The sequence below is a fragment of the Polypterus senegalus genome, chromosome 7, assembly GCF_016835505.1.
Source record: "Polypterus senegalus isolate Bchr_013 chromosome 7, ASM1683550v1, whole genome shotgun sequence".
NCBI classification, from domain to species: Eukaryota; Metazoa; Chordata; class Cladistia; order Polypteriformes; family Polypteridae; genus Polypterus; species Polypterus senegalus.
The window spans coordinates 155,251,564-155,373,459 of NC_053160.1; the positions used below are offsets into that span (position 1 = coordinate 155,251,564).

The following is a 121,896-nucleotide window of genomic DNA, read 5'->3' on the forward strand; positions in this document are numbered from 1 at the left end:
AGGCCATAACAAAACCATCAAAGCTAGCGATCATTAAATGTCAAGCTCACACAGGAAAACAGGATCCTGTCAGCAAAGGAAACAAATTAGCTGATCATTTTGCTAAACGGGCTGCGTATAATAACACACCAATCTCTTTATTCCAACAGAGAAATGACCAGGACACTGATAATCAAATTATTTCTTTACAGAGTGCAGCCACGGACACAGAGAAGAGAAAATGGTCCAAAGAAGGGTCCCTCTCTGATGGAGTCTGGACCCATAAGCAAACTAACAAACCTTTCCTCCCAAAGCTTCTTTCCCAGGTATGGAAAAAATCGCCCATGGCTTAGACCATGCTGGAAAAGACGCCATGGTTCAAGATGCTGAAAATCATTGGGAAGCTGTAGGTTTCTCTACATATGCAGAGCAGTTCTGCAGGTGCTGTGCATTATGTCAAAAGTTTAATGTAGGAAAGGGCACCCAGGTAAGTCCCGCCGTTACACCTAACCCAATGGGTCCATTCAACACCTTCAAATGGACTTCATTGAATTAACACCATCAAAGGGGTACCGATACTGTTTAGTAATTGTTGATGTGTTCTCCGATGGGTGGAAGCTTTCCCTTCCAAACATGCAGATGCCAAACCTGTGGCAAAAGCTTTGATAAAGGAAATCATTCCAAGATGGGGCATACCGCAGAAATTACAAACTGATAATGGCACACATTTGAACCACCTGGCTCCAGATAAATGTGCATCATTATTGCAAATACCACCCCCAGAGTGGAGGTATTGTGGAACGATGCAATGGTACCTTGCAATCTAAATTGGCTAAAATCTGTGAGCAAACAAATTTAACTTGGCCTGATGCTCTGCCTCTGGCCTTGATGGGATTAAGGGGAAGAACACATCGGCAGTTAGGGCTGTCGCCATTCGAAATTCTGACCGGACGGCCCATGCCAGTCGGCATGGTCATAGGTAATGTTACACTGCATACTGTGGACAATGATCTTCTTTCCAGTCTTACAGGTCTCCGAGCTTCTCTGAAGGAAGTCCACGAGCAGGTGAATCAGGCCTGGAGAACTAGTCCTCCATCAAAGAACTCCCCGATTCCATTAGGAACCTGGATTCTGGCTAGAGATACTCGAAGGAAACATTGGCATCACCCTCGTGGAGAGGACCGTTCCAAGTTCTGCTGCGACACCACACGCTGTTAAAGTTGAGGGACTGCCTGCTTGGATTCACATCTCACATTGCAAAAGATGGCACCCTTGATTGTGGTCCTACTATGTCTTTCCATCCCCTTGTCGACTGCTCTGGTCACCTTGACTTTTCCTTTCGGAATCACCACATCAGTTCAGGTGGATTTCTGTTCTATTATTGACTGTGGGACTGATCGACAAATCCAGTGGAACTGGTCTGACAAATATGTGTGTGTAACTGTTACAAACTCTGGATTCGGAAGTAACTGTGACATGTGGGACTGGGTTTTGGCTAATACTGGAACTGATGACTGGGGTTTATCAACCCTATAAGGCCCAGAAGTATGGTCTGAAATATCGCTTTTCTATTATAAAAGGACATGCCCCTCATGAATGTGCCGAATACCATTGTAACACTTTGATCATTACTCTGAAGAACCCTTCTTTACATGATTCAGGAACCTATATTTTAGGGGCATGTGTATCTGGAATAGATCCTCTAGGGAGATTTCAAATTAAGGTTGAGAACCCTGTTACTAACACCTCCCATTTCCCCACACACACACCCTCTCTCCTACCCCTGGTCCAAACCGCCCCTGTCAAGGTCATGAATATTTCCACCTCTTCTTCCACTTTTCGATTGAAATTGGGTATGGGGATCAGAACCGTTGGCTGCAATGGGTATTATATTCGCTAGACAAGTGAATCAATCTGATTGCTATGCATGTGCTATAGCTAGGCCACATTTGGCCACTGTCCCTTTTCCTCTTTCTAACATATCTGATCCTACTGGCCTTCCTTGCCTACTTGCCCTTTTTATCTCTTCCTCTATTCCAATCGACTCTAATTACATTACACTTTCCCTTCTTTTTCCCCCTACTCTTCCCATGACTCCCCCGATATTCCAGCCTGATGAAGGTATTTATACCTGTTTTTTAGAAACCTCACTTCCTCTCGTGGCACAAATGTTGGTAATATCCCATCCTCTTTTGTTTCCAAACTTTTCCGATTAATTCTTCCTCTTTAGCTTCCAAATTATCAATTTTTCTGATTACTCAGAATACTGATATTTGGTGGATGTGCCATAGGTCTAAATTGCTTGACATCCTTCCACCTGACTGGACTGGCACTTCTGCTTTAATACAATTTGTTATGCCTTTCCGACTTTTCCCTTTAACTGCCTTCCATGTGTCGACCATGTTTGGCCGACATCGTCAACCCCATTCTGTGGACCCTTCCCAGTTTTCCCTACATGGCCCTGGGGTGTATTTTGATTCCATTCGAGTCCCTCGTGGAGTCCCTGATAAGTTCAAGGCAAGGGACCAAGTTGCTGCCGAATTTGAGTCTATTTTTCCTCAGGTTACTATAAACAAAAATGTAGATTGGATTAATTACTCTATTACAATCAACAAAGATTCTTAAATTTTACTAAGAAGCTGTTGAAGGTATCCATGAGCAACTTGATAAAATATCCCTCATGACCTGGCAAAATCGATTGGCTTTATATGCTGAGAAAGGAGGCGTTTGTGCTATGTTTGGTGATGCATGCTGTACCTATATCCCTAATAATACAGCTCCTGATGGATCAATCACCCGTGCTTTAGCTGATTTGACATGAACTAGCTACTAATTCTGGCATTTCTAATCCTTGGGACAAATGGTTTATGTCCACTTTTGGGTCCTGGGGCCAATGGCTTAAATCAGTTTTCATCTCTCTTACGGTTGCTTTAATTGTTCTCCTGCTTGTAGCTTGCTGTATTGTTCCTTTGATAAGATACATTGTATCCAAGTATTTTACTGCCTCTATGGCAAAGGCTTACTTTTTATACAAATAAAAAATGCTTCAGATCAGCACAGCCACCCCACACTCCTCCGCCCACTCCACTCCATCCCCCTCTCCTACCCTTTCCTACTCAACTCTCCCTGATCAAATATTTTTGTTTGCTAAAAAAGGGGGGAATGTGGAAGATGAATGTTCTCTTCGTTCCCTTGTACTAATTCATGTCTGAGAAGTAAGCTTTACGAAACCAAGTAACAGCATGCTTTGTTTTAGCAAACAGAAAAATGTTTGTGCAAAGGACTCAAGGTCTGAGCATTCCACACATGAGTCTGCCTTATCACGTTTTCCCTTAGCTTACATCTGAACGCCATAACAAAAGGAGCCAAGAAATCAAGTTTTACAAGGGACATTAAAGAGGCTCAAGGTTTGTGTATAATAAATGTGTTGACTGTTGCATTTTATAATGATATTAAATCACGCATTCTAGGGGTATAAAACTGGACCCCACCCAACAGACGGGGTTCAGAAGAGCCCTGACGCTGTCATGTATATTTGATTGTCTGCTTTTCTGAAACTCTTCTCACCGTGACTCTGAAAAATAAAGCTGCTTTATAACCGCACCTGCTGTCGGGTCAGAGTTTTCGTCCACATACATTATTATGACTTGACTTGTAACTTTATCCAAATAACTTACAACATCTAAGACCCACATTTATTTTGTTTTTCCTATTTAGGAACAGGCAGGTGAAGTGTGTTAAGTCACACAGTATCTGTAGTGGGATTTGAACCCACGGCCCCAAACCCCCCAGGATGGTGACTGGTAGAGGTTGCTTAACATACTAGAATTCCACTACCAAATCTTTTGTCGTTTGATTTTGATTTGCAGGTAGTTCTCTCTGCAATACAAGACAAAGTCCTCCACCATGCTGCCTCCTGTACTCTGCCTTGTCTTCATTATCAATACAACCTGTGATGAAGGTGTTGTCTAAAAACGTCTTTAGCTGGCCAGAAATGGTGTTATATTCCAAGTTCATCATGCAGAGGGTACACAGGAAGGGTGACAAGACAGTCCCTTGAGATGCCAAATATTATCCAGCATCTAAGATAAACAGAGCAGCCGATTGATCGGTAGCCCATGATCCAGGATACTATGTAGATATTATAGCCCCTTAGCTTGTTCCCCAGTCTGTGAGGCAGGGTAAAAGAAGATGATCTTGACTGTGGTGCCGGCTTTGTCTATGTGGGAGTAGGCTCTATGGAAGACATAAATCAGATCAGCCTCCACACTTGCATGAGTCTGGATCAAGACGGTCTGCAACCAGGCAGGGGGCTGAGTTGTTTCAGGACCAGCTTCTCAAACTCTTCATTATTAATGAATTGTGAACAACTGCTTTAACGTCCTTGGGGGTGCAGGAGTTCCCCTTCTTTGGCACTCGGACCCCCAAGATGTTTTCCACAGCAGGCGAACCTTCTGCAGACTGAGAAAAAGTTAGAAAAGTACTGAAAACCACACACGTCTTTTCAGCTCTTTAGCTTTTTATGCCATATATGCTTCAATTTCCTAGAGATATCCCCCTAGGGGTTTTGAGGAGCAGCGATTGTCAAAAATTAATACAGTGCGTGTAATTTGGAATGTAAGAAAACTACTTGTCTTTTGAATTAACACGAGTAGATGCTGGTGACAATAAGGATGAGACGATTTGCAAGGACACAACTACAGAACATTCAGTCCCACCAGGAGAATACATATTCAGTTGATCTTGTGGAGGCTCTAGGTAGGAGTGAAGTAACCTGTCTGGTGGGCATCGGAGGTGCTGATTCTCGTGTTTTCACAGAATCTTACTCGATTTGTCTGCTAACTTCTCAGTTGTCACCGGGAGCGTCTTAATAATTTCATAAACACTTACCCACTTCAACAAATAATTTTAATAAATGGCCTTTTTCATAGTATTTTTTGCATATTAAGAAGCAGTTAAAACTGTTGCATGACGGATAGGAACAAATGTGTCGTAGCGGCTGGGGCACAGGGGACGCTTTCTGTGTAACACTTCAGCTGCCACTGCCAGGCATGTTTTGTCGATGTAGCAGACGCTTTAGACAGGGAGCGAGAGAGAACGCTGTTCAGGTCTAGTAGGTGGTCAGACGTGTTCTCGATCAGCCACTGGTGCCACTGTACTTTTTGGAGGAGACTAATTATCGTCTCTTTTATTGTGAATGAGACATGACTGCGGGGAGAAAGAAAGGGAGCGCCTTGTTCGCAGGCTATAGGGGTCTGGGACTCTACTCGAACCATCTCCCCCACGTGCTTCGCTATCATAAGAGGCACCAAGAATTCTACTTGGTCACCGTGGTGGGCAAATGTTTCCACACTTACAATGTGAGTAGCCCCGTGACGAGCGTTTCAGATCTGTTCCTGTAGTGACGGAAAAGTTGAGAAGAAATAGGCGCTACGTCGATTTGTATTGCATTAAGTGTGATCAGTTTTATGTTCTGGTTAGCTCATACTCTTTCATAAGATTACGTGCGCCTTCAGTATTGGATCCCATACTGGCATCTTTAGCCGATATGCAGACACCCAACTTGGTACACAGGCTCGGAAGGCATATATGCACACTCACTGGCACACACCGGTCGCACATCATCGGTGTCGGCCATCGTCATTGATCACTTCCAAATCTTGTAAACCAGTCTGCGAAGGCAACATGTACCATTTCTATGAAGATGTACCAGCCGTGAATTAACTCGAAGTCTTAACACTCACTAATGTGCATCTTCAGTTTTTCTTACTCATTTATTAATCAGTCTTATAACACTTTGTCTGCTTCTTAAAACATTAGTCTTAAGTATTTACAGTACTGTTAAAATAATATCATCCATACACATATTTTAAATGCAATAATTGTTAGACCTTGACACACACATTGTCAAGTCACTTAAAGTCCAGTGTACTTGGACCTCATATATATATATATATATATATATATATATATATATATATGACCCTGTGTTCGGATTCAGCAGGTTTGAAAATGGATGGATATATATCTCCATCCATACACTGAAAACTAAAATCTGTTACTGTTTAAAAATATAAACATCTAGGTAAATGGTGTTCTCTTGGGTCTTCCTGTCATATATTTACCAAGCTTCTGTTCACAGTCCTCTGCAGAGGACTTTTCGCAATAATTCTAGTTTTAAGCAAAAGTTACATGGTCTTGGATTTGTACAGCTGGGCAGCTAGTTAGTTCAGTTTCTTGATTGTTCAGGCTTACCTCTTGCAAAAAATACATGGCAGGCCTTTCCTTGCCAAAATTTTGCATTTAATATTTTAAAATTTTTGAATGTGTAAAAGTGTACGTTTATAAACAGTTATGTGAATACTTCTATTTTTAAATATTAAAAAAGTATTGGCATTAGCTGCCCCATGTAATGATGTACCAACATATAATAAACAAGAATAGTTGCACCAGTTATTTGAAATATTAAAATGTGTACTTCAGTGTGAATGTGTAAAGTCTAAATATTCTCAATTGTAACAGAAATGTTTAATTTTACACTCTCTGATTGAGGTCCATGGGGGGTAGATCCCTAGTTAAGGATCACAAATAACATCATATTCATAATCACTGACCGTGAAACAGCCACAAACAATATAACACAGGCTTTTGTTTAAAATCTGACATTTTTGACCTTCAGTGAATGGGCCTGAGAGGGCTAGATACATTGGCAAAGAATCAATTAGCAGTACTACCATATTTGAGATTGGCAACCTCAAAATAGCATACAACAATGTTCCACATGCCTATTATTACTCCTCATTTTTTTGAAGTTTTGTGAAGGAGTAACTTTGACTTTTCATATTCCATTATGGGGTGAACCCTGGTGGTTGGTTGATATGGCATGAAACTTCAGGTGCTTCTGATCATTTTACAGATACCTGTTGGTTTAATGTCTGTTTCTTTTCAAAGATTTCTGTCTGTGCATATGATGTCACAGGTGACACTTTTCCATTATCATTTTGTAAGGGTGTCTAGGTAAGCCCCCTTCATGTTACAGCTGCATACATATTTAACTTCATGTCCTCATTCTTATTCTGTCGCTGACCTTTTTGTCAATTTAAGCTGTATTTCCCAATATTTGTCTTTTCACTAATAGTTTGCAGTTTTAAAGTGGAAATATATGCAAGTGTTTTTGAATATTAACCAATTAAAATGTCACAGTGGAGAGAGAGATATTCTCTGTTTATTACAATAGCCATATGGGGTTTAAGAAAAAAAAGACAGCAGTAGTTTAAACTCTTATGGTTTTAGTTTTGACTTCACAGAATGTTCCACACTACTGTAATGAGTTTTCAAAATAGTTTACACTGTGTTCCTCTGTATTATACTTAACTGAAAGCTAACTACCATATTTACAGGCTTTTTTCCCCCCCCCAACAGGTAAAGAAGTTAGGAATCGTTGCAGTCAGTAAGTATCACTCTTTTTAAAATCTTTATTTTAATTGTTTAGTTTTTTTTTGAGAGCAAGATGCTAGAGGACTGAACTGCGGGATAGTTAGAATATATAGAATGGAGACAATGCATAGTATAGGTAATGTTGAATGTTATAGGAGCATCAGCATAATTGGAGCATTAGCTCACCACTTGCTACTAGAATAGCATTCTTACAATGTATCTTGTTCACGAGTGAGGGAAGAATGGAGCGAGAGGTTGACAGACAGATCGGTGCAGCATCCACAGTAATCTGGGCTCAGCAATGGTCCGTTGTGGTGAAGAGAGCTGAGCCAAAAGGCAAGGGTGTCAATTTACCAGTCGACCTATGTTCCTGCCCTCACCTATGGCCACGAGCTTTGGGTAGTGACAAAAGAGCAAGATCATGGATACAAGCAACTGAAATGAGCTTTCTCCGCAGGGTGGCTGAAATTTCAATTAGAGATACAGTGCATCCGAAAAGTATTCACAGTGCATCACGTTTTCCACATTTGTTTATGTTACAGCCTTATTCCAAAATGGATTAAATTCATTTTTTTCCTCAGAATTCTACACAAAACACCCCATAATGACAAAGTGAAAAAAGTTTACTTGAGTTTTTGCAAGTTTATTAAAAATAAAAAAACTGAGAAATCACATGCATATAAGTATTCACAGCCTTTGCCATGAAGCTCAAAATTGAGGTCAGGTGCATCCGGTTTCCCCTGATCATCCTTGAGATGTTCCTGCAGCTTAATTGGAGTCCACCTGTGGTAAATTCAGTTGACTGGACATGATTTGGAAAGGCACACACCTGTCTATATAAGGTCCCACAGTTGACAGTTCATGTCAGAGTACAAACCAAGCATGAAGTCAAAGGAATTGTCTGTAGACCTCCGAGACAGGATTTTCTTGAGGCACAAATCTGGGGAAGGTTACAGAAAAATTTCTGCTGCTTTGAAGGTCCCAATGAGCACAGTGGCCTCCATCATCCGTAAGTGGAAGAAGTTTGAAACCACCAGGACTCTTCCTAGAGCTGGCTGGCCATCTAAACTGAGCGATCGGGGGAGAAGGGCCTTAGTCAGGGAGGTGACCAAGAACCCGTCATGTCAGAGCTCCAGAGGTCCTCGGTGGAGAGAGGAGAACCTTCCAGAAGGACAACCATCTCTGCAGCAATCCACCAATCAGTCATGTATGATAGAGTGACCAGACGGAAGCCACTCCTTAGTAAAAGGCACATGGCAGCCCACCTGGAGTTTGCCAAAAGGCACCTGAAGGACTCTCAGACCATGAGAAACAAAATTCTCAGGTCTGATGAGACAAAGATTGAACTCTTTGGTGTGAATGCCAGGCGTCACATTTGGAGGAAACCAGGCACCGCTCATCACCAGGCCAATACCAATCCATACAGTGAAGAATGGTGGTGGCAGCATCATGCTATGGGGATGTTTTTCAGTGGCAGGAACTGAGAGACTAGTCAGGATAAAGGGAAAAATGACTGCAGCAATGTACAGAGACATCCTGGATGAAAACCTGCTCCAGAGTGCTCTTGACCTCAGACTGGGGCGATGATTCATCTTTCAGCAGGACAACGACCCTAAGTACACATCCAAGATATCAAAGGAGTGGCTTCAGGAAAACTATGTGAATGTCCTTGAGTGGCCCAGCCAGAGCCCAGACTTGAATCCAATTGAACATCTCTGGAGAGATCTTAAAATGATTGTGCACCGACGCTTCCCATCCAACCTGATGGAGCTTTAGAGGTGCTGCAAAGAGGAATGGCCGAACCTGACCAAGGATAGGTGTGCCAAGCTTGTGGCATCATATTCAAAAAGATTTGAGGCTGTAATTGCTGCCAAAGGTGCATCGACAAAAGTATTGAGCAAAGGCTGTGAATACTTTTTTTTTTTTTTTCCCAGTTTGTTAAAATTAGTTTTCCTCTGCAATTTAGTTTTACTTACCTTGGTTATATATTCCTCTAACTGAACAATTCATTTAAAACTACTTCAAATATTCATATTCTCATTAGGCTAGTAAGTAAAAAAAAAAAAAAAGAAGCATTGTACCCATGTTTTTTTGTTGTGCTCTTTAAATCTTCCCCATAATTTATTTGTATATAGACTTTTATGCAGTTTGATGTGGAGTTGATTGAATCTATAAAGTCTTTACCCATTTGCTGTAGTACAGGACATCTTTGCAAAAAGCATTCATCATGCCCTTATCATTTTTTCAGCTGCAAGAAGTTATGTTTTTCCCAAATAGCATTGCAATTAGAAGCAAAGCAAGGGCTGGAAGTTGATTCTCATTACACATTTGCTGTGCTTTGTTTACTTTCAACATACATGGTAATTATGTTCTTGAACATATATTGTACAAGTATTGATTTTTGTGCATGTCAGGAAAACAGTATTCCTATAAAGTGCTTTAATGGGGAAGCCTGTTGATACCAGCAGTTGTGGAGTGCTGATCAGAGGAACGGAGTGAAAAAAGAGAGCGCTGGTGTTTCAGTGGTAATATTTACCTTGTAGGGTAAACTTCACTAAATTAAGTACCATTTTTATGGACTGCTTTTCTTTTATTAAGATAAAATTGAAATGAATTTTTTTTTTATATTTGAAAAGGTTTTTAGTTCTAGCACGTATATTGTTGTATTAAGGAAACTACAGTAATTGTCTTGCACAAAACACAGAAAAAATTAATTTTGTAACAACGTGCTGCTCTTCGGGGTGTGCGATATTGGTAAAAAATTATACCTCAGTATTTTTTGGGACTTTGATAATTCGATGATATTTTGCATCCTTTAAACTGTGTTTGTAAAAGTGTTATTGATCTAACTTGGCCTTGTTAAAAGGATATTAATTTTAGATTGCTAATAAAATCAATGGAAACAACATTTAAGGAAAACAGGTCTTATTTACTTACTTAAAACAAGTTAAATAACACAAAAAGATTAAAATCACCAGTCAAAGTATTACTGAGATTAAACAATGCAAGTATGAGTAAACCATTTCAAAGTGGCTATCCGGATTTACACAAAAATTGCACCAAGACCAACAAAACCATTATAATTAGAGCATTTTAAACAGACACCCTTAATTTAAACAAGACATGAATCCAAAGGAAATAAAATAGTAATCATCATTGAACTACAGGGCACGAACATTACAGTCTGGATAAACATAAGATGCTTTGCTGTAAGGTGAATTCTGCAGCATACAAGTAAGAACAAAAATCTAGCAAACTTTACTATAGTGTAAAATCCAAAGTTCTTTCAAATACTGCACAGGGAGAAAAAAAAAGATAGTATTTGTAAACAAGTTCTGTCATATATTGCACAAAGATACAAAAAACCTCTAAACCTGTAGCATTTTTAAACAAATTACTAACTTCAAGTTCTGTCCAATATTGCACGAAGATATCAGAAAAAATTAAACAATTGTAAAATTTTACTGAGGAAACTTCAAGTTGTTTGACAGTAACACCAGTCTGTCCACAGCATCTGGCTTCAGATCAGCACAGCTACATGTTAATAATATTTCCTCTAGTGCTGAAAGCCCTCTCAGAAGGCCTGCTTGAGGCAGGGATGCGAAGGTACTTTTTCAAGTTTCCCCAATTTGAAGAAACGTACTTCTTGTGTTTTCCACCAATCAAGTGGATTTATATCTCTGTACAAGTCAGTTATAATTGAGTAGCTCTTGATTTCTTTTTTTTTATTGGCAGTGTGCAGAGATTTGACTTCTCTGAATTCCAGTGTTTGTTTGAAATAGCTGCTTACATTTTTTCCTCCTACCCTCCCTCCCTCGTGTCATCACCTGCTCCAACATCTGCAGCCATAGGATGAGCTGAAGCAGTTGAGGGGCCTGGGATAGGGCTATTTTCCTCTCTTGTCACAGTCATGAGTTCTGTCGTAGCTGATGATGTGATGATTTTGATCCTGTCATGGAGGATGGCCTGGTGTCAAGAAGGGCAGCAAAGAAGCCACTTCTCTCCAAGAGAAACATCAGGGACAGACTTATATTCTGCAAAAGGTACAGGGATTGGACTGCTGAGGACTGCTAGGGTAAAGTGATTTTTCTCTGATGAATTCCCTTTCCGATTGTTTGAAGCATCTGGAAAAAGGTTGTCCGGAGAAGAAAAGGTGAGCGTTACCATCAGTCCTATATCATGCCAACAGTAAAGCATCCTGAGACGACTCATGTGTGGGGTTGCTTCACAAGAACACAACCATGAATAAAGAATGGTACCAAAACATCCACTGAGAGCAACTTCTCCCAACCCTCCAAGAACAGTTTGTTGACGAACAGTGCCTTTTCCAGCATGATGGTGCACCGTGCTATAAGGCAAAGTGATAACTAAGTGTTTTGGGGAACAAAACATGGCCAGGAATCTCCCCAGACCTTATTTCCACCGAGAACTTGTGGTCAATCCTCTAGAGGTAGGAGAAAAACCCACACATTCTGACAAACTCCAAGCTTTGATTATGCAAGAATGGGCTGCCATCAGTCAGGATTTGGCCCAGAAGTTGATTGACAGCATGCCAGGACAAATTGCAGAGGTCTTGAAAAAGAAGGGCCAACACTGCAAATATTGACTGTTTGCACAAACTTAATGTAATTGTCAATAAAAGCATTTTAAACTTACAAAATGCTTGTAATACCATAGAAACATATGACAGAAAGATCTTAAAACACTGAAGCAGCAAACTTTGTGAAAACTTGTGTCATTCTCAAAACATTTGGCCACGACTGTAATTGATAACATAATATTTTCAAATTCATTTAATCCAATTCAGAATCTTGTTAGAATTTAGTAGTCACTAGACATGCATTATAATATGCTACTCCTTTTAGGCCAGGGGTAGTGGAACCTTAAAAGCTTAGAATTGGACCTTAGTAAAGATGTGCTCTCTGTAGTAACACAGACATTTTCAGGAAAGACACATTTCCCATTTCCTTTTGCATGCACACATCTGAATATTTAAATGTGGGTTCTATTTTTTCCCAACATTTTCAGCATATCTGTAAAACAGTTTTGATGAAATCCATAAAAGAAGGTGAATTTCATCCACTGTCCTTGATCAACTGGCATATTGCCAACATTTAACATAGTCTGACATTGTTTATTGCTTGAGAATTAATGCTTATTTTCATGAACCATTACCCATGCCCAGACTAATTTTGTTCTGTACTATGCATCAATAACTGAGAAAAGAATGTGTGAATTTAGAATTCTCATGGCTACACAAATGAATTGTGACATATGAGTTACATATAAGTAGACTATTAACATGCCCTTTCCACAATAAAATCTTTCTTAAACTTGCGTATACAAGTAAAGCATGTTAAACATCCTCAAATATGCCCAGAAGCTTAATTAGGAAGTAGCATGCTGTTCTTCTCCATCCATTTTTTTGTTACTGACAGATCTTTGTTCTTTTAGTGGGTAATATACACTTTGATTTGGTATATTGGATCCTCCTGTATGGATTTGGAGAAAACTGTTTTACCAGCGGTAAAAATTTATCAAAAATTGAAAACCTGTTTCAACAAAAAACACAAAATGTGCTTGTGAAAAGTAACACAGAAGGTGATTTTGTGTCAGTTTAATAATGATTTAAAGGGTAATGTCTTTAGACTTGGATATAAACTGTGTCCAGTAAGTGAGCCTATCACTTTAGGAGAATTTCACAGAGTGCTGTGTGGTTCACCTGATTGGTGAGTCAATAAAAACAGAAAGGGAGGGCTGGAAATCCTGTTGCTTCAAGAGAGGCGAACACCTTTGCAATTAAAGCTATTCAAATAGGAGAGTGTGTAGGTGTTGATAACATTAATCTGTAACACATTTGTTATTTGCTAATAATGCTAAAAGTCTGAAAAGTATATTCAAATACAATACATTGATATATAAACATGTATGTGTGTGTATATATGTGTGTATGTATACACTGTGTGTATATATATATATATATATATATATATAGTATGTACTGTGTGTGTGTGTATATATATATATATATATATATATATATATATATATATATATACACACTAGCAAAATACCCACGCATCGCAGTGGAGAAGTAGTGTGTCAAAGAAGTTATGAAAAAGAAAAGATTTTAAAAATAACATAACATGATTGTCAAAGTAATTGTTTTGTGTATTTGGCGGCAGTGTCACAAAGTTGTTTTCGTCTAGCTGCATCATAAAATGTACCACGACGTCTGACACGCCTCCTTTTTACTGTTTTCTCACAGCTTGGATTGCTGCTGTCATAATGGGTTTGAGTCTACATATATATATATATATATATATATATATATATATATATATACATATATATATATATATATATATATATATATATATATATATATATATATATATATATATATATATATATATATATATATATATATATATATATATATATATATATATATATATATATATATATATATATATATATATATATATATATATATATATATATATACATATATATATATATATATATATATATATATATATATATATATATATATATATATATATATATATATATATATATATATCATATCTATATACATATATGACAATATATATACATATATATACATATATATATATATATATATATATATATATATACATATATATATATATATATATATATATATATATATATATATATACACATATATATATATATATATACACATATATATATATATATACACACATATATATACATATATATATATATATATATATATATATATATATACACACATATATATATATATACACATATCTATATACATCATATATATACACACACATACATACATACACACACACACAAATTTCTGCCTCTGGTAATGTGCCTTACCGGCATTACCAGCAATTAAAGAAAATTAGTTTTGTGTCCTCTGCAGTGTTAAGAGAGAAAGGCTTTGGTTTGGGATAAAAGCAAAAAAGGTGTAAAGAAAGGAAAGTTGCCTTTTTCTTTTCTATAGTATAGAGAGATGTGTTCGCTGACGATATGAGCGCCTTTGGGGGACAGTCGCGGTGGGTCTTGTGTAGACTGGTGAGACGTCCCTGCTATTAATCGGCTGTGATAGCACTGTCAGTCCTCCACTCCTGTGCGTGTCTTCATAATACGAGCTGACGACCTCATAATCGTATACGTGCAAAAGAAAGTGAGAAGCGCCTTAATATTAGTTTGCCGCAGTGTAGAAAAGGGGTCCCGTGTTTGCACTTGTCTGGACTATAGCTCAGGGGGAGGATGAAAAAAGTTAAAAGTGCTCACTTTGACATAAGGCAGAAGCGCAGTCAGCGTCTCAAAGGCCAGCACAGCTATGTGCTCACGCCGGGTGCTCGACTTTTGCTGGGCAGGAGACCCACGATATCAAAAGTCTCCGTGCTCTTTGGAGGTCATTCATATACATATACATATACATATACATATCTATCTCTCTCAAAATACCCGCGCGTGTTAAAGAAGTAATGAAAAAGAAAAGGAAACATTTTAATAATAAGGTAACATGATTGACATTGTCATGAGTGTTGCTGTCATATATATGCCTGCCTGAATAAGTCACCCTCGCTCCGCTCTTACTTTTTTACCGTTCATTTAATCATGGCTACTGGCGGAAAAATTATAAAATGGAGGGTGGATTACACTGAGTATGGCTTTACCAAAACAATTATTGATGGTGAATCGATTATTCATAAAGCTTGAATTGGTGATCTGTTTTTCTGTGTTAACCTCATATTTTTTCATACTTCTCAAACCAAGGGGGTGCGAGGGTAAAATGAATCGGGAACTGCTGATCAATGTAATCGGTGTACCAGATAATCATGCATTGACAAAAGTTCCCCTTTGCTTCCCCTTTCCCCTTTGCTTGTAATGCAAAGTGTGATTAAATGCATTATTTTAAGCGCTGCTATGGAGCACATGCATCGAAGCTTCTCAGCTGTGCTTGTGCTAAGAAAAGGAAACATTTTAAAAATAACGTAACATGATTGTCAATGTAACCTTTTGTAGGGTCTGTCCCTGAGACTTATCAATTGTCATTGCGAAGCAGAGCCTTACTGGAAATTGGAGGCATTTGAATTGAAATGGGAGATCAGACGGTGTAACGGGGATGCGAGGAATACAAACTCTCTCCCCTGAGCAACCGCCAGTAAAAATAGTTGCCTCAATTTGGTTCTTTTGCAGACACATGACCTTTGATGATTGTCAATGTAACCTTTTGTAAGTAGTGCCTGGAGGATTCAGTGTGGAGAAACTGTAGAGACAGCGTATGTATTAACTTGTGGATTTTTCTGTGAGTATTTGGTGGCAGTGTGACGAAGTTGCTTCGGAAGACGGTGTTAGCCGCAGAGCCCAGCTCAGAGCGAAATGAGGTGAATGGGAGGGGAGATGATGACGTCACTCCTCCACCTGCCTTAACTGTCAATCCCCCCACAAACACAGTCTCTCGGAATTTGCATAAGCACAGCCTTTGACCAGCAATTTGAACTTAGTTAGAAAGTGATCAAAACTGTCGTTTATACCCTGCGTCTTCTCATTAAACTTGTATCCCGCATTAGCCGTGGGCATGACAAGAAAACATGCATTATACAATTGAGAAGGCAGCGAAACAATAAGAAGCGAGCGAGTGACACATACTGTACAAGCATATTCATGCCTGCAGCTACTTCGGAAACAAAGCACAGTGCAAACCTAAAGTTTAAATTAAGTTCATAGACAGGCTGCCGCTGGCGTTTGTCATGCCACGACTAGCACGATATTCGCGGGATACAAGTTTAATGAGAGGATGCAGGGTATAAACGAGAGTTTAGATCACTTTCTAACTAAGTTAAAATTGCTGGTGAAGGACTGTACTTATGCAAATTTCGAGAGACTGTGTTTGTGGGGGGATTGACAGTTAAGGCGGGGGGGAAGTTACGTCAGTATCTCCCCTCTCATTCACTTCATTTCGCTCTGAGCTGAGCTCCGCAGCTAACGTGGTCTTGCGGAAGCAACTTTGTGACGCTGCCACCAAATACTCACAGAAAAATCCATAAGTAAATACATACGCTGACTCTAGGGCTTCTCCACACTCTGAATTCTCCAGGCAATACTGAGCATAATCTAATTTTGAGGGTTGGGACACCAGTAATATTACTGAAAACCTTACAGCCACTGAGACTGTAACGGCACGAGACTTCAGTTCATGTGTCTGCAAAAGAACCTAATTGAGGCAACTATTTTTACTGGCGGTTGCTCAGGCGAGAGAGTTTGTATTCCTCGCATCCCCGTTACACCCTCTGATCTCCCATTTCAATTCAAATGCCTCCAATTTCCAGTAAGGCTCTGCTTCGCGATGATAATTGATAAGTCTCAGGGACAGACCCTACAAAAGGTTACATTGACAATCATGTTACGTTATTTTTAAAATGTTTCCTTTTCTTAGCATAACCACAGCTGAGAAGCTTCGATGAATGTGCTCCATAACGCGTTAAAAAAATAACGCATTTAATCACGCTTTGCATTCCAAGCAAAGGGGAACTTTTGTCAATGCATGATTTCCTGGTACATCAATTACATTGATGCACACATCAGAGCTACAAAAAGGGAAGAGTCTGAAGAAAGCGCGTTGCTAGGACTGATCGGAGGCAAATTTCATTTCGAATGACTACCCGACGGAAGCCTTGATAAAAATGTGGTTTTGTGCAAACTGTGGAAAAAGGAGTTTGCATACCACCAACGCACGTCAACCTTACGGTACCATCTAAATGAAAAACATGTTACAGCGAGCACAGAAACTATATATGATGTTAGCACTACCATTACGAGTTCGAGTACCAACAAAAGGTGTCGGTAGCTCAAACCTGATTAAATGACTGGCTTCAGGACCAAAATTGGTAAGTGAACATCGGTCAAACTTACAGATTCTCTTGCAAAATGGATTGCTTTGGACTGTAGACCATTAACAGTGGTGGAAGATAGGGGGTTGGAAAATGTGCTACAGTTGGCGTCAGGTTATCCAACTTTCCAACTGCCGTGCCGAAAGACTATTTCAAGTAAAATTCAAAAGCTTTATGACACTGAAAAGCAAGTAAATTTAGACGCATTACAGAAAGCAGACTTTGTGGCTCTTACTGGGGCTCATTGGACTTCCGTGACCGTTAGTAATTTTAATTACATCTAATTACAGAATGTTCAATGATCACACTGTTTTAGCCTAATGTACTAAATAATTTTGGCTATGGTTACTTGGAGTTTAAAGGTGAAGCTGGTCAAATTACCTTTTATGTTTCTGCCTTATTTTTCTAAGAAGAAAAACTGCACTTTATGCTGAAAATTTTGTTATTATTATTTAAAGACAATGCCATTCTGAACATGTACTTAAAGTACTTAGAATACCACTTTATTTTTAAGTCTGCCCAATTTTAGCCAGGGATGATATTTTTGTTTCTGTTTTGAACTGAAATGCAGTGCATTTTTTTTTTCAGAAATTAAAAGACCTTGACTTTACAATATTCATGTCCATGTCTATTATTTGATTCTGTCGCCCACTAAAACCCTTTTAAATTAAAAAAAAACATTTGCACTTTTGGACAAATTTTCTTGTGTGATTACATGCGATTAATCAAGATTAATTAATTACATATGTATATGTATATATGTGAATGTATATGTATATATGTATATTTACAGTATATATCTATGTATATGTGTATATATGTGTGTGTATATATATATATATATATATATATATAATATGCCAGCAACACTCACCACAATAACAAAACAATTACATTGTCAATCATGTTACGTTATTATTAAAATGTTTCCTTTTCTTTTTCATTACTTCTTTAGCATGCTACTTCTCTGCTGCGAAGCGCGGGTATTTTGCTAGTGTGTGTATATATATATATATATATATATATATCTATATATATATATATATATCTATATCCAGATGTATCATCATATGGATTTTCGGGTATATATATACTGTATATATCTCATTATATGGATTTTGCTTCATTCCAACTGAGGCATTCATCAAATTAGGAGGGAGATAAACACAAGGCACTCAGAAAACACATGTTAAATATGCTGAAAGTGTAATGAGTTATTTCATTTAAAGTCTCTTCTACAGGAAATTTTATTTCTCTTTCATCAGAGTGTGTACATATTTGTGGGGAAGTTTAGAAATTCAGAGCATCCTGTTTTGCAGTGTTTGCAAATGTCTTGTTTTATATCAAGCTCTTTCTTCTCTGTGAAAACCAAAACTAACTCAAATTCTTCATGGAGCTTGAGCAGAGTATTTGGTATTGGAATTTCTGCAACTGTGCTAACATTATTAGTGTATTGTCCATAGGAATTTAAAGCTGTGAATTTTGCAAATAATGTGAACATTATACTGCTAATATATTGTGACAAGTACAGTACTATACTGTATCCCCGTCAATATTTAATAAAATGATAATTAAAACCTAACATCCATACAGGATCTCAAAATGTGAAGGGGGTGGGCATTAATATGATGGTTAAAATAAAAATCTTTGTTTGTAAGAATTGTTTTCTTTCCTGTCTATAATTAATACATTGCATCAGAAGTTAACAAAAAAGATTTCTTCCAGCAACCATGTAATGGTTCAGAAAATGGGTCAATTAAACTTTTTTTTTTGTTTTTAATTTTTATTTATTAATTTTATTACAATCAATACATAGCAATCAAGTTTTACAAAAAAGAATTATGCTAAGAACAGATCGATCCCCACCCTTGAGAGAGAGAGCAAGCCAAACGGTGTAAAATTTAAGGCTTGTAAAAATACCTAAATCAACAAATTCTCTGTGCTTTATAAACTTATTTCAAAATATTACTGATTAGATCCTGCCATGTTTTGAAAAAAGTCTGTACAGATCCTCTAACTGAGTATTTGATTTTTTCCAATTTTAAATAATATAACACATCAGTTTCCCACTGACTTAAAAGAGGAGAGTTTGGGTTCTTCCAGTTTATCAGAATAAGTCTGCGTGCCAACAGTGTAGTGAATGCAATCACAATTTGTTTGTCTTTCTCCACTTTAAGACCCTCTGGAAGAACCCCAAACACAGCTGTTAATGGGTTAGGAGGGATTGTGAGTCCAAGGCTGTCTGAGAGGTAATTAAAAATTTTTGTCCAGAATAATGTTAATTTGGTGCAGGCCCAGAACATGTGACCTAGTGAGGCTGGGGCTTGGTTGCAACGTTCGCAGGTTGGATCATGCCCTGGAAACATTTTGGAGAGTTTTAGTCAAGACAGATGTGCTCGATATATAATTTTGAGTTGTATAATTGTATGCTTTGCATATGGAGCTTGAGTGAATTCTCTGCATTGCTACTTTCCACTCCTTTTCTGATATATTAATTGAGAGGTCATTTTCCCAGTGTCCTCTTGGATCTTTGAAAGGAAGGGATTGTAAAAGGATTTTATATATTGTAGAGATGGAGTCCAACTCCTTGAAATTGAGCAATATTTTTCCAGCGTGGATGAGGGTGCAAGATGAGGAAAATCTGGAAGGTTCTGTTTAACAAAGTTCCTGATTTGAAGATAGTGAAAGAAATTTGTAGCTGGAATGTTAAATTTGGAATGTAATTGTTCATAGGATGCAAAGACGTTGTCTATATAAAGATCTCTAAGCAAGTTAATTCCAAATTTTTCCAGATATTAAAAACTGCATATGTTTGTGAGGTTGAAAGAGGTGGTTCTTTTGCAGGGTGCCACAGAAAGAAGCTTCTCCGTCTTAAAATGCTTTCTACATTGGTTCCAGATTCTAAGTGAGTGGAGCACAATTGGGTTATTAGTGTATTGCCGATAACGTGTGTTTATTGGAGCACAGAGCAAGGAATACAAAGAAGTACTGCAGGATTTTACTTCTATTGCGGTCCATGCCTGTGTATGTTCTTCTATTTGTGTCCAGGTTCTTATCGACTGTATATTTGCGCCCAGTAATAAAACTGGAAGTTAGGTAGAGCCATGCCGCCTTCTGCCTTTTGTCTTTGTAGGGTCGCTCTTTTGATGCGTGGATGTTTAGAATTCCAAATAAATGAGGTTATTGTTGAATCTAATTGCTTAAAGAACGATTTATTAATGTATATTGGTATGTTTTGAAATAAAAAGGAGCTTAGGAAGAATATTCATCTTAACAGTGTTAATTCTTCCAGCTAGTGTGAGATGAAGGGTTGACCATCTATGCAAGTCTTGTTTAATTTTTTCCATGCAGACGATTTAAATTTTGTTGATAAAGAGCTTTATGTTTACTTGTGATGTTTACCCCGAGGTATTTAAACTGTTCTGCAATGATAAAAGGAAGGGTGTCTAATCTAATATTATATGCTTGAGAATTCACGGAAAGAGTACACTTTTATTCAGATTAATTCTGAGACCAGAGAGCTTTTGAAATTCTGTGAGTGCTGCTAAGACTGCAGGCACAGAATTTTCTGGGTCCGATATATACAGTACCATGTCATCTGCATATAATGAGATTTTCTGTTCCAGTCCTTCTCTGCTAATCCCCTTTATCTGATCAGTATTTCGACAATGTATTGCCAGTGGTTCAATGGCAATTGCAAACAGCAGTGGTGACAAAGGGCATCCTTGTCTTGTGCCACGCTCTAGTTTAAAGTAGTCTGAGCAAATGTTATTGATGCAAACTGAAGCTTCTGGGTTAGTATACAGTAATTTAATCCATGCACAAATGTTGGGCCAAACCCAAACTTCTCCAAAATAGTAAAAGGTATTTCCATTCAATCATGTCGAATGCTTTTTCTGCATCCAATGATAATAATATTTCTGGGGTGTTTGATTTAGTTGGTGAGTATATTACATTAAACAGGCGTCGAAGATTTGAAGATAAGTGTCGGCCCCTAATAAATCCAGTTTGGTCTTGTGATATTACTGAGGGGAGCACTTTCTCCATCCTTCTAGCTATGATTTTAGAGAGTATTTTAACGTCGTTATTCAGAAGTGAAATTGGTCTGTATGATGCACATTGTAATAAGTCCTTATTTTGTTTTGGAAAGACAGTGATTAGTGCTTGGCAAAGGTTTGTGGAAGAGATTGGTTATCTCTGGCTTCTGTAAATGTTGCTAATAGGAGGGAGCTAGCTGAGCGGAGAATTTCTTGTAAAACTCTGCAGGGTAGCCGTCAGGGCCTGCTGCTTTTCCACCTTGGAGTGACTTTATAGCATCCAGTAATTCTGATAATGACAGAGGTTTATCGAGTTCCTCCACACTAAAGCGCCAATTTGTGGTATCTGTAATTTATCCAGAAATGCATTAGATTGTATATTGTCTTCTTTAAACTCAGTAGTATATAGGGATTTATAGTAGTCTCTAAAAGTGTACATTATATTTTTGTGTTCGATGATTTTATCTCCGTTCGTGTTAGTAATTACCGAGATTGCGTTGCAAATCTTGCTTGTGAATTTGTTGCGCTAAAAGCTTATTAGCTTCTCTCCATGTTCATAATAATGATGTCTGGATTTGTAAATTAGTTGTTCAGTTTCTTTAGTTGTCAAGAGGTTTAATTCTGAATGTAGAGCCTGCCTCCTCTTATGTAGAGTCTCGCTTGGTAGTCTGGCATGTTCTTCATCTATTTTAGTAATTTCGCTTTTATCTCTGCTACTTTCTTCGCTCGGATTTATTTCTGTGGGAAAGATATGAGATAATCTGTCCTCTTAAGAAGGCCTTAAGAGTTTCCCAGAGTATTCCTGCAGAGATCTCAGGGGATGTATTTGTCTCTAGAAAGAATTCAATTTGTTTGGATATAAATTCAGTACAATTCTCGTCAGCTAATAGAAGCGGATTGAGGCACCATCTGCGGGGTGAGTGTATGGGGCTTAGTGATTTCAGCTCCAAGATCATCGGAGCATGGTCTGAAATAACAATAGCATCGTATTTACAAGATTTAATCTTAGGCAAGAAGTTATTATCTATAAAGAAGTAATCAATCCTTGAGTAGCAATGATGTACTGGTGAGTAGAAAGAATATGTTCTTGAATTTGGGTTTAAAAACCTCCAGGGATCTGATAAGTTGTGATCAGTTATAAACTTTGTAATTATCTTTGCGGTGTTAGTTGCCGTTCCCCCTGTGGAACTTTAAACATTGAAAAAATGTATGTATGCTAAATTAGCTTTATTTGTTTTTTTAACTTTTCTACTCCACTCAGTGTATCATTTTACAGCACTCTTCATGTTCACTCCTTCACAAATATGAAATAACAGCTGACTTCTTTTTTTATAAGGGCTTTAGTAACCTGAATGATTCTTTTTTGTTGTAATATTCTGCTACCAGTTATGGCGCACTGCACCATAACGTGCAGTGAATACACTTGACTTGAGCATTCCTAGTCTTCATACTCTTTCTCTGTACGTTTAGCTTTCGTTGGCTCAGAGGTTGATGCGCTTGCTGCTTCCTGAGCAACTCTTCTTTTCTCCACCCTAGCGGTGTGCTTCTTCTCTTCTTTCGTCGGCATCTTTTCGCTTTATAACTGATTAAGTCAGTTAACAACTGATTAAGTTGTTTTGCAATTACTTAGTATGTTTTGTTTTTTTTTATTTTATTGTAATCATTCGATATAAATAGATCAGTTTTTACAAAAAATAGGATTGAAAACAAATCAACCCCCACCCCTGAGGAAGACAGCATGGCCAATGGAGTAAAACTTAAAGCTAGTAAAAATAAATAAATTGATGAGTTTAATAGGCGGATAAAGATGAATGGAGAAGAAAAATAAATGGGAAGAGAATCTGATTCCTCAGTGTTTTAAAAGCTTAAAATAAAAAGCTTAATAAAAAGAGAAGCTTTGTAAGGATACCGTATTTACTCGTGTACCACGCGCCCTCATGTAAGACGCGCACCCTAATTTTTACAAAGAAAATTGCGAAAATCGTTTTTCCCTGTGTACAATGCGCATTGTGATTGTATAGGAAGCGTTTAGAGAGAGAGAGAGAGCACAAGTGTGCGAGAAAGAGAGCTCAAGTGTGCAAGCAAGCGAGAGCTCGAGTGCGCGAGCGAGAGAGAGAGAGAGCTCGAGTGCGCGAGCGAGAGCGAGAGAGAGAGCTCGAGTGCGCGAGCGAGCGAGAGAGAGAGCTCGAGCGCGAAGCGAGAGAGAGCTCGAGCGCGAGCGAGAGCGAGAGAGAGAGCTCGAGTGCGCGAGAGAGAGCACGAGCAAGCAAGAGAGCGAGAGAGAGAGCGCGAGTGCACGAGCAAGCGAGAGAGAGAGCGAGCAAGCACAAGCAGAAGAAGTAAACATTTTATTACCTCGTGTATGACACACACCTGATTTTCTAATGCTAATTTTCGGGAAAAATGTGCGTGTGGTACACGTGTAAATACGGTATTTATCTTAACAACGTTAATTCTTCCAGCTAGAGTGAGATGAAGGGTTGACCATCTATGCAAGTCTTGCTTAATTTTTTCCATACAGATGGCAAAATTTTGTTGATAAAGAGCTTTATGTTTACTTGTGATATTTACTCCTAGGTATTTAAACTTTAATTTTTCACTTAAGCTGGCACATAAGTCTTCAATCTGCCTCAAGAATGATTTAAGATATGAAGAGGTAGGTGAAGTAACGGTGAAGGTGGTAGGGAATGAGAATGGAGGCTGTACACATGCACCGCACGGCCGCCTGCTGGCTGCTGCCGAGAGTTGATTCTACAATAAAATAAAATAAAATAAAAATAGAAAGAGGAATAACCTTGGAGGTCAGTCATCACTCCGAAAGTGGATAGTAGACGTCACGTAGTACATGTGTACGAAATTTCAGGTCAGTAGTTCAGGTTTGCGAGCTACTGGTGATTTAAAATCCTGTACAGACAAATGGGCGGCCACGGTAGCGTATTATATAAGAAGATTGTTTCTAACAAAGTTTTTCAGTGAGGTAACTTAAAAGATCTTGACAATGTTCGTAAAACCGTATGTTAATAATGTTAATAATAACAATGTTAATATAGGTCATTAGGGAAAAATGAATGGATAGGTTGTTAACACTTTATGTATGCTGTCTAAGTGAAATGATTTTAACAACTCTTATCTTTCAGGCAATGCACTTCCAGAAGATATCACTTGTCTTGCTGCTGACAGAATGTTGGTGTTTACTGCTCATGGCAATACTGTGAATGCATTTGCTAGAAATAAAGAGGTATCAAGATACATTTTTTCATTTAAAGTATAGACTGTTGGGGACAGAAAAAGTGATCCATGCAGCGGTTTCAGTAATGATGTAAATATTGTAGATTATGTCAATTCTTTTATTCATACTTTAATATGTCTCAAAGTGTATACTTTTTATAGATTTACACACAGCGATGCTACTTTAACTTTTGCTACTCTTTGAGATGGAACTTGACCCTTAGTTTTTTTTTTTGCAGAAAAAAACATTTTTCCTTACAAGTGTTGTCGAAGCTTGATTTTTTTTTTTGTCTTGTGGAAAAACTGCTGCCTAACTTCAAGATCTTCTTGGGAGAACCCCTCACATTATGAAGGCAGATTGAAATTCAGAGTGTAGTCAGCAGAAATGATATTGGTCTTGCCTTAGCATATTTGGAGAAACAATGACATTACCAGAGGAACTATAAATTAGTGGTCATATCAATATTTAAAGGAAAGTTTGGGTGTCATCCTTGACAGCACTCTGTCTTTTAATTCACACATCAATAATGTCACTCGGTCTGCTTATTTCCAGTTGCGTAACATCAATCGTCTCTGTTCCTTTCTTACTCCACAGGCCACTGCCATTCTTGTTCACAGCCTTGTTACTTCTCGGCTTGATTATTGTAATTCACTTCTTTTTGGTCTTTCTCAAAAATCAATTCATAAGCTTCAACGTGTTCAGAACTCTGCTGCCCGTGATATCACCAGGACCCTTCTATTCACCACATCACCCCTGTTCTCCAGCAGCTCCATTGGCTTCCGGTCAAATATCGCATTAATTTTAAAATACTTCTGTATACATTTAAGGCTATTCATCATCTCTCTCCTCCATATCTCTCTGATTTGGTACAGATCATCATCCCATCTCGGTGTCTCAGATCCTCTTCTTCTCTTTCTCTCTCTGTCCCTGTCCCCCGTCTTGCCACTATGGGGAGCAGGGCTTTCAGTTGCTCTGCTCCTCGACTTTGGAATTCCCTACCTCCTGAAATAAGAAACATCACCTCTTTCTCTCTTTTTAAGTCTAGACTAAAAACTCACCTATTCAAAATAGCTTATCCCACATAACTTTCTTCATTTTCCTATCTTGGAACTGTTTTTATTTTTATGTTTTATGATCTTGTAAATTATTGCTCTTTTGCCTGCTTTTTATTTTCTTACGTTTATTATTATTTTTACTGTGTACAGTGTCCTTGAGCGTTCTGAAAGGCACTTTCAAATAAAATGTATTATTATTATTGTTATTATTATTATTACATTTCCTTTTCGATTTAAAGAGAACTATTATTTTTAAGCTTACTACTTGGTGTTATTTTTAATCTTTAAATTACTGTATACTACATGTGGCATTTTCAGACCTGGACCTATTTTCAATATTTTGTGCTGTTGTACCCGAATCACCATCATTCACCTTTTATCTTTGTTTTCTTCTCCATTAATATTTAATGCATTAAGAATTGTATTTAAAAATATACAATCATGTGTGTTTATATTATTTTCTCTGTACATATTGCTGTGTAATTTAGTCATATCTACTATTGACTGACAATAAGTGAATACTTTTATTGTGTGAGAAATATATTACCTGTAATACAGTTAAAAATGAGTATAAATCTGAATTTTCTTTTTCGCCGTCAGATTGTTCACACCTACCTGGGCCACAAAGCAGACGTTCATCTTTTACAGCCATTTGGAGACCATTTGATTTCTGTTGATAGTGATAATGTTCTTATTGTCTGGGATACTCAATCAGAAGGTAAATTTAATACTTAATTACTGGTTTCAGAATCAAGTAATTGAAATAGATTCCATGACCAGTTTATTCAGTTGTCTAATCTGAAATGCTTCACTGCTGTGTTTTGGTTATTGTGCCTTTAGTCTCACAGAAATTCTGCATTGAGCCTATCTTATCTACATGCTACAATTTTTCTTTAACAGAAGGATACCATTCATTCAGTAGTAATAGGTGGACATTGGAAAGTTTCAGTTGTCATTGATATTTTTGTGTACTTTTGCATGTATGAAAACACTATAAACTATGTTTAAATTATGAAAGCAAAAGCTTTAGATCCTACCAGGGACCAATTACTTATTTATTCTGAAATGCGGAACACCACTTGAAAAAATTCTAGGACAAAGGGAAAAGAAGGCAGCTGTCCTACTTATTTTATTGAGTGATTTTTAATCCAGTCATGAAGAAGGTAGGCGTGAATATATCCCTGTCAACTGCTTGAATTCTTGGCAAAGGTAATTGTCTGCTATACATTACAAATGCTGTTTAGATTTATTTACAGTATGTTTTGATGGTATTTGTTTAAATGAGTCTTTCATTTAAACTTTAGACCAAATTGCAAGTACCAAGTTTGTTTTATGTTTTTTTTTTTAAATTCAAAGTATTAACAAGTTGAAGTAACTGTCTCAGGATAACGCCATGATTTATAGCCACTGTAGTCAGAAAATGAGAAAAAGAGGTTAATTTCTTATTCTTATATTGAGGGGAAAAAACATAGTAAGAGAGCTTTTCAGAGTTTTAGCATGTATGTTTTGTATTTTTGTTTCATATACTGTATTTACATATTTTTATGTTTTTGATAGGTATGTGCATCATTTTCCACTGAATATTTAACAGCCGACAAAAACTTGAATTTGCTTAAATCAGTACTAAGATATTTGTGTTATGGTGCCTTTGGTGATCAATGTTGGACAACAGCAAACAATATTAAAATGTCCATGAAAAAAAATCTTGCTTTACTTGCATTGTTTAAACCACATGTCAGGTCATCCTGTGTTATGCTTCCAACTTCTCAAACCACATGTATTTTTACTAAAATATTTTTGAATCAGTCGCTTCTTTAAAAAGCTCTTATGGACTTAAATGGAGTACATACAGACACAAATGAGCATTAGAGTTCAGAGTCTTGGAAAGTGTATTATTCCTGCACAGCCAGAATGCATGTTTGGCCATGCCTCCAGGGCATAGTACTCACATACTTTTTGCAGGTAGACCTCAGCCATACCCAGGTCAGATCATCCCTGTGTAGTTTGTGTGTTCTCCCTGTGTCTGCACGGGTTTCTTCTAATTTTCAAAAGACATGCGGGTTAGGTGGATTGGTGATACTAAATTGGCCCTAGTGTGTGTGTTTGCTCTGTTAAGAACTGGTGCCCTGTCCAGAGTTTGTTCCTGCTTTGCACCCTATGCTAGTTGAGATACGTTGCAGTGCCCCCAAAACCCTGTTCAGGACTAAGCAGTAAGTTGAGATTTGTTTTAGCAGTACCGGACTCTTCTGTATAGAAGAGAGTGAGAGGCGATTGGAATATTAGTGTTTACATTAAAGCAAGTGGAATAATAAACTGAGAAAAAGGAATTGGAGGAGTCATCTTGTGCAGTTAGACAAATGGCAACAGATCTTTTTTAATTAGTCCTTTAAATTAAACCAGACAATTTGAGTTTGGACAGTGAGCTTGCTTTAAGTGCAGCAGCTTACATTTTTAATTGGAAAACAAAAGATAAAGATGAATTTGAAATTGCTTCTTAATAAACAGTAGGCTTGTTAGTATAACAGCAAAATCTGTCTTTTAGATAGTTACTAGCAAAATACCCGCGCTTCAGCGGAGAAGTAGTGTGTTAAAGAAGCAATGAAAAAGAAAAGGAAACATTTTGAAAATAACGTAACATGATTGTCAATGTAATTGTTTTGTCACTGTTGTGAGTGATGAGTGTTGTTGTCATATATATATATATATATATATATATATTTACACACACACACATAAACATATATATATATACATATCTATACATATACACATATATACATACATATATATCTACATATATACACATACATATACACACACACATAAATCCATACACACATACATACATACACACAAATACATATATATATGCATACATACACACACACATATATAAACATATATATACATATACATACATATCTACATATATACACACACAGCTATTTCAGATCAGTGCAATACGCTGTTTGTTAAAACGGATGACCCCGCGCTTACGTGCAAGTCTGCGTGGATATTATGAACTATCGTATTTGTTCAAGTTCTATTTAAATTTTAAATAGAAGGAATTTTATTTAGTCGACAGAAATATCTTTGGTAGGAATGGTAAAAACAGACAGGAATATTATTCGTGAATAAATCAACTCAAACCTTAAACAACTTATAATATTTTGCTCTCCATAAAAATATATCCTGTCTAAATTATACAAGTTAGAAATAAAGTAAACGTTAAAAGAACAAACATTCAAATTTCTTTACTCTTATGTAATTTTATATAAAAAATAAACTTAGATTTTAAATATCCCAAAAGATTTTGCTCTCCATAAAAATATATCCTGTCAAAATTATACAAATTCAAATATGAACATGGTGCATAACAAAACCTGGAAATATAAATAAAATGTGTTCCTTTCAGCAATAACAAATCAAATCATTCAGTTGTCTTTGCTCTTATGTCATTTTAGAGCTGGACGCCTGGCATCTTTTTTTGGCCACAGGTTCGTTTCTGTTTGGTGTGAGGTTCTGTGTTGTGAAGATTCTCAGGATGGACTGCAGGTGCTCATCAGTGAGGCTTAACTCCTGTGTGCTGTTTTGTTAGTCTTTATCACTGAGAAGAGCTTCTCACACAGATATGTGCTACCAAACATGCACAAGGTTCGAGCCGCATGTAGACGGACTTTTTTTCTTCAAAGTCACCAAAGCGCCCGTAAACTCAGTGCGCAGTGCGCCAGTTTATCAGCAAAGTGCGATTTGGGAACACCGTAGTGACGCACTTGGTTTAACATTACTTGGCAACAGGAAAGTGGGGCAAGGTGCACTTGGTGCATTTGTGTCTCCATAAAAGCAGCTTCACTTGAAATCACTTTGTGATTGTGCACGGGTTAAAACGCCTGCTGAAGTGTCAGATTCTTATTTAATTATGCTGCTTTCTGTATCTTCTGCATTGCATTCAGGTTACCCTGATGTTTTATCTCATAGTGCCGCCTTAGATTAAATTCTGTAATTACAGCCACATTAGCTCCACAAATGAGACACACGGGTTCAGTAAACATCTACTCAGCCTCCCATCGGTTTTTAAAGGCTCTATTTTCAGAATCAACTTTTCTCTTCAGCATCGTGTGAGCTAGCTTCGCAATAACTTGTTCGGCAAGGCGGTTGAAGCGCTGCATTATGGGATCTGTAGTTTATTGTGTTACCAGCGCTTCATATACCCGGCTTTAATAACAATAATACAGTATATAAAATGATCTCAAGGGTCGGATATAATTACACGCCGGGCGGATGTGGCCCATGCCCTTGAGTTTGACACATATGGACTAAATAGAACTTGAAAAGATATATTTTTCAAATGTGATCGCGCAATTCAAATAGAGTTGACGCGCACTACAGCCTGCATCCTCCCCTCGCTGTTACTTTTTTACCCGCTCATCTAATGAATACACTGAGTATGGCTTTACCAAAACAATCATTGATGGTGAATAAAGTATCCATTATTCGAGTATGTAGATCGTATATATATATATACATACATACATATATATATATATATACATATCTATACTAATAAAAGGCAAAGCCCTCACTCACTCACTCACTCACTCACTCACTGACTCATCACTAATTCTCCAACTTCCCGTGTGGGTGGAAGGCTGAAATTTGGCAGGTTCATTCCTTACAGCTTCCTTACAAAAGTTGGGCAGGTTTTATATCGAAATTCTACGCGTAATGGTCATAACTGGAAGCAGTTTTTCCATTTACTGTAATGGAGATGAGCTTCAACGCCCGTGGCGGAGTTTCGTGTGACATCATCACGCCTCTCACGTAATCACGCAGTACATAGAAAACCAGGAAGACCTCAAAAAGCGCCAAGAAAACATGCATTATATAATTGAGAAGGCAGTGAAACAATAAGAAGCGAGCGAGTGACATATACAACCATATTCATGAGTTCTGCTACTTCGGAAACAAAGCACGATGTAAACCTACACTTTAAATTAAGTTCATAGACAGGCTGCGCTGGCGCTTGTAATTTAGTGCCTGCCCATATAAGGCCGTCCGTCAGCGGCAATCCAATAGCAAACTGCCACGGGTAAATATTCACGGGTGAAGGACTGTGCTTATGGAGAGGAAGATGAGATGGTCAGGGTGGTGTTTGACACAAACTCAGCTGAAACTGCGAGAGAAAGGTTTAAGTGCCAGGACTAAGGTAACATTAAATACAGCCTTGGACATAGCACGAGATGGCACCAGCACAGCTGGGAACCTTCGATGCATGTACACCGAGTGGCTCACGTGAACTGACGCAGTGCACAGATAAAAGGCAACAGTTCCAAAGAGCGCTGAACAAAAACCGAATTACACAATTGAAAAGGCAGCAAAAAATATGAAGCGTCTCATACATACAAGCATATTCATAAATCCAACTACTGCGGAAACAAAGCACACGTTGGAAAAAGTCAATGTCCGCTAAAGGAAGACAGTGTAAAAAAAAACCGTGCATGCAGTGTGTCAGGTCTCAGATAAAGAAGAAGACGAGCTGTTTATTGATGCAGTAAGAAACGAATCGATGAATGAAACCTGTCATCTTTACAACGATTGACAAACACGGAATGTAACTTGAACACAACACATCCTACAAATATGAACCTGATTGAAAGAAATAATGATAATCAAATCCTTGATGACAGCAACACTCAGTAACACTCACAAAACAAATACTGTATATTGACAGTCATGTTACGTTATTTTTAAAATGTTCCCTTTTCTTTTTCTAGCTTTTTTAACACACTACTTCTCCGCTGCGATACGCTGGTATATATATATGTATATATATATAACCCGATCTACATACTCTAATAATGGATACTTTATTCGCCATCAGTGATTGTTTTGGTAAAGCCATACTCAGTGTATTCATTAGATGAACGGTAAAAAAGTAAGGGCAAGGGGAGGATGACTTATTGAGGCATGCAGGCTGTAGTGCGCGTCAACTCTATCTGAATTGCGCGATCACATTTGAAAAAAATATCTTTTCAAGTTCTATTTAGTCCATATGTATCAAACTCAAGGGCGCGGGCCACATCCGCCCGGGTGTAATTATATCCGCCCGCGAGATCATTTTATATACTGTATTATTGTTATTAAAGCCCGGTATATGAAGCCCTGGTAACACAATAAACTACAGATCCCATAATGCAGCGCTTCAGCTGCCTTGCCGAACAGTTACCGCGTTTATCAAGTCTACCTTAAGATGCTGCAAGTTATTGCGAAGCTAGCTCACACGATGCTGAAGAGAAAAGTTGATTCTGAAAATAGAGCCTTTAAAAACCGATGGGAGGCTGAGTATATGTTTACTGAACCCGTGTGTCTCATTTGTGGAGCTAATGTGGCTGTAATTACAGTAACCTGAAAGACCTGAATGCAATGCAGAAGATACAGAAAGCAGAAGAATTAAATAAGAATCTGACACTTCAGCGGACGTTTTTACCCGTGCACAATCACAAAGTGATTTCAATTGAGGCTGCTTTTATGGGAGACACAACCACTTGCCCCACTTTCCCTGTTACCAAGTAATGTTAAACCAAGTCGTCACTACGGTGTTCCCAAATATGCACTTTGCTGATAAACTGAGCGCACTGAGTTTGCACGGCGCTTTGGTGACTTTGAAGAACAAAAAAAGTCCGTCTACATGCGGCTCAACCTTGTGCATGTTTGGTAGCACATATCTGTGTGAGAAGCTCTTCTCAGTGATAAAGACTAACAAAACAGCACACAGGAGTCGCCTCACTGATGAGCACCTGCAATCCATCCTGAGAATCTCCACAACACAGAACCTCACACCAAACAGAAACGAACCTGTGGCCAAAAAAAGATGCCAGGCGCCCAGCTCTAAAATGACATATGAGCAAAGACAACTGAATGATTTGATTTGTTATTGCTGAAAGGAACACATTTTATTTATATTTCTAGGTTTTGTTATGCAGCATGTTCATATTTGAATTTGTATAATTTTGACAGGATATATTTTTATGGAGAGCAAAATCTTTTGGGATATTTAAAATCTAAGTTTATTTTTATAAAATATAAAATTACATAAGAGTAAAGAAATTTGAATGTTTGTTCTTTTAATGTTTACTTTATTTCTAACTTGTATAATTTAGACAGGATATATTTTTATGGAGAGCAAAATATTATAAGTTGTTTAAGGTTTGAGTTGATTTATTCAGGAATAATATTCCTGTCTGTTTTTACCATTCCTACCAAAGATATTTCTGTCGACTAAATAAAAATTCCTTCTATTTAAAATTTAAATAGAACTTGAACAAATCGATAGTTCATAATATCCACGCAGACTTGCACGTAAGAGCTGGTGTCATCCGTTTTAACAAACAGCATTGCACTGATCTAAATAGCTGTGTGTGTATATATGTAGATATGTATGTATATGTATATATATGTTTATATATGTATGTGTGTATGTATATATATGTATTTGTGTGTATATATGTGTGTGTATGTATATGTATGTGTATATGTATAGATATCTGTATATATATATGTTTGTGTGTGTGTAAATATATATATATATATATATTATATTATTATATATATATATATATATATATGACAACAACACTCATCACTCACAACAGTGACAAAACAATAACATTGACAATCATGTTACGTTATTTTCAAAATGTTTCCTTTTCTTTTCATTGCTTTTAAACACACTTCTCATGCGCGGGTATTTTGCTAGTATATATATATATACCCGCGTATCGCAGCGGAGAAGTAGTGTGTTAAAAAAGCTAGAAAAAGAAAAAGGGAACATTTTAAAAATAACGTAACATGACTGTCAATATACAGTATTTGTTTTGTGAGTGTTACTGAGTGTTGCTGTCATCAAGGATTTGATTATCATTATTTCTTTCAATCAGGTTCAGATTTGTAGGATGTGTTGTGTTCAAGTTACATTCCGTGTTTGTCAATCGCTGTAAAGATGACAGGTTTCATTCATCGATTCGCTTCTTACTGCATCAATAAACAGCTCGCTCTTCTTCTTTATCTGAGACCTGACACACTGCATGCACGCTTTTTTTTTTTACACTGTCTTCCTTTAGCGACATTGACTTTTTCCACCGTGTGCTTTGTTTCGCAGTAGCTGGATTTATGAATATGCTTATCAGACGCTTCATATTTTTGCTGCCTTTTAATTGTGTAATTCGTTTTGTTCAGCCTTTGGAACTGTTGCTTTTATCTGTGCACCGCGCCAGTTCACGGAGCCGCCGTGTACATGCATCGAAGGTTCCCAGCTGTGCTGGTGCCATCTCGCTAGTGTCCATGGCTGTATTTAATGTTACCTTAGTCCTGGCACTTAAAACTTTCTCTCGCAGTTTCGCTGAGTTTGTGTCAAACACCACCCTGACCATCTCATCTTCCTCTCCATAAACACAGTCCTTCACCCGTGAATATTTAGTGGAGTTTGTTATTGATTGCCGCTGACGGACGGCCTTATATGGGCAGGCACTAAATTACAAACGCCAGCGGCAGCCTGTCTATGAACTTAATTTAAAGTGTAGGTTTACATCGCGCTTCGTTTCCGAAGTAGCAGAACTCATGAACATGGTTGTATATGTCACTCGCTCGCTTCTTATTGTTTCGCTGCCTTCTCAATTATATAATGCATGTTTTCTTCAGCGCTTTTTCGAGGTCTTCCTGGTTTCTATGTACTGCGTGATTACGTGGGAGGCGTGATGATGTCACATGAAACTCCGCCCACGGCGTTCAAGCTCATCTCCATTACAGTAAATGGAGAAAAACAGCTTCCAGTTATGACCATTACGCGTAGAATTTCGATATAAAACCTGCCCAACTTTTGTAAGGAAGCTGTAAGGAATGAACCTGCCAAATTTCAGCCTTCCACCCACACGGGAAGCTGGAGAATTAGTGATGAGTGAGTGAGTGAGTGAGTGAGTGAGGGCTTTGCCTTTTATTAGTATAGATAAGCCTGTTAAACATGTTAGTCTTGTGTCTTCTTGATGAATGTTTGATAAATTTGCGTCTTTTTTGAAAGATTTTTACTGTCATACAGTGTCATACAGCATAAGTTTTGATAAGAAACAAGTGCTGTACTGCATTATTAAAATGGTAATCCATGTTTTATAGTTGCACCTCAAGAATTACGAATGTCTAGTTGATACACAGAAGAAAAAAAAACACCAATATAAATACAGTAAATGTATATATTAACAGCAAAAAAGCTGTAGTGCAGTTAATGAATAAAAACAATAAGTACATGTATATTTACATTTGAGCAGTGCGTAATTGCCAATATCAATTAAGTAATTGTATAAGAATATATATAAACTAGACGTTAAGCCCATTACAGTAACGGGCGCTCGAACAGTAGTGCATAAACATTAGTAGGAACAGTCTATATTAAATGGCAAGGGACCTTGACCTTATTCTGTTTCTTGTCTTAATTTTTTTTTTGTCAAAAATATTTTTGCTAGAAGCCTAAAGTAAAATAATAATAAAAATAAAATAGAAATTTATATGACAATACAGTAAGTATAATTAATATTGCCTTAGTGTAAAACTTTGTAACAATCTGTAAGACACAATATATGAAGAAGATATTTAGGTAAAATATTCTATTTTTTTACCTCATGAAAATTTTCTATACAATTTCATTATAGACAACATTTCTTGTAAATATTCTGTCTAAGTTTGTAAACAGTTTGCCTTGTTCAGGACCATCTACAACCTTGACAACAACATCTGGAAAACTTCTAACTCTTGATAATGCAACATATAACTGACTGTGGCTAAATACTGGTTCTAGCAAGTAAATGCCAACTTTTTCTAAGGTTTGCTCTTCTGAGTCTTTCTCTTTTAGCGTTTTTCTGACGGTCATTTTCTTTTTCTTCAATCGATCTATTTGCTCATATTTTTCTTTGTCTTTCAGCCTTACTTTTGTTGATGTTTACTTGTTGAGCTGACTGCTCTTCCAGGAGATGTTACTTATATAGGATTTGATTGTCTGTGTCTTTTGTCCTACTTGACGTGTCTTTTTTTGGGTGGCATGTTGTCAGTAGATACGTCCGTAATATTTTCTCTTACAGTAATACAGTACTGGCTTGTATGTGGCTGTAATATGCGTCACTGTATTGTTTGTCTTTAATTTGCTCTCGCAGTAATACTGGTTTGTATTTCCGTAAAATGCCTGTAATTTTCTCTGACAGTAATACTGGCTTTGATGTCCGTAATATGACTTTAATTTTCTGTCACAACAGTGGGCAATCAGCAGAGTGTCCCCAGCAACTGATGTAATGTGTGGCGTGTAGCTGACAATCGTGCCCGTGGCGTCTCCCCAGCAAGTAGTGTTTAGTTCCCCAGCAAGTATTTTAATCTGTGCTGATGTGCAGCTGATTATTGTATGTTTGGCGTCTCCCCAGCAATGGATTTTATGTGCGCGGCCACGACTTCCCAATCGGCACTCTCCCCAGCAATGGTGTCCTTTATTTCTTATCATGCGCGGCCGTGGCTAGGCCATTCACTGTGTGCCCAGCTTCCAGTGTGTGTGTGTCCATGGTGCTGTGCGCATGGGCAGGGCACGATGCACAGCGTGGCCCGCGCATGTGCACTTCACCAGAAGACACACACACACGGACACCTGGACGCACACAGGGGGTTTATTAAAGAGGATACTGTATGCATCTGGTTATGCATGAGCATAGTGTAAAAGGGATAAAGGGAAAAAAATTGGATTCGGATGATCAAGTAATATGAAATCTGTAATTGGTCTCGCCCTTAAAAAACTTGATCTGATCATCCCTAAAAGTTATCTGTAAAATATAATTTGATTAGTTGAAATCAGAATTACAGATATCTTCTATCATACTTACAGAAGTTTCATTTAAGATATCTATGAGAAGTCAAGCAAAATGATACCTTTTATTGGCTAAGTAAAAAGATTACAAAGATTGCAAACTTTTGAGGCAGCTTAGACCCCTTCTTCAGGCAAGATGTAAAAAAGCAACTGGAATTCCCTGTGTTTACATAGACACTAGGACAGATGCAGCACTGGAAAACCTTTAAGTGAATACTGACATCCACAACACATAAATACCATTGGAATCTGCAAACAAAAGAAGTACCAATTTAAATGTTTATTGTGGATTGGATTTCTTCATTGGTGAGAGGAACACTTTAACCGTAAAGTGAAAATTTGTATAGTTAAGCTCATTTGGGCAGTAGATAGTTTTGTTAGGCATGGTGAAAAGCATATGTATTGTGGATGTCAACATTAAAAATAAAAGTTTACTTTGTAATACAGCAAACATTCCACATTTTATATTAACTTGCTGACTGTAAGATACTGTATTTTTTTTTTTTTTATTTCAACAGAGGAGTATACGCAGATTAGTTTTGATAAAACTTTGTTTGTGGTTTCTGCTATTACCCATCCAAGCACATACCTGAATAAGATTTTATTGGGAAGTCGCCAGGGGAGTTTGCAGCTATGGAATATCAAAAAAAGGTAAGGCTTTAAATATTAATATGCTCAGTTTTAAAAATAAATGCATTATTGAGCAATATGTTTTTGACCTTTTGGTTTGGTTACCCCTTTATTGTTCTGAAGTTGTAATGTTGCTGTAAAGTCATCAAATCTGACATGTGAACTAGTAAATAACAACATTGGATAGATAAGGATGGCAACCGTTTAGATTTCTTAAGAAACTATGGTAACAAGAATAGTTTAAATTCCAGAATATAGAAGATGCAATGGAAGAACTCACAAAATAATGAAACGTTTAAATATCCGTTGATACCTAAAAACACAAAAGCTGCTCCTAAAAAAAACAAAGCAACATATTACTGTAATTTGTACAGTGGCACAGTGGTTAACATTGCCCTCCACCCCTACAGGCACACTTAATAAACATATTATTTTATAAAAGTAAAATAAAAGGCATACGTAATAAAATTATCCTTAAATAACACAATAAAGGTATACTTATTAAAAAAAAGTCTTGCATAATAAAAAGTCATAGGCATGTGTAATAAAAGTCCCTATAAAAGTCAGTTCAGCATTCTCCCTGTAATCCACACTGTAGAACAGTGTTTAACATTGCCATTTTCTGCTGTAGGCATAAGGGTTTGAACTTCATGGAGGTTGTACATTTTGTCTGGTTGGTGTGGGCTTTATTCAGGTACTCCAGACTTATGCACTTCCCAAAAAAGTGTACGTTACATGAATTAGCTATTCCAAATGATTTCTGTGTTAGTATTCCTTATTTTGTTCCCAGTACTGCTGGGAGAGGCTTGGACATCCTGTGACAGCATTTAGGATAAAGCAGGTTTGGAGTTCACTTTTTTCTTAGATCTTTAATATAAGTGTCCTTTCCATTTTTATTAGATCAGTGATCGGTATCAGCCTTAAAAACCTAATCAGAGCATCTCTTGTCCTCAGTACACAACATGACCATAAATCTGATCCAATTTGATTACAGTACATTATATTTTTTGATAATGCAAAACCTTAAGCTTCAGTGGCATTGGCCACCTTCATGTACTTGCTAGTGCCAAGCAACAATACGTTTTAAATGCTTTCTTTGTCATGGAGTGTGCATATACTATAAGAAAGAACTGTACAGATGGACCCATATAAACACATTATAGCTAATCCATTGTTTTTGAGAATATAGTTGAGAGAAAGGAGACGATTGAGCACTGTGTGTTTAAATGAGAAAAACTAATTATAACTTTACTGTCCATTTTTGATAGACTTTTTTGCAAGTCAATAATATAATGAGACAATTCTGCTTTTAGGTTTTAATGCCAATACAGAGCTGTGATTTATAACAAGTGTAAATCAGTTTTGAATTAGTTTTGGCCATGTTTCTGTCATTAGCGAATACTGATCACAAGCTGCCAAGGCTTTCTCCTGCAGTAGAGAGTCCAGCACCAATCTCCATGTGTAAATTTCACTCAAAACTTAGAAGGATTTTTTATGCACAGAGAATCACTACATCCTGGATGATCTGGAGGGGTTCTGTAAAGAGGAATGGTCTCAGATGCTCTAAACTATATTCTCCAACCTTATAATATATTATAGGAGACGGACTCAGTGCTGTTTTATTGACAAAGGGTTGTACAAAGTATTAAATGTAGGGGTGCCAATTATCGTGCCATTTGTGGTTTTGTTAAAAATAATTATTTCTTACGGAGGATTTTTTTTTTTTCTACAAATGAATTTAATTCAGCTAAAGCTTAAAAGAAGGGTAGAATTGCTGTCACCTGCAGAATTTTTGTCAGTGGTGTACAGGACTTTGCACTATTCACCATGCGGTTAGAGAATTTTAGAAAAATGTGCTTTTTAGTACTTTTGATGACCTTAAAGGAGGATAATATTCCTGGATTTCTTTATACAGTGTATCCTGAGTTCTGATGTATCCAGGCCCCTCTAATTTTGTTTAGTTTTCACGTTTTCTGTAAAATAACTCTGCTTAATTAAACTACAATAGATTAGCCATTAACAGTTTTGTGTATAAGCACTGTGTATATGTGTAAAGTAAGTATGTTAAATAAACTTCAGACCAAAGAGGTCTTGTTCTTCAAATCTTTTACAGAACTGCAGTAGATAATTGATCTGAAACTGTCAATGTTTCCAGGGCATTCATTTCATCTGAAGTGGTGAAAGATATGATATATCAGGACAGAAGTATCAAACATGGCTAGGCAGTATTTTTCAAAGAATGTTAAATTGGACATGGTATATACTGGAAATAACCAGATTATGTAGGAAAAATTATAAAGTAATGATACCATTCCATTTTCTAAGCACACTTAGGGTCACAGAGGGGCTGTAGCCTATCCAGCAAACATACAACATTTATTTATATAGCACATTTTCATACAAATGAATGTAGCTCAAATTGCTTTACATAATGAAGAATAGAAAAATAAGAGACACAGTAAGAAAATAAAACAAGTCAACATTAATTAACATAGAATAAGAGTAAGGTCCAATGGCCAGGGGGGAAAGAAAAAACAAAAAAAAAACTCCAGACGGCCGGAGAAAAAAATAAAATCTGCAGGGATTCCAGGCCATGAGACCGCTCAGTCCCCTCTGGGCAATTTACTTAAATTAAATGAAACAGTCCTCTTTGTATTTATGGTTTTCACGGAAGGACTTGATGATGATCACGTGGACTTCTGGCTTTTAGTCCATCAATGCTGGGGCATCATGGTGCTTTGAGTAGGTTGGTGGTGGCGCAGGCCGCCACCACAGAAAAACCGGAAAAAGAAACGAGAGAGTAGGGGTCAGTACGGATTTTAGAGCCACCATGAATAGTTATTATGATGAATTGAACATACAGAGTATCAGGATAAGATAAAGTGAAGTTATGAGATGGCCATATTAAAGTAATGTGTTTTCAGCAGTGTTTTAAAGTGCTCCACTGTATTAGCCTGGCGAATTCCTATCGGCAGGCTATTCCAGATTTTAGGTGCATAGCAGCAGAAGGCCGCCTCACCACTTCTTTTAAGTTTAGCTTTTGGAATTGTAAGGAGACACTCATTTGATGATCTAAGATTACGATTTGGAATATAGGGTGTCAGACATTCCGATATATAAGATGGAGCAAGATTATTTAAGGCTTTGTAAACTATAAGAAGAATTTTAAAGTCAATTCTGAAAGACACAGGTAACCAGTGTAGCGACATCAAAACAGGAGAAATGTGTTCGGATTTTCTTTTCCTAGTTAGGATTTGCTGCATTCTGCACTCGTTGCAAATGATTTATGTCTTTTTTGGGTAGTCCTGAGAGGAGTGCGTTACAGTAATCTAATCGACTAAAAACAAAAGCGTGAATTAATTTCTCAGCATCTTTCAATGATATAAGAGGTCTAACAATGCAGGAACAGTCCCCTGGACAGAGAACTAATCAATCACAAGGTGAACACGTGTTCTCTCTCTCTCTCTCACACACACGCATACACCCCCACACCCACCTAATCTGCATGTTTTTGGACTATGGGAGAAAACCCAGTAAATTCCATACATGGAGGACTCAGGATGCAGACCCTGGTCTTCCTTACTGTGAGACAGCAGTGCTACCACCGTGCCACCCAATTGAATAAGATCTGTTTCAAAAGCAGCACAAGTTGATTGATTTACCCAACTGGATTTCTTCTTCTCTGCCTTTTAATTTTGGCAGTTTGGATTTCTCTCAGTTTCCATTATTCTAAGTCAGTGTTGTATTATTTTATTTTGCTTTCTGCTATTTGGCTTTCTGAATTGATATCTTTGTTTTTTTTAGCAAACTTTTGTATACTTTCACTGGCTGGGGTTCAGCTGTCACAGTCCTTCAACAAGTGAGTTATTTATTTTAATGTTCTTTTTGTATTTTTTTTTATTTGTTTTTGCATAATATCTCATACACATAATGAAAATTGAGCCTTTTATCTGTTTTTATTCTGTCACATATGGTCTTAGCTGGCATATCATGTTATTCTTTGCAACTATGTGTCCAATCAAGTACAGGTAGTCCCCAGGTTACGGACATTCGACCTACGACTTACAAATGTGCATCAGTAACTGCCTCTCCGTTATCTTCAGCCTGGGGATGCTGCAAGCGATGGCTGGACGGAGGCTGGAGGGGGCGATTTCTCTGCTCGTGCAGTGTGGTGTCCCTCGGGCGGCTCCTGGCAGCAAACAGTTTAACTGCTTGCCCACCACACACTGCTGGCCCGTTTGTTCTCGGTGGGCGGCTGGTAATGCTGCAAGTGGTGCCCCGGTTGTGGCTGAACAGAGGCCATTGAGGGTGAACGGGGCTGCGGGGGTTAGCATTGTAATATGCCTTGGATGGCTACCTGTTGAATGGGGGTGGTGGTGGCCGATTCACTACCCACCTTTGGCCGCACCGTGTTCATTCTCAGTGGGCGGACGCTGCAGGCAGCATACTGTAGTGGAGGTGACTGTGAGGTGGGCTGGTAATGAACCATCCGTCGCCGCCCCCATTCATTCTCAATGGCAAGCCTGCTTGTACTCTTACGTACATAGCAGGAAGTTGTCTCTTGTCAGTACATCAGACGTGTTGACGAGGGGTGCCTTCCTGCTGTGATAGCGTGTACAGTGCTGTGCAGAAGAGCTCATCTTAACCTTTTGTCTTCACCCTTCAAGAATGTCTCTGAAACACAAATCTGATGGAAGTGCTGGTGATACAGTAAAGAAGAGAAAAACCATCACCATTGAAAATAAAGTAGAAATAATAAAAAGGTTAGAGAGAGGTGAAACTCCATCATTTATTGGCAGAGCACTTGATTACAGTCGGTCAACAATAGCATTTATTAAAATAATGTACCTGTTCGGACTTACATACAATTTCAGCCTAAGTACAAACCTACAGTCCCTATCTCGTACGTATCCCGGGGACTGCCTGTATTCCTTTGGAAAAAATCTAGAAGATTTGTGTCATGACTGCTAAAGTGTATTCAGTCAAACTTTTTCACATTTAAAATTCATAAGTTCTGGTCTTTGAAAAAAAATTGTCATTTCATAGTACTGTACTGCTTTTTTGTTCTCTGTATAATATAATGTTGTGAAGCATTATCAATATTAATTTTACAGATTGTGTTGAAAGCATAAGTTTATTTTCTTGCATTAAATAAAATGTTTCTTAGCTGTATAAAAGGCAAATCTTGCCATAATGTAGTTAACACAATGCTGTAGCAGGCATGTATTGAGTTAGTATCACCACTGTTGGGCATTGTATATTTACTTTTTTACCTATATGCAACAAGTTTTACTCCAGATATTTGTCAGAGATGCATCTTTGAAGTCAGAATCAGCTGTTTAATTGCATGAATAAGGAAATGTGCCTCTCTCTTTTCTACTTTTGTATTACTATTACATTTTTAAATAAATATAATGTATTATATGCATTACACAACAACCAATTTAAAGTATTGTTTCACTAAATAGTTAGAATTAGCTACAGAAACTGATTTGCTTAAATTTATGAGGAGGCCAGTGACAATCATATACAGTATTATGGTACAGTTGATATTGCAGTCAGTTTAAAAAAAAGCCAACCATTAACAACTGAACAGCAATATTCTACATTTCATTTTGCTGATGTCACTTAATACAGTATTTCCCTTTCTTTTTATATTCCAGGACTTAGTCCCAATTTCCCATTTTAGGGAAAGGTTACCTTTGATTTACATGAGAATGACCACGGTCTCACTTTCATTTGTAAATTATAGCGTGTGTCTAAAGCACACTATGTGAAGAAAAACATGCCAAAATTTGTGTGGAATTTGGCATTAACAAGCTTTTATTTTTCTTGTTGAAGAATTCATTTAAAGTAGCAGCCAGAATCCACTGCATTAATTTCCTTAATAATTTGAAATATTTCAGTCATTTCACCTCCTAATTTCTGTTTGCTTAAAAGTTCACCAAAGGTTCAACTAATGCCGTCTTTAATCAAAGCCCATACCTGTCATTTCTGTAATCAGCCTACTTCCTGTTGTCTGATTCTTCTTATGTGCTGCTAGGTCTTTTTTTTTTGTATGGACAGCAAAACTACAAATAGTGTTTTATAGATTAAGAGTACTCTCCCTTATCTTGTACTCTACACATCACTCATATTTTAACATCTTATTAGCCTTCTTAATGCTTCTGTACCCTGCCTCTATATAGAATATTAGAACACTCTAGACGAAAACAGGCCATTCAGCCCAACAAAGCTCGCCAGTCCTATCCACTTATTTCTTCCAAGAAAACATCAAGTCGATTTTTGAAAGTCCCTAACATCTTACTGTCTACCACATTACTTGGTAGCTTATTCCAAGTATCTATCGTTCTTTGTGTAAAGAAAAACTTCCTAATGTTTGTGCGAAATTTACCCTTAACAAGTTTCCAACTGTGTCCCCGTGTTCTTGATGAACTCATTTTAAAATAAAAGTCTCGATCCACTGTACTAATTCCCTTCATAATTTTAAACACTTAAATCATGTCACCTCTTAATCTTGTTTTGCTTAAACTGTAAAGGCTCAGCTCTTTTAATCTTTCCTGATAATTCAACCCCTGTAGCCCTGGAATCGGCCTAGTCACTCTTCTCTGGACATTTTCTAGTGCTGCTGTGTCCTTTTTGTAGCCTGGAGACCAAAACTGCACACAGTACTCAAGATGAGGCCTCATCAGTGCATTATAAAGGTTTAACATAACCTCCTTGGACTTGTATATAGATAGCAATGAGACAACAGTGATTCACAGTCATTCTCATAAGGTGTACTTTCACACTCAAAAAACTCTTATTGTGTATTCAGATGTAACATTTGTACTTCCTGTGTGTAATGGAGGTATATTCTATTTAATTACCACATATGAAAAATAGTAAAACATAATAAATTGAAATAAAATTATGTTTCATGTTACATTAGAGGTATTCGTTGAGTTATACATTTTCGTTCTGTTTGGCTTTGAAATTAACACACAAATACTTTTTAAACTTGTGTCTTTGATATCTCTGTCTTTCGAAACTACAGTATTATCTCTGACAATTCGTCACATGTTGGTTTATTATAAATGTGACCAAGATCTTTCAGTTTCATATAGAAATCCAAGAAAACTTCTTTGTCCGTGTTTTGCAGATAAAGTGCTATACTTTTGGACGTAAATATAAACCTGACCGAATTGGGTTTTTTTCCTAAATTAAACTTTTAGTAGCTTTAATTGTTGCAGGACCACAGATTCTCATAGCGTGTGGTCCTGAATTGTGTAAATCTACGTTTTGAGCACTGAATGTTGTGAATGCGAACAGATTTTTGATTTGGATATTTTGCCTGTAGTGTTTGTGGATTTCACTTTCACCAAACAACAAATCTTTTAATTCTCGCAGATACGCCTCTTCATTGGGAAGGAACACTACTTTTCCCTAATGGCAACACAAATTGGATGATCTACAAATTTCTGACTTATACTTTAAAGCCGAACAATATCTACATACTTCTGTCATATCACCTATGTCCATATATTCAGTCTCTTTTCACTGTTATTTCACCGAGTAATAATTTCCATTTGTTAGCGCTAATGCAATCTTTATTATCAGTTTTATGAGACTTTCGAATTTTAGTACTTTCATAATCTCTAACCTGCTCTGCATGTGTATTTTTTGAACCTCTTTACAACATTCTACTTTGTCTTCTAAACTTTGTCTTTTATTTCCGACCCCACTTGGAGCTGCTAGGTTTTCAGTAGGCATGTTTGAAAATGGTTGGGAGGAGAGCGGGATTTGACAAGATCTGTTGGCAATAGTCTCGTCTCATGGGACTTGAAAAAACCTCTTGGCAAAAAGTCTTGTCTCAAGATTTTTTTATAATTTTATATATATATATATATATATATATATATATATGGATTTGGATTAATTTTTACTGACTTTATGGACTTTACTTTGACTGGGAACAACTGAATCTGTGGATCACTAGACGAGACCTATGAACATTTCTTTGTACCTGGCGATCTAGGAGCCTGGGATGATCTGTCTCCTTGATTATAGTTGCTATGCTGGTCGGCTCTAGATTCATTTTATTGTGCTTTATGACTAAGAACTGATCTGATGTTTATACCCACCTGGAGCCTCATGTATAAATGGTGCGTACGCACAGAAATGTTGCGTAAGAACTTTTCCACGTTCAGATCGCGATGTATAAAACCTACACTTGGCGTAAAGCCACGCACTTTTCCACGGTACCTCATGCCTTGTCGTACGCAAGTTCTCCGCTCAGTTTTGCAAACCGGCGGCACCCAGCGTCAAAGCAATGGTACTGTTCTTGTGTGATTACTCATTATTTTCATGACGCGGCTTTATAAATACACAGAAACTAACCGCATATTGTTTATTAGTGTAATGCATCTGATTGTAATTAACTCGTAACAATATAATGGTCCAGGGAACAGCCATAGTATTCCAAATACCATAACTGCTTTAGCGTTGTTACTCTCACTTCTTCTTCTTCCTCTTCTTCTTCTTCTTCTTTCAGCTCCTCCCATTAGGAGTTGCCACAGCGGATCATCTTTTTCCATATTACTCTCACTGCACGACTCGGAGTATTTATATCACTGTATCTGAGTGTCAATCACAGCAGCAGCTGATCGGAAAGAGAATTATCGGTATACAGCTTTAAGGACACGCTGTCTCAGCCACTGCAAAATGTTTTAAAGCCTTTCCTGTACAGACGGTTCAGAAACAGTTTAATCCCAAGAACTTTAAATGCACTCAATCAATTGCTCCTTGTAGAACTGTTTGTACTTATAAATACAATCACCCCACTGTAAACTTGCACTACAGTTATAATATCTCACAACCTGGGCCACTTTATAAAGCGCGGATTTACATATGATGACGATATCATTTTTAAGGTGAAATGCAGCAAAATATGTTTGTTAAATTATACACATAAAACTTTAACTTCATTTAAATAATCTATATTCTTCACTGGGAGTGTCGTGAAGGATAGAATAATTAAACATGTACTACGAAGATATTTCAATGTTCTTTAAACGTTTTGAAGAATCGGCACTAAGCTTACAGATGGCTTAACGTCTATTACTGAGCTGATTGTGTGGCGATCGGTTACTTGGGGAAAGAAAAGCAAGGTCTCTTGGGGCGGCCACGCCAATATATATTGAATATAAAACAGAAAGAGAAAATAACAACACAGCTAAAAACGCAGCGACAAATTTCGACAAAAGATAAATGCTTGTCATGAGCACGAGGCTAATGTGCTTTAGCTCCTATCATCATGAAAATGACATCACGTATACATCTCAGTATTTTAGTTATTCAGAGAGCTGTAATATCACAAATGTAATGGACTCTGTGTCCAGTTGGAGGAAGAGAGCCAGTTTAAGAAGCAAGTAGTGATTCACACACATAGATCACATATGAGTAGAAGATCAAATACAAAACAAAGCATTTAACGTGTTACTTTAATTACGATGTAATTTTGAGAAACTGGTTAATTAAACGATTTTAAGATGAAGTTTATAATCTATACTAATAAAAGGCAAAGCCCTCACTCACTCACTGACTGACTCATCACTAATTCTCCAACTTCCCGTGTAGGTAGAAGGCTGAAATTTGGCAGGCTTATTCCTTACAGCTTACTTACAAAAGTTGGGCAGGTTTCATTTTGAAATTCTATGCATAAGGGTCATAACTGGAAGCTATTTTTCCCCATATAATGTAATGGAGTCTTGAGTTGGAGATGGCCGCGGGGGGAGTTTCGTGTGACATCATCACGCCTCCTACGTAAGTATGTAGAGCACAAGGAAGAACTCCAAACAGCGATCAGCACAAAACGCCATTTCACAATTGAGAAGGCAGAAAAACATTATGAAGCAAATGATGCATACAAGCATATTCATAAGTACAGCTACTGCGGAAACAAAGCACGGCGTGAACCGTAAGTTTATATTAAATTAAGTTCATAGGCTACCACTAGCGTTTGTAATTTAGTGCCTGCCCATATAAGGCCGTCCATCAGCGGCAATCCAATACAAACACTGCCGGTAAATATTCACGGGTGAAGGACTGTGCTTATGCAGAGGAAGATGAGATGGTCAGGGTGGTGTTTGGCACAAACTCATTGAAACTGCGAGAGAAAGTTTTAAGTGCCGGGTCTTAGCTGACATTACGAGATGGCACCAGTACAGCTGGGAACCTTCGATGCAAGAACACCAAGCGGCTCCGTGAACTGGCGCAGTGCACAGACAAAAGCAACAGTTCCAAAGAGTGCTGAACAAAAACCGAATTACACAATTGAGAAGGCAGCAAAAAAATATGAAGCGTCTTATACATAGAATCATATTCATAAGTGCAGCTACTGCGAAACAAAGCACACGGTGGAAAAAGTGAATGTCCTGCTAAAGGAAGACAGTGTAAAAAAACCCGTGCATGCAGTTTGTCACATCACAGATAAAAGGAAGGCGAGCTGTTTATTGATGCAGTAAGGAACTAATCGATGAATGAAACCTCTTATCTTTACAGCGATTGACAAACACGGAATGTAACTTGAACACATCCTACAAATACGAGCCTGATTGAAAGAAATAATGATAATCAAATCCTTGATGACAGCAACATTCAATAACACTCACAAAACAATTACTGTATATTGACAATCATGTTACGTTATTTTTAAAATGTTCCCTTTTCTTTTTCATAACTTCTACTTCTCCACTGCGATACACGGGTATATATATAAATGTATATATATACCCGATCTACAATACATACTTTAGCATAGACAAGCCACACGCTGTGGCAATTGTAGAGTCTTAAGCCTCTAACGCCGACATTGAGGTTGATTCGAGAGGGATGTACTGACTATATGCAGCGCTACCGATTCATTTTACCTTAGCATCTCCTTGGTTTGGGGCGTATGAAAAATATTAGGTTAGCAGAATCATGTTACGTTATTTTTAAAATTTTCCCTTTCTTAGCACAAGCACAGCTGAGAAGCTTCGATGCATGTACTCCATAAGCGTTAAAAATAACGCATTTAATCACACTTTCAATTCCAAGCAAGCGGGAACTTTTGTCAATGCATGATTTCCTGGTACATCCATTACACTGATGCACACATCACAGCTACAAAAATGTTAGAGTCGGAATAAAGCGCGTTCCTACGACTGATCATTTCGACTACGGCGAAGCCTTGATAAAAGCATGGTTTTGTGCACACTGAAAAGCAAGCAAAATTAGATGCATTACAGAAAGCGGACTTTGTGGCTCTTACTGGGGATCATTGGACTTCCGTGACCGTTAGTAATTCTAAATACATCTAATTACAAAATGTTCAATGATCACACTGTTTTAGCCTAATGTACAAAATAATTTTGGCTAATGTTACTCAGAGTTTAAAGAGTAAGCTGGTCAAATTACCTTTTATGTTTCTGACTTATTTTTTAAGAAGAAAAACTGCACTTTATGGTGAAATTTTGGTTATTATTATTTAAAGACAATACTATTCTGAAAATGTACTTAAAGTACTTAAACTACCACTTTATTTTTAAGTCTGCCCAATTTTAACCAGGGATGATATTTTTGTTTCTGTTTTGAATTCAAATGCAGTTTAAAGCTTTTTTTCAGAAATTAAAACAGCTTCAGTTTACAATATTCATGTCCATGTCTATTATTTGATTCTGTAAGCCCACTAAAACCGTTTTAAATAAAAAAAAACATTTGCGATTTGGGGCAAATTTACGTGTCGATTACATACGATTAATCAAGATTAATTCTTACACAGCCTCTAATTAATTGGATTAATTTTTTAATCGAGTCCCACCTAATATATATATATGTAGATATATATGTAGATTTGTATATATATGTGTATATACAGTATATATGTAGATATGTATATGTTGTATATACAGTATGTATATATATGTGTGTGTATATATACAGTATGTGTATATATGTATATGTATATATATATGTATGTGTGTATATGTGTATATATATATATATGCCAGCAACACTCATATCAATGACAAAACAATTACATTAACAATCATCTTACGTTATTTTTAAAATGTTTGCTTTTCTTTTTCATAACTTCTTTAACACACTACTTCTCTGCTGCGAAGCGCGGGTATTCTGCTAGTGTTCTACTAAATGACAAAATAAACTACGTGATTAAAGTGGAAAATTCGAGATTAAAGTTGACATTTCGTGCTTTTTCCCCACCGTGTGCCTTTTTTCTCTGTACCCTAATAAGCTTTCATATGACACTCAGACAGTGGGCTACAACTCGGCTTTTTACGGCGACTTTGATATGTGACGTCTTTTTTATTTCCGGCACTGTGCGATTTTGTGAATGTGAGCTTTCAAGTTTCTCCAACACGCTATGTCACTCGATCAACTTCATTTTGTTGATTATACCATGGTTTATTTGAACAAATAGTATGTTTTTCCTTTGCCTCCACTTGGTATTCGCTGAAATTCTTATATTTTCCCCGTGCTTTTCCCATTGTCTTTTCACAGAAGGCTGCGCTTGAGGGCGATTTATATTGATTTGCATATTCAAATAGGCGTAATTCTGGGAGGATTTGGGGCGTTACAAAATGCGTGCCGCGGCGTTAGTTTTCACGCTGATCGGGATTTATGTAGCAGAAGAATGTGGAAGTTGGAGTACGCACAGATTCCTGCATCTGGATTTTTCTGTGCGTAAGCATATTTCGGCTTTTGTGCTTACGCCATGTTATAGTGCGAGTTCTACGCACGGCATTATACATGAGGCCCCAGGCCTGTGGCTCTGGGGTGATCACGTCTGTAATACCCAGCATTACTTGTTTGTGGCTGTATGTTGGAACCTCCAAATCCTGCTGCCTCCTCCTGCTATGCTTTGTGCTGCTTTGCTATCGTCGCTCATCTATGCTACCACTGGCTCCACTGTGCTGTGCTGCTTCTCCACTGCTATCAGACAAGTATTGCTCAGGATCAAGCTAAAATACTCTAATTGAAGGAGTTTGTCACAAAACAGTTTGTCCAGAGCAAATGGTCTGACTAAAATATTCTAAAAGACACCGGTATTTTCTGGCGCCCAAAATATGTATATCGCGGGTCAGGTCGCCGCCACTGCTGGGCTGCGAAGGAAAAGATCACAGGTAGAATTTGCTCAGTAATATGCCGTCCTACTCACGGCCCTGGAAATAGAAGTGTCAGTGTGCCAAATTTACAGTATGTGAAAATAAACTCTGGTCATGGCTTTTTGCAAAAAGAAGTTTCATCAACTAATATCGCATTGTTTAAATCGAGATCTCTTAATGGCAAAGCATTGGTGCTCTCAGAATTCGTCCTTGACACTAAACTTGATATGCTGTATTTAACAGAGACTTGGCAAAAACCGAATGAATTTAAGTCTCTCACGGAGGCGACACCACCTGGTTACACTGTCCTCACAGAGCCTCGTAGGTCAAGACAAGGCAGAGGACTTGCAGTAATTGTCAGAGTAGATTTAAACATAAAAAGAATCCCAATTGATTGTCCATTGTCTTTCGAGTTACTGGTTCTTAAACTAAGAACGGTATCGGGTCCTGTCCTGTATCCTTCTTATCTGATCTGACTGAACTATTAACCCACTTAAGTTCCTTTTCCCAGAGAGTCATTCTTCTTGGTGATTTCAACATCCATATTGACATCCCCACATCTAAACTGAGAAATGAATTCCTATTCTTACTGGACTATTTTGACTTGACACAACATGTTGAGTTTCCCACCCTCGCTGGTGGTCATATATTGAATCTAATCTGTACATCTAGATTATCTGTTGCCAACACTTACAGCATTGATTTGGGAATCTCTGAACATAAAGCAGTACTTTTCACTGTCTCATTACCTTTCCCTCCTCTTACCTGTAAACAACAAATTTCCTACAGAAACCATAAAAATATCTGTCCCTCTGTCCTTTCTGGATCCATTTCTGATCTTTTTCTGTCTTTACCTATTCCATCAACACTAGATAGTCTTGTTCACCACTATAACACAGCCCTTCATTCAGCATTAGGTAAAACAGCTCCTTTAAAAGATAAGGAGGTTTCCTTTAAGCGTTCAGCTCCTTGGTATAACTCAGAATTGTGATCTATAAAAGCAGCTGGCCGACGCCTGGAGAGAATGTCACATAAATCTGGCCTCACCATGCACATCCAGGCTTTCTCTGACGACCAAAGAGCTTACAGAGAAGCACTAACTGCTGCCAAGAACACCCATTATGGCAGAATAATAGAAAGTGGCCACAATAACCCAAGGGTTTTGTTCTCTGTAGTTATAAACTGCTCCAACCCACATCTGGCCCAACTACCTCTTCTACTGAAGTCTGTGAGAAATTCCTCCACTTGTTCTGTAACAAAATTAAAGATCTAAATAATTCAACTAACATAAATCAATCATCCATTTATATCCTTCCCCATCTTCCCACTCCATCCAGCTCTTTCTCTAAGTTCTCACCAGTCACGTCGACATTTGTTAATGACCTGCTTTGTAAGATGAGGCCGACTACTTGTGTACTGGACCCCATCCCCACCACAATACTTAAATAATGCCTTCATGCCATAATCCCGACTATTACAACAATAATAAACTCATCTGTTGACACTGGCTTTGTGCCTCTCACTTTTAAAACCGCTTCTGTAACCCCAGTGTTAAAAAAAGTCTGGTCTTGATGCTGACAATCTTAACAATTGTCAGCATCAGCAGCAATTTTCTGTCAAAAGTTCTTGAGTGTGTTGTAGCTTCCCAACTTACCAACTACTTAACTTATAATAATGTGATGGAACCCTTTCAGTCTGGTTTCAGGGCACAGCTGTGAAACTGCTCTGCTACAGGTAACCAATGATTTGTTTATGGCAGCAGACTCTTGACAAACCAGCATATTAATTCTGTTAGACTTCACTGCAGCATTTGACACTATCAGACATGACATTCTAATGTCCAGAACGGAGAACATGCTGGGTATCTCTGGCACTGCCTTCCAGTGGTTCAAGTCCTATCTGACTGATAGGCAAGAGCTTGTTAGTCTTGGCAACAGCAGGTCCAGCACTGCACCAGTCACACAAGGAGTTCCACAGGGCTCTGTCCTCGGGCCTCTGTTTTTCTGTATTTATATGCTTCCTCTTGGCCATATCATTCGTAGCTATGGAATGGGTTATCATTTTTATGCAGACAATACTCAACTCTATTTCAGTGTTAAAAGTGGAACTTCATCAGAGCTTTCTCAGCTAATAGCTTGCCTCAGTGAAATTAAAACCTGGATGTAGGTGAAACTCTTTAAATTTAAATTGCAACAAAACTGAACTCCTGCAAATTTGGAATAAAGTGCAACTTAATAAAATGAGCTCCTTCCCAGTCAATCTTGGTGGTGATCTCATCAGACCTGCTTCTACAGCAAAGAATCTTGGTGTCATTTTTGATTCCTCCCTTTCTTATTCCGCCCACATAAATCACATTAAGAAATAGTCTTACTTTCTTCTCCGTAACATATCAAGTGTTCACTCCTTCCTCTCCTTTTCTAACGCTGAGAAACTTGTCCATGCTTTTATCACATCCTGCATCGATTATTGTAATTCCCTGCTGGCAGGTGCTTCTTCTAATCTAATATCACAGCTCCAGCTTATTCAAAACTTGGCTGCAAGACTCCTTACACGAACCAGTAGCAGCGAGCACATAACACCCATCCTGCTCCGCCGTCACTGGCTCCCTGTGTCCTACAGAATTGAATATAAAATTCTACTAATAACCTACAAAGCCTTAAACGACCTTGCACCAAACTACATCTGTGACCTTCTCCATCACTATGTGCCTCTCCGCCCACTAAGGTCCTCTGATTCTGGCAATCTTGTTGTGCCCCACACTAATCTGCACTCCATGGGTGACTGGGTCTTCAGCTGTATAGCACCCAGACTCTGGAATGACCTACCGAAATTAATTAGATCAGCTGACTCCATGAATTCTTTTAAAAAGCAACTCAAATCTCATCTGTTCAGGAAGGCTTTTAGCTCTACCTGACTCTATTACCCTTCTTTCAGTTTACCTCTGTGTGAAGATGCTCATGTAACCTGTGTGTGTGTGCTAGACCATCAATTATGTTGTCTGTTAGGCTTTTCTCTGAATTTACTTCTTGCTCTTCTTTGTTTATTTATCTGGTTTAGTACAATGCTATATACTGTATACCCTGCTGTTCTGTCTTAAATTCTGTGAAGTGCCTTGAGCATGGGAAAGGTGCTATACAAATAACATTTATTATTATTTATTTATATATATATATATTTTACACTTTTTGGCCTATAGTTACTTGAATCCATCAAAATCACCCTTTTGATACAATAGGATATTGTTTACTAGGTCCCAGTGTGCAGTGATTTTCAAAAAGTATCCATCAAGGTTCTATATGTGCACACACAGTGCCCCTCTAAGCACTCAATGATAAATGTAAACTGGTTCCAGTGTCTTGTTTGATTTCAACCTATTTAATTTAAGAATCCCTTCGCCAATTTTTCCAATTTCCATATTAATAAATATCTCCTTAACGGTCACAACTTACCATTGATAAGTTGTTGACTTCTTGTCATGTGTACACTTAAGAATGTTAAAACACTTTTAAATATTCTCCATTTTCTACAATTTGATGCATTTGTTCAAAATCTGCCCTTCCAAAGTTAAACTTAACAGTTGAATTTTATTTTGGGTGATTTTAACCAGTGTTTCCTGAACAAAACACTGGATAATGTTTACCAGTACCTCACTTGCCCAACTTGTTACAACAGTGCTTGATCAAAATCTATGGGAACATTAAAGGCTCTTATGAATAGAGAGCGGAACCCCTGTGGGGTTTATCTGATTATAACTGTGTCCTACTTATTCTAATCTATATGCCAGTCTTTAAAAAAGAAAATCTGGAAAATAAACACGAAAGTCTTAGAAGAGGAGTCTGAGTACATGTATGACTGTTTTGAATACAGTAACTAGACCGTGTTTAAAAAAAAAAAAAAACCTTAACTGACATTGATGAACTGATGGACGCTGTAGGCTGTTATATAAAATTCTGAGAGGAAGCCATAATCCCTGTTACATCATTTAAAATATATCCTAAAATCAAGTAATGGATTATCAGAGATTTTAAAGAACTAATAATCAGAAGAAACTTGAAATATTAACTGAACAGAAGGAACTACAGGAGGAGGAGAAATGTGAAATAAAGTGTGCAACACTGAATTATAAGGACAATGATCTGAATGATTCCATTAAAGGTTTGTGACACAGGATTTTGCTTTGGAAATGAACAAGAAAAAAGACTCAACAGTGAAGCCCAGAGCCTGTCCTTCATTGACCAGAATGATATCAGAAAATTCCTTTAGCAAATTAAAATGACAAATGCCAGATCCAGACAGCATAAGTGGACATCTGCTTCACTCCTGTGCAAAGCAACTCTGTCCAAAGTTCCACTCCATGTTTGAGATTTCTCTAGATTTACAGCAAGTGTCCAGTCTATGGGAACAGACAAATGTTATTCCATTAGCAAAAACTTAGCACCCAGAAGCATTAAGTGGCTTCAAACTGGTGGCCTTGACTTCTCATATTATTAAGTCCTTTAAGAACTTAATTAAAATACAACTACTTCACAAAACCAAGGCCTTATCTGGTGCCTTACCAATTTATATACGGGGGGTCTACATCTAAACTTCTGAATTTCCTGTATGAGCACTTGATAAAAAAAACATGCAAAATTGCTATTTATAGATTTATTGTCAGCTCTTAATATAGTCAAGGCCCATATTTTAGTTGACAAACTGAAACTAATTAATCTGTTCTGTTTGCATTCTAAACTTTTTAACTAACCGAACACAAAGAGTGAGTATTAATGGCTGTTTTATCTGATAGCGTTAATACATCTATTGGGACACTGCTAGGCTGCTTTCTGTCACCACTTTTATTTATTTTATACACAAAAGACGGCAGTAGTTTACACAAGGACAGACATATCCTGATATTAGCAGAAGACTGTGTCATTATGAGTCTTATAGGAGATAAGTAGGACAGCAGATCTATTGTTGATGAGTTTGTTCAGTAGTGTGATTGTTCCTTTTTACAGCACAGTATCTGTAAGAGGAAGAATATGGTTGTAGATCTTAGATGCTCCCATCCTCCCGCTCCCTCAGCAGTGATAAAAGGGGAGACTATGGGCATGGGGGGCCTCTAGAAATATCATGGGGCAATCATTGATAACAGGTTGAACTTTGACCTTAACACAGAACAAATTCATTAAAAATGGCAGACACGGCCCTTCTTACTAACTCAATTGCTTTAAAGTGGACAAAAGCAATGACATTTATTTTTTTTAAATAATATATACTTTACTGATTTCTTTTATACATTAGTTTGGCAACCTTAGCATTAAGAATATAAACCATCTTAACAACATTGGAAAAATTTGCATAATGCCTCACTGTGATTGACAAGTCAAAAGTTTTCTTTCTTTTTAAATATTCTTCCTTTTTCATCACTCTGGTATCTGTTCAGAGTGTATTTTGTGTGTGTATATATTTATCTATTTATGTATGTACTTATTTAGAGAGCTTCTGTAAAAATGCTAGATTTCTTCTTGGGGACAAATAAAGTTTGTTCTGTCTGTCTGTCTTTTCAGAAGACCCCTGTCACTGGGGTTTATTAAAAACAAATTTGAAAGAGGTCAACTCGATTCTGTCAGAGAGCAGGCATCGTGTTTTCCCTAAATTTCAGCTGTTGCAATCAGGCTGCAAATTTTGGTTCCTGAATGTATAGAGCAACAGATTCTTACAGCTATACGCATTGTGAATTCAGTTACTTTTAGGGATGTTTCTAAATTCTGAATTATTATTTTGTGTACTGTTTAAGGTAATTATTTTTTCATTTAGTGTGTGTAATTATGATAACACTAGTTTTCATTCATTGTGTCTTAGCTTATTTTTATGTATCTGTGTTACAGTGTATTCCCTTTGGGATACTAAGATCTATCTTGCTTTTCTGCTTGTATTGTAGTTCGTTACTGATAGGAATGCACTTGAAAAGAGTGCAGCAGTCTAACACAATGAAGAACAACAACAACAACAAATAAGAAAAAATGTGATAAATCTGTGTAAATACATTGTACTGATAGGCTAGCATTTTATCCTGGGGTTAAATAATCTTTTCAGATATCAAGATAAAATTGAGTTTTTGTAGTGTGTGTGTCTCTTCTGACAGATGTTGTTTTTTTTTAAGATAAAGATGTATTCTTTTGACTCAAAGTGTCTGAGACTTAAAAGGTTTTGAGTAACTGACAATTATTCATACTGTACTGTTTTCTAAGTCCACTTAATCCTTTGTTGGTTTCTGCACTGTTTCAGTACTATTTTAGATTTTTATCAAGTAAATCTGCAATAGCTGAATATTTTTGTTTCATATGATATAAAATGGAATTTCCTCTGTTCTGAATTATAAGACTGTATTACTCAGCTTGCACAGTAAAAATGTCTCTTCTACTTTTGTCCTTTATACCCATTAGAATATAATAATGTAATATTCTACCAGACTGAGTTTTCATGGATGTAGAATGCTGTTTATTTGTTTGTAAATTTTGATAAATGTATAATTTTGAACTCTATTGACAGGCTCCTGCTGTGGATGTAATAGCTGTGGGTCTTGCTTCAGGTCAAATTATTATACATAACATAAAATATGACGAAACACTAATGAAGTTTCAGCAAGACTGGGGTCCCATCACATCAATATCGTTTCGAACAGGTAATTCTTCATTAATGAAAAACCTCATTTCAAATGCTATTGTTTTAATAGTCCTATGTTTTGGTATGTAGTGTTCATGAAATGCAGCGTCTCTTCGGTACAACTGTCACACAGTTTAAAATTTAGGATTAAGATTAGATGGCCTTGCCTTTAGACACATACCTTATCTTCATTTTAAAAAATGTTACTTTCAGACAGTATTGATTTCATATTCTGGGAAAATGTGAATTTGTAATCTTTCCTGAAAAATGTTATAACTTGCTTCCATAAAGTTTAATTTCATAAAGATATATTTTTCCTGGGCATTGTTTTCTTTTTATTCCATTTAATTCAGTGTATTTTCACCAAGTGCAGACTCAGAAAGCTATAACAAGTTTCCAGATAAAGTATAATTAAAAACTTTACAAATTTCTAATCATACAATATACATAAAGGTCTAGATTAGTTTAAATATATAGTAAAACAAAATCATCTCAAACTGATTAACATAAAAGGATGTTAGCAATCAATGGCCATTAATAATATTGTTGGTCTATGGGCAGGTCTTGGCCAAGGAGAGAAAAATAAAAGCTCTAGTCAGCAGCATACCTGCATAAGATAAATCTTGGGTGTCTGTGTTTAGTTGTACCACAAATTCTAAAGAGAAAAAAAATCTGGCTTAGTCCCAGTTATGGAGACCTAAGCCAATTAGCAGCCTACTCCTTCTGGGCATTCTGCGGTACAAGTTTGTGCTGGGCAGACTAATATGATGACAGAATCTTTCCATCCTTGGATTCCAAGGCTCACAGTATTTGTGGGGTCAGGTTGGAAGTTGAGCAGTGGCACCAAGTACCACAGCAGGATGTTGAGAGGAGAAACAGCATTGAGCTGACATAGTAACATTCAAGATGTTCAATCCAATTTTGTTATGTACATATTTATACAGTTCAAAATATTTTGCAGCAAAACATAACACAATGAAGACAATTACTTTTCATGTGCATTCTGTACAGTCAACCCTTGTTTATGGCGATTAATCCATTCCAGACTCTGCCGTGATAAATGAATTTCCGCAAAGTAGGATTCTTTATTTATAAATCGAGTATTTTCGCAGTTAGAGCATAGAAAACCTGTTTACAACCTTCTAAATACATTTTCTAACATTATTAGAGCCCTCTAGACATGAAATAACACCCTTTAGTGAAATGTTTAAACTTTGCTCCATGACAAGACAGAGATGACAGTTCCGTTTCACAATTAAAAGAATGAAAACATAACTTCCTCTTCAAAAGAGTGTGCATCAGGAACAGAGAGAGAGAGAGGCAAACAATCAAAAATCAATAGGGCTGTTTGGGCTTTTAAGTATGCGAGGCACCGCCGGACAAAGCAGCTACAAGGAAGGCATTAGTGTGAAGGTAGTCTTTCAGCATTTTTTAGAAGAGTGTCCGTATCCTCTAGGCAAACAGCCTTAGTGTAAACAGCCCCTCTGCTCACTCCCCCTCCGTCAGGAGCAGAGAATGTCGGAGAGAGAGAGAGCGAGACAGAGACAAGCAAACAATCAATCAAAAATCAATACGTACTGTTAGGGCTTTCAAGTATGCAAAGCACCGCATGGGAAGCATATCATATATCATTGAGGAGTTTTATTTAATATGTAATACGTGCTCTGACTGGGTAGCTTCTCAGCCATTTTGCAATAGCGTCCCTTGTATGAAATCAACTGGGCAAAGTAACTGAGGAAGCATGTACCATAATTTAAAAGACCCATTGTCCGCAGAAATCCGCAAACCAGCAAAAAATCCATGATATATATTTAGATATGCTTACATTTAAAATCCGCGATAGAGTGAAGCCGCAAAAGTCGAAGTGCGATATAGCGAGGGATCACTGTATTTGAATATCAGCAGCATATTTTCATTGCAAAGTGCATTTTTTTAGCATAACCAAATGGATATTCTATTCCTGCTTTTCAGGAAGAGCACACGTGTTGCATAATTAAGTCAGTAACAGTGCCGGGATTTTATAAAAGGGTCGGCCTCAGTTTGTCATGAGTGGGCCCAATGTTATTTTTATTATTTTTAAATATTCATTAATTTTAAAAATAGTTTAGAAGTCTAGTTATACCAGGGTACTGTAAATGGAGTCACTGGTGTTTTTTATGTCTAGTTTTGTTAATACTAATATAAATCCACTACCAAATGGAGATAATAAACTTGCATTTTGATGAAATGTATGAGACACCAGCCCATCGTAAGGCATGTTTTTGAGTTTCTGTTTTATGTACTATGTATAAAAATCTTGCCTGCCTTACTGGCATCAGCATCTACAAGTCCATAAACATTGCTAACACTCTGTCTCTCTCTGTGTTTGAATGTTTGTATAAATATAGACAAAGCTCTTGATTCAATAACTTGCAAGTCACATGTGTATATTGTACATATACAGTATGTTATGATTTACATCATTTCTAATGGTTCCAGATTATGTATTTGAATATATGTGCCTTTTCTGACTCTCATCAGACAGTCACAGAATAGCACTCAGAGGTCGACAGTGTAGGCGCTTTCCCGTCGCAGGAACATTTTTTCAGGAACCAGGAACTTTTATAGCATTCCCACTGCAGGCACTCAGGCCATTTGTAATTCCTGATATGTAGCTTCTTGTATTTTTTTAAAGCTCCTACTGCAGGGTATGTACTTTGGTCTGCCAGTAATATCATGGTTGAAGGTCAAACGATAAATTGTGCTGATTGATTGAGCTCTAGCACTTGCGCCATCTTACAAATCTGTTAATTGTTTGGAATTTGGAGTGTTATCAATAAGATGGTGCATCACACTTTGTACTACATCACTCTTCATAGCTGCCTCACTCGTGTGCCAAGCCATACTGTATGCCGCATCAGAGCAATAATCTCCTCCATGAAGTCGCACTCGCTTCGAACCAATAAGATGTGGTGATCATCTGTGAGCTCCCAATCATGCTGCACTTTGCACTGCATCACTCTTCATCACCACATTCCTGGCATGCTGCTGTATGCCATGCCTCATATTGAAGCAATAATCTCCCCTGTGAAGTTGCAGTTGGTTTCGAAGCAATAAGGTGGAGTCTCTTGTGAACTCCTGATTGCGCCACACTCCTCTTTTCAGCAGTTTTCTTTGCATGTAACATATTTTGCATAAAGGTTTAAATTCCTATTGTGTGGTGTGAATGCAGCACATGAAAGTGCCCAGGGCCTACATCATACAAGAACTCATTGGCTCCTGAAAACAAAGTTCCTTCTGTGGGAAAATACCTTATATCTGATCCTTTTATATTTTCTAATTATAAAGAAATCCAGTTCTTCAGTCTGATGACATTTATTTGTATGTGTTGTCCAAAATAAATAATTAAACAGAACAATCAAACTACACGAAACAATGAATAAAATGCAGTATCTTTACAGTGCTTTTGACAGCTCAAGTTAAAACAGTTTTCAAAAAGTTATCAACCAGTTCTTTAAACAGAATTGCAAAACAAATCTGACCATTAACATAACCTGTAATAAAATATATTGCATTCATCTACAAAGGCACAGGAACAAGTGCTGAATCATAAACGCTGCCACATACCGTGTTTAAAGATGTGAATGAAAGCTTGCTAGACTGGTACTATTTATCACGATAAACATCATACAGGCATTAGCGTAGTGTTTTTTAACTCTGTATTTGATTATGTTTGATCATTGATGCATATCATACACAACTTTAAAGCAGCAAGACACAAAGTACGGTAATTACCAAAGGGCAAAATAAAACACTAAACGAGATGAGATAGCACACCACCATAATTTACGTATTCAGGACAGATGTTATCACATCATTAGAAAGCTCAGTTCACTTGCTAAATAAAAATACAAACTCAATTTGAAAATAAAATGGCTTGGTAATGCAGTTTGCCACATCACTGATACACAAATATTAAAGAAAAAAAACAGCTGTTTTTATTCCCATTTGTAATGTTTCAGTAGTTAAGATAATATGAAATGGATAGATAAGGGCTTACATGCTGCGCAGATGTCTCATTTCTTGCATGAAATGAATGACTGGTGAGTGTATTGCTTTAATCACTGACTTTTGGGTGAGAGGCAAGTAGGCAAAAGTGTGCTTTCCAATATGACAGTCACTGCTGCTCTTAACCTGTCCCCCATGGCTCCACTAATTGTCTGCTAATACACCATGCAACGTAACAGCAATCACGTTATAGAGCTTTGCTTAGAAGGACCCCGTTTTGCCTGGGAGGTAGAAGAGCACATTGTAGGCCCCACAGGTGCCTGGATATTCTTTTCATATGTAGTAACATATTTTATCTTTAAATATTGTACTACTTGAAATGTCATCATGGGAAAATCAAACCATTTGCCAATACCAATGCTAACCCTATCTGTTTGAAACACTTCCTCTTCTTATTCTCGGCCCATTTTTCCATGCTCATTGCCAACTGGCAGCATGGGCTTAGAAAAACATTTTATTTAACGTTCACAAGAAGTTATAGAAAATAAATGAAAGTGCTGAGCATCATGATATTGACTTTTGCATATTGATTTTTATTAAATATTGAATCAAATTGAAAATTGGTTCTATTGCCCAGCACTAGTTTCAGATATCATTTTTGATCTTATATTTGATGTAGACCTTTATCAGATTAGTTGGTCTTCTTGGAGGGGTGGTATACATGATGTTTTTTTTTCCTTCTGTCATCTTGTTTACTTCTGGGTTTCTCATACTACAGGTTGTTGCCCTGTAGTAGGTCATAAAATAAATAAAATGGGTTATGACGAGCAGAGAAAATGCACAGAAACATTTGGAATACAGCTTATAAAATAAAACTTTTCTGAAAGTGGTTCATTTTTCTTGAGACATTTTATGTTCATATTCTCTGGAGACCAGTTTTTGAGTTTTGAGTTACTGCAGAAAATGTAAAGTACTCATAATAGTAATGTCACTTTTTTGAATTATGAGATAAATCATAAAAGGGACTCCAATGTAATTATCTATTGATTTAATCACAGCCTGTTTTAGAAAATGCTAGTGCACTACACACACATGAAAGCAGGCACCAGCTTAATGATTTTGTTGCAGTGCAACACACTAATCCACAGGCACTGGCTGCAGCACAGCTAGAATATAAGGGGAATGTGTCAGTGCTGGAAGGAGGATTGTTTTGTATTTTCTGATTTGTTGAAATAGTGGTTGCTGTTCAGAAGGAAATGGTCTGAAAGAAACTGAATGTGAGTGATCACTGGTGAGAGAGGTAGCGGGATGCTAGAAAGGGTAGTTTTAGTCTGGCTGACCATTTTTTAAAAGAGTTGGACTGAGTGCTGTGAAGGCTCAGAGAAGTGGGAAGCCTTGTGTCAGGTGAGTTCTGGAACTGGTAAAAGAGAAAGGGAAATGAGATCTGGATGTAGGAAGGAGGCTTAAAGTGTGGCAGCATTGTTAGATAGGCAAGACGCCCAGGGAACTGTGAGGAAGCTGTTATTGTGTTTGAGTCAGTGAGATGAATCAAGGATGTGATGGGCTGCATCAGGGAAATAGCCCAGTGCCGTGGTATTGATAGGTGTGTAGGGTGCCTTGGAAACTCATGAGGTCATGGATGATGCAGTTCAAATCTGCTCGGTAGGTCGAGGATGTAATGGGCTGCGACTTTAAGGTCTCCCACTGTTCTGAAAAGGATGGATCGTTTGCCAGAAAAGACATGTTTTACCTCTCTGCTTTGGGGATCTTAACTTACTTATTTGGGTAGGATGATTTTAAACAACCCAAGATGATGACTTTGGTTTTATGGCACAGATTTTAAGGGATGCATTTATTTGAAATATTTGTTGACTTATTTATTGCACGTTTTATGCTCATTTTCACTTTTAACTCTCTGTTATTAATAAACTGCTTTGACTTTAAAGTCTTGTTTGTCTGTCTAACTCTCCATTGGTTTGTCTTTGTTGTCCTTGTCATGACTATCAATGGTCAGAGATATAGAAAGATGCCAGGCTGTGGGCAACCCAGGCATCAGAATTGTACTAATATAGACTTCTTATATTATACTTAACACTGTGTTTTGAGTAACATTTATGTTAAACATCTTTCTTTTTACCATATGTTTCAGGCTTCAAATAAGTTATTCAGAGCATTCAGAGAGACGTTTTGTTTTTGTAACTTTCAGAATTCAATCACCTGCCTTGGGCGCAATATATGATGGAGATATGATGCCTGCCCAGCATTGAGCAGTCAGTGGCTAGCCATAGAACATTGTGTGTACATGGGTTTGTGTTGTATAAAGTCTGTTAGCTAATACACAGTTGTTACTGGCTATATAAGTGAATTTTATCATTTACCATGCTTTGCAGGTTACCAGTACTTGATTAAGTGGTGATACATGGACTGCACTGATTGCATAATAAAAGTTTTGTGCACCTTGTCGATGTATCCAGATTATGATTTGTCTAAAGTCCTCATCCTTAGCTCATTTATACCAGATTGTTTTATTAGATAACTAGTGGACTCTGCCCCCTGCTCGCTCGCTTCTTTACCTCTGATTTGTTAATTTCTTGTGGAAGTCCAAATTGCTGCATCGATAAATCTTCTGCTTCTAACAATTCTTTAATAATCGAAAGAGCTGTTTGTTCATTTGACTTTTCGGATAATGATCCTTTGAATGCTTCCCATAATTGTAAAGCATCAACTTCATCCGTCATAATTAAGTGCACAAAGAAGTGCCTTAATTTGTCAGGCATCATTACAGAAATGGCATCAGACCTCATTTTAAATATACAGTCATCCAATTTACATAACCCAGCTGCTCGTGCTGCTTCTTGAAAGGTACCGTACATAGTTCCATCTATAGTTAGAACACCTTTATACGACATTGCTCCTTTCGATTCATGTGACAACAATTTAAATGAAACCGTTCGATATCTTTTGGTGATACAATATTTAATCGAGCAACACTTTTGCAATTAATTTTTCTTGGATGCCACACTTTTTTGTTGTAGTGTTGAGGAATTTGCACATAAGTTTATGCATTTACGTCTGTTTTATTAAGTTCAAAATAAGCCAATAATTTTGTTTTTCTATTTTTCGTGACCTGTAAAGCTTCTGCTTCTTCACCCTCTTTAAATTGAATCATATTCTGACCAGGTAAATGAATCTGTAATAATTCAACAGAATGACTTTAAACACGCATTGGCAATTCCATTAAATGCCACCCGCTTTCCATTGCACTGAAGTACCGAGTTTCTAAATGTGCTCGAACTTTGTCCTGAGACTGTTCTTTTGATAAAGTTACACATATTCTATCGTGCCCTTTATGAATGTACCTGTAGATGTACCTAATGCTCATAACCGATGCACAATACTCAACATTAATATGACAATCCGTGTTTCAAAATTATTATTACTGACAATTCATCACATGTTGGTTTATTATAAATGCGACTGTGATCTTTTGGATTCTTTTAGAAATCCAAGAAAATTTCTTTGTCCGTGTTTTGCAGATAAATTTTATGTAAAGTTCGATCGTTTTGGACGTATGGATTTGTATCCATTATTGGCTGTATAATTTCTATACCGTCCGATCGTTTTAACTGTTTCAATTCTATGTTGCATCGCTTCTCCTTGATCATAAATATACACCTGACCGAATTGTGTTTTCTTCGAAATTAAACTTGTCGTAGCTTTAATTGTTGCAGACCACAGACTCTCATAGCATATGGTCCTGAATTGTGTAAATTTACGTTTTGTGATAATTTCCGTTTGTTAGCGCTAATTCGATCTTTTTTGATACTTTCGAATTTTGCTACTTTCATAAGCTTTAACTTGCTCTGCATGTGTATCATGCCACCCTTCTTTGTTTAGTTTTTGCTTATTGGTATTTTCCTTATTTTCAGAATTTGCACATAGATTATTATTGTTCTTTTTTGCATTTTTTGGGCATTCTTTACTCTCCCATCACTTTTGGGTCTCTTTTCGGCATGCTGCTGTTTCTTCTTCGCTTAGTCGTAGAAGTGTCATCTTTAACTTAGAAATTTTTTTTGGAGCTGCACTTTCTTCTTTGCTTAGTCATTTTTGAAGTTCTATCCAACAACTAAAAAGTTAGATGACCGTGATCTTGTCTGAAAATGGTTGTAAGTAGGGCGTTCCAACAACTGAGAGGTTAGATGACCGTGATCTTGTCTGAAAATGTTTGTAAGTATGGCGTGAGTTGACCATGTTGCAGGACGTGAAAGTGTCTCTCTGAAGTGTCTCCCTGTCTCTCTTCAAATCTGTCTCTCTTCAAAAGATCACATCTCGTTGCCAAATAGAGAGATTAAATATTTGTAACTGAAAATTTTCTTGTACTCTGTTCCCCTTAATTGTTAACTTGCTGAAGTTTTTTTTTCTTTCTACATGAAGATTTCTGTTCCATTAATTGTTTAGTTTTACAGTGATAACAGTAATTGGTGCAATTTTTTTTGTCATTAAAATAACATCCAGGGAAACTGTTACAGTGTGTTTCCTGATGTTTTATTTCTTCATTTTGCAGATGGCCATCCAATAATGGCAGCTGGTAGCCCTCTTGGACACATTGGCATTTGGGATTTAGAAGATAAGAAATTAATTGTACAGATGAGGGATTGTCATAGTACAGCCATTGCGGGGGTAACATTTATCCATGGAGAACCTCTTCTTGTTACAAATGGTTCAGATAATGCTATTCGGGTATGTATCGTTGATCGAGGAATTAAAGCTTCCAGTTTGTAGTTACAGGAATACTATATTATCACAATATCTAATAAGAAGAACAAAGAAAGGTGACTTCTTTGAAAATAGCGAATGAATGATACTTGTATTAGAATGTTCACTTTGATGAAATGAATGTGTGTTTGGTACAATGCTGACAGATATTATTTGCTCAGTGTAATTGTGTGTGCTCTCTTTAAATTGTATTTTTTTCATTAACTTTCACTCCTTTATATATATTGCTTTTTATGTGTAGCATTGTAAAACACTAGTCATTTTTGTTGAATTTTAGATTTCCCGATAAAGAAATAAAATCCCAGAAATGCTTTTCATGGTCATGTTGCTTTCACTTTTCATATACCATTTGAGAAAAAATGTAATGCAAGGTCCCTTTTCTACTTTTGATTTCTTAAAAAACTAGTTTCACTAGTAGTTACTGATAAAAAGTGATTCATTGTTGGCCTGACAAAATAAAACACACCCTCTTAATCAATAAAGTGGACTCTTAGTCACGGGAAACCCCTGTAATACTCTTTTAGGAGACCTTTTGGTGGATCTGTTTAAAATACTAGGAATATACAGAACATGGGGAAATTTATGATGCACTTATTGCAGGAAGGATTAGTTTTCAGTATTTTGTTTGTGAGAGTTGTTATTTATAAACATTCAATTGATTTAAGTAGAAAGCAACTTCTACTGCTGTGTGTCATTAGTATAGCACTCTGAAAAATATGGTGGTTTACCGCTTCTAATGCAGACTGTCACTTTGAATCCACAGTTGTGACAGTAGAATCTGACCGGTATAAACTACTTCATAATAATCTTTGTAGGTTCTTAGTGGTTTTATAAAATACACAGTAACAGGCAATTTGTGTTATAAACAGATCTGGATATTTGATGCCCCAGGAGGTGTTGGCCGTTTGCTGAAGAGTCGCATGGGACACAGTGCTCCTTCTACCAAGATAAAGTATTATGGCCAAAATGGACAAAATATTCTTAGTGCTGGTAGGTATATTAAGACAGGACACTTTATTTCTGATGTATAACTAAATGTATATTACCCACTATAAGAACGTAACTACAGATTGAAAATAAGTTAAAATGTATTTGTGTTTATGTGACTTTAGGACAAGATGGTACTTTGCAGTCATTTTCCACTACTCATGATCGATTCAACAAAAGTCTTGGACATGGTGAGTGTTTCAATTTTATTTTGTACCATTCTTCTCCTGACTTATCTAACTATGCAGATACATCTAGTGATGCATCTGGACGCACCTTCAGTGATGTACCTCAGATGTTTTGGGTCTTTTGACATCATATACCCTTCCACCAGGCAACCCAGCTGGGGCTGTTTAGACCTCAGCTTGCCCATTGCTCTGCTCTCTCAAGCCATAGCCAGTTATAGGCTCTCTCTGCATCTTCAGAGGTATTGTAGATGGCTCTCCTCTTCCTCTCCCTCCCTCAATACCCAAATAGCATAGGACTTTAGCTTGCAATCAAACTGGAAAGCTCCTACACCCCACTTTCACTGCTAGACAGCTTACTTTCCATCCAGTTCGCTGACAGTCTCTGTTCAGCCCTTTGTATTTGGTAAGCTTACTTTCAAAGGCCTCTTCCAAGTGTTCTTCCCAAGGGACTGTTAGCTCCAACAGCACCTCTTGTTTGGAGGACATGGACAAGAGAACAATATCTGGCCTCAGGGTTGTAGATGCTGTTTTTTTTTGTGGAACATCAGTTGTCTTTAAAGATCCACCAACAGCAGCCAATCCTTCGAGGAGGCCAGAATGCCTGTTGAAGATCTTCTTGTCAATTTTGGCTCCTTTCCAGGTTTGTTCTAGGTTATTACCTGCTTAGGATGTTGAGATTGTTTTTATCCACTACACTCCTTCACTGATCACTCCAGCGATTACCTTTAGGACCACATTGTGCTTCCATCTGTACTGTCTCACCTACTGCCTTCGGGCAGCAGCTCAGGATGTGTTCCAGAGTTTCTTGTTTGCAGCACATAAGGCAATCTGGTGTCCCTACTTTACCACATCTGTGTAGGTGGTATGCTCTGGGAAGCAGATCATACAGAGTCTGGATGAGAAACGTAATGTTGTGTGGCATATCTCTCCATAGCTTAGCTCAGGTCTCCTTCCTCTCTACTGCATTCCATCCTCTTGACCGAGCCTCATTCTTACCATCTTGTATAATCTCTTCTCGTCAACTGCTGTCCTCACCTCGTCTTGGTTGAAGCAATGTTTTTTTCCTTCCGCTTACCAAGTTGTACAGTTCAGAAGGACCCATTCCCAGCTCTGCCTTGCCCTTACCACCCCTGCCTTGCCTTACCACCCACACCAACCTCTTGTCACCCTGAACTAGAACTTATCATCCACCTTCTCTTTCCTCAGCACCAATGACCTTGATTTTGCTGACCTCAACAGCATCTGGGCCAACCCCATTAATTTTTCAAGCCCCTGAAGTTCCCCCGACATGCTGGAACAAATTATGTGGTGACTGTGATGTTGTCCATAAATGACCTAATTGGTGGTTGGCGTTAGGCAAATTTTGTGTTAGGCCCTTTGTATTCTGTTTCCACTGACTTCATTAGCATATTCATGTTCAGGGAGAACAAAGTTACAAAAATATTGAACCTTTTTATAGTCTCAACTTTGTGCCAACCTGATCGGACTGTACCCAAGGATATTCTCATCCTAAAGTTGTTGTAATGTTCAACAGTGAGGTCTGTAACTCTGCTGGGGACATGATGGTCTGCATGAGCTGTACCAGTTTGTGTGAAACTGAGCTATAAGCATTAGCAAGGTCCAGCTACAACTCTGAAAAATGTCCTTTGTTCTCCTTTGTCTTCTTAAAACTCTGTGTCATCACACCATTCTGCACCAGACAAGCAGGATTTCCTACATTTCCCGTATTCATGACTGATTTTTCAATGTAGCTGTTTCTCAAAAGGAATTTTGTGCAGCTGATTGGAAATAGCATTGAGAGAGATTTTTGCATCCACACACTATAGGAAAACAATACAGAACTGGTTTAGCCTAATATACATATAGTTTTTCATTCAACAAATCTTTACCTTAACTGCTCTGAATGCCATCCATCAATTATCCAACCCGCTATATCCTAACTACAGGGTCACGGGGGGGTCTGCTGGAGCCAAACCCTGCCGACACATGGTGCAAGGCAGGAAGCAAGCCCTGGGCAGGGCGCCAGCTGCTCTGGAAGGTTAAATGTAATGTGATAAAATTTGGAAGGAGCCACGTTATGCAAATAAGTTTGAAATTTTCAAGGCAGGTCCGAGCCAAAACTTAATGCTTGCTATTTGCACATATTCATTAGTGGTTGTAATGGAATGTTTTGGTAAACAGAGTAAGTTTCCATTAGCACTCCACTATAATTTTATAATTGAAAGCTGCCATGTATTTAGGAATAGAATTTCTTGTAATATTTTTGTCTCTCATAGTGAGTATTTTATCTAGTGGTTTTGGCATTTCGGTCACCAGTTAAGCACAGAAATCTGTAGGTGACTGTTTGATAAGAATAAAGATATTTCCTAAGACTGGCAAGTTTTAACATGCCAATGCTAAGTAAGTTTGTGTTTTTCTTTGCAGCTGTATAAACCTGTATTGTATTAGCCAAAATTACCACATCCTGTTTTATGGTTCATCACTGAAAAGTGATTGCATGGAGAAATGGGGCTTGCAGTGCATGCAAATGAATGCCGCCAGTAGAACTTCACTGACCAATCTGTGGCTATAATTGTTTAGAGAAATGTGTCTGGAGGCGATTGAACAAATGGGGTGCCCTGCACAATAAAAAGAGACTAGGTGGTGTAGCCCAAGGAAAAATCTCAAAAATTATTTTCCTAATTTAATTGAAATTTGGTGACATTGTAGAAAAAGAAAATTAGTTGATTCATGTTTTTGTTTGTCGATAATAATGCTTTTACACCTAGGCTTTGCTAATATACAAAGTCCTGCTGAATACTGATTGCAGAGATAAATGGGGCTGACGGTGAGTGGAGAAGGCAAGGTGTCAGCACAGAAAAAAAGAAACAGGGTGTTGTACTGCATGGAAAATGAGCTGTGAAGTGGATGAGTAAAAGTTAAGCGAAGCTCAACTAGGTTGTGCTTAGCAACATTGCTATAAGACTTGACTGCATGCCAGGCAATATGGCTGTGTGAGTGATCATAGGTGTTGTTTCGCTAGACACAAAAGATTAACCACTGGCATAGCTCAGCTAACAGGTCTGCCTCAACCTTAAGAGGGATGGGCTTGACACTGTATAAAGTAGTTTATAATATTAGAAAACTAAATATAGTACTGACATTTATACCTTTTGGCCCTCAGAGTACCAGCACTCTTCACAAAGTCCCCTTGACTCATTCTATTTTACATTCCCATCTGCACACTTTGTAAGGGGAATCCCACTCCTGCTCTGAAAATTGGTTTACATTTACATTTGCATCTACAGATTGTATAAGAAACCTGCAAAACATATTACCAGCAGTTACAACTTCAGAATTAAAAATATTCATTGTATAGGTCCCCTAAATGTGCAGCCTGTAAACATTATTACTGTTTGTAATAAGGTAAAATGAAACATGATTCAGTGTTAGAACTTAATTATCTGGCTACGGGTATGGCAAAATAATTCGCTTAACATACAACTGATGAAAACCACTAAAAGAAATGATTCAGTGAACAACATAAAAAGTGGAAATCATAAACGTCTAATAGTAATAAGAATATATACTCAGTATTCACATTATTCCTACCTGTTTGAATCGAAAAGAATACAGTTTTCTGTAAAATTGGGTTTTACAGTGCCCATCAACAAAAGCCAAAGTCAGTCAGTCAAACAATGGCAGAACTGTTTTACTCATGTGCAGTTGCAAATAGCATGTTCAAGAGTAAGGAGCTCCAGTCAACCAAAAATACCCCTTTGCTTCAAAAAAATACAAATATTGTATACAGAAAGTACTTAGTTGCATCTGATACATCTGATTAACTGAAGGCATTATAACTGAGGTCATTGTCTTAGAAAATTTCTTGGACAAATCGGTTAACAGGCCTACTATTATATATAAATAATTTGGACTGTTAAATCAATGTCACAATGTCATTGTGAACAGATGCAAAACTTAAAATATGCTATTATGCAGTATCTTTTTTATCATTTACAATAGATGCAATACAGTTGCATTCTGAAAAAAAATATTTAAAACAGTGTATTTACCTGTATTTTTTTAATTTTACAACAGTACTAGGCTGATATGTCACTATTATTAAAACATTGCAGGTTTGCAAAACATAAAAGTAACACCCTTTTTTGCTTTACTCTCAGTATATTGAGCAGTCAAGGGTTTGAAGATTTTATCATTTAAAATTTAGATCTTAATCTTTGTTACCCTTTGTCTTTATTTCTGGCTTGATTTGCTAAGCCAGGCAATCATGTTTTTCTCTAGGAATTTAACTTTCGTATTGCAGCCAATAACTTGAAAAGGTTTCTCTTTTTCCCAGTTTACTTTAAAGAAACTGTTTATCTTCTATGCAATGTGAGTAAGACACTCAGTCAGAGGTTGAGAGCCTCTGAATCATCTGGTAATATAGATAAGTAAATGGCTATGACATCTATGTAGCTGTGTTAATTTACCTTTTGTTTAGTAATAGTGTGGTCTAACAGCAGCAAACGTGAAAATAATAAATTACCTTGTATTGATCACTGCAGAACACTATACATATTATCATATATTTTTGATGTGCAATCACAAAGATTTGCAAGGACTTTTCCTAGGTTGTCCAAGGAGTTCCACTTTTAACTTAACCTTTCATAAAACATTCATCTAAAAGGCTTGGTGATATCCAGTTTTTGTAAATGTGAGATAAAGGTTTCAACCTTGCTGCTCTCCCCTGAATTCTATTGTGTTCCATTTCTTTTTTATTATGAAGTCATGAAAACTGACCTCACCCGAGGCTATAGAAGCCTGCAGTTCTTTAAATATTCTTTTGGGATCCTCTGTGACTTCTTGAATCAGTTGTCGTTGTGCCCTACGTAATTTTGGCTGGCTGGAGATAATGGATCTGACTGTCCCAGAACCTTACTGAAGACTTTGTAAGCCTTTTCTGATTAGTTTTTTTTCCTCAATTCCACTGTTTTTTTTTTTATCGAGTCACTACCCCAGTCTTATGATGGTTAGTAAATGGTGAGGATTAGATTCAGCAGATTGTGCTCAGTCACCTGAGTTCAATTATCAGGTAACTTTGAAAAGTTTAAGTGATATACTAAGAGGGCAATTACCTTTTCACTTGGGCAATGAAGACATTGGATAACTTTATTACTTAAATATATTAGGAAGAAATTGTTTTGTGTGTTTGCTTTGGTACTTTATTTAATATTACTTTTAATCATTTAGTGTGGCAAACTTACAAAAATGCAGGCTATCAGGAAGGGGACAAATACTTTTTCATAGTATTGTAATTTGCCTACTTGCAATTTCACATTAAGTTTTTCTTTCAAGTACCACTATGAAAACCAAAATGGTCACCTTAAACACACAGTGTCTGGCATAGGAATATATATACAGTATATAGCAGTTCTAACATTTTTGGTATGACATCTGTTGGAATGTATAAAGAGTGCATTTGTTATAAAATATTTGCTTGTGTATTGCCACAGATAGTGCACAGCATATATTCACAGCAATGCATAGATTTATTTATCTTTACATGCTTCAAAAACTGCAAAAAGCAAGATGCTTATCTTCAGTATATCAGTGATGTGTTGCAAGTGTCTATTTTATTACCCATATCTAAGTCAGGATACTTAAACAAAAGCTTAATAAAACAAATAAAACAACTTTTGTGGAACATTTGGAGTTATTGGGTACATGTTATAAGCTTAAGGTTTTTTACATAGTAATTGTGAGTGTAGTGCTTATTTTTGTATTTTACTTTTTAAAAAGATTGTTAATCAGCTAAAGTGATTGACACACCATCTAAGTGCTGATTTTGCTCTGCCTGCTTTTCTCATTCAAAAGCTTTTAGACATTTCATTCATTCCCTGAAATGAAGGGATTGTGTTAAAAAAATGCTTTAGTTGCCTCACATTTTTATGCAATCATTTTGTTCACCCCACTGAATTAAAGCTGAAAGTCTGCACTTCAACTGCATTTGAGTTGTTTCATTTAAAATTCATTGTGGTAATGTACAGAACCAAAATTAGAAAAATGTCTGTCCAAATATTTATGGACCCAACAGTACATTTTCAGCTGATTACAAGTGATGTTTATGTGGATATTGTCTTTGAAATTAATTGAGGATAACCAAATTTAAAAATTAATGAATAATACTTTCTTTCTCTAGGAAATGTATATTCCTAAATTTTCAGAACTTATATATATTTTAAGCCCACATTGAAACCCTACACACCTGGAAAAATGCCAATTAGTGCAAAAGTATGAAGGAGCCTTTATTGTAAATTAAGCATATTGGGAGGATTTAATATATTTAATTTAATATATTTAATTTAATATATTTAATTTAAGAGCAGAAATGCAGTTAAAGGACTCAAAGGAGATGGTAGCTATTTTATTGGGTTTTGGCAATAATTAAATGAATGCATATACATGTAATTCTAAAACAATATGATGGAGATGATAACTCTATTATAGCTCTGTGTAATCTGTTTGATTCATAACTGGTCTCCATTACTGTGAACGCACATCATTGCTGTCTGTCCCCGTCCATTCCCACCAGGTGCTCAAGCTAATTGCTCCATTGAAAAGACATATATTTGGTTATGAAGCAGCTGTACATTTGGTTTGAGTATTTGCTTGTGTATTGGTTTTGCTCTGCAGTGAAGTAATATTTTATATGGAGGGTTTATTCCTGCCTTTTTGATCCATATTGTCATAATAGAGTCTGGCCCCCACAGCCTTGCATTGAAAAGAAATGCTCAGAAATTAATGTGTTGGTAATTGAAAGATGAAGAATGAAGTGAAAAGGCTATAGGTTCAATTCAGTATTGAATAAGATGACACCAAAGTGGGTATCTAGATCAGGAAAAAATTTTGTAACACAATATATGTAATTTTTGTTTTCTACTCCTCATTTCTTTATTTACTATTTATTTCTTCATTTATCCATGAACTAAATGTGCTAGTTTGTTGTTGCAAGCTTGCTGGGCCTCCACATTCTATCTTGAGTTCTCAGCCTTTTTACATACATGCTTGTATCCAAAAACTAAATAGATTTGGCAGTAAAATGCACTGTTTTCAATGTCCTTTATAGGAAGAACAGTAGGAATTTTTCCAAGGAAGGTTAGAGTTCAGCACAATTTATAATTTATTATGATTAATAAAACAAATGATTTGCACAGTCAATGGTACATTTTTTCATTCTTTCAATGTGTGTTTATATGGATCAGTTGTTTTCTTACAAACAGAGAGAGAGGGGTTGGGAGCATGCGCTGATTCCGCACCCACCACACAATGAGCCACATGAATTGGGACCTGAGTGCAGCAGGTGACACCTCGGCACCACACTGGAGCAGTGTGAGGGTTTTTTAAGGTGGCTGGAGTTTACAAACAGTATTAGAAAAAAATTAAATCATACATTTTTTTAGTAATAGTCAAGGGCAACAGTAAAGCATTCATCTGAAAGTGGAAGATGAACAGAGTCACCATATTGGTTTTTACGTATTTATTTGTATTGTAAATCATTTGTATAATTTCAGAGGAAATGTCATAATTCAGTGTTTCTTAAGCAAACATCCTCAGATACACGATAAAATTACATTATGTTTATTCTTATATTAACAGGGTCATTCAACAAAAAGAAGTCAAAAAAGAAATCTGTTCAGTATGATACTATGAAACTCCCTCCCATTACTACTTTTGCTGCAGGTAGGAATATCATTCAAATAATTTCAGTGTGTATCTTAGGTCTGTATGAAATTTGAAAATCATTTATAGAATCTTGAGGTTAATTCTGCATTGCTTTTGTCATGTCATTTATATGTATATATAAATTCTCACATATGCCAATTTGAAATCAATTTGCAAAAGTAGTATAAAAGACCATATTCTAAAAAAATCATATATATGTATGTATATGTATGTTTCCCAGGAGATATTCTATTCGTTGTACTTAAATTTCCTGGGTGCCAATAATGGTGACGAGAACTGTATATTTATGATGTTATTTCAGTGCGGATATATTTTATTTTTTCAGATTGTTTTTTTTAAAGTCCGTTTTGTGCTGTAGAAAGGTGTTAACAAGTGTTTATTTATTGTTCTTTATTTTGCATTGTATGTCAAAGTAATCTTTTTTTTTGATTATGGAAGAGCAACCTATCAGTGATGAAGCTAATATATGTGAAATATTTATATTAAATCATATGCTCTTCGTTAATTACAGAAGCATCACGTGAAAGTGACTGGGATGGCATTATCGCTTGTCATCGTGGCTATCTTGTTTCAACAACTTGGAACTATCGGAAGTCATCCATGGGGGCACATAAACTTGAGCCTGAACGTTTCCACAAAGATCGTGCTTTGAATGTGCATGCTACGGTATGACTTGGAGTTGAAGACTTTGTTTTTCTTTTTTTTAATTTTATTATTTAATGATACATATTTGCTGCAGATACAAATGTAAACATAACCTCAAATCAGAAAGTTAAGCTGTGGATACCTTGATAACTTGATTTGAATACATTTGTTACAAAAGTAGCTTTTTTAATATTCAGTTTTGTTTCAAGAATATAACATACAATCAAACAGATACAATTTGCTGAATGTATGTAGCAAATAATTACTAAATCAATCTTAAGAAGGAAAAAAAAACCCTGAACATAAAAAAAAACAAAGAAAACATAGCAGCTATAATGAAAGCTCCCTGAATAATTACAGTATTACTATTTCATGTGCCATATGTATTATTTTCTGAGGATTTTGATAGCTTTAATTACACATTGCTTATTTCCCTGCCCTTAAAATACCAGTGAATATATTAGTATATGCCCACAATGTTTCACTTAGAGTCAGAGACTGTAAAATATCTACTCTTTTGGAAATTTATTCAAATTGTAAATGTGACTAAGGTGAGAAATTATAGTGTAATACCATTTCTGAGGATTATTATGTATTCCTTCTTAATAAAACATTGCCATATAAGGAATTAATCAGTACTCCTCATCATTGCATATGTTTAGGTACATTTGCCTGCTGTGCAAAAAGCAACTACTGTTGTCATCAGGTCTCTCTGTCAGCCCACACAAAAAACTCTGCTCCCAGTAAACCAGTTTTATTGAAATTTGGTACACTTATTCTTTGAAAGTTTGTTGTGAAATATTTCAAATACTGGGTCCGTACAAATTTTTGAATTATCCAAAAGCTCACAATTTTCAAAATCATCCATAATTTACAGTTTCAGATTTACTTTAGCAGAGGTTCTTTCACCTTAAATGTTTTTTTATATTTTCCTCTTTTTTGTCTGAAAGTTGTTCCTGACGACAAAGAGATCCTTATTACAAGTTACTGAAATTAAGCTACATGGCAGGGAACTCGGCCATCAACAGCTGACACAAAATTCTGCCAAACATACTCTATTATTGTTTGTTTGAAGTTGAACCAGGTCAATAAAATGATCTTCATAATCGTAAAAAATTAAAAATGCCATTAAGGAGAGCATTCAACTAATCTAAAAAGGATTAGAAAAGGAAAGCAACACTCTGATCATTGATCACTCTGCAAACCGTCATACATATGGTAAATAAATGTGTACTTGTAATTTATCTTACACTAAAAAAGCCTCATAGCTGTATTATCTGCAGATTGTAATAATTTAGTATTTCTCTTGAAACAAATTTATCAGCAAAGTGGCACAATCAACTGCAATCCATCATGGTCTATGGCAGCCAGCAATTTTAACTTGAGATTTCAAGTCTATCGAGTGCTACTTTCCAAATTTTATGTTTCGGAAATATGAACTACAATTAGTATACAAACATGCAATGTTTACATTGCATGAGTTTGAATCTTGTATTTGTGAAAGCTATTTCAGCCACTACAAGCCTGTTTGGGGTCCTGTTTAACTACATATTGTAAAAACATATATTTTATATACTCTACTAATGTTTATAATTACATTATTTTATAACGGTTATATTTTGATATCACTTGCTATAAAATTATTTAATAAACAAAAATATATTTGTCATTTTCATTAAGTAACTATAATAAAATTAAAAATATCCCAACTTTCAAAGCAGTTTACTAAGTCCCTGAATCCTCCTTGCATGCCATGTATACATTTTCTAACCTTTTTTTCTCTCTTTTATGATAGGCGGTAGATATAACATCTTGTGGTAATTTTGTGGTGATAGCTGTCTCTTCAGGACACATTGATGTTTATAACTTGCAATCTGGTACCCACAGAGGACAGTATGGCACTGATAAAGGTAAGGATTTTTGGGGTAATACTTTCTAATTTTCATTCATATTGTTTCTTTAATTTTGTTGAACTGCCTAATTGTCACCCTAGATTTAATTCTGAAGCACAGTAATGAATACTTGTGCAAGCATTATTTTGTGTTTTATATTTGTATTTAATTTAGACCACTTTGCAGAGATCTGTTTTCACTTTGACTGTAAAGAGTCTTTTTCTGTTGATCAGTGTCCAAAGATTGAAATCAACTTTTATTTACAAATTAAGGAAATTTATAAACATTTTTTTAGGTGTTTACAAAAGAGAATACTAAACCAGGGTAACAGATTGAGATAGTGACACAAAAAACTGTTTCTTATCCAATTATGAAAAAAGTAGCCATCCTGCGGCGTAGCATACGCCACATAATCGGGCTGCTTTTTAAATGATTTTTAAGCACAGAGGAAAAAATAAACATTTGACAAATCCGTAATTTGATAAACCACCAAGAAAAGTAACATTGCACGCTACGAACCAACATACAATTGTCCGTGACTGAAAACCGGAGGAGCACCGTCGCGCTTTCTCCTTCCAAAGCGAAGGATGGGGTTGAACGGCGCTCGTTCAGTACGCACTGCCCGCTTATGTGCCCGCCCCCAACTCCCTACCTGAGTCGCTTTCGTCTGTGTACAGTCCACACGCACCTGTGAGTCACGTTGACTTTTAATTTTCCAAACACCGCCTCAGTCGGTTTCCACGTTGATTTTTCATTGTTCTTTGCGGTTCCGGCTGCTTTTTTTATATATATAATCCACCAAGTCACCCGACCATGGGGGGCTTTACAAAGGGCAGGGACGTAATCAGTGCGAGCGTATGGCCCGCACATACTGGGAATTTCGCTCGGGGAACAATTGGAAGCCACGGTCTCCATCACGAATGGGGTTCAACGGCTTACCCACGCCTCCCCGTGCCAGGTAGACACACATTGATCCATTCAGTGTAGCGCGCGTGCAGTACCGGATATACAAGTGCATCACAGACCTTTTAATGCTCAATATCACGTGGCTGAAAGCCACTTGTCCCTCTAAGAATTTGGACGCCAACCGCTGTTTGGTCGTGTAACTATTTAGCAGGTGGGAGTCTCGTTCGTTTTCGGAAATAACCAGCCAAATCGCTCCACCAACTAAGAACTGCCATGCACCATCACCCAGAGAATCGAGAAAGAGCTATCAATCTGTCTATCCTGTCCGTGCCACAGGTTTCCTGTGTTGAGTCAAATGAAGCAAAAGGCTCCACACCTGGTGGTGCCCTTCCGTCAATTCCTTTTAAGTTTCAGCTTTTTAACCATACTCCCCCCTGAACCCAAAGACTTTGGTTACCCGGTTGGCTGCCCGGCGGGTCATGGGAATGAAGCCGCCGGATCGCCTTTTGCGGGGCCTGCATTGGTGAAGCAGGTGAGACGGTAATGAAACAGAGGCACAGGGCTTATTGGTTTTTAAAGACTGCTTCCTTCATTGGGTTTTAACCAATGCATGGAACGAACCAACACACAATCGCCCATGCGGCGCCAGGGTGGAACGGGAGGAGAGGAGAAGGACATCCACTCCGCTCCCTCCGTCATGCTAGTCTGCTGATTTCTCGTTCAGTATACACTGCTTGCTCATGTGCCCACCTCCAACTCGTCACTCGAGTCGTTGTCGTCTTTGTACAGTCCAGATGCACCTGTGACTCACGTAGACTTTTCATTGCTCTGTGTGGTTTTGGCTGCCTTTCTATATATAATCCACCAAGATACCCGACCACAGTGGGAGGGGGGGTGTGTACAAAGTGCAGGAGTATCTAAGAAGACGCATGTTTGTCGCGGATGCTAATTGCTGTATGTAGCGTGTAAAACAGTTTGCTATAGTGCACGCGGTCGTGCGTCGTAACTGAAAACTCGTTTTTTTAAAGACTGCTCACTTCATTGTGTTTTAACCTCAGTTGTAAAGGAACGTTTTAAGGATCCCATGGGATACCCCTCGCAAACAGTTTTACACGCCGCATATGGCGATTCACCTCCGCGAGAAACATGCCTCTATTAACAGTCAACGTAGGTCGGAGCTACATGTGACCTCTACGACAGACAAATATAAATGACGCCGTTTTTTCTGTGTCGTCGCGTCCGAGTTGGTGGGCGTGGCTCTGTGAGTTGTCGTCGTATCCAATGGTCTTGGAGTTGGTGGGCGTGGCTCCTTCCTGCGTGCGCCATAGGTGTCTCACTTGTCGGCGGCTTAGTGAATCCACGCCCCTTCCGGCATGCTTTCCATGGTTGTCTTGCCTTAGTGAATTATATATGTAGATGCTAGAACATGAAGATATTATTTATGGTCCCTAAGTGTTCACAGGTATACATGTAAATCACATTCATTATCTTTGCCATAGCAGTTCAGATAACATTAATAGTGTTCAGTTACTGTGTATAATGAAGGTAGTTCTTTCCAATTTTCTCCTATTCATTTTGTAATATGATGGGTATAATATTTACGTATATACCACAAAAAACAGTAATTGTCATCTTCTAGCCACCCTTATTTTTTCTGACCTTCACAGATGTGACACAGTAATTAATAGACTTTCCTACAGCATCTGGCTAGAAAACAAGTGCAGAGCTGGGGTAGAATGCCAGCACAATGCAGGGCATCCAAATTTGTACTCCCACATTGGATCTCACAGGGCCAACTTTGAGATTCCAGTCAACTTTACATCCACATTTTTGGTATGTCTTCAGCTTACTGTAAGGCTATTTAAGACTTAGTTTTTTGCTGAGCGGGTCTAAAATTTAAGAGTAGTTTTCTGGACACAGGCAATTACACTTTTTTCCTGTAGTTGGAAGCGAGCGGTCAGAGCATAGATGTATCTCTGAGACTGTACTGTCTACCAAATGTAATAGTTTTTTACTATTATAATTTAAGTTACTAAGTATATAATAACACAATAGGCAGTTTTACTCATGCTGATCGGGCATTGATATTCTACATTCTAATGTGCAAATAACAACAACAACATTTATTTATATAGCACATTTTCATACAAACAGTAGCTCAAAGTGCTTTACATATTAAAGAATAGAAAAATGAAAGACACAATTATAAAACAAAATAAATCAACATTAATTAACATCAAATAAGAGTAAGGTTCAATGGCCAGGGGGGACAGAAAAACAAAAAAACTCCAGACGGCTGGAGAAAAAATAAAATCTGAAGGGATTCCAGACCATGAGACCGCCCAGTCCCCTCTGGGCATTCTACCTAACAGATATTAATATAATAAGTTTAAATATAAATAATAAGAAAAGTAGGCTAAGAAATGCATTTCTACTGTCCCATCTGTGATGTTGGGCTGTGTGTTGGTGTTTCAGAACATATCAAACAAAGCATATGTACAAGTCTTCATCAGTGCAGCATATAATTACATTTTTCTAGTGAAAACATTTCAATATTTTTTGGCTTGTTTTTCTGAGGATAAACATTAGTGCTAAGGGGGCTATGCATTAATGAAAGAGTGGGTTCAGAGAAACTTGGTAGTTGAGAAAATAATGAAAATGAGAGTTAATTTGAGAAGAGAAGAACTTTGTTAAACTGCAAAGAAGCCATCAGTGACGGCATAGATTTAATGGCCTGAGCAATTTAATCAGTAGAGTGTGATTTATTTAATTATGCCTTTACTTCATTTAATAAATGGAATTTGAATGCTTTAATAAAAGGAATCTATTGAAAGAAGTCAGAAGAGGAGTCTGATTTCTACAGGGAATAATTAAAATGTTTTTAACTGATCATTTATCTCCTGCTAGTCAAAAAAAACCAAACCCAGATTGAGTACAAAATTGATTAATCATGTGCGAAGAACCTCACTGTCTCAGTTTATGTGCAAGTATTTTATAATTCAAAAAGCACAGCAATGGTTTCCCTCACATATTATTATTATAGTAATAAGCAGATTTACACAACTAATTTAAGATAAGGATTAGGGTTATCATTGATCATTATTATATATTAACTTAACCCAGGTCAGCATCATCTGCCTGGAAACTAAAATGATCATGAACAACATTTTCAGATTTCATATATAGTTACTGAAAAACATATTAATAGACTAAAAACTTGCTTGAAGATATCCAAATATTGATGGTTTAATTAAATTGTGATGCTGGTCAGTGCTTCTCAGCTGTCAGCTATGGAGCTGTGGAGTAGGTACCAAAAAAGGTTTTTTTTTTTTGTTATGATATGGATTTTTCTTATACCAGAACACCGGTTTAAATAGCCTAAACAACGTTTGGAACGTGGCACAGCGGGAAACTGTTTAAGCAGGGACCTTTTTCACTGCTGCACCAAACACATGCAACGGAGTACATGCGTTTGTGGAGGTATTGAGTGGTAAACTTGGACAGAGAACATTCCGAAACTGAAGCTGTAGCAGACGATAAAGTTGAACATGATGACACAGAAGAACTTTTGATGAAAAAAGGTGCTATGTCTGTTGTCTACAGATACTTTGGTTTTAAAAGGTTGGATGTGGACCGTTATGTTCAAATGTGTGCATACTGTTTCGATACTACTGGATAATAATGCAAGCCATTTTGTACTTATTTTATTATTATTTTTTTCAATACTGTGTAATAGTGTGATGATGCCAGTCCCCTACAGACTCCCTCTTCCCACATGAGAGCCTGTTGAACCAACACCGTCGATAGTTATGACCAAGATGAGCTGAGAAATCTCACTGAAGCCAGGGGATGGTGGAAAGTGCTCAAGTGCTTTTGTTAAAAACAGTCAAAAGTAAAACCAAAAGTGTCCGTTGTGCAGTTTTCAGAAAAATACAGTACCCAAATAAATAGCAAATCCATAAAAGCAGTGAAACATGTGGAATCCATAATAAATAAGTCTGTTAAAATAGAGGTTAAAATGCAGTCTCTCTCCTCACCTGATTGTAGCACATCACTTTCTGTCTTCCCGGCTCACCTGTTGGTGGCGGAACCTTTGCAGCACAAACTGCTTTCTGCCAACCTCCATCTTGGCTGCAGCCAGACCATCTGAGGTCGGCACACCTCCCGTCTGTCTTTGCACTCACTCAGTTGTTCCTCCGATCCATTGTTTGCAAAATTTGTTCAATAAAAAAGGTTCTATATTTTGACTGCAATGCGATTCCTTCTCTTCATTAGTGCCCCCAATAAAAACTATCATTTTATGGGACCATGCAAACCTGTATTACTGTTTTTACCCATGTACCACGCACCCTAATTTTTACAAAGAAAATCGCGAAAATTGTTTTGCCCTGTATACGACACGCGTTGTGATTGTATAGGAAGCGTTTAGAGAGAGGGAGCGATTGTGCAAGAGAGAGCGATTGCGCGAGCGAGAGAGAGAGAGCGCAAGCAAGTAAGCGAGAGAGAGAGACTGAGAGAGAGAGCGAGAGAGAGAGACTGAGAGAGAGAGCTCTAGAGAGAGAGCGAGCCCAAGCAGAAGAATTAAACATTACAGAATTACAGGTGTATGACACACACCTGATTTTCTAATTCAAATTTTCGGGAAAAAATGTGCGCGTGGTACACGTGTAAATACGATAATACTTGTGCACACATTAAAATGTTGTTTTGTACAATGTACAATTCTCATGACAGTGGAATAGGTTATTCTTAGCCAGTCTACTGCAGTAATTGCAGTGGAAAATGTGGTTAACTCATGCATGGGAAAAAAATACCGTTGAATACCGTGATACCGGTACAAGTTTGAAAAATACCTTGATATTGAATTTTGGTCATACCACCCAGCACTACAACCTATCCTTTAATCTCCTTTCCTAATAGTGTCCACTGTTTTGCTGCTACTGTACAGTTTTAAAATTTGCATTTTTCAGTATTTTTCCAGTACTAGTATACTGTGCAACCCTATATTGAGAAGACAAAAGCAGTTTTTACTCGGTGGACAATAGGCTTTATGTAGTCACTATCCATCTGAAAATTAAATAGGATCTTTTTAGAAGTTATGTTCAGATATAAGATGATGATCTGATGTACTTCACATTTTTACAGAGTGATGTCCAGAGTAAAGCAATTATGTTAAATATTATAAATGTTTAAATATATTTGAAATTCAGTTGGGAGGGTTACAGACCTATTCGGAACATTAGTAAAATGATGCATTTTTCAGCAGCAGATTTTGCAAGAAGTACTTCTTCTGGCTGCTCCCGTTAGGGGTCGCCACAGCGGATCATCTTCCGCATTTTGATTTGGTGAAATTTTACACTGGACGCCCTTCCTGACGTAACCCTCCCCATTTATCCGGGCTTGGGACTGGCACAAAGAAACACACTGGTTTATGCATCCCCTTACAATGAGGTAAATTCAGCTTATATGTCAAGGGGGAAAGGACATGAAAATAAGTTTCAAATGAATCAAAATACTATACTCCGCATAAAAAGAAACGTCCTCTGACTTTCAACTGTTTTTACTTTCAGTAAACTTAATGTGTAAATATTTGTATGAACACTAAAAGAGTCAACACCATAAGACATAAACTAAAAATGTTTCACAATGTGTCCCTGAATGAAGGGAGGCTCAAAATCAAAAGTACCAGTCAGTATCTGGTGTGGCCACCAGCTGCTTGAAGTACTGCAGTGCATCTCCTCCTCATGGACTGGACCAGATTTGTCAGTTTTTGCTGTGTGTGCCTGCGCCACCACCACCTACTCAAAGCATCATGATGCACCAACATTGATGGACTGAAAGCCAGAAGTCTACGTGACCATCATCATCAGGTCCTTCCATGAAAACCCTAAATACAAAGAGGACTGTTTGACTTATGTTAGGTAGATTGGCCAGGGGGGACTGGGCGGTCTCTTGGTCTGGAACCCCTACAGATTTTATTTTTTCTCCAGCCTTTGGAGTTTTTTGTTTTTCTGTCCACCCTGGCCATCGGACCTTACTCTTATTCTATGTTAATTAATGTTGACTTATGTTTATTTTTTATTGTGTCTTCTATTTTTCTATTCATTTTGTAAAGCACTTTGAGCTACATTTTTTTGTATAAATATATGTGCTATATAAATAAATGTTGATTGATTGATTGATTGATTGAGATGTTACCCCACTCTTCCACCAAGGCACCTGCAAATTTCTGGACATTTCTGGGGGGAATGGCCCTAGCCATCGATCCAAATCGATCCCGCTCCAGGGTACAGGCCTCGGTGTAACGCTCATTCCTTCGATGATAAACACGAATCCGTCCATCGCCCTGGTGAGACAAAACCGTGACTCATCAGTGAAGAGCACTTTTTGCTACTCCTGTCTGGTCCAGCGAAGGTGGGTTTGTGCCCATAAGCGGCGGCGTTGCTGGTGATGTCTAGTAAGGACCTGCCTTACAACAGGCCTACAAGCCCTCAGTTCAGCCTCTCTCAGCCTATTGCGGACAGTCTGAGCACTGATGGAGGGATTTTGTGTTCCTGGTGTGATTCGGGCAGTTGTTGTGGCCTTCCTGTACCTGTCACGCAGGTGTGATATTCGGATGTACCGATCCTGTGCAGGTGTTGTTACACGTGGTCTTCCACTGCGAGGATGATCAGCTGTCCTTCCTGTCTCCCTGTAGCGCTGTCTTAGGCGTCTCACAGTGCGGACATGGCAATTTATTGCCCTAGCCACATCAGCAGTCCTCATGCCTCCCTGCAGCATGCCTAATGCACGTTCACACAGATGAGCAGGGACCCTGGGCATCTTTCTTTGGGTGTTTTTCACAGTCGGTAGACAAGTCTCTTTAGTGTCCTGCGTTTTTAGAACTGTGACCTTAAATGCCTACTTTCTGTAAGCTGTTAAGGTCTTAACGACCATTCCACAGGTGCATGTTAATTAATTGATTATGGTTAATTGAACATGCATGGAAAACATTGTTTAAACCCTTTACAATGAAGATCTGTAAAGTTATTTGGATTTTTAAAACATTATTGTTGAAATACACAGTCCTGAAAAAGGGACGTTTCTTTTTTTGCTGAGTATATTAGGTTAAGGTTTACCAAAGCAGATATCACTTCACACCCCTTTGTTGAAATGTTTAACACTAGAATCCCTGAAGCCTACAGAAAAAGTTGTAATGCTGGGCCACCTTCCTTCACACCTCCTCATCAGGGTCTTTGTCTTGGAAATGTGTTGATCAGCACTGGCAGCAAGCAGCCTGCTCACTCACCAACTAGGGAGGCAGCTGAAGTCAAGTTAGATGCTGAAGTCTCTTTATCTGTCAGTGAGGTGTTTGGAATTGTATAGGATAAATGATATATTGTTAGTTGGGAAATGAACATTTCATGTGTGTTCTGTGTCTACAACAATCTGGGTAAATGTAGGATGACAGGAAAAGCAAGGCAAGAAATGTTGAACACATAGCTAAAACAGTACATTTTTCATCTTACTGTAATAATGACAAAATGCAGACGTGAAGTGTTTAATGTGTGAAGAATGAAGTCGAACTCTTTCACAAAAGGTATAACAAAGCAAGTGTGCTTTTGTTCAAGAATATAACAAAAGAAAAAAAAGCATTCAATTTACATGGAGCTGTCAATGAGTAAAAACCAGTCCAAATATCAGCCTACACAGAATTGACAGGTCTGCTCAGCTTGTGCATAGGTAAGAATTGCTGCCTCATAATCAAGAGGTTGTGGGTTCGAGACCGGATTCTCCCCATTTTGAGTAGTGAGCTGCTATTATTATTACTTTTATATAATAAAAACATACATTTGATTTCAGTCTGTAACACCCAGTGTAAATTTTTACTACTTCTCTCGGTTACGTTCATGTATTACAACAAACTTGTCTCTCCCTCTCTGAGTTGATGGTGCTTATCTCCATTATTTTCTCAAGAGCAGCAATGATTTCCATTCTACTAGTCTCTACTTGCACTGAATGTATATTTCTGTCACGTTTTCTTCATAAAAGTACTCTGAATACTTTAAAAGATATGATGTCTACAGTTAATCACTACTTTATAGTAACTTGACATATCTTTTAGACACACACAATCAGTGCCACTCAGTAGGTGAAAGCATAGCATATTACATTTTTGCTTGGTAATAAAATATGCAGTCACCGGATGGTTTTTAAATGTGGTATCAATTCAAATGTTTTCCTTTTCCTGTTAGTAGGCATTACAAAATTTTGCCTTTAGGGCCATTAAACTTTAAGCTTCTGTTCAGACATCTGCTTGATTTATATCTTTATTATGCAAGAACCTGCACAACCCGTTTCGTGTTATGGTCCAAATGCATTGTTTATGTACTTGTGTTGCCTGGTTGATACATGATTTATGTTTGTAGCAAATGTTTTTATTTTTACTTTGGTGCTGCTGCATATGTTATGGTATTTATTACTCATATTATTTATTGTCATTGCTTTGTTTAGTAATCTGGGTCTACTGTGCTTTGTGATTTTACTGTGTGCTGTGTTCGTTATAACATTTTACAAATTTCACCACTAGTGGAACTAGCAGCAGACATGATAATAGATGGCACTCATGAAAAACTGAGGGGCGGCATGATGGCACAGTGGTAGCGCTGCTGCCTCGCAGTTAGGAGACCTGGGTTCGCTTCCCAGGTCCTCCCTGCGTGGAGTCTGCATGTTCTCCCCGTGTCTGCATGGGTTTCCTCTGGGTGCTCCGGTTTCCTCCCATAGTCCAAAAACATGCAGGTCATGTGCATTGGCGATCCTAAATTGTCCATTGTGTGTGGTTGGTGTGTGTGTCCTGCGGTGGGCTGGCGCCCAGCCTGGGGTTTGTTTCCTGCCTTGCACACTGTGTTGGCTGGGATTGGCTCCAGCAAACCCCCATTACCCTGTAGTTAGGATATAGTGGGTTGGATAATGGTTGAATGGATAAACTGAACTGAATACATCTGTGATGAGAACTAAAAATGCTTTTACTGATCTTTAAGTAAATGAGAGTTAAGTAAAAATGAATAATGTGTATTACAATCAGGAATATATTTGATTGCCATTTCTATAATTATTCAAATATAAATACTAGTGGTCAAGTGTGGTAGTGAGTGTTTTTCTTTTTTATTAATGGAAACTTATCATTTTTGTTGACAGCCCATGAAGGCCCTGTGCGCGGAGTTGCTGTTGATGGACTTAATCAGATAACTGTGAGCACTGGTGCAGATAAATTTGTGAAATTCTGGAAATTTAAGTCAAAGGAATTAGTTCACACCATTCCTTTGGATTTTTCACCTTCCTCTCTTCTTTTACATCGAGAAAGGTAAAGGCTTTTAAAAAGAAATGCTGACCAGTATCAGATATATTCCATATTAATTTTTTCAAACTATGATAAATTCTACATAAAACTCAACAGAAAGTATCGAACAAAGAATGACAGAAGCAGACTTTCTCAGTTTAACCAAAGCCAGAAAGTTAAGACTGTTTACTTTGCTAAACAAAAATGTGTTTTAATAGTACTTTTAACAAAAGGTGAAGTTTTGAGCATTTTCAATTCATTTCTGGTTTTAGTAGGGTTGAAAGCCACAAAGCCATTATATTACATCTCATTATTTTTTAACAGGATGTCTAGGTTAAACATCAACAGATTTAATACTTTAAAAAGGCAGTCAATTGTTCACAGCAGTTTCACAGCTTTTGGAAGGTAAAAAGGATTGTGTGGTTTTTTTTTATTTTCCTTTAGTTAGGTGAGAATTTATTGATATTAATGTAGACATGTAGAGTTTGCAGCTTGCAGACTTAAATGAGAACCCTTTTTAATGTGAATCACTATGTTTAATGATTACATCACATTTTGATATTATGTATACATACATACATACATACTGATTTGGACAAATTTGTTGGAACCCTTACAGCTCATTTGAGTGATTAAATGAAAACATATTGTCCTGTGTATACCTAAATGCCTTTAATATGTCATTGAATAAAGCAAAGCAAGTGTTAAAAGGGATTTGAGTGATTTTTCAAACTAGCTGATTTTTTAAATTAGTATCACACATGTCTTCAATTGTGCAATCAATTATTCACCCAATTTAAATGGAGAAAAGTCACAACTCTGCTATTCAGTATTATTGTGTGTCCCACACTGAACACGGATTAGAGTAAAAAGTGTTTACAAGCTGTGATACTTGCCAAAGGGGATTTTATTACGTACAGACCATGTTGTGTGCCCAGACGTTTGCTTCAGGCCCTTTTCATTTTTTTGGTATTTTGTACCCGTGAATGATGGAAATAAAAATATAATCTTGCTTAAAATAGAATAGAAATGTGTCATCGTTAATTTTACTCCTTTTGGTAATCAGTCTTCTGCTCACTTATCTGTTCATAGTAACAGACATTTTAAGCAAGAGTGCCCAAACCTTTCTATACCACTGTGTGTATGTGTGTGTATACTGTGTATATATATGTGTGTGTGTGTGTATATATATATATATATATATATATATATATATATATATATATATATATACACACACACATACACACATACTTGTATATATGTCTGTCAATTTAAAAAATGAATTTCATGTTATAGTAATTAAACATTGATTTTGTTTATGTATTTTTAGTGGAATGTTAGCTGTTGCTTTGGATGACTTTACTGTTATCATCATTGACACTGAAACAAGGAGGATTGTAAGAAAGTATTCAGGACACACAGGAAAAATAAATGATATGGTACAGTTTTAACTTGTAGTTACTTCTCCTTTCTGTTGATTCAAACTGATTGGGTTCAATTATTATATAATTTATTTTCCTTTAAACAGACTTTCAGTCCTGATGGTAGGTGGTTAATCACTTCTTCCATGGACTGTACTGTTCGCACTTGGGATCTTCCATCAGGCAGGTAAATAACTAGTTATTTCTAATATTATCTCCCCCATCTCCACCCATAAAAATCATAGATAGGCTGATTTAAATTTTCTCCAAAGTGTAATCTTCGTGTATGTCAGCTGACATGAATTTTAAACAAAAAACAACAGTGCTCCTAAACATCAAAACTGCTGAATGGTTGCATAAAATTATGTCATACTATATTAGTATTAGTTGTTACTGTCTAAAGAATGTTTTTAAATATGTTTGCTAAGTGTATTTATTTTCCATTGAAAATCAGTAAGAGGTTAGATTAGGGTAATGTCCATGCTGTATTAGGGGCTGGTAAAGCAAATGAACTGTAACAGTTCACATTAACAATGATAGGCATTACATTTTCCTAAGTGAATTGTAAGCCATTTTAAATTATTCAGAGTTTTAGCAACTGTGCCAGATGTTGAAATTACTCTATATTACTGTGCTTTTAATGTAGTTTAAGTTATTCTTATATGTAAAGTTTATTTTTAGCAATTTACTGTTTTGCATTATTACTATAAAATTTTGCAAACGCTCTGAAGCTTATACTCAGTGATGAGGACAATACCAGAAAACAATTGCAATGATTTCAATATCCAACACCAATACCAAATTTCTATGCTACAGTCTCTGGTTAGGCTTATACACCTCCTGCTTGTACGGAAATTAAAAAAATGAATTACTCAGTCTTAGTTTCACACTGAAGGAGCTTAGCTGGTACACAGAAAGATAAATGAGTAAATAAATGTAAGGAATATTAATGTTGTTTAACACTTGTAAAATTTAGCACAAAGAGCAAGTATATCTTTTTCTTATACCAGATATACAGTATGTAATTTTTAGAAATGGTCGGTGACTACTCACACTGCACAATAGAGTCGCCAATCGTGTATGTGCTCAACCTGTATGACACGTTTGGTCCGATTGACATGCCTCATTGTGGGTGCTCAAACTATATGTGTATATACACCCACCTAAAGGATTATTAGGAACACCTGTTCAATTTCTCATTAATGCAATTATCTAATCAACCAATCACATGGCAGTTGCTTCAATGCATTTAGGGGTGTGGTCCTGGTCAAGACAATCTCCTGAACTCCAAACTGAATGTCAGAATGGGAAAGAAAGGTGATTTAAGCAATTTTGAGCGTGGCATGGTTGTTGGTGCCAGACAGACCGGTCTGAGTATTTCACAATCTGCTCAGTTACTGGGATTTTCACACACAACCATTTCTAGGGTTTACAAAGAATGGTGTGAAAAGGGAAAAACATCCAGTATGCGGCAGTCCTGTGGGCGAAAATGCCTTGTTGATGCTAGAGGTCAGAGGAGAATGGGCCGACTGGTTCAAGCTGATAGAAGAGCAATTTTGACTGAAATAACCACTCGTTACAACCGAGGTATGCAGCAAAGCATTTGTGAAGCCACAACACGCACAACCTTGAGGCAGATGGGCTACAACAGCAGAAGACCCCACCGGGTACCACTCCTCTCCACTACAAATAGGAAAAAGAAGCTACAATTTGCACATGCTCACCAAAATTGGACAGTTGAAGACTGGAAAAATGTTGCCTGGTCTGTTGAGTCTCGATTTCTGTTGAGACATTCAAATGGTAGAGTCAGAATTTGGTGTAAACAGAATGAGAACATGGATCCATCATGCCTTGTTACCACTGTGCAGGCTGGTGGTGGTGGTGTAATGGTGTGGGGGATGTTTTCTTGGCACACTTTAGGCCCCTCAGTGCCAATTGGGCATCATTTAAATGCCATGGGCTACCTGAGCATTGTTTCTGACCATGTCCATCCCTTCATGACCACCATGTACCCATCCTCTGATGGCTACTTCCAGCAGGATAATGCACCATGTCACAAAGCTCGAATCATTTCAAATTGGTTTCTTGAACATGACAATGAGTTCACTGTACTAAAATGGCCCCCACAGTCACCAGATCTCAACCCAATAGAGCATCTTTGGGATGTGGAGGAACGGGAGCTTCGTGCCCTGGATGTGCATCCCACAAATCTCCATCAACTGCAAGATGCTATCCTATCAATATGAGCCAACATTTCTAAAGAATGCTTTCAGCACCTTGTTGAATCAATGCCACGTAGAATTAAGGCAGTTCTGAAGGCGAAAGGGGGTCAAACACCGTATTAGTATGGTGTTCCTAATAATCCTTTAGGTGAGTGTACAGTATGTGTATTTAGATTTTTGAAATCAAAAATGTGAAAATGAGCATGACAACGGCAATACCCAAATTACAATATACTGTGATTGTTGCACAGTGAAATTTGATGGTGACATCAGAAAATCAGGTTGTGAGACTGCACACACTAGCAGACAACCAACTGAAATTTCTGACATGACATAAATTCTTCCGATCTTAAAATAGCTCAATCGTACGTTGAAATTGGGCATCGTAGACCCTCTCATACTGCACATGTAATGATGGCCAATAGGGCAAAAATTCGGGCTGACACAGAAAATCAGTCTGCAACTGTAATCTGGGCTTAGATTCAGATAACTTTTGATAATTTAAACAAACCACTGAATTTATATTCTTTTTTAACATGCAGCCAAAACATTGCCTCTGAAATTATTAGTTGCTGGTAACCACTTCTGTCTTCAGTTAAAGCAGTAATACACTGTTACTTAAGTATACCTAATTTTCCTGAATTGGGCAAGTATATCAGTTCAGCAGGCTGTAAAATGTTTCACAAACTCCACAGTCAAAGCTAGTCCTAATTTTTTAAAGTATGTATCCCATTAAAGAAAAGTCATTTATAGCAACAGGTATTATGTTCACTGTGGTGACACTATATGCAATGATTGTTGTTTGTTTGAAATTGCTTTGCCTGTTGGTAGTGTTTTCAGTCCATCATCTGCCTTCAAGGATAACGCCACTTTTGCTTGTTTTAATTCCAGTTCCATTATTGTAACACTAAAACTGAATTCTGCCATAGTGCTTCCAGTAGTATATTAAGCAATGTTTATTATTTTTGTCTTCTAATCTTAAGTAATTTAAAATAATCATTACTTCTTTCTTCCAGAAATAGTCAGTTTGCAATTCAATGTCATTCCACTATTTTTAGTTTGCCACAGTCTTGAGGACACCAGCATCATAAGGTTTGTTTTCTGTGCAGAGAAATTAAGATAGAAGCTAAAGAGTGTAACATGTTGCTGGAAGCTTTAATATACATTAGAACAAACTTTGCAAACAATTCAGAAGCGTTTTGCAAAGGGAGGAAGTATATAAGCACAAGCCTTTGAATTTTATTTCCATTATGCTTAAGTTGTCACTAGTGCTGCTTTGGACATATTTTGTTTAGACATTATGTATAGTATTTATCCTCATTTTTCTCACTGAGGGAATTTGAGCATCAAAGCTATATCATAACTATTAGCATCTACCTATTAACAGCTTCATTCATTCATTCATTCACTAATTTATTGATTCAATGAACGAATGAATATTTATGAAAATGTTCTTTGTGTTTTCTCATTACAGCCTTATTGACTGCTTTCTGTTAGACTCTGCAGCAGTCAGCATAACAATGTCACCCACAGGCAACTTCCTTGCTACTTCACATGTGGATGAACTGGGCATCTATCTCTGGTACGTTTAATTATAAAAATCTTAAGTAATTATCAGCAGTGGTCCTAAAAAGTGTCACATATTAATACAGGTAACATTTTATATTTTAAATTGTTAATCCACAAACTGCTTTTATTAAAAAAAACATTGAAATGGGAGACAAGGCAAACAGGATTTTCACTTTTTCTGGATTCTAACTTGCATGATCAAGCATTTCAAAATAGCTTTCCCAAGGCTATAGATGTAGCAGCTTTAATGTTAAAGCTAGTAAACTGATTTGTTTAATAAATGGTGTATAAATATAACAAGTCATTTCTTTCTTTGCTAAAAAATGCTTAGTGCGTTCACTTGGCATGTCGTATTTAAAGCTGTGCCTTCTATTTTCTTTAATGGTCTTACTGTTACATGTTTTTAATAATAAAACCTTTCTTAGAGTATATAAATTGATAAAACTGTGACAGACTGTAGGAAAATTATGCTCATATAATATTCATAACCACAATAGATACATTTTGAGACTTGAAATATAAAAGTTAATTTATTAGAATGTGCTGCATATGTATTTAAAAACATATAGTTTATTTTTTTTTTGGCAGTAGTGTAATGGAGCAAGTCCAGGGTATGTTGCAGAAGTGAGCAGGTCAGGTGTTTAAAAAGAATAGTGCAGCTTAGACCTCATGAGTGTAGGTGTGAAGGAGGAAAGTCATGTGGCAGCGAAGAACTTTTTGAGGAAATCAACTATTTGCTTGTTTACATGCACAAGCACATTCTGTACAGCCATCTCTTATTGAGGCTCTGTGAATCATTTAGTGCACCTGCACTCACAGAGTTCTAGAAAAAGAAATTGAGAAGGAAGAAATCAAAGGGACAAAGAGAAAAAAGTGGGGCAGAATGTAGCTGGAGCCTGTGAGGTTTGAAAGTCCCTCAGAGAAGCGTAGGCAGAGGCGTTCCAGGGCAGATTAACTTGTTGCTGCTTTTGAGGATCAGGGATGATCGAGTGCTCCAGGGCCTCTGCTGCGCCTGAAGAAGGTGGCAGGACAAAGGAGTTGGGCTCTGAGCTGATGGACATCATGCGCCAGTGTCTCAACCCTGTGAAGCCTTTTGGATGGTCAGGGAGAGATGGGAGAGAGAGAGAAGAACAACACTGGGGAACATAATGGAAGGAATGCAATTCTGACTGATTTTGGAGTTTCATTATTTCCCCATTTTACTAATTATGACCATGTTTTTCAATTATAGGTCCAACTGCACCCTTTTCAATCTTATTCCTCTTCCACCCTTACCATCTGATTATGAACCATCTGCGGTCATGCTTCCTGGAGCTTGCCCAGTTGAAGGTAAACGCAGAAAAGGATCTTGTTCATTATAAATAGGTTTTTTAACAATTACATTGTATAGATCTAGATAAAATTGGTTAACATTTAGTTATCGTATCCCCTCAGGTATTATTGCTAATTCTAAGTATTTTGATTTTTGGTTAACAATATAAATCCCTTTATTTTTATCTTGTGTAAGATATAGTGTTTTGTATAGATACTGACATATAAAAGGTTGTACTTGCTCATTAATGACAAGAATTTACTTATTTTTAAACATAAAAAAATATTTTTCCCCCATTTGTTTTCTGAACAATTATATAATCAACTGTTAGTAGACTCAGTAGATTTTAAAATGTAACTAGCTTTAAGTAAATAATGTTGCTCAATTTATAAGAAGTTAATACCTTCTACTTCAAGTGACTGTGTTTGAGTCTTGTTCAAGAGCTTCCATTTTTAAAAATAACTTGTGCAACAGCACAGTTGGCTGCGAAGAGTTGAAGCGCTCATTTTGTTAAAATAGAGCCTACTGCCTATTGATGACAATGGACTTATTATGGCATCTCTGGGATCCCTGCTGTACTTGTAAGACCATTGGAAGTCATTTTGCAAAGTCTTTTCCAGACAAACAGATTTGTAATTCTATCTGTATAGTAGTATTAGTAGTAGCAACATGTGTAAAGAGTACAGTAAAATTCTTTTCTTAGGTTAGAAAGCCAAGCAGCTAATATCAGTTAGACAGAAATTCACCAAACATGAGAGTCTTCAAACATTTCTTAAACATATTGAGGGAGTCAGAAGTTCAAGTGCATGTGGGCAGCTCATTCCACCAGCCATGAAAAAGTCTGGACTGAGACTTGATACCATGCAGAAGTGTCAGCAGCAAAACTGAGTTTTTGAGAAGGAGCATTGGATCTCAAAAGTGTCTGTATAGGCAAGCATCAAGGGTTTGAATTTAATACTTGACACTACAGGAAGCCAATGTATCGAAAAACAGTAGGGGTCATTCTGGCAAAGTTTTTAGCACTGCTGCTCTACAGGTCCAGCAGTCAGAGTTCAAATCTTCATTCATTCACTGTTTATGTTAAGTTTTTCACATTCTTTGTATGCCTGAATGGATTTTTCACCAGATGCTGTAGTTTTTATCCTACATCTCACAGATGTGTTAGGTTAACCTTCTATTATAGTTTTTATGACCCTTAAATATGTAAAAAGAGACAGAGAGTGCATGTTTTTTGTATTTTATTGTTAAAGGTATTTATAAAAGCACATAGTACTTTGATACATTATGTGGTCTACATAAGAAATAAATGTAATTAAATGTATGTTTACAGAAAAAAACATAGTAATGCTGATTTTTTTGGAATATTTTATAAAATAATTCGCTTATGATGGTAAATATAGTTTGCCTGTCAATTCTTAAAATATGTCCTCATATAGATACAGATGTGATTGAAGTGGATGCAGAAGTGGAAGCCACTGAGTACGAGTCTCCTGAACAGTTGGAGAATGAGCTGATCACTTTGTCATTACTGCCTGACTCAAGATGGAAAAACCTTCTTAATCTTGATATTATTAAGGTATCATGATATCAATAATGCAGTTGAATACAGTATGTGGTACTTCTTGACTTATCCAAACTTGCTTTGTTTATTTGTTTACTCAGACAATTGCAAATAATGAAATGAAGCTTATTTTAGTCATAATCATACAATACTTTTGTGTAATGATTTACACAATTTCTTTAGGTGAATTTAGTTGACTTAATGTTTTCAAGATTTACCTGAAAGATAAGAATTTTAGAAATAGAGTACCTAATTGATATGTTTTTGCTCTCTGGAATTCGTTTAAATCTATGTGTTTCCTGTGTTATTACGGTACCTGACATGGTTATTAGTTAGATATTATAATTTGATTTCTTCATATTAAAAAGTAATTTTTTGCCTTTATTAACACTAGAATTACCAGAGCCTACGAAAAAACTCGTAATTCCGTCCCACCTTAAACTGCTTCTTAAATCCCTTCACACCTCTCCGCCAGCGCCCTTTGTCTTCTAAATGTGCTGATAAAGAGAAGCCGGCTATTCCATCCCCCCACCAATTTAGAACGTGCACGAACTTCTCTCAGCTCATGCCTTGATTGAGTATCTGGGAGTGAAGTGGAGTTTTAGAGTGGAAATAATAGATCGTTGTTTGGAACACACTCAATCAATCAATCAACATTTATTTATATAGCACATATTCATACAAAAAAAAATGTAGCTCAAAGTGCTTTACAAAATGAATAGAGTAATAGAAGACACAATAAAAGATAAACATAAGTCAACATTAATTAACATAGAATAAGAGTAAGGTCCGATGGCCAGGGTGGACAGAAAAAACAAAAAAAACTCCAAAAGCTGGAGAAAAAAATAAAATCTGTAGGGGTTCCAGACCAAGAGACAGCCCAGTCCCCTCTGGGCATTCTACCTAACATAAATCATATTTTCATGGAAGGACCTGATGATGATGGTCACGTAGACTTCTGGCTTTCAGTCCATCATTGTTGGAGCATCATGATGCTTTGAGTAGGTGGTGGTGGCAGGCCGCCACCACAAAGAAACCAGAAAAGAAACAGAAGAGAGAGTAGGGGTCAGTGGATTTTAGAGCCACCATGAATAGTTATTATGAAGAATTGAACATACAGAGTATCAGGATTATGTTAAAGTGAAGTTATAAAAGGCCATGTTAAAGTAATGTGTTTTCAGCAGTGTTTTAAAGTGCTCCACTGTATTTGCCTGGCGAATTCCTATTGGCAGGCTATTCCAGATTTTAGGTGCATAGCAGCAGAAGGCCGCCTCACCACTTCTTTTAAGTTTAGCTTTTGGAATTATAAGGAGACACTCATTTGAAGATCTAAGGTTACGATTTGGAATATAACGTGTCAGGCATTCCGATATATAAGATGGAGCGAGATTATTTAAGGCTTTATAAACCATAAGCAGTATTTTAAAGTCAATCCTGAATGACACAGGCAACCAGTGTAGTGACATCAAAACTGGAGAAATGTGTTCGGATTTTCTTTTCCCAGTTAGGATTCTAGCAGCTGCATTCTGCACTCGTTGCAAATGATTTATGTCTTTTTTGGGTAGTCCTGAGAGGAGTGCGTTACAGTAATCTAGTCTACTGAAAACAAAAGCGTGAATTAATTTCTCAGCATCTTTCAATGATATAAGAGGTCTAACTTTAGCTATGTTTCTTAAATGAAAAATGCTGTCCTAGTGGTCTGATGAATATGCGATTTAAAATTCAGATTACAGTCAACGGTTACCCCTAAATTTTTACTTCCGCCTTAACTTTAATCCTAGTGCATTAAGTTTATTTCTGATAACCTCGCTGAATCCATTATTGCCAATTACCAAAATTTCAGTTTCTCTTTATTTAGTTTGAGAAAATTACTATTCATCCATTCAGAAATACCAGTAAGACATTGTGTTAGTGTATCAAAAGAGTCGGAGTCATCAGGTGCTATAGATAAGTACAGCTGTGTGTCATCAGCATAGCTGTGGTAGCTCACATTGTAACCTGAGATAATCTGACCTAACGGAAGCATATAGATTGAGAATAACAGCGGACCCAGGATAGAGCCTTGTGGAACACCATATCGGATATCATGTGTCTTTGAGATTTGATTACCACAACTCACAAAGAATTTTCTCCCTGCCAGGTAGGATTCAAACCAATTTAAGACACTGCCAGAGAGGCCCACCCATTGACTAAGGCGATTTCTAAGAATATTATGATCAATGGTGTCAAATGCAGCACTCAGATCTAAGAGGATGAGAACAGATAAATGGCCTCTGTCTGCATTTACCCGCAAGTCATTTACTACTTTAACAAGTGCAGTTTCTGTACTGTGATTTGTTCTGAAGCCTGACTGAAAAGTATCAAGAATAGCATGTTTATTTAGGTGGTCATTTAACTGCATAATGACTGCCTTCTCTAAATTTTACTTAAGAAGGGCAGGTTAGAAATGGGTCTAAAATTTTCAAAGGCAGAGGGGTCAAGATTATGTTTCTTAAGAAGGGGTTTAACTACAGCAGTCTTAAGACAGTCTGGAAAGACCCCGTATCTAATGACGAATTTACTATGTCCAGAATATTGTCAATTAGAACGCCTGATATTTCTTTGAAAAACCTGGTTGGTATTGGGTCAAGGACGCAGGTGGAGGATTTCAGTTGAAACACGCATTTCATGTCTGTTCCGTTTCTACAGTAATCTGTGTCAACATATTGTTAAAACAGAAACTTTTTTATATTCTAGTAGTAGATGACAAAATGTAGGCATAAACTATATAATGTATGAAGCCTGAAGTCCAAATAGCAAAGAAACATTTTCACAAGAATAACACAATTGCACTTTTATTCAAACATATAACTGCAGAAACACAAAGCCGCCTTAACATGCGACATTGACACCAGTTTACTGTAACTGACTCTGTGGCTCAATAGACTCAGCCCCGCTTGAATCAAGGGTCGCGGTTTCGATCCTGCGCCCCTCCGTTTTGAGAAGTAAACCGCTTTTGTCTTACTGTTTTAGAATAAAAGCGTACATTTGATTTCAGTCTGTAACAGCCGGTGCAGTTTATGATCCTTGTAAAGGTTAGCTTTTTTTTATTCACTTTTCACTCTCTCAGTCGCGTTCAGAATCAATCCATACAACCCCATCTGACACGGCTGTTTTCACTAAAGACGCGCTATAGCTCTGCAGTGTACCACGATGCATACTAACGCACAATCACCAACCACCCCGGTTCTGACACACAAACGCTGGCGAAGCTGCCTTCTTCGTATCTCACCGTCACTTGCTTTTCGTTTTATTGAGTGTTCCTGCCAGTCCCGCATGTTGCTGTATGCTTTTTCTTTTGTACTACAGGACATGCAGAGGAAAGAATGGTAAAGACCAGTAACTTCGGCGCTATATGCAATCATCAGACACTCCCCATCTGCCCGTGTCGTTCAAGCACAGGAACATATATTGGTGTAAAAGTATAACAAAAGTGCACTTTTATTCAAGTGCACTTTTCCATCGCTTTTCCTGTAAGAAGCAGTGTACACACTTCTCTCTATGCTGTGGTTTCTATTACACACCTGAAAGAAAGAGACAATATATGTGAAAATATAATCGCACTAATGCAATATTATTTGAAAACGAACAGCGTCAGATCGGGTGTGAATTTATGCAGGAACTGGAAATTCTCTGATGCGGGACCTTCCCCCAGGAAGAAAGTACAGTGTCAGGTGCTCATTCAGTGTAATAGAAACCATAGCACAGAGAGGTGTGTGCACTGCAACAAGTACACGTGTCGTAAATGTAGGAAGTACGGTCCTTGGGTGTGTGGGAACTGTTAATATTTGAATGTGATGATTTTATATAGCACGGAATGAAAATCTGCACTTCTTAGCATTGCACCATGCAAGATGTCGTATCAATCGCCTACTGTAACTTGCTTTCTTTTTTCTTCGGTTATACAGGTAGTTTTGAATAAAAGTGCACTTGTTTTGTTTGCGAAATGAAGTGTCTGCGTGCACTTGTATTTTTTGAGCATGCCAGTTTGAGCAGTATAAAAAGTATTGAAAAGTATAACAAAACAACGGGCAGATGGGGAGTGTCTGATGATTGCATATAGCGCTGAACTTACTGCTCTTTACTATTCTCTCCTCTGCGTGCCCTGGAGTACAAAAGAAACAGAATACAGACGCGCTATAGCTCTGTGCTGTACCACGATGCATACTAACGCCCCCCCACCCGGTTCTGACACACAGACGCTGAAGCTGCCTTCGTATCTCACCGTCACTTGATTTTCTTTTTATTCAGTTTTATTGAGTGTTCCTGCCAGTCCCGCATGTTGCTGTATGCTGGATAGAGAGAAGTGTGTACACTGCTTCTTACAGGAAAAGGCGATGGAAAAGTGCACTTGAATAAAAGTGCACTTTTGTTATACTTTTACACCAATATATGTTCCTGTGCTTGAACGACACGGGCAGATGGGGAGTGTCTGATGATTGCATATAGCGCGAAGTTACTGGTCTTTACCATTCTTTCCTCTGCATGTCCTGTAGTACAAAGAAAAGCATACAGCAACAAGCGGGACTGGCAGGAACACTCAATAAAACGAAAAGCAAGTGACGGTGAGATAAGAAGGCAGCTTCGCCAGCGCTTGTGTGTCAGAACCGGGGGGGGTAGCGTTAGTATGCATCGTGGTACACTGCAGAGCTATAGCGTCTTTAGTGAAAACAGCCGTGTCAGATGGGGTTGTATGGATTGATTCTGAACGCGACTGAGAGAGTGAAAAGTGAATAAAAAAAAGCTAACCTTTACAAGGATCATAAACTGCACCGGCTGTTACAGACTGAAATCAAATGTACGCTTTTATTCTAAAACAGTAAGACAAGAGCAGTTTACTTCTCAAAACGGAGGGGCGCAGGATCGAACCCGCGACCTCTTGATTCCCAAGCGGGGACTGAGTCTATTGAGCCACGGAGTCAGTTACAGTAAACTGGTGTCAATGTCGCATGTTAAGGCGGCTTTTTGTTTCTGCAGTTATATGTTTGAATAAAAGTGCAATTGTGTTATTCTTGTGAAAATGTTTCTTTGCTATTTGGACTTCAGGCTTCATACATTATATAGTTTATGCCTACATTTTGTCATCTACTACTAGAATATAAAAAAGTTTCTGTTTTAACAATGTGTTGACACAGATTACTGTAGAAACGGAACAGACATGAAATGCGTGTGTTCCAAACAACGATCTATTATTTCCACTCTAAAACTCCACTTCACTCCCAGATACTCAATCAAGGCATGAGCTGAGAGAAGTTCGTGCACGTTCTAAATTGGTGGGGGGATGGAATAGCCGGCTTCTCTTTATCAGCACATTTAGAAGACAAAGGGCGCTGGCGGAGAGGTGTGAAGGGATTTAAGAAGCAGTTTAAGGTGGGACGGAATTACGAGTTTTTTCGTAGGCTCTGGTAATTCTAGTGTTAAAGGAAAGAACTTTTAATACTGTCCTCCTCTATAAAATTTTTAATAGTTGCTAGCAATGTTTTATGAATTGATGGAGGAGTGTCCAGCGTCCCCCTTAAGCCGATGTCACATTACGTGACTTCTACTTATAGGTGATGTCAAACTTGACAACTGCATTTTCTGATCTTGTTGACTGAGCATGCCAGATTACACAACTAGAAATCACAGGATAGATGACTAGGTAATGACTTTTCAGCACAGTTTCATTTCCAAATTATCACAAGCTCAATATCACAGCCAATAATGTGCTGCCTAACAGAGCTGGTGCCCGTGTGAAGGCTTTACAGGTACAGTGAGTTCTGCTTCAATCTTTTTTTTCGCAACATCAGACGATTGAGCACTCATTGATTATCATCTCTCTCTCACACACACACACACACACACACACACACACACAAGCCCAACCCTGCAACTTAAGACAAAATTAAACCTGTAGGGCAAGTTTCAGATTATTTTGACTACACAACTGAAATTTATGGGAGCACACTACGACTCCCTCTGACTGAAGAAGATTGTGCGATTGAATATTGCTGGAAAAGGCACGTAATGTGACATGGTGTTTAGAGAGGCTTTACCAAAAAATAAATAACAACAAAAATTGTTATATACAGTAATACAGAGAACATATTTTTTACAACAAATACATACAGTTTTTTTTTTTTTTGAATTACAATTAAATCATATTTTGGGGCAAGGAGGGATAATGTTATTGCTTAAAGGCAGTATCAGATTTACACCCTGAAACAACTCTTGAGTTTTAGGCTGTCACCTTAAGTAAATTACAATACATGATTAATTAACAAATTGCTTCAGAGTTTTGTCGCTGATTTCAAGGTGCATATTACAAGTATAGTGATGTTCGGGTCTTTTTGGCAAGCAGTTAACATCAAGAATGATAGATTAAGAGCAGGAGCATTGCACAAATGTAAATATATACTATAGACAACTCAGGTGCACATGTGCCCCCTTTGAAAATTTACAGCTGTTTAATAAGTTAATTCAATTCATTCAAGACAGGATGCTGCAATGTCCTTTTTTCCTTTTTTGGTTGGGTTTTTCAGACGATTTACCAAATGTTTCTTTTGTATTGACAGCTGTGCTAGGTCTTGCTATTTAATTAGTTCACTTCATTATCAGTAGATGTACAAATATTACATGTGACACCATGTATAAAGCTGTAAATGTAGTATATAATATTGCTAATGTTACATTTTTTTTTGTTTTAAATATTCCAGCAAACTGCTTTAACAATGAATGATTTCATACAGAAAGTTTGTATGAAGAAGTATAAGTACATTTAAATTTTTTTGGCAAATATTACATTATGGCTGCATAAGAAGTGTTAAATATTTCCCTAAACTTAAACAGATGTTGTCTAAAATTCTTATGGTGCCTGTATGGAATTTTTTACTCTTTAGTGTACAGTTTTTTTCTAATGTTTTATTAACACTTCCATACTATTTTTGTTTTGAACATACAGAAGAGGAATAAGCCCAAAGAACCCCCAAAGACTGCTGTATCTGCTCCATTTTTCATTCCAACTGTTCCTGGCCTTGTTCCTCGATTTGCTGAAGCTCCTGTAGAGAATTTGGAAGGACAGGTATGGCGCTGATTTGCAAAGGACTTTTCCTTCGTGTTTTCTTGTATGTTTCTTGTATGGTTTATCTTTTTTCTTTGGTAAGAGAAGTGAAAAAACAGGGTAGATAATTCATTTTGTTTTTAAAGGAAAGTGCATCAACATATAGTAATTTAATATCTTGCTCTTGATTTTAATTAATATTAACTGCTTTTCCTTTGTTTCTATACTTCTGCCAAGTTTTATATTTAAATATCAAAGTACATAACTAAATTATCATTAAAATTATGTTATCTTAAAAGTAAAATGTGAAACATGCTCCTTAACTTAGGTGCCCTGAACTGAATCTTAGAAAAGTAGATTTGCAATTTAGAAAACTATAAGGCATTAACCACAATTTATTTTATCTCTTATGTGTAGATTCTATTAGCAGTACATATTATATATATATTCATAATTTATTCTTTTGCTTCACTTTTTCTTCTTTAGTTCATCACATTCAGCATGTTTTTTACATTGTGCAATGTTTAGCTATCATGTTATGCTGTATTATCAACAGCTAACTTTTATCCTCTTGGTTAAACATCTTTGTGGAGACATTTCAAAAGCATGAGATGTCTGGTGAAAAGCATGTTTTATCAAGCTGTCCAGCTGCAAAATTACTCTTTTATATGAATGTGAGTATATAGAATAAATCTTGTTTTCTTTTTCTACTAAGTTAGTTTGAACAGTTAAACTGCAAAATTGACCTCGTATCAACTTTGCCCATTTAGAAAAACCTTGGGTACTCAGGTGACAGTTGCTGGGAATAATGGCATTACAGCCCAGTCCAAAGTCAAGCCTTAAAAGATAAACAGTATTATGACTATTAAAATAATAACATTTTTGTAATTTTGACTCACCAACTTCTGATATTTTACAAATATAAAGAGTAGATACTGATATGTAGTCCATATGCAGTAAGTATTATGCTAATGGAGGTCTTTTTGGCATATGCAGAAAAAAATTATTCTGCTATTAACATTTGTAATTTATTAATAGAAGCACACAATCAAAAAGCAAACACACACTTTATTTATATTTCAGTAATGGAGCTGTAAGCAACTAAATGTGTTCTACTGATTAATGAAAAACAGAAAAATATGTTTTGTATTGTGGTTAATCACATAATTAAAACCTTCCGAAGCAATTGAAATAGTGAAGAGTAATCCTTATATATAATTTGATACTATCCGTATGTATGGTGTTCGCGTCAATACCCCGTATATATGGTGTTCGCGTCAATACCACGACTTAATACAAGTTAGAACCATGCAATGGGACTCTACCTATGTAGTTAGAACATAACGTGGCAAATGCGGACACAGTATTGCATGATTGGCTAAGAATGTTCGAATGCTTCAGTGATGCCGCTTGACGGCCGAGTATAGTAAGTCGGTGTTGGTTCGAGCAGTAAGTTCGGTTGGTTTTTGGAACGTTGGTTTGGTGGGGCGTACTTTCCTGGACTAAGATCGTCGACTGACTTAAATCCTTCAACAGCTCCGGAACCGTAAGTAATTTAGAACGTATCGCCATTTGCTTGGTACGTCGAAATCTATCTTTGGGCAGTTTGGTTTTGGCTTCCGTCCTTCTGACATCTATTGACAAACTTGAGTAATGACGGCTGGGTATTAACAACGGTCATTGTTTAAATTTTAGCCGATCTCAGATCTAAAATGACCACGCCAACATAATTATTACTCAAACTCTGATTAGAGTCGTAAAATACGGTTTGTTTTGAAAATTTGTTTGCCAGAAAAAATCAAATGAGGTACGCCGAAGAGCTGAGTTCACGTCTTGCAGCCCCGTTTAAACAGGAAGCTCTTCATTACATCGGCTGAAAAGGTCTATTTTAAGCACAAATCAGTGCCATGATAACAAAATCATTTCAAGGACTTAAAAAAACAAATAATTCTTTGCAGAGAAAGTATGGATTTCACAAATGTAGAATTTGTAGCCCGATTCGATCGGGCTCCCAGTCGCTAGTGATATATAATGCTGGTAAAACTGAAAACTGTTAATGAGATGTAAGAATACTGTTGTTTCAACCTACCATTTTTCAAGTGTAACTCCATATTCACCAAAATGCTATTAAAAACAATTTCAACCTTCTATTAAACTTGATTACTGATATTGCAAATTGTTTATAGTTTATTCAGAATTAAATAATTAAGTTTTTGTCTTTAGTAAAGGACACTACAAATATTACTACATACATTTTCAAAATGAGGAACAATTCTGAATTACAGAAAAATAAAAAGTGTATTTTTAATCATACACGGTAATATATACATACTGTAATCTGTTAGAGAGAGGGATAGTGAGAAGGTGTAAGTGAAATACAGTAGCTTGCTCCCAAGGTTTCAAAGCTTTTATGTCTTGCTGCTAAATATAAAGGCAGACTGGCTTCTCTCTCATTCTCTCTACACACATAATACTTGACCTCCTTTGTGTGAACCCCTGCTGACTGTTCAGGAAAACGCCTGTTCTTGCCTTGTGCTGCTCAATCATTTTCTTAATAATTCTTTCCATTAATTTAAATGTGATGCATGTTTAGCTTACTGTTTGTACAGATAAGAGTTTATCCCATTTAGACTTTGTTGTATCTGACCAAAATTTACTCACTCAAAGTTAGACTTAACACATTTATAAGCTTTGCATTTTTGTTCTTTAAAATCACTGAGAGCTGTTTTATAATATGGTCACTTGACCCTAGTAGTTTAATCACGTCAAAATTCTGAATTATATCCTTGTTATTACAAAGTACTAAATATAGTCTGGCTTCCACCATTCAGTTATGCTTTAATGTACTATGTTAAAAAACAGTCCCTGATTACATCTAAAAACTCCTGCACTGCACTTTTTGCAAGGTTGACCCAATTAATGTTCAGGTAGTTAAAGTCCCCCATGTCTATAATATACCCATGCAAAATTGCCTTTTTGATATTACTAAAAAATGCAATATGATTCAAAACAGTCACCTACGTACTGCCTAACAAACTATAGAAGCGCATTTCTTTGCACACTTTTCTTATGTTTTTCTGTTGCTTGTGCTCAAGAAAGTAGAAAGTCAGGGTCTGATCTGTGTGATCAGTGTCGCTCTTGTGTTATTGTAGGCTCCAACATCACAGAGCTTCATGACCTCCACATTTTCCCTGACACAAACATTGACAGTTGCCACACTGTGAACAATGCTTAAGGGGCTAAATCTTTCTAGTCCTTCTGCTTGATCTTGATTATTTTACCTTTTTTACATGCTAAAACTTCACAAGATCAGATTCGGCAGGCATACCATGGTGGTTCAGTTATATAGTGCAACAATACATGTCAGTTTCTGTCTATCTCTGATGACCAATACACATTGTTATCGCTATTGCATGATTCAACCAATTTCAGTCTGTCCTTTATATGTTTTCATTTACATGCTATTGAGTTGTTTGGTTGAAGGTTCTGCCACTCATGAAAGTTAATGATCGTCATAGAATGAAAAAACACATACAGATATTCATGATTTTTTTTGCAACATATTATTTTATCCACTAAATGGCAGCAGAACACTGTTCCAAGTGCCAATCAGGCTTAACACTGTAAATGCAAACAATATAGCTTAACCTGAGAGACACTCGGGCTTCACCTTATTTACATAGAATTCTGAGCCCAAGAGAGGTTAACGCCAATGAGGTTAATATAAAATAAAATCATGGAAAAGATTTGAAAAGCTATAATATTTCTCAAGAGCTAGATTAATAATGTTTGTTGAGCCTACTTATATAACACTCAACATTCTGTTCCACTTTACAGTTGTAAGAGTTTCATGTTGAATTTCATGTCTCTGTTACAGTCACGAGTTGTGAATCTTGGAGTACTTGCCCAGAAATCTGGATTTTATGTTCATCTTGAAGATGGTTTCAGCTCTAACAACTGTAAGTTCATGCAGTATGCTACTCCTAGTTTTTGTTTTTTTGTTTTTTTTGGATCATTAAATAACAGAATGCTGTTCTAGGAATCACGATATACATGTTACAGTAGGAATGTTTTTAAGCAAGGAGAGGTAATGATTTCAGTTTTTATTATTTTTATAAAAATCCTGGAAGGCTGTAATTTATACACAAATCTTTATCTGCTTAATAATAAGTCTTTTTTTGTTACTTAGACACATCTGCCTTTAGAATTCTCAAAGGAATGGGACCATCAAGCATTGATATTGAACTGCGAAATCTAGCTCCAGAAGGAGGTGGCTCTCTCATTGTTATGCAAAGTTTTCTTCGGATGATTGTTAGCATTCTGGAAAGCAAAGTGGATTTTGATCTGGCCATAGCTTATCTGGCTCTGTTCTTAAAGGTAAATCTTTGTTTTTTATAGTATACCTCAAAAACTCTTAACTCGGAAAATTTAAAGTTGGTAAAGTTTTAAATATAGTAATTATACTAAAATCAAAACAAATATTACACAAACTAACTTCAGATTACAGTACAGACACCACTGCACTTCATCCACTTAACCATATACCTCATTAAATTTGTTTTATTTTAACTTGACTGTTGCCTCTTTGCTATTATTCATTATTTGCCATCCCTCTCCTCTGTTGTTAACTGGCCATAGTAGTTATAATTAATTAATAGACAGATATTAATAATTGACAGTAATTGTCTTCAAACTACTTTGTTTTCCTGCCTGTATAAACAAATCTTTGTCTTTATGTGTACTAATTTTGTAATTAGTAATTTGTAAAACTGATATTTGCATTTTACCTAAGAACTTGTCACACCACTCTGCACCTGTGCTCACTGAAGAATGATATAATAAAGTAAACTGAATTGAACTTGCATATACAACCACACTTGCTATTTCATTCATGTGCATTCCACAGTCATGCAGATTACTTATAATATTTGCAAATACAGGTAAAATTCTGTTACAGCAAACTCCCAGGGGCCTAAAAATATTTAGTTGTAACGACATTCTGTATTTGTTACTATAGTGCTATCTTTAACTTGTGTCCAGGCATTTGCAATCATTTCAATAGCTTCTTTCATGTTAATTTTAATCTCCTCCTGCCTACAAGTTATGCTGATGAGAATTTTTCTCAGGATTTCCTTGCCATAATACACTTTCAGGGTGCAAATGATGCCTAAATCCAATGGCTGAAGCACTGCTGTGCAATTGGGTGGGAGGAATTCAACGCGAACATTATCTAAATGTGGAAGCATGTTGTGTGCAGAACAGTTATCAATCAGAATCCAAATGATCATTTTCTTCTTCATCATATTATGAGGTTTCTGAACACTTTTGGGATCCCCCCCTCCCCACCCAACGGGAATGACACTCTGAAGTGCGCCCCAAGGCGCAATTGCAGCGTCTGTGGAAGATCGTTTGTCCGTTGCTGGGGCAGGGCTATAGCAGGCTCACTGCGCTTCAGTGAAGCGCCACAGAAGCAAATCATAAAAGATTGGGGTTGCGCTATAAATCCCTGTCTTGCACCCCAAAACACGAGGCTTAGTCTCAGTACTTTAGCAAAACCAGCTTTATTCAGCTTGAAACAGGAACGGCAGAGTTATTTATTGTAGTGTGATCTGCCACTCTGCTATACACAGACACAGCAGTCAGGCAGGGTCGTGGCCAGGTCAGTGACCAAGTAATCCTGTTATCTGTGTTTACAATGTACATGCTCCTAACCTTGCATTGCCCAGAGAGATCTTTTCTATTTACTTTGGCGGAGAGACACAGCATAGCTGTTAGCCTGCTATTACCCCGTACAGACGCGGAGATCGCACTTCGGGACGCTCTTCGGCGTGCTGTCTAGTTGGGTGAGGTCCCAAGAGAGTTTACAAACCTTACATTTTCTTGAATGAGTGCCACATTAATAGGAATGTTTCTTAAACAAGCATTACTGAACCACTGCTTTTTCGATGTCTTCAAATGCAGCAGTTCACATACATTTGCAACCCGAGATTTTTCTTCTTTTTTTGCTCTGTCTTTCAAGAAAGTTGACACTGTGGATGGCAAAATTCCGAATTCATTGGCAATGTCTTTTTTTCTTTTTGCCGCAACCGAGAGCTGCAAACAATTTGTGTCTGCCGTTTCTATAAGAGGGTGACAATGAGTTCAAATGGATGTTTTTCAAATGTTGATGAGCTATAAGCAAAAGGTATCACTGAAAACTGCAGGAAACAAAAAGGGCAAAAACAAAACAGTACGAGGAAAGTTTGAAGAAAGAAAAAAAAGTACAGTGTTTCTGTTTGGGGATCGTTGTACACAACTGAGCTGCGGCCACAGAACTAACTGCTCTGTGGATGATTCATTCAGGCATTTCAAGGTCTTTTGTAATGAAAGTATCTGCTGAATGTACTTCGTAGTAACAAGATTTCTATAGACTCGTGTCATATGGGGAAGCTGTCGGGACCATAAAAATACTTAGTTGTAATGAAAATTTCATTGTAAAGATATTCGTTGTAACGGAATTTTACCTGTAATTGTCATTGTACAGTATTTTTCTATAGTTACATTGCAGTATTGAAATGCATAAAATGTAATATAATCACTGAATCATTGATAATATCTTGAAGATGAATTGCTGAACTGTTGTCTTTGAGATAAGTACTAAATTGTGTGTTTTGATTCACAGAATAGATGTTTGTAGTGGTAGAAGTAGTTTTGTAATGTGTACAGAGTCCAGTGAAATTCTTTCTTGCCCCTTTGGCCAACCAGCAATACATCTCTATACTGGTATAGGTTGTTATAGGCACACAGGACCCCCGTGAATCCGAAAATCCATGAATATGTTTTGGGCCCATGATTACTGTATAGTTAAGTTTATTGCACTAAATAAGATGCATAAAGCTGCAAGAAACACAAGTTCTGTACTGTAAGACTAGCTGCAGAGACAAAGATGGGTGGTGTCCCGAGACAAAGTGTGTAGTTAGGCAGTTCTTTAGTGAACTGTACGTTTTTGCAAAATTTAATTCATTATAATAAATTTGTGTGTATATTTCTGGTAGTAAACTACAAACATGATTAATATTACAAATACAGAACACTAATCACAAAACGATTAACACTCGTGACAGTCTAGTTTCATAGATGCCAGATGATGGTGCTGTAGTTATGAAATGAAATCCCCTGTGAACAGCCTCCTGAAAGTTTTGTTGTACCATGATGCATTCCCAGAAGAAGACAAAAATCACTCTAAACAAGTTGGCACAGGGCAAGAACATAATGTAAATCTAGATAAAACTGTATTCTAGGTAGTATAATTGTATTCTGATTGTGCAGTAATGCATTGAAACAAAAAGACACCACCAAATGTGATCTTGCCAGCTTGTTAAGGCTCATTTTTAAAACTAGGACCCTCAGCAGCCCAAACTACATCCTTGGAAACTGTCTTAATGATGCAGAACTCTAGGGGTTGCTGGGATTTGCAGTCCATTTAAGTAGTGAGGCTATAGTGTTGTCTGTGATTTTCTGCAACAGGTCGCAAAACTTGCAAAATAATTTCCATTTAATTATTGGTGACAAACCCGTGAATAAGTGGATCTGCGAATCACAAACCGATTTATCGTAAGGGCCGGCCTGTAATTCCTAACAGCTGCTACAAAGACAAAAATAGTTTCAGTACAGATTCCGGAGAAGATGTACATGAGCATCATGTTTGACAATAGTGACTTTTAATTTCAAACAGTAACAAAAGATGTACAGTAAGTTCTTGTACTCAGTAATATGTATTTCAAATCACTCCTAAAGAAAAATGTAAAATGAAGCTGTTTTTCAGCATTAAGAGAAATGTGTTATGTTAAAAATTCTTTCTGTACCATTAATGATCTGAATCTATCAAATCATTAAAAAAAAGTTAATTCTATAATTAGTTGAAATATAAATAGCTATTATTGCAAAATTTATTGAAGGTGTGTTTTTTTGTATATTATTTACCAGATGTTTATGGTGTCTTGGTAATAAGAGTTATGCTTGCTCAAAGCGTTTTTAATGTCGTCTGTCTCTTGTTGTCTATGCTGTAAGTTTTATTCCTCTGTGTACCTGTGTGTACCTGCTAGCCTTCAGATCAATACCTGGATTCTTCAGGTAAAAGTTGTTTGTGAGATTGTGAAAGTAATTTAAAGTATTGTAATGCAGTACTCGACAGAATGTAACAAAAAATAACTTCCGGTTTACTTTGGCATGCAGCATTTGGTAACTAATTCCCTTTTAATGGCGAGGACTCTGTTTTCTTTCATCTTAAGTACCAACACTGCTAATTAAGCTGTTCTCTTGTGATGTTTATTCAGTAAGAGACCAGCTTCTAGTCCCACTCATCTGATGACCCAATTTCTGGGTTTGATTTTAAGAAAAAATATTGACAGTTTAAACAAATGCTTATGCAAGTGAAAGTCTAATAACTTTCACAGATGTTCATTATTCAGCCTTAAAAATTTGTTAAAAGTGGTTGTGAGGATGAATAGGATACTGAATTTTTCCTCTGAAAATGCTGTGAATAATTGTTGCAAAATAAGTGCTTAGAATGCTGTTCTCTTAAGATAGTTTGAACAAACTTTTAAAAAGCTGTTGTTAATATAGGCTATTCATTTTAATATTGAAATAGTTACAAAATAATAAACTATTTTTTGTATAATTGAATGTATGTAAAGACTAAGACAGTACAAGCTTGATTCAATACAGGATACAAAACCCAGCCAGACCATCTCCCAGCAGACTTGTGTTTTATGGTGTCATGCACATATTTATCAACTCTGACAGCTATAGGGTCAACCTATCATATAAATATTTGTTCAGAAGGAAAAAATAAGACTTAATTTTCTGAATTAGTTAAAATTGTAATATTCATTTTTGAGAATCCTAGGCATGTGTGTAGTTATTAAATCTGCCAGCATTTTAGTCTCAGTATTAAAATCTTGGTTACTACTTTGATTAACTTGATCTGCTAAGGAACCTAAACACGTGCAATGTTTCCCGTTGTATTGTTCCAGTTCATTTTTTTCTTTTTTTTCCCCCTGAATATAATTTTCATTCCTACAGTCTACACCAGGGATTAATATTTCATAGCTGATTTTTAATTCCATTGAACCAGGGAACCATATGTGCGGAACCCACACTGAGGTTTTGAAATGCATGAATTATGTTGTCCATCCATCCATCCATTTTCCAACCCGCTAAATCCGAACACAGGGTCACGGGGGTCTGCTGGAGCCAATCCCAGCCAATGTTGTACTTATGTTAATTCTGCCATTTGTTGTGTACGGCAAAGATCAATTTTCTCTTAAAAGCGTGTTTCCACTTATCAGCCCAGTATGCCATACAATAACTATAAATACAGTATATCATAATGGTGACTGGGTGCACCCCCATAGACTTTAAGTGAAGGCTTTCTGAGCTCTGTCCACTTATTAAAGTTGTTTCCAACCATTTTTAAGAAGGATGATGACTTTAATGACATCAAGGTGTTTCCAGTTCAATCCACTGAAATACTCTTGATAGTAAAATGTATACAACCTGGATTGATTTTCTAAATTGTATAAAGTTTGCACTGTTGTTATTCTACATCAATCTGCAGCATTGCATGTTTGAGATTTGTGATAGGATATAATAGTTGTTGCTTCTGAGTTAATTATGGCTTTCCATTCAGCTCCTTCTCCTCTTTGCAGTACAGTACTCTTTTTTTATCAGGTGTGTATTCTTTTTCAAGAAGTGTCCTCTTCATAGTCAAGTCCTTGCTATTTTTATGAGTTCTTAGTAGAGGCTGCCTCCTGTTTCGTGTCCAGCAGGTGTGTGTTCTAATGGATTAAGATCAGCCTTCCTTGTTTATTCTTAGTAATTTTCTTTCAAAATATAATAGGAGGATGTATTTCCTTTATTTTTAAAAGCTAAAATTTAAGTAGACAACATAACTGACTGAATATCTATTTTGTCAGTTCCTCCTTCGTGGCATTGAAAATGAAAACCAGTTTCAGCGCAATTTAATTTGTAGAAGAATAAATTTAGTAGTTTAAGGGGCTAAGTTCTCAGCTAAGATGTAATGCCAAGTCGTTGCCCTAAGTATACAAGCAGTTGTTTTAACTGTAGTACAAAAACATAATTTACTACTACTTAATGAAAATGAGAATTTGAAATTTAGAAATGCTAAAAAAAAAAATGCAACCACAGTAAACTAATTACATATTTCAGAAATAAATGTGTATGTTAAGGTATATTTTTGTGTTTCTATTCTTATGCATCTTTTTAATGATAAAAAATGTTTCAGAAACATGCTCAGCACTCTGTCCGTGAAGTGTTAACCAGGGAAATCAGGAAAATGTTTTCATCATTTATTTAAACTTGGAGTTGAAGTAAAAATGCAAAGTTTGTATTTTTGTTGTCTAACATTTTTAAGTGTGTAATGCAAACGTTATGTACTGTGAAGATTATTAATACTCTTTATTGAACTTTGGCAAGCCATGTCTTATTTTTGCATTTTGATAACCTGTTCCAAGCTAAGCAGGCTGTTCTTTTTTCATTGATGTTCTGGAACTGCATTAATATATATTGTCACAAGATGGCAGCAAAGTTGTATCTTGAGCTTTTGCTTACGGTTGACTCACTTTAATTGCATTTCCTGTTTTGGACAAGGGCTTTTCCTATAAACTAATTCAGGACGGCGGATTGTGTGCAAATTGTACTAATAACTACACAGATATTTTTTTTTAAACAAGTAATATACTTTAGGTAATTTACATGGAAATCTTCTTTAAAAGCAATACACTCTTCACTACTGTGCCACATTTTGTAAACCTGATGTCATTTTTGATCTGCACTAGATAAGATCTGTTGCTTTTACATTTGTAGATTTGTACATCTGCAGAGCACCTGTAGAAAATGAAAATGGATCCCCCAAGATTGAACTTAAGAACCGCTGGGGTGTTCTGTGTGCCTATTTATTGTAACCACACAATTTTCTTGTAAAAAAATGTATTTAAATCTCAGTGTATGGTAATATTAATATATTAAAAACAGGAATTAAAAACTGAAAAGTCAATTATCCATATAAATTCTAAAAAAAATAAAAAAAATTACACTAGGCGGAAAATTATTTTTGCCAAATAATACACGTTGGTAAATGGAAAACCAATAAGCAAACGCAACAAAAACTTTAAAGATTTTGGGGAAAGATTCTAGAAGCAATATAAAAATGCATCAGTGCTTTACTAGCATAAGTCATAAGTAGTAATGAGAAAACCCTGCTGAATTTGCTTTGCCTGGAGTTTGGTGAAATCTTCAATAATTGGGAACTTTCCTGATTTTTTCAAAACACATTGAAGTTAATTAGGAAGGAGGAACAGGGCTAGTTTTGAGTGGATAATAATGCGACAGTAGTCTTTTAAGTTTCCCCGCTAGCTATGGAAATGTCTGTCAGTTGTGCTGAACTGATTATTGTGACCAAAAATGTGACCCGAGTTGTGAGGCAGCAGTGCCAACCACTTCACCACCATGCCTCCATAAGAAAAAATTGATACAATTAAGTATCAGTACAGTAAAATTTCTTGCAGACAGTGGTCTACAGTAAGCATAAATTCACCAAGACTTGCTCCACACAGATATGATAGCAGGTATTCATCTCTCGTGAACTGAAAAGTACATTTTTTTTGTTTGTTTTTTTTCTGTGACACATTTTCTTGTTCACTTACACTGCTACCTTATAAGCACAACACACACATGGATTCTACACTTCTTACTGTTTGCATCAACTGCACAGCAATCTGGGTAATGCTATTTAAGAGGTAGGCTCACGTGTTGTGCACAGGTCACATACAAGTCCAAAGAATAAGACATTATACTTAAGATACACATGCACCAACACATTTCCAGTTTTCTTTTGCTACATTTACTGCTAAAGCTCTGATATCACGCTGGCCTCACAGAGCATCATAGGATGCTAAGGGGAAAAAAGTTTGTCTAAGCTGGCCGAGCAACAAATTTCTAGTAAATTATTCAGGGAGCAAGATCACCAGCAAACACAGCATATTCTTTGTGAGAAATGGTTTGGCAAGTTTCGCTGATCAACACCAATTATAACCCATCCACTTATCTATTCATTCATTTTCTAACCTGTGAATTATCTGTTATATGATTATGGAAGGCTGGGGCCTATCCCTGTAGTGTTGTGTAACAGGCATGCTGCACCCACGCCCCTCCACTTCCATGGGGCACCAGTATATTGCAGAGAACATAACGGTTAATCACACTTGCATTGGTTAATTGTATGAAACAGTGGGAGGAAATGCAAATATGATGATTGAACATTTAATCTTAAACTCTTGGAGGTTTGAGTTCATGATAACTAAAACACATTTCTGTCCATTGGTAAAAACCCATTGGGCTTGAATAAACACCATCACATGTTTTAAAGCAGAAAGTATTAATATCAAACATATGTACAAGAGCAGATTAAAATGTAATAACATGCCCAGTGTGTTAATATAATTTATTTATATAATTCAGTCCAAGTATGAAAACCTTAATATTAGTAATTAAACATGAAAAATATTTCAGAAGAATGTTATACTCTCCTTCTCAGTGGAAATGTGGTGATTCTGGCTAAATAATGACACTGAATTGTTTCCTGCAGTTTTTCTAAAATTGAAACAATGTAACAGAGGTGAATTGATGCCAGCTCCAGCCTCCCTCAGCTTTGCATTGGATTAAGTAGGTATGACAAAATAATGTATCGTATATACTCATGTATAAGTAGGGTGTTGAAACCCGAAAAATCAATCATTAAATCAGACACCGACTTATACGCCCATTCAGAAATGTGACACTTAATTTTTTTTTTTTATTTATTTTTTTTTTTACATCTTCCTGCTTCCTTCAATCTCTCATCAGTTTCTGAGATGCGTCAAATTTTGTTGCAGCAGCGCAGTTACCAATTTCTTTCGCTACTTCAGCGACGTTTAATTTAAAACCAGCTTCATATTTTCTTCTGATTGAATGCTCCATCGTAGATAAGGGATGCTCTTGCGATAAAGATGTATGAGGGTGTGAGATACAAAAACACAAAACAGTGCAAGCGTCGCTTTGGAATAGTTTGGGTATTGGCCACGTAGGCACAATACATGGAAAAGAAAAGCAGTGTGCTCCATGGTTATTCTGTCAGGTGGGCGTTAGAATATCATAATCTCTTGGAGCAATAGCGTGAGTTTTCCACATTCGACTTATACGACCGACATTATAAAATACCGGAAATTATACAATAAAATCAAGTCCCGACGTATCCATGGGAGAACTTATCTGAGTATATATGATATGCGTGTGCAAAGTCTCTGATTTGAAGCTGGTCAAGAGAACTGGAAACATCAGTGTCTTGTGCTGTGTTTGCTCAGCAGCAGCGTGAATGAGTAAGAAAGAAGAACTCCACTTTCATCAGCTCAGGCCGGAGAGGTAAATACCTTCTGTCATATCCATTTGAGTAGCAGAGCGTTAAAAAAATATATCGACAGATAAGAAGGTGTGTTTCAGTCAGTAAGGAATATACTGATTCATTATACTGGTATGTAGTGAGATTGTCAACATTTCTGATGGTATCTTGATATGAATTTTTGGCCCAGTACTGTTCCCATAGTATATGGTCCTCTATACTCCATTATTTCTATAGTTTTAGGTTTGTGTGTCACAAGTGTGTTCTGAGTAAACACCAGAAGTAGGAACCCTCTCAAGAAAAAAAAAAGTTTGATCTTCTGTCTAGTAACGATTGTGATGCCTGGTGCTTTCTGGATGTTGCGTTTATTTGACACTTTATCATGCTGCTGGCCCTGTGTTCAGATGTTGGTATGATGGCAACTTGATCCATGTTCGCATAGATCATTAAGTAAAAGGTCTAGTTCTTGGTTACCATATTTATCAACATATAATATAGTTTTTTTTATTGAATTATAGGTAAATGTGTGCTTAAGTTCAGCGCAGAAATGTGCCTTATTTGCAAACTGATTACTAATGAAGAAATCTTGTCGTTAACTGAATGAGAAATCTCAGCCTTTAATAGTTACTGGTCCTTCTGTTTTCACGCATTCTGGTGCAGCAGACTGGGATGATTTTTGTGCCACACATCAGTGTTTGTTGAGCAGTTTCCTGCGTTGCTCCTAATGTTGCTGTGGTAAGCTCCGGCCCTCCCAACTCCCCTGAATTGCATTAAGTGAGAATATTACGTTATTACACCTTTGATCCTAAGGTAATCTGTCTTCAACCTACTAATGCTAGGGTTTCTTGTAGGTATGATGTGATATTTTGTACATCTTCTTTTTTTGAATCAGTTGCATAACTATTACTATTAAGAGTTACTTGTGTTTCTTTTATTATATACAGTATTAATCTTTTCCTTCATTGCTATCATTCAATAACAAAGAAATGAAATCCATATAAAGAAGAAGAAGATAAAGCTGCTAATTGTGAAGCATCAAGCTTTCAAGGATTTGAGATGTAAATATAGTATTTGATATTTATTATCTTTTGCTGAAACTCAAATGCCTTCTGTTTCAGTGGTCATAAATGTGTAATTTTCCCATTTACGTAAAAAAATTCAACAGTCCCAGACTTTTACATAGCACAGAAGTAGCTGGCTATCTATAAAACTCAAATGTAACCTTTAAATCATATCAGTTAAATTTTGCATTGCATTTATTGATACTAAAAACAATTCTGCATTAATATGTCACTAACTTAGGCTTGAAAAAGGCTTAGGCCTAATTTCCTGAAGAGATTCACCCATTTCTTTTTTTTGATAAAATAGTTATGTAATCCAGAAGTGTGATGTACCAAGGAAATGCCACCTATAAGCTAGATAATTATATTAAGCAAAAAATACAGCAAATATAATGCAAATTCTTTAAATGATAAAACAATCAGAAGAGCAAAGCACAGTCAAGTAAACATCAGTGACCAGTCCTCTTATTTTCACTGAGTGCTAGAAGACATCTAGTTATTACTTCTAGTTTGTTATTCAAAGGCCTTTCATTTTCTCTTGCTGTTTGGACCGTAACAAAGGATTGTGTAGTGCAGGGGCCTCCAACTCACTTTGTGGATGACTGTAGTGGCTCTAGGATTTCTTTCAAGCCACTTTCTTAATGAGTAGCCAATTACTGCTGCTAAAGACACATACTTGGTGCTGCCAAGCAATATAATTTGGTAAAGCATCATGTATCATTAACAGCAAGAATTGTACAGACTAATGTACAATGAAGCCATTGTGACCCTTCCCAAAATAAGTTTAAAACATCTGTATTAAAGGAATACTTCACCCAAAAGTTATATTTTTAAAATGCTACTTACGTCATGTAGTTTGTAGTGGTGGTTGAGAAAAAATTTTAGTCTTGTGCTTTCGTGGAGAAAAGGCATCATAATGTTTCTGATTGAATGGGACCCTATAGTGATCAATGCTAGACAATGGCAAATGATATGATGTTTTTGTAGTACCTTGTATAATATTAAATTTTGCTAGAACAGGTTATATTGTATTTAATATTGTTTAAATAAGATGGTGTATGAGCTCTTTGAAATATAAAAAAATATATATTTTGTAACTCATTATGTCCTTGCCAGTGAATATAATGCATGAGGTAGAACAAATGTCAGCGGTAGACAGGAATTGAGTACAGCAAAGCATGCCTGGCCTTTATACTACAGCACTGAAAAAATCCCTACTTTACCCACAACTATGGCTTAGTCTCCCGTCAACAACATCTTCAGAGGTGCTGAATGTTATTGCCAGCACTCAGTGCAGGAATCGAGTTGCTAGTCTCTAAGACAAATAGTGCCATAATGCATAATAAAAAATAATAGAATGTGGTGGAGGATGAAATGCACCACAATATACATCATTACATAATTATAGTAATATAAGCTAGCTTTCAATCCTATTTTAAAACCACTGTTTTTTGAAAGCATGTTTGGTGTAATTCTTTTTTTTTTTTGCAAGACATAAAAACGCTTTCAATTTATAATTTTCCTCATTTAATTGTGACATTTTGCCATCCATTTCTTCTGCTGCCAACTTTCTGATACCCAGAAATAATCTTTTTATCCTTTAAACTCTCTGGACATTTAGAGCCTTTCCTTACTTTATAAGTTTCAAGGTAAAGTTCTGCTTAGTAGTCATGCCATTGAAAGTGGTGGTTTGTCACTTGCTGATTAGCATATTCAAGTAAGAATTTGATCTGTGTACAAGTCTTTAGAGTCCTGGTGCATCCTGTCTGCCAACTTTGCGAGACATGGACATTATCCACTGACCTGAGATGATGTCTGGACTCCTTTGGTACTGTGTCTCTTCGGAGAATCCTTGGGTACCGCTGGTTTGGTGAATGAGCGTTTGCTCATGGAGTCCCGAATGAGGCACATTACCTGCCTTGTGAGGGAGCACCAGTTACAGCACTACGGCCATGTGGTGCGATTCCCCGAGGGTGATCCGGCTTGCAGAATCCGCATTGTTGAGGACCCGAGCAGCTGGACCTGGCGAAGGGGACGCTCATGTAACATCTGGCTGCGGCAGATAGATGGTCATTTCTGGAGGGTGGGACTGGACCGCGTGTCTGCCTGGTGTGTTGCCAACCAGGATCTCGAGCTGTTTCGTCGTGTGGTGGGTGCGGCAATGTGCTGTACCAGTGCATGCTCCTCAACCTGACCTGACCTGTAAATGTGGCAGTAATGACCCTATAAAGTTCTAAACCCATAAATCTTCTGTTGCTATTGGGTGCGTTAGTTTAGCATCAAATCATAGGACTTTTAAGTTGAAGTTTCTAGTGCTTAAATTTTCATTTACTATTTCTTCTTAACTCTTTCATTTCTGGTTTTCCACTCAGTTTTATAGTATGTACAGTCATCTTAGGGAAAGTTATGTACTCAATAAACTTACCTCTTTGCACATTTAGACTTTTTCAAGTTAATGGGAAGGACATGAGCACTAGTGTTTCAGCTGATCTCTATTTACTGTGCTTTGTGTTCCCTTGTCCATGTCTTCCTTCCACTCTTCTTGTACTTGATCCTGAATGTACTTTTATGTACTGATATACACTGAACATTTTGGCATTTGAATTGTTAGCTTTTATTTTTCTACTATTTTTCCTGTAGCTTAAAGGAATATTTTACCAAGAATGATTTTATTTACTTGTGTGTTATTTGCGGCATGTAGTTTGTAGTGGTGGCTGAGAATTATTTTCCACATATTTGCATGCAGAACAAAGACAACAAAGTTTGTTTTCTCATAGAGGTCTGTGGCAACAACAGCAAATGATATTAAAAAGTCAATGAAAAAATCTCACATTACTCGTGTCACATAAGCCTCATGTCATGTTTTTTTGCTAAACTTTTTTAAACCATCTCTAGAAAATGCTCAGTTGAATTAAAAAGGAACATACTCAGATGCAAACAAGAATTTGAATTCTCTTCACATTCATTGGTCACAAGTCCTGCCCATTAGCAGCTTAGAGAGAAGCAACTGAAAATGCAAGAAGAGAATGTGCTGTACTTAATTATCTGCAATGCTTCAACAAGCAGAAGGTCAGTTCACTTGTGGATCTTAGCAGACTGCCACTAAATAGTCCTGAGGTACTCTAGTTATTCTTCACCACTATGAACGCGAATGTAAACACAGGAGGTGGACTTATAGTTCAAATGCTCGTTTGGTCTGAGTGAATTCCATTTTTGTTGATGAGAGCATTTTTATTTAACAATACTTAAGTAAAGTTACATGTGTTTGGTATGTTGCGAGCATACAAGTGGGCGACTTGGCATTAGCAATATGTAACACGAGTAACGTGAGATTTTTTTTCCTTTATCTTGTTGATATTGTCTGCTGTTATCCAGTGTTGGTCACCACAGACAGCTATTAGATCAGAAACTTTATGTCCATTCTGCATAAAATCGTGAGATTACAAATGTTTCTCATTCAATACAAACAACTTGGAGTAAATAACATTGAGTATTCCTTTACGTAAAGAAAATATATTTGGATGAGCAAATTAGGCAGACCAAGCAGTGGATCAAGGTTATCTGTCTTGTGTACAGAGAGAAGCAAAAACTTAACATCATTTTTTACAAATGAATATTTTATTTGAAGTCACAAAACTCCTAACAATCTATATGCTTTTTTCTCTTTATCTCAACCCCTGTCTGTCTTTACTACAGTTGCACCTGAAGTTGATTTCTGAGGAGCCAGAACTAATGAATGAAGCTACAAAAGTAATGGAGAAACTGGAAGAAACTTGGACAGACGTGCAAACCATGTTCAACCAGAGTTTGTGTTTGTTAACATACCTGAAAAGTGCTTTGTTGTGACTTCCATTGCATTCATATTTTATTGCTTGGACTTTTGAGGCCCTTTCAGGCTTAAACTTTCAGTTCAGGTTAAAGCGGAGATGCCAACGACTATTTGATTTTAAGTAGTAACCAATTTCTTGGCCTCATCTGTGAAGTCAGTAACAGTCTGGATCTTGACTAGGAAAATCAGCAAACTATAATAATTTAATATTGCAGCAGTTTAAGGTTTAATGAAAGAGATTGCATTCTTATAATGTAAATACAAGTTTCTTAATGCTTATGTGCAATGTCATTCCTAAAACATTAACATGAAATATTCCTTCATAAGCCATCATCAGTCTTTTTATTAAAGAGGTTGTTTTTCATAATAATGGCTGCTTTGTTTTTCATGAACTGCATATTTTAGGCATATTTACATGTAATGTGAAAAGAACCTCCTGTTGTTGTCATCATGTCTGCTGTCTGTTTGTCTGCAACTCGGCTACCAGTAAGCTGATATTATTGAAATTTGATACACTTACTCCTCATAAAACTTGTCAGGAACACTCAATTTTCATTAAGATATCTCAGATAGAGTGTGCTGTACAAATTAAACTCTCATTTTAAAAGCATTACAGAATTTTCTAAATCATCCCGTATTCTCAAGTAATATAAATCACAATTAGACATAAACCCTCCAACAACAGCATCTAACAATACTACAAAAAAATATAATTTAAACATCACTTGAGTAAGATGCTGATGTCTGTGAAAACTATTTCAGACACCACAAGTCTATTTGGGCTGGGTGTTATAACTATACATAATATTATAAAATGCTATTAAAAATATGAATTTCATGCATCCTCTGTATTCGTCCTGTTTTCTTGTATTATAATACAATGGATATTCATTTGGAATTTATGTAATGTGCTTAACAATATAGTTCAAACTACTGGTGTGTAATGAAAATTATATGTACACTGTGTGTGTGTATATATGTGTATATATTGTGGCATCGA

General features: G+C 36.9%; 1 protein-coding gene across 1 annotated transcript; it reads left to right on the forward strand.

Annotated features, from left to right (window-relative positions):
* The first annotated feature begins 4,993 nt into the window (after positions 1-4,993).
* Positions 4,994-121,263, forward strand: wdr36 (WD repeat domain 36). The gene is made up of 23 exons (XM_039759419.1): positions 4,994-5,339; positions 7,402-7,429; positions 24,520-24,620; positions 26,267-26,384; positions 37,076-37,208; positions 40,992-41,046; positions 56,870-57,002; positions 65,535-65,710; positions 66,616-66,736; positions 66,859-66,924; positions 74,557-74,640; positions 75,155-75,309; positions 77,084-77,198; positions 87,264-87,429; positions 88,739-88,847; positions 88,937-89,016; positions 92,526-92,633; positions 93,852-93,949; positions 95,369-95,508; positions 102,473-102,592; positions 106,449-106,530; positions 106,761-106,948; positions 120,764-121,263. The coding sequence occupies exons 1-23, from the start codon at positions 5,184-5,186 to the stop codon at positions 120,911-120,913; spliced, it is 2,682 nt and encodes an 893-aa protein (XP_039615353.1). The 5' UTR covers positions 4,994-5,183; the 3' UTR covers positions 120,914-121,263.
* Positions 121,264-121,896: the final 633 nt, after the last annotated feature.

Bases quoted from the DNA above. Each gene is read 5' to 3' on its own strand.
- wdr36 (XM_039759419.1), top strand. From the start codon at position 5,184: ATGACTGCGGGGAGAAAGAAAGGGAGCGCCTTGTTCGCAGGCTATAGG. The intron at 66,925-74,556 runs GTGAGTGTTTCA...TTATATTAACAG, and splicing joins CAACAAAAGTCTTGGACATG to GGTCATTCAACAAAAAGAAG. The intron at 87,430-88,738 runs GTAAAGGCTTTT...ATGTATTTTTAG, and splicing joins CTTCTTTTACATCGAGAAAG to TGGAATGTTAGCTGTTGCTT.